Raw genomic sequence first — 144,179 nt, forward strand, 5'->3', positions numbered from 1 at the left:
TTAAACAATTTAAAAATGTAAGCATGTCCTTAAACAGTACCCTGTATTTTAGAAATTTTGCAACAAATTTACTTACAATTTAGTTTCCTTTTAAAAATAAGGAAAGTAGAGCATATTTATCTGTCAATGTATTTCTAAATTTGCCCAGGGAGGGAGGGGACATTGGGCTTTTTATCACACTAGTCCTCAAGGTTTTTTAATGAGGTTTTCTTATTCGTTGGCAAAATAACTTTGGCGACTTTTATTTTATTTGTTTTTTATTGATCGGTTCATGAAGTTCAGTGTCCAAACGTTTCATCAACTAATTGTAATCAACAGAAGGGGTGTTTTTGTGTATCATTATTGGGGATGTACATAAATTTATCTGCTTATTTCTTATCCCTTTAGATCCCTGTGAATTGCCATAAGATTAACTTGGAAAATTTCTAAATGTTTTTAGATCTTAATAAATCCATTTCATGTCACATTAGTTTTATTCTTAAAAGATCAAATTATGGTAGGTTTTATAGTTATTTATTGCATCGAAACTAAATCAAAATTCATAAGAATAAAACCAGTTTTGTGAGCCCCGAAGGCCCGGACTAAACAAACTGTTATCAACTTTAAAATTTTAATATTTATGGGTAATTGTCTGTAATAAGATGCTATACATGATTTTTCAGAGTAACTGCGAACCGATTCTAATCCAGCTGATATTAATAGGTTTAAAATCCATACTGGAAAAAGATATTTTATTTGATGGAGTTTTTTAATACTTTAAAAGTGAAGTCCTTCAATATTTGTTAATGTTCGTTTGACCGTTTTGGTATGCTCAATTTAGCTTTCATGTATGTTGTCATCCGATCCTTATTTTTTATCTTTTCTTATCTACGGATAATTATGTTCTAACTTTTGTTACAAAGCTTTTTGTATCTAAACTTTTAAAAATATAACAAGAATGACAACATTATAAAAAAAGCGAAGATCTAAAATAAGACGGTTGGACAAACGAACAATCAGAACTTAATAGGAAGAATATAGATTTATAAGTCAAAATAAAATTGAAAATAAATATGCTTCAATATTGCTTAAATATAGAATACTGTTTATTGTTTAAGGACATATTTACATTTCAAAAACATGATTAAAGGGATGCTATGCTTTAAATATTGTACTTTATTGTCATATGAATCTAAAAATTTTACGAATCGTATAATTATATCAAATAAAAATTGTTGTCAAAAAGTTTATCATGTTTTAAATAGGCATATGGACTTTCTGGTAACAAAAATAGAGTTGCTTTGGTTTTTTTAATCGTACTAAACTGTTATGACAAAATTAAAATATACAGGAAAATTATAAAATGCCTTAATTAACAATAAGAGCTATCCGTTACGGACGGACGCCTGGACGTACCGCCCTAACTATAGAAAAGCTTTGCCTTTAAAAAATGTTGATGATATTGAAAATATTTAGCAGAGACATTACAGCATACCAGAGCAGGGGTGTAAAGGGATAAGACAATGGCCGATAATTTGATGTACATCCTCAATGATAATACACAAAATTTTCTCTTTTTGTAGATAACTATTGGTGGTTGAAACCATTAGACACTCAACTTTATGAAAAAACAATCAAAAATTCAAAAAGAGTCCCCAAAGTTTTTAAGCCATCGAATAGGAAATCATTATTATAAAACTTTGGGGACTAGTGTAATAAACAGCCTAATATCCCCTTCCTCCCTGATACCAGAGGCTTACAGTAATGTTTTTTTAAAGCTTTATACAAGTTTTTATTTTACAATAACAAGGATAATTGCTTACATAGTAGCTTCGAATTATTGATTTATTCACAGGTAATAGATAAGACAGATAAGTTGATGTACATCCTAAATGATTTTTAAAAATCTAATCCCTAAAGTTTTTTACATTCCTAATTCAAGTCCAAAGCCCCCCTTCTCTGCCCACAGAGTGGCGGAGCCGGGAGCCGCCATATTTTGCCGGAGCTGAAGCCGTAATTTTCGTTAAAAAACGGCTCCGGACTAGATAAACAAAGAGATTTTTTATAAATTATAATTTGGTAGCTCTTTTTTGTCATGTGCAAATGCCCCTTTTAAGTTTTTTAATTCCATTTTTATCAAACATTTTACTTTTAAAACCTGCAAAAGTCAAAATTAGACGTGGGGAAAAAGTATGTCAAGTTTATCTTGATTTTAGGTCGGAGCCTCCATCATCACAGACGGCTCCGCGGAGCCGGAAACGAAGCCGCACCAAAATGAAACGGCTCCGCAACGCTGCCTGCCCATTAAGTAAACTACATGTTTATAGAGAAAATCTAAGTAAGAGGACAACCCCATCCCCCCCCCCCCCCCAATACACATCTACCCTTAAAACAGATCTAAATTGGGGGGGGGGGTCGTGAACAGAATCATATATATAAAACATATTCTGGTACTTTTACTTTTTTTTTTCTATCATTGACAGACCCCCCCCCCCCCCCCTCCTTTATTTTTAAAAACTTAATTTACAAAGTGTCTCAAAAATCAGCCATGTAATAAAATGAGGGATTATCCATCACTTTTTTATGGGTTTTCTTTCCCACTTCTCTTCTCATCCTTCATTTTTATGACGTCACATGGATGATGTTTTGAGACAATTTGAAAAGCTTCTACAGAATGCTTCACTCATATAACCTTTATTTAATCACGGTCCTAAAATAAGGATAAGAAAAATATTTTTCTTCAAAAAGTTAATTTTGTGCCTTCTTTTACACAAAAGTTTACACGCATTGTGTAATTATTGTATAAGCGCTGTATTATTCCCTTTTCTGCATTTATAACAATGCAAATTGCAATGGATACAATTGAGTGATAATCTATTATTTACCAGGGAGGGAGGGGACATTGGGCTGTTTATTACCAGGAATCTAAAGGAATAATACAATAGCCGATAAATTGATGTACATCTACAATGATAATACACAGAATTAACCCTCGAAATGTTGTAACGTTTGGACACTCAACTTAATGAGCCAACCAATCAAAATAAAATAATAGTCCCCAAAGTTGTTAAGCCAACGACAATGAAAATGTTATTATAAAACTTGGGGAATAAACACTAGTCCCCAAAGTTTTATGATAACGTTTTCTTATTTGTTAGATTAGCTACTATTGAATTTTGATTGATCAAACGTTTCAACCACAAATTGTAACATAAAGAAAGGGTACATTTGTGTATCATCATTGGGGATGAACATCAATTTAACGGCCATTGTCTTATCACTTTATAATATATCCCTGATTATAAACAGTATGGGGGAAAGCAAAGTATTTGAAATTAAAATATTTTGCTGTGCCTAGTTGAAAAATAATAATAGATCGATATAATCATAACAGTATATAAACATAGACGTCCAAGGGTGTTGGTAAAGGAGTATTTTGTTTACCCCCCCCCCCCCCAAACCCCTTCAAACTTTGATAAAGAAGGTGTATCAACTTTTTTTTTATAGCTAGCCGGTTCTTTTAGTAAGTAGTAGATGTAAAATTTTTCATAGAATTCAGATATGCAATCGTTTTTTTTGTAGACCTCTTATCTTTTAAGTAATTTAAGTTTTTAAAAAAAATAATTAAGTCGGTTTTAAGGTACTAAAACGCAACAAAATAAAAGAAGAAAATGGCCAGTAAGAACAAAAATAGTAATGGCCAATTGTATTTTTTGTTCAGGCAACACTATCGTCTTCCCTTTTTTACCCCCTCTTTACCCCCTCTTTACCCCATTCCCATTTTTATACTCAATTCAAGAATTAAGACGTTGCCTGTACAATATAATATGATATTTTCATATAATTCCTTTTATTGTAGTTTATGTACTATATTGTAAACTTTTTTTTCAATTTTGCTTACAATGAATTTGTAATATTTTTCTGATTCTAAAGGTATATATGAACCCATATTTTTTTATCTGTGAAATAATAAAATTAAGTTCAAAGTTTTTATTCTCGTGGGTTTAAAAAAATCGATTTTTTCAATAATTACCTGACAGAATTGAAAAAGTAAGGTGTCAAATTAAAGATCTTACTATTTTTGTTCATAATGGCCATTTTCTTTCTTTTTTTTGTTGCATTTTAGTACCTTAAAATCGACTTAATTTTTTTTTTTTAAACTTAAATTACTTAAAAAATAAGAGGTCTACAAAAAAACCGATTGCATATCTGAATTCTATGAAAAATTTTACATCTACTACTTACTAAAAGAACCGGCTAGCTATAAAAAAAAAGTTGATACACCTTCTTTCCTAAAAATTTGAAATTTATATTATTTTTCCTCCCTAAAACCTTTTAAACTCCTCATTTTACCGCCTCGTGACGTCATAAATATGAGGGAGGTGAGAGGAGAAGAGGGAGTGAAAACACCTAAAAAAAGAAATGGATAATCCCTCATTTTTATAACGTCACATGACTGATTTTTGAGACACTTTGTAAAGTTAAAACACGGTTGACAAATTCCATAAAATCAAAGCACTTCGGATAAATAAGAATCTGTATTTCAAAATCTCAGACTTTTGATTGTAGAGATTCTTTGCTAATTATCTTCATGTCTTATGAATCACCCTTTTAAAGATCACGTAAAAATTAACAGGTTGAAAATATACGATATACGAACATTTGTTAAAAATCGTAGAGTTGTTAAGCTTTCAAAATCAAACAAAAGTTTTGGGAATCATTATGGAAAGTTTGGAATCGATATGACAATTATAACAATACCTAGATTAGTTCAGAGGCCGAACATAATTGAAAAAAAAAATAATCAAGAAAGTTTGCCATTAATTGTTTTTTTCAGTATGGCTTAGAAACCGATTAATATCCGTTGATTAGAACCGGTTCATATATAGTATCGTATCAAAGCCAATTTTCCACTAATATTAAAATAAAAATCATATAATTAATTGATACCAGTTTGTTAGCCCGAACCAAGTTATAGTGTCTGACTGATTATGACGTAAGAAAAAAAAATAGCCAATGAGAGGCCATTATTGACCAATGGTAAAATTTATTGTGGCCTCTCATTGGCTAATTATTTTTTTTACGTCATAATCAGTCAGACACTTTTACTGGGTTCTGTTAGCCCAAGCCTTCAGCCCTTTAGGGCTTACAAACATGGTTTTAATCTTTTTCATTTTAATAACCACAGAAAGCTGTCTATAATACGATGCGATAAACATCTAATTTATTTTCTCGTATTCATTCGAATCCGGTGGATAGGAACCGGTTCTCATCCATACGAAAAAACTATGTCTAGCATCGTATTATATCCAGTTTTCTACGAATATAGAAATGTACAATCATAAGATTAAAACCAGTTTTTTTAGCCGGTGCCTTCGGTACCACGGGGCTAAAAAAGCTAGTTTTAATCTTATAATTGTACATTCTATATCCGCGGAAAGCCGTTTATAATACGATACGAGAAATAACTATTTTCGTATTACGTTAGGGTTTCAATTACTAAAATGCAAATTTTTTTCTACGGCTCGAATTTAGAAGTTATGCAAGTTTTCTTTTGTAAGGTCATGTCTTAATTAATGTATTAACTCTTTATATGCAAAATTTGGCGTTATCCTCCCAGAAATATTTTTTTCAATTTCGCGACTAGATTTCATAGTTTCATATTGAAAAAAAAATATTGAAAGAGGATAATACCCCAAATATATATTATATTTCTTTTATTAAAAACTCATTTTTGACCCCATTCACATATTAATCCCCCCCCCCCCTTACAATTAAGCTTGGACGTACTTAATTACACCTGTCCAGAATAAATACAAATTTTCTCCTTAATTCTAAAATCTTTTTTTTCATACGTTTAAGGGATCTTTGGAAACATACATCCAAATAGAAATGTTCCCCTAAAAAGGACGGGATACACGACAAGATGTTGGTGTATCTCTAAATCAATCTTGCTTAACGATATGCAACATTACATGGTCAAACACCCTTTAGACAAATCTTTGATTGCACGATCTTTTTCTTAACTTTCCTTTCCTAACTGTTCATGGTAATGTCACGAACATGAAAAAGCAGCAGTAGGAATCATTTGTAACGTCTTAAGTTATTAGGCAATGTTGAACCCAGCTTCGAACCTATCACCTTTTTGACAACGAGCGGATGCGCTACGTGTTGTGGGTTATCCAATAACGATATGAAAGTAGAGTAATGTGAAGGAAACAAAGTTGCGGGTTTCGTCATATTTTCAGCGTATCTTTTCTCCTATTTCTAGCTCCTGCGAGGCCTCTAACCCTGCGGGGCAATTACCTAACCTAACCTAAAGTAACCCTTCAAAAGCTACTGTGAAAAATAAAATACAACAAAACCCGCAACTTCGTTTCCTTCACATGACACCATTCAAAAGTCAAACTGCTGAAATTTATTTTCTAACAAATAAAACAAACATCTATTAGCTAAAATCAACATTCTAAATATCTGAAAATATTAGGCAATTTGTACTAAAAAGGGTTAAAACAAGGATGACAACCTCCATAAGTAGCGAAGCGCAAAAAATCATTGTAGGACAAACGGACAAAGTGAGTTACAGAACAGATGTTTAGACTAAGAAAATATGTAATTCATCATATAAAAGATCAAGAAACCTGTATAAAAAAGTGTCTGTCTTTTTAAGAATGGCCGACGGACCAAGTAAGTTGTATCCTATTAATGGGTATCTTTCTGACGGACGGATGGTTGAACAGGCAAAGTGGAATATAGAGTAGCTTCGCTGCTAAGAAACAAGTCAAATAACACTGTCACTTTTCTTTAAGCTTTCAATTTGCCATTCAAAAGTTTTTTTGTCTTGCTAAAATGTTTGAATTTGCATAGATAAGCTCGCATTTTTTTGCACATTAAACTTGTAATTAGATTCCGCTAAATTTTTAAAATATTATTTGCATTCAAACAACAATAATAAATTGCTAATAAAGGAAAGCTTTTGAATAATTCTTTTTATTTGCACATTTAAATGAAAATCAAAAACTTTTGAAATCAGACAGCAGATCAAACGAACATTAACACTTGTAGAGTGTCCAAACTTTAGCAGAATAATCGTATTTTATAAAGTAGTAAGATATTTTTGTTTGTAGCTCAAGGTCTCAATAACTACTGGACTGATCAGGTTTTCTATATATAGTAAAGTTCTGTTATGGTGTTAGTCTATTTTATTTCAGATTTAAGTTTCGGGATGGTTTTAAGCTATTTTTCTAGCAGCTCCCTTTCTTCTCCTTTGAATGAAGAGCCCCTAGATGATGGGGGGCGCATCCGCTAGTTAGTATTTAGTTATTTATGGAAAAATTTCTTTTTCGATTATCTTCCATAAGTAAATTTACATTTAGAGTCACTTTAGTATAATACTTGTTTTACTGTTTTTGACAAGAAAAACTTCGCTCCTACAACACGAAATTATTACTTCTGTAAAAAATGATAAAAAATCTGTGTAAATTCCATAAAGAACAAGGATGACAACATATATAAAAGCGAAGCACTGAAACGGTAGGACAAACGGACATTAACACTGAATAATCATAATATAAATGTATAAGAGTCAAAGCAAAATTTGTTGAAAAACTGCTTGTTTCAGGATAATGTTTATGGACATACTTACATTTTTTGGACTTGATTATAGAGTTGCTTCGCTTATTACATTATACTTTGTTGTCCCAGGAATCAATATACCAAAAATCAGATCAATTGGATGATTAGATCACATAAAAATTTGTTGTTAAAAAAGTAAAAAAATCAACAGTTTAAATGGACATTTTGGTGATGATTATAGAGTTGCTACGCTTTCTAAATCTTACCTAACTATTAAAGGAATCACCATGCAAAATTCGAAATCGATAGGACAATTCTAACATGCCTAAATTAACAAAAAAAGGCTATCCGTTACGGACGGACGGACCGACCCTAATTATAGAAAAGCTTCGCTTTTAAAAACTAAATTGCCCCCATCTATCCTTATCTAAATATTTTTGTAGAATTAAAGAGACAGAGTCATGTAATTCAGGAGGGGAGGGGACATTGGGCTGTTTATTACACTAGTCCCCAAAGTCTTATAATATATAACGTTTTCTTATTCTCTGGCCCAACAACATCGGGGATTTCAATTGATTTTGATTGGTTGATTCATTAAGTTAGTGTCCAAACGTTTGAACCACTAATTATAATTTACAGAAGGAGTAATTTTGTGTATCGTCTTTGGGGACGTACATAAATTTATCGTCCATTGTCTCGTCCCTGAATGTAATTAATGTGTTTCAAGCCATGAACATGATATTACAATGCGAGGCACATAAACATTTTAAACAATAATTTCCTGTATATTTATTATAGGGCAGCATGCAACCCTCTTTTAAAGGCTAGGTTAGTACAGGGATATAAAGGGATAAGACATTGGCTGATAAATTGATTAACATCCCCAATAATGATACACAAAATTACCCCTTCTGTAGCGTAAAATTATTGGTTGAAACGTGTGAACACGGAATATAATGAACCAACGAATGAAATTTTTTACTAAAGTCTCCTAAATTGTTAAGCCAATCAATAGGAAAACGTTAAAAACTTTGGGGACTAGTGTAAAACAACAGCCCATTGTCCACTCTCTCTCTCTCTCTCTCTTCTCTCTCTCTCTCTCTCTCTCTCTCTCTCTCTCTCTCTCTCTCTCTCTCTCTCTCTCTCTCTCTCTCTGGGGATAGTAAGAGGCATTTTAACAAGTGAAGCGAAGCACTAATAATAGGATAATGCTATCATATAAAAAATACCCCTCTTAATAAATTCACTCAAATTTGTTTTAAAGAGTTTTATAAAAAAAAATTATTCAGTATTATTGTTTATAAAGCTGAAAAATTGTGCAATAAACAAGAATGACAACATCCATAAGTAGCGAAGCTCAAAAATTATGGATTGAACTATCTGAAAATTTCAGCCGTCTATCTAAACTAGGAATTGAAAAAAAATTGAACACTCAAAATACTAGGAATCGATCTAGCACCCCAACCTATAAGCAAATCTCAATGAAACTTTATGGAAGTGTGCAGAATTTTAATTTATTTACTATAATCCCAGTAAATTTTAGACTTCTATCTTGAATAGGAATCGAGAAAATCATGAATACTTAAAAATCGAGAAATCAATCTAGCACCCAAATTAATGGACATATTTTAATGAAACTTGGTGAAAATATGAAGAAATGGAAACTTATTTAATACCTGAAGATTTCAGATTGAAAAGAAGCCGAGAAAATCACGTTTCCCACAATAGGTTTCAGACAGACATACGGACATTTCAAATTATAGAGTAGCTTAGATACTAAAAAGGTGGATCATGAAAAATAAAAAGGATATTATTTCTTCTTATTCTCAACAAAACTATAATTCTTTCAGTGCAGTGCAGTGGCGTGCTGAGGATTTTACCAGGGGGTGAGCAAAGGGCAAGCACACAAGAAAATTTTGACACATCCCTTAAACCAAAATCGAGTAAGGATGTGAGCTTTTTGGGGCATATTGCAGACAACAAATTGAGTGTATTTTTATTTTTAGTGGGAGGGGGTGGGTGGATACACCCTCTAGGTATTCACCCACTCACTAAAAAGTCGAACACCCCCCCTAAATTTTAGAGGGGTTTTGTTTTTTACCTTGACACCCCCTTTGTCTGTGTTAGGGGGTGCACCTAGGGGCCGTATTCACCCCCTTCGGCACGCCTCTGTTACAGGGACATCAAGATTTTAGCTTTAGATTCAGCTTTCTTTTTCCCTAATTTCCCCCTATATAGATAATAATAATTTTAAGATTATTAGCTTTGTTTTTCTATGCATAAAAGTAATATTTACAAAATTTAATATTAGGATATTTTTGGGGGCAAAATCTTTAAGCACATATGAACAAGGATGACAACATCCTTAAATATAAGTATTCAAAATCATACGGACAAATGAACACACCTGTAGAGAGTGGCAGAACTTGATAAGCAGAATATTAATTAATAAGTCTAAATGAATTTGTATAAATAGATACAGCGTGAAGTGCCTCCAAAAAAATGACACCATTCAATACAATTGACCAATGAGAGGCCAGTATACACTGTATTTGGACACTTTACGCTGTCTTATATAAATATATTGAAAAAAGGGTTATTTTAAAACATATTCCTTATGTTTTAAAATAATCTTAAATTATTTTAATGCAAAATCTTAATGTTTCTCTCAAATATCTTATCCAATCTTAATTCAGAATTATGTAAATGGCTGATGATTTTCTTAATGATTTTTTTCTTTCATGTTCTTTTAAATATTCCTTGTTCTAAAAGAATATTTTTACAGTTATAGTTTTATCTAAAACAAAAAACAAATAAAATCTTTAAAAATCAAAACTAAAGCTTACTTGTAAAATTGTCCCTTGAATATCCAGGGATCTAAAGGGATAAAACAATGGCCGATATATTGATGTACGTACATCCACAAAGCCTAAAATTAACTCTACTGTAGATTAGCATTTAAAACGTTTATCATACCTTAATGCACCAACAAATCAAAATAACATAAATGTCCCCAAAGTTGTTAGGCCAACGAATAAGAAAACGGCAATATAAAACATTGGGGACTAGTGTAATAAACAGCCCCATGTCCCCTCCCTCCCTGTTTCTAGCAAATGTCCCTTTGTGTCAGAGTTGCGGTCATCTCAGCGCTGCTGTCTCGGACAGAGATAAACTTTAAGAAAACTTAGAGATCTTAAGGGATAATACAGTGTGTTTTTTTATGAGAACTTTTTTGAAAGCAATTTTACCCCACTTATAGTTATCAGAATTTAATTATTAATGGCTTATTTTCTTCGTTTTTAATACAATTAATAAAACAACAAAAAAATATTTCAGTTTTTATTTAAAAAGTACAGTAAAATCTAAAATTCAAAACTTAGGTGTCAAAATCTAAAAATAGTTTTAGCGCATTTTTCTTATGCTCAAATATTCAACCTTTTGCAAGAATGGCTGCTAAACACTTCAAAGTTGAGATATAGAACATAAAAATGTATACAGATACTATTAGGGACATGTACTAGAACATATCAAAGTTTGAAGGTCATATCTCAACCAGGGAGGGAGTACTGGTTCCCCAAAGTCGACTACAGAAAATCAAATTTTTTTCTTGCAAAGGGTAGAAGATTTAGGCATAAGAAAAATGCGCTAAAACCAATTTTAGATGATGATACCTAAGTTTTGAATTTTAGATTTTTATGTACTTTTTAAATAAAAACTGAAATATTTTCTTGGTGTTCTATTAATTGCATTAAAAAACGAAGAAAAAAGGCCATTAATCATTAAATTCTGATAACTATAAGTGGGGTAAAATTGCTTACAAAAAAGTTCTCATAAAAAAAACACACTGTACAATGGACGATAAATTGATTCACATCCCAAGTTGAAAGGTTTAATTAGATAAGTTGGTTGGATGTTGTTCTCTTTATTTGACGCAATTTTGGAAGTTTTTTTTCTCCGAATTACCTTTCCTTTCCTTGATCATTTTGATATGATACACAACACATGCTTCTGTACACTCCTTTCTTATTTTCTATCTATCTATCTACATAAATGTATATCTTTTCTATCTATCTCTGTGCTTTTGTACTATCAAACTGACTATTTCTCTTGCCACTCTTAATCTATAAATACAAAGTAGCTTAATGTCTGTCTCTCTGTCTGTCCGTCTATCTGTCTGTCTGTTCGTCTGTCCGTCTGAAGCTTAAGATCTCAGTAACCACTGAACCGAACAGATTCTACTCTTCATGGTATATGCCTATTGGTCCTATGGTGATTTTAAGCTATTTTCTTGGGGGGTGGGTTACCCCCAACCCCCAAAAAAAAATAAAAATTACCCCCCCCCCAAAAAAAAAATTGTTTTATTGGGAAACTACTTCAAAATAAATGGCAGCACCAGAAATACTTAATTTTTTTTTAAATTACCTTTTAGGTCAAAGCCCCTAGAGGCTAGGGGCGAAGCCGCTAATATTATTTATGGCAGCTGTGCCACTAGCATTTAGTGAATCTGTATATAGAGATTTAAGCCATAAGAAGACATACAAATAGCCTAAAATATTCGAAGAATTAAGTTTGAAAATAAATACCCCCCCCCCCCAAAAAAAAAGGAAATAAATGAAGCTTTCCGAAATAGATGCCTCAATCTATGAGGTGATCTAGGCGCAATTCTTTAATGCTAGTAACTTCTTTGCTAAAGGCGATTTCTCTTGGGAAGGTGGTGGTACCCTCCCCAAAAATAGTTATAAACCTTTCCATGACATATGAGTACCTACATTGTAAAGAAGAACCATATCGGTCTATCTGTAAGCAAGGTCATTTGGTTTAAAGAGACATCATTTTACTTTTACTTTTATACAAAGGATTCATCAACAATCATAATCTTTAAATATTTCCATGAAATGACCTGTAGTAAACAGTAAAGTGTGCCTGTGTTGACCTCAAGAGTATTAGCGGCGATACTACGCATCGTTTGCGGTCAACTTAGCCGTCCAACTTCGCGCTTTATGTGTTTTGGGCATGAAACATTTTTTCAAAATATGCGAAAACAACCAGAGATTAAAAGGGCTAGGACAATCGACAATAAATTGATTACATCCCCCATGGGATACCCAAAATTAACCGTTTTGTAGATTACATTTAGTGGTTGAAACGATTGGACACTCAACTTAATGATCTGCCAAATAAAAAATTCAATAAAAATATCCAAAGTTTTTAAGCCAACGAATAAGAAAACGTTATTATAACTTTGGGGACTAGTGTAATAAACAGCTCATTGTACTTTTTCCTCCCTTGAAAAAAAGAGTATAACAGAGAATTACAATAAAACAAGGATGACAACAACCATAATAGTAAAGTTAAAAGATCAAGCGGACAAACAAACATTGAATATCAGAACAGCAGAGAAGGCGTAAAACAATAGCCGATAAATTGATGACATCCCCAATAATGACACACAAAATTACCACTTTTGTAGATTAGAATTAATGGTTCAACTATTTAGACATAGACACAATGCAATGAACAAACCAATCAAAATTCAAGTCCCCGAAGTTGTTAAGCAAACGAATTAGGAAACGTCATTTCAAAACTTTGGGGACATCCCAATATCTGTTTCCTCCATGGAAAGAGAGACAATAAGATTATAGAGAGGTCGGGTTGGTAGCTGTGTGTGTCAACTTAGTGGGGAGGGGGGGGAGGAGTAACATTACTAGGAGAAGGAAGCACGGATGGGAGGTGGGGGATGAGGTGCAAGAGAGAGAGACAATACGAATTTAGAAGTAAAAGAGAAAGGTCAGGTTGGTAGCTGTTTGTGTCAACTCGTTGGGGAGGAGTACTATTTTAGTAGTTAGAAAGGGGGCACGAAAAGGAGGAGGGGTGGGGGTGAACAACATTCTGCTAAAAAAGAGATACTTGGGATATTAAATTTAATCTTTGTTTTAATGGGAGCTATTCTGGGGGTCATTTAGAGCGAGTCAACGGAGAAAAAAACGGGGCGGGTAATATTGGGGTGGTCGCCGAGCGCGTCAACTGAGTCACGAGTGTAACAGGGTAGTCGAACAGAGCCATTCCTTCGACTCAGGTACTGTAGAAAATAGATTAATTAATAGGAAAATATTTATAAAATAGATTGACATATTAAATCTAATGTGTGAATAGGTAGATAAGTAAATTGTCATACAATTGGCCTAATATTCTGAAATTGTAAATTTTTTTTGACACATGTTATTAAAATTAAATGATTTAGAAGTGTCTTAGCTCATAAACAATCATAATTAATTTATTGTCAGATTAGATTGGTTGCTTTAAAGCCATAATGGAGGGGGGGGTTAGTTGGACTCAAAATTTTAAAGGTCCCCAAAAGCTTTATAAAAACGATATATCATTCGTTTCCTTATAAAACTTTGAGGACATTTATTAAATCTTGATTGGATAGAACAAACTAACAGTGTCTAAAATTTTCCACCAATGATTTTAAACAGAAGAAGCTGTATTTTTGTTTTTATTTGTGTATTTATCGTCATTTGTCATATTATTTCTGATATTATATAGTTATTAAATGTTTTGCTAAATTCAAACTGACAATCAATTGGTTAAATATATTTCTTAGAAAACAGAGTTTATTTTTTGTTATTTCATTAGGAAAATACGAATTGAATTACATGGTCTAATTGCTTTCTTAACTAACTATTATCTAATTTTAAGTTTACACGTTTAGAAAATTTAGTCAACCTATATATAAAAGTAGTAAGAAGTATGCGAAATGTTCTCTATATAACTTTAAATATTCATTAAACAAATTAAATTAAGTAGTAAGGTGTTTGTGTGTGTCCAGTAAAATCTCAGAAACCGTTAGGCATCTAGAACTTTGATTTTCAAAGACGTTTTGAATCAGTTTTGGGCAGGTTTTTAGCTATTTACCAGTGGGTAGGGGTTACTCCCAGATATGGAGGTAAGAACAAAAATTATAAAACACAAATTAACGCAAAAACTCCTAGGAACTTACAGTTGAGGTTTTGGTTAAATGGTTAAGCAAATCCTTTTCATTTTACAGAAATCCAGTTATAATTAACCCTGCAGAGCACTATGTAACCTTGCTAAGCCTAACCAAAATTAAAATTTAGAGAGATATTTTCAAAATAAAACAAGGATGACAACATCCATAAAAGCGAAGCACTGAAACGGTAGGACAAACGGACATTAACATTTGTATATTATCTGAACTAAATAATCAGAATTTAAAAGTATAAGAGTCAAAGCAAAATTGTGAGTAAATTTGTTGAAAAGCTGCTTGAAGCAGGATAATGTTTATGGACATACTTACATTTTTGGACTTGATTATAGAGTTGCTTCGCTTATAATATTGTTCTTTGTTGTCCCAGGAATCAATATACCAAAAATCAGATCAAACGGATAATTAGAACACTTAAAAATTTGTTGTTAAAAAAGTAGAAAAATCAACATGTTTAAAATGGACGTATGGACATTCTGGTAATGATTATAGAGTTGAAAATCGATAGGACAATTTTAACATGCCTAAATTAACAAATAAAAGCTATCTATCTCGGACGGACGTACGGACGGACGGACCGACCCTAATTATAGAAAAGCTTCACTTTTAAAAATATAAAAATATATAACCGATAATTTTTTTTTTAAGCTTTGATTTTTAATAAACAATGATATTTTAGCATTCTGGTTTTTAAGATTTTAAGCTTTTTAATCAAATATCAAAAATATGATAATCGATATATTATTACTTGGATGTTTTTCTTGTTCTCTGATTAAGGGATGCTCGCAGCTGGCTAAAATAACGATACCCCAATCCCCTCCCCTCCAAGTGGATGAAAGGACCAAAAGATGAGGTCCATAATAGCAGCCTGTATTGACGCTAAAGTTTTCCTTGTCAGTATATCCACGTATATCCTATATCCATTATTATGTTTTTAAAGTTGATAAAAAATAATATTTTTTCTTTAGTACCAAAATTTTACAATTTGAACAGATTAAAAAGTTAAAACTGGATTTTTCAAGTTTCAAAGATTAGTGTCAGTCTAAAACACTTGAAAAATAGATTTTTTTTCCCCAGGAAAGAACGGGACTGTGTAATATACTGGTACCCAAAGTATAAGACTAGGTTATTTTAATCTGTGGCTTAAAAACTTTGGGTATTTTCAATGATTTATTCTAAACCTGTAGTGTCAAAACTTTTCAACCAATAATAATAATATAAGGGATAACTTTGTTTGTGGTTTATGTAAATTTATTGTTCATTGTCGTATCCTTAAATCCCTGAACTTTTTTTGAAACTTTTGTACTTGTAAGGCATACCTCACATTCTTACTTTCCTAAATGTTGGATTCTCAAAAATGTTTGACAGACGTTTTTAGGCTAAAAATAACTTTTGATGAAAATCATTGATTTTTTCGCATCTGTTTGATGTCTTGAATGCTTTCAGGGATCTTAAGGGATAAGACAATGGACGTTAAATTGATGAAAACAAATTACCCTATTTGTAGATTAAAATTGGTAATGGTTGGACAAGTTTGGACACTTCAATTTTATAATAACCAATCAAGATTTAATTGAGGTCCCCAAAGTTTTTTAGACCAACGAATGAGGAAATGTGAGAATAAAAAACTTTTAAACAAAGCATTTAAAGGCAAAATTAACATTAAAAGTTCCAATTTTAAAATTTCTGCCAAAATGAGAAAAATATCAAGGTTTAAAATCAGAAACGTGCAAAGAAGGGGGTGTATCTAACCCCTATGAACTCCCCCTGGCAAGGGTCAACACCGTCTAATACAGCCAACCCCCTTAGGGTGGTGATCAAAACTCGCGCACAACCTGCCAATACTCTCTGTTCCCCACTGTTTAAAATGACAAATTCTTTTTAACACCACATGATTAAACTGTATAAAAATCTCAAAAATATTGTGTTTTTCCTAGTTGTCATAGAACTGTTTTTGCAATGATGCAATATACCCATATTTAGGCCTCTTGAACATTACTTCATACTTTTAAATTCAACAGTTTTAAATCATTAACAATAGTAAAATTAGCTTATAAATATTTGAAAGTTAAGCTTTTCTATACTTAGAATAGGTTCGTATGTAACGGATAGTCCTTATCGTTATTTTAACAATGTTCCAAAAGTACTTTTGATTTCAAATTTTACAGAATGATTCCGTTAACGAGTATGTACGAATTGGAAAGCGTAGCAACTTCATAATAATAATTAGAGATTAAGTACGTTTGTTTGAAATAATAATCACATTTTTGACAAATTTAAATATGATATTTTAAGCAACCATCGCTCTAATCAAATCCTTATAATGTACATTTTTCCTTAAACACCAACAAATTCATATAACATTTTGTTTAGACTTACGAACTATAACAAATTCAGCGGCAAATAGTCCCAAAAGTTCCCTATATCTTGCTAAATCCTTCACGAACACTTTGGGCAGGTCCCCAAGGTTTGAGACCTCTAATAATTGAATATTAGATCCATTGCCCCCCCCCCCCTCTTTACTCCCTGTACACACCCAACTCCAAAAATAGATCCGATAATGATAATAAGCGACAATGTTTCCGGTCATTTAGAACAATTTAGATTCCCCACAACTTTCAAGTGAAAAATTTTTCAGGGATTCAAGGAAATTTGATTTAAATAATATTCTAATGTATGTCTCTAGAATTTTTTAGGGGGGGGGGGGGTGGGCGGGAGGGGGGTCAACACTTATATTTAGTTTAAAAGAAAAATCTTAAATTTTTGGGAGGTATTTTTTCTAGCGATTTCTACCCTCCCACAAAATAGTTTTGACCCTTGGACCTATGAAAAGATACATTGTAACGGAGAATCATATAGGTCCAGTGGTTAGCGATATCCTTTGGTACAAACACACACAGTTACGCAGACGGACATCATGGTACTTTTCTATGAATATGATTCTAGAAATATATCCTTGGATCCATGAAAATTTAGAATTTTTGGTGCACATATTTGTGTGCACGTCTTTGATAGATAATTCTTTTCACTCTGTGTCATTCGCATTCTGCTTAGGGATAAATGGATAAGACAATGGATCTAAAAAATTGTTCTTTTTGTTGTCTTGGACCTTGGGTATTTAACCTGACGCAACTTAGCTCATTTTGGCTGTGTTTTAAAACTTGTGGGACAAGCGCAGAATGCCGCTGAATTGTTTCAAGAACAGAACAAACTCAATGAAAATAATAAGCTCAATTTAATTAATTGCCCATTGTCTCCTCCGTACATCCCTGTATTATACTGCTTAGTAATTAACAAGAACAATTATGTTAAATGTATTTGTTGCAACAAAAAGTAAATTTTTATGGAAAGAACTATAATTTAAATGATTTGATTATAAAGATAATTTACTTATATAAGTATCATTATTCTAAAAATAATTAAATGGGATAACTATATAATATAAACAAATTGCCAAAATGTTTGAAAATAAACAGAGTTATATGGACTTACAAACTTTCTGGTAATGAGTTGCAACGGTTTCGAAATCATACATACCAGTTATAGGAAACATCACGTTAGACAACATTACTTCTTTCAAAATATAAACTTATTGGTTAATAAGTTTCGGACACTGTTACTTTGAACAACCAAGAAAAAATCTCTTCAAACAATATATTCAAAAATCTGTTGGAAAGCTAAGCTCTATAGAATAAGATTTATAAAGAAATTTGAGAATTACTCATTTGCAAAGTTCTGGAAAATTATCTCGCTTAACAAGTATGAGCTCTCTCATAATCAGCACAGTCATGTAAAGTGTTAAAAATTATACTAATTTAGATATTGTGTTCTAAATATTCTGTATTCACAAGGTAGTAAAAGCAGAAAAATAGCCTAAAACCATAACAAAACTCAAATCTAAAAACGAAATTGTATAAAACAATACTATGACCTACAAAAAGCTTTCATAGAATGAAGAACTTAATCAGTTGAGTAGTTATCAAAATCTTAAGCTACATTAGTACATAGTCATATTAAAAAAATTATATTCTTTTATAAAAAATTTTTAAAAAGTTTAATTTTAAATTACTGACAAAGCAAATTTTTAGTGGCTACATCTCTAATGATTAGCAATATATGTATTCTATTTAAGAATATAAGAAAGCAGTCATTGAATTTGAAATAATAAGTTAATTTATTGTAAGCTTAATTATTTAAGAAATTTATTTTGAGGGGAGTATTTTTGCTAGGGGTGATTTCTCTTGGGATGGTAGAGGTATCCTCCCCAAAAATAGACATAACCTTTTATGAACTTGTAATAAGCTTCACTGTAAAGGAGAACCCTATCGGTCCAGTGATTGGCGAGATATGTAGCTACACAACCTTCTGGATACTTTTTTATAAAATAATAATAATATGAAACTAATTAGTCAAAGAGGATGGGAAATAAATCACACCCACTTGAACCCTTGTATTTGGGGGTTGCTTTAACACCCTCAAGGAAAGTCTCTTTATAATTGCAATTGTCCCATCCCTTCCCATTAAACTAAATAAACTTGTTCTGCCATTGATAAGCTTTTAACTGCTGAGAAAACTAATTTTTATAATGGTTGGATTGGACAGACTAACAATCTACAGTTTTGACCAATTAACGATAAATTTGTCTTTCACACTTGATGATTGATTTATAATCTATTGTAATATCCCTTTCTCCCTGGCGTAAGCAATGAATTTATCTTTTGTGGAAAGACAATTAAAATGTTGTAAAGAAAAGTTTATTGGACATGAGCGGTGATTTGCAAATAATTTGGAAATTTCATTCTTGTCAAAACAATTTTGTCCAGCTATAAACTATTTCTAGGAAAATTTAAATTCACATTTTTCAAATAAATATGAGATTTGACAAATATGTAATACACTACTTAAAAAAACTTTTAACAGTTATACATCTATCTGAACCATAACATTAAAAAATTAGTAACTACTGCTGCTTCTTAACGAAATATATTTTAAAGAAAAAAATCTTCATTATCAATCGCATCTGTATTAGAAAACAACAACATAAATAAATGAAAAAAAGCATTAAAAATTAATTCACAGCTACTGTATAGATCTTTACTCTATCAAAACCAAACCAAAGAGACCATATTAAAAAATATTATAACCATTGAGAATCTTCAGAACAGCTCACTTTGTGCGTCTGTCTGTCTGATCTACTGAGTTAACATTCTTTTGGGGAAACTTTTACTTTTAATTAGGGTTGGGCCGGATTCTTTTTAGGCCGGATAACGGATATCCGGTTGATTTATAATGCCAGATATCAGGTTCCGGCCGGATATCTGCCCACGTTCGATATCCGGCAAATTACCGGATATCCGGCAGGATAACCGGATATCCGGCGTCAAATATCAGCCGGATATCATGTAACCGGATAGTTTTTATATCCGGTATCCGCCCAGATATTGAAAATGATCGGATATCCGGCCGGATAACCGGCCAGACCGGATACCCGGCCCAACCCTACTATTAACATCCAAGAACAATAAGAATAATTATAATATGAAGTATATGTGCGACGTTAGTAGTTAATAGGTGGTTGTCTGCTGGGTGTTACATAACCTACTACCCTGGGTTTATGGACATAAAATGAGAGATCATCCTTGTTTGTTATATCTAGGGTAGCAGCAGAGGTAGGTCTGAATTGCCATCACAATGGACGCCATCAAGAAGAAGATGCAGGCCATGAAGGTCGAGAAGGACAACGCCATGGACAGGTGTGATGCCTGCGAGGAGTCAGCAAGGCTGGCTAAGGTATACAAAGATAGATAGATAGACAGACAGACAGACAGGCAGACATGAAGGTCGAGAAGGACAATGTCGTGGACAGGTGTGATGCCTGCGAGAAGTCAGCCAGGCTGGCTAAGGTATACAAAGATAGATAGATACACAGACAGACAGACAGACAGACATCATGGTCGAGAAGACAATGTCATGTTCAGTTTTGATGCCTGCGAGAAGTCAGCCAGGCTGGCTAAGGTATAACTATACACAGATAAATAGATGGATAGACATACAGAGAGACAGCCAGAATGACAAGACAGGCTGAAAGATAGACTAACAAATAGACAGGAAGATAGTAAGACAAATAGATAATTTTTATTTAGATAGAATATTAGAAGTTAACTAACAAACAAAGTATGAATTTTATATATCTTTTGGACTTTACAGTTGTCAATCTATAATACAAAGTAGAACGATGTCTATCTGTCTGTATGTTTGTAGCGAAGGATCTCGCTAACCGCTGAACCGATCGGGTTCTCCTTTACAGGGTAGTTTCTCATAGGTCCCGGGAAGGTTTATAACTATTTTCTTGGGGATGGGACACCCTCAACCCCCCAAAAAAAAAATTTCTTTTTAAAACTAAAATTAAAATAGTGGTATCGACTACCCCCCCCCCCCCCCAAATTTTTTTTATATTTTTTTCTTTTAAATCTAAGATACGAAAAATCGGTTTGATCAAACCTCTTGAGGCAAAGCCCCTAGATGCTAGGGGCGAAGCCGCTAGTTTAAGATAAATATATATAAATATAAGAGGTTAACTCAAAAACAAAATATTATTTTTGTCATCTAGAGGCTAAAAAAACTGTATATTTTATATCCGCGGAAAGGGCAAAATAATACGATGAAATAGAAAAAACAAGAAATATTAAAAAAGCTTCGCTTATTTCTTTATTTCTTAGATTCCAAAATCTAAACAAGAAACAAATTAAATTTCAGTGCTGTCAATTAATTTTCAACAAAAAGATTAAAATTTGTGTGTGCTATGTAATTCTTTTTAACACCTAGTAAATAGAACAATATATATTGTAGGCAGAAGTGTCCATTATTATAATAAAGGTGCTGAAATAAATGCCCAACAGATAAGGATAAAGATTATCCTTATATAAAAGTAACAGGATGTTTGTGTGTCAGTCTGTACCTATGTATCTTGCTTGTGTCTGTCTGTACCTATGTATCTTGCTAACAAAGTAACTTCTAACAAGTCCTGCCGAGGTTATTTAAGGGGAGGGTACCAACAACCTTATAAGATAAAAAAATGTCACTTCCTCTCCCCCCCCTTTTTCTTTTTAAGCTAAAATTGAAAAGGAGGGGTAGTCGACACCCTCCACCCCCTCAAGTGCCCGAAAATGCATTAGAACAGGTAAGTTAGGTTAGCTTGGATAGACTAAGCAAGCCCTGCAGTTGATAGGTATTTGGATGGCTTAAATTTAAATGAATCTCAAATAAGGGGGGAAAGGGGGTGTCAATTGGTTAAATTGCAAATTCTTATTAAAAAAAAAATTTACCTTCTAATATTTTCCTTGTTTTTTTTGTAAATTTAAGAGGCCATTTGTTAAAAATATGTCACCTCGTTAGCTTGTTATGTTTTCAATTAGTTACATATATTTACTTATTCATATTGTCTTTGTTTTAGCTAAACTACTCTTTAAATGAGAGTAAAACACTAGAGGGGGAAAGGGTTAAATAACTATATCTCCTCATCGCACTGTCCTTAAGCCGACTTTCAATTGGGTCATTAAAAATCAACCAATGGTGTGGTGTTTATTAACACAGTCAAGTAGCAGAAAACAATTTTCTAGCAGACGAATAAGTGAGGGAGGTAGTTATCTGTATATAATACATCTATTTATATATCTGTTCTCTATATTTCAAATTGTCTGTCCGTTAGTTCGTTAAGTTATGAGGAAAATATTGTTTAATTGACCTGGTCCGTCGGTCTGTCAGTCATGCTACAAAATATATAAATGTTTAAACTATACAAAAAATTAAATGTGAAAGGTTTTGTGGTTTTTATAAAGATATATTCTGTATTTATGACCACTGTTAATATGCTCTACAACTCATTTTTTTCCATTTATCCTTTTTAAGACGCTTCTTTAATGTCCAGGGAAGGTTTATAGCTATTTTTGGGGAGGGTAACTCCAAAGAGATATCATCCCTGAAAAAAATACTCCTCACTTAATAAGCCTCTAAAGGCGTTAGAACAGATCTATAGTATAGATGTATACACAGATAAATACCTCCCTCCCTTTTCGTCTGATCTTTTTCGTCTGCTAGCAAATTGCTTAGTGCTTTTTGTTTGTGTTATTATTACCGACACTATTTGTTGATTTTTCATGACCCAATTGAGAGTCGGCACAAGGTCATTGTGATGGGGAGATACAGTTATTTAACCCCTTCCCCCCCTCTATAGGGTCTAATTGTAATGCTGTTAGTATAAAAGAAGTTTGAGATATCTTATATGCCTAGGTGAGAGCTGAGAAGGCCGAGGAAGAGGTTGCTGACCTGGTGAAGAAGTCCCAGCAGCTGGAGACCGAGCTGGACATCACCCATGAGCGTCTCTCCATCGTGACCATGCAGCTCGAGGAGAAGGAGAAGGCCCTCATGGCCGCTGAGGCTGAGGTAAATAGGCTTGTTAATCCCTTTAAATTGCCTTGTTGAGCACGGAACCCCCAACCTTAATTTTTGTTTGTTTATCACTACTACTGCAGGCTATTCCAATTTCCTAACCTTTCGGGGCTACAAAGTTCCCAATATGACCTAACCTAACATGACCTAAAGTAATTTACAAACAAATAAAAACTAACTGAACCCTTTATTTCAGTTTGTTTAAAAATAACGGATAAAGTTGGGAAAGGGGTGGGTATCAGAGCTCAACAGTATACTTTATGTGAAAGCGCCAAGAAGCTTTAAGACCAAACAAGTATGCCATTATCTATAGGAAGCGAAGCACAAAAAAGCCATGGATTGCAATACGGACTAGAAGATTTAAAGAGCATTGTTAAAATCACGAATCTCGAAACCTTTTTCATATATTTTAAATTTTTCAATATATACATTCTGTAGCATGACTATGAGACCGACGGACAAAGTAAAATACATATTGGATGGTCATTTGTATCGAGAATCTTGACAAAAATATCAGCCATCTATCTAGAATAACAGCTGAGAGAATCACATTTCCCCTATAGCGTTACGGACTAACTGACGGACGGACAGACAAAGTGAATATAGAGTAGCTTCGCTACTAAAACAGAATTGTTTAGGTCAATGCTTTAAACAGACGTGTCCAGGGGCTTGAAGAGGATCTGGAAAAGACAGAAGAGAGGTAAAATTATCCTGAAAGTAAAGTTGTGTGTGTGTTTGCAGCTTAAGATCTCGCTAACCACTGAACCGATATGGCTATCTTTTACAGTGAAGCTTCACATAGGTGCAGGAAAGGTTTATAACTATATTGAAAAAGGGTACCTCTATCTTCAAAGAGAAATCGCCTCCAAAGAAAAATGACTTTCCCCTCAATCCTTTTTCCAGCCTTCTACAAATGTAGGGTCAGGTAAAGATTAAATGAGATAGAGGGAAAATTTCCACAGGAATCTATATTAAATAATTTTTTATGGCTTTCTTTTTGCCCAATCTATGTCTGTAAAGTGATATTAACCCGAAATTTTTAATTTTAAATTTTTTTTAAATTTTAAAAATTTTGTTGAATTTAAAATGGTTTTATGTTGAATTTGAAAAAATTTTGTTCAATTTTAAATTTTTTTGTTTAATTAGATTGGTGTTGGCCAACCAGAAGCTTGACAAGGCCGCCACCGCCGCTGACGACAGCGAGAGAATGAAGAAGGTCCTGGAAAACAGGTAATTCTAACCAGGGCTCGCATCAGCTGAGTGTAATCCTCAGTAAAACGTCATTTTATAACTTTTAAAATTCAGCTGGATGTTATCTATCTATCTATCTATCTGTCTATCTACTTATCTACCTATCTATCTATCTATTTAAGATCCATTGAGGATGAGAAGAGGATGGCCAAGCTGGAGGAAGAGCTGAAGGATGCGAGAAACCAGGCAGAGGATGCTGACAAAAAATACGATGAGGTACAATTTCAATTATTTCATTCCTTCCTCGTGACTACTTTAATATTTTTAAAAATGCTTTTTAGTCATGTTTAGGTATCTTAGGACCATCAAAACAAAACAATTTCTAGATTTATAGAATATATTTCAGGAGTTTGTATGTCTTTTTATTTTAAAAAGGCATAAGTTTCATAAAACATAACACCTTCTGAATGTATGACAAAAATCTACTTTTAGGTAGCCAAAAGGCTGCAACAGGTTGAGGCAGAGCTTGAGAGAGCTGAGGAGAGAGCAGAGACTGGAGAGACTAAGGTATATGGATAGAAAGTAGATACCAAGATAGAAAGATAGATAGATAGCTATATAGATTGATAGTAGATACCAAGATAGATATATAGAAAGATAGCTATATATATAGATAGTAGATAGATGTAGTAGATATATAAACAATAGATATACAAACAATAGATATGTAGATAGCTAATTTTATAGTTGAAAGATAAATAAGAGATAGATTATTAAACAGATAGTAAGATATTAGGCAGGTGGGAATTAAGGGTAAAGAAACTTGTATTATCATTTATTGGTCAGTTTATTCATCCAATAGGAGGGGAGGGGATATGGTAAAGGGGATGGAGGGGGGGATTGTTATTTTAGCCAGCTACAAGTTTCACTTTATTAGAGTACATGAAAAGCTGGTGTAAGATCCAAGTAATAATAAGTCCATTGTAATTTCAGATCATGGAGCTTGAGGAAGAATTGAGAGTTGTTGGTAATAACCTCAAGTCTCTGGAGGTAACCAATCAATCAATTAAATTTTACAATAATTCTAATTTTTAATAAAGTCGTCAGATGTGACTACTGAAAATTAATTTTTTATTTTGAACATTATTCTCTGTTAAAAAAACGGTGTTTTCCACAAAGTGCATGTCAAGCATTGATCCACCCATTCTTATTTTTAAAAGAAATTTAATATTAAAAAGGGGGTGGGGGAGTTTTTTCTTATGTCTCTTACAACGGTGCCTATCTGAGTTGCCCTAACCATGCAGGGCTTCCAAGTACCGAATATATATCCTAGCTTAAAGTAATTAACAAACAAACGAACAAATAAACAACCACCTTATTTCAAATTTATTAAAAAAAAAAATGGTGGGGGGTTTCAGTGCTCAACAAGGTACTTTTATGTAAATTGCTAACTTAAAGTTAAATTACTTACTACTTTGTGTAATTTAGGTCTCCGAGGAGAAAGCCAACCAGAGGGAGAGTAATTACAAGGAACAGATCAAGAGCTTGACCGCCAAGTTGAAGCAGGCCGAGGCCCGCGCTGAGTTCGCCGAGAAGTCTGTACAGAAGCTCCAGAAGGAGGTCACATTTTAGTTTCATTTGAATTAAGTCGTGGGTAATATTTAAGCAAAAATGTTTCCTTTCATATTTAGTACTTGAGGAAGGTAGACGAGAGTTGGGGGGGGGGGGGGGGGGTATATCAAGACAATCCTCCATTTTATAACTTAGTTCTCATATCTTCTTGGATTGTCTTTTGCTATATTATTTACTTTCTTGGGGCGGATCCACAAGTAAAGATATAAGAATTCTTAAATTTGTTTGTTGTTTAGGTTGACCGTCTGGAGGACGAGCTGGTCTCTGAACAGGAGAAGCTGAAGGCCATCAACGAGGAGCTCGAACAGACATTCGCTGAAATGTCCGGATACTAATCCTACCATCATTCTTTCTTTTCATTTTTCTACCATAATTTTGGATTATTATGCTATACAGATTATTGATTGTTTAACAAAACTTATTTTGAGGTAAATTAAGCTTGACCTATAAACTATTTTTGTAGCATTAAAATCTAAACGTCATGAAATTTATCATAATTTTTCGAATTGCAAAGAAAATTGCGGACTTATTGGCCGTTTGATTCCAAACAGTTTTTAAAATGTGATACACGTTCAAATTTATTTTCTGTTACAAATCCTCTAAAAAATCCGTCAAAAAAAAAAATAACGGATTAAAAGGACGGTCTCTAATACTTCGAGTATGCATTCTTTAATTTATAGAATGTTTATTTTTTGGTATATTATTATAATTATATTATCGTAGCTATGCATTTTGTACCACAAAACCACTAGAATACATTCTGTGATTTTTTTTATAGTTACACTATTTATCTATCTATCTTTTTTATATGTTCATTTAGTATTCATTATATTATATATTTTTGTGCCTGTTTGTTATTAAAATTTAATTATTGTTGTTAATAAAGTTATTCAATCCTCGGAAATACAATTTTCTTGGTTTATTTTGCATTGTGTTCAAAATTAATCCAGTATAGCTTCGAAACCGTGTGATGTCTGCTGGATTTAAACTGGTTCTCCGTTGTACTGAAAAATCATGTATAGCATTATATTACAGACAATTTTCCGATTTACATAGCAGTTGATTGTTATTATTATTATTTATTATTATCCCATAATATTCCTTACATGACTTAAAAATAAAACGCGGCATCCTTGCTTTAGATTCAGGGTAAATACTTCTATCTAAATTCTTCCCATCATTAAGGAAACATTTTTAAGTATCTAAATTAAAAAAAACCGATAAACTTTTAATATTTGACCCATACAAAGTATAATTTTGATTTTTAAATGTATTAGATATTTTTCAATAAGGAATTTGATAGAATAAGCTAGTAATAGTTCAGGGCTTTATATTAAGGTAAAATTTGTCCACCGATTGATGACGTCACACGTGACATGTTTTGGTTTTCGTAGCAGAAGGGAAAATCAAACATAACTTTCTCCGTGTTTGTAAATTTATTACTATTTCAACAAAAAACAAAAATAAAACTGTTATTGTTGCATAATAGAGTAAACTATCTTGGGAATTATGTAAAGCTTCCCTTTGGTGAAGAACTCATGCTTATTTATGAATTAAACAATGTTTTGTAAGATCGATTTGAAGTAGGCCTTTTTGTACGTACCTAGGTGTCCTAATAACTAGAAATCTATAATACAAAGTAGAACGATGTCTGTCCGTCTGTCTGTCTGAAGCTTAAGATCTCAGTAACCACTGAACCGATTGGGCTCTACTCTTCAGGGAATATACCTACTGGTCCTGTGATGGTTTTAAGCTATTTTCTTGGGGGGTGGGACACCCCCAACCCTCCCGAAAAATAAAAAATACCCCCCCAAAAAAAAAAATTTTTTTTTACTTTTTCTTTTTAAATCTAAAATACGAAAAATTAGGTTGATCAAACCTCTTGGGGCAAAGCCCCTAGAGGCTAGGGGCGAAGCCGCTAGTATAACATAAAGTAGAACGATATGTCTGAAGCTTAATTAACGGTAACTGCTAAAGCGAATGGGCTTTGCTTTTCAGGGAAACTTAATAAATGTCTGAAGTGTTTTTCCTCACCTCAACCACCTTCCGACCCTATGGCAGAGCTACAATGTAGTAATATATTCGCGCGTGTAAGTTTGTCCCAAAATTTCTCGTAAACGGCTGGTCTGCGTAGTTGATGGTTAACGCCGAAGTGGTAAAGTTAAAATTCATACTTACATTTCAGAAAGGATGGGGTTCAATTACCAGTTACCCCAAAGTCCGCATTTAGTGACAATAAAGAAGAAACTTACTGTACCAGTACCTGTACAATTAGAGGTAGGTACTAATTTTAGTTTAAAGTATATAACAAACATATATTTTAATAACTTAACTTTTTTAAAGGGATAGTTTCACGAAAGGCATTTAAACTTAATTTAGTGAACCGCATATTTTTTCCTGGTTAATTGGTTAAACTACATTTATATGGCATATATTCAAAAAGATTTCAATTTTCTACAATGCAGTTTTTAAAATATCTAGACTTGAAAATCGTCTGTTTATATTGCATATATCACGAAAAGACGATTTTCAAGTCTTTATATTTTCAAAACTACGTGGTAGAAAATTAAAATTCTTTTAAATATATGCCATATAAATATAGTTAAACCCATTAACTAGCAGAAAGTATGCGGTTCACTAAATTAAGTTCAAATGCATTTCGTGAAACTACCCCTTTAAAAATAAAACATTCGATCATAAAATTTAGAAAACAATATTTATACTATCTAAATCAGAAAATAGGAAGAACGTCGACATTTTATTGGTTATATAGAAGGTGTACAGTTATTGGTACGAACAGGCAGTTTTATTTTCCTTTAGTTCACATGATTATTCAGCTATACCTAGTCAAATTTCTTAGGATAACACTGCTTAGGTAAATATTGTGTAAAAATTTTGTCGCTCGTATTATTGTAATTAATGCAGTATACAGCTATGAATAAACAAAGGTTTTGTCTGCTTGGAATCATTTTTTATGTTTGATTGATTTTGGTGCCATATTGATCATTTAGATATTTTACATCTGTTGTTATGTGAATTGAGGTATAAGTGCTATTTCGAACTAAACTTTAAATAATAAAATTTTTACTTTATTTAGAACAATCCAAACGAAGGAGCTTATCAATATTTGAGCAAACACAGGAATATCATTTGATGATAATCAGAAGTTATTTTAACAAAGTCATAAAAGATTAAATCGCTATTCACTATTTCCTTTAATTTCTTCATTAATTTGCAAATAGAATCTGAAAACTTCCCTTTTTAGCACAATGACATTCACAGTGCTTAATACTTAACTTTTATATTCAGAAATTACATACCTAGTTAGTTTTAGCGTTGTTTATATTTTATTGTTTAAACAAACTAACATAATTTAATTTCTAATAAATATTGAATATTCATCACTTAATTATAAAACTAGAAAACATTATTTGCAGTCATTGGACGGAATTCTGCTTTCATGGAATACACATAAAATAAGGTAGATATATTTTTGATGCTTTCTCTCAAAGTGCCTATCGACCACTGATATAAGACAAGTAAATCAACATTAGATGTCAATCCCGCATTTCTAACTAGTGCTAACTCATTTCCTAATCCTAGCCCCAATTTTGGCAGGTGTCCCACTTTTATTCTTCATAATGAATAGAATCAAAATAATGTAAGGCGTTATGGGAAGAATTGAAATTATCATATTTTTGTTTTAAAAAAGACTTTACCCTCAATCACCTAACTCTTTAAAGCAAAAATTGATAAAAAATGAAAATTTAAACAGTTTTATCTGTATTTCAGGTTGAAAAGCAAAGGAATATCTCCCTATTTTCAAGCAAGAGTTTCTATAAAGGTAAAAATGTTTAATAATGACCTAAGTAAATAGTTGTATATATACTGCTTACACCATCAGTCGAAGGTTTATCTTTTCGTCTGTGTTTTCTATGTCTTGTGGTGGTGGAGCCCAAAAAAATCGTAAGAGATTGAACAATCTACGATAAACTTAAATACACCCCCTCCCCATTGAGGATAAACAAAAATACTCCTTCCGTTGATTAAAATTATTGGTTAAAAATAAATTTGAACGCTATAGTTGGGACCAACCAATTAAATTTAATTATGCCATTTTGTAATGTCCTTAACAACAGCAAATGATTAATTGCATTTTAGGGTGAATTTACAGTACTCAGAATTAAGACTGGGGATAAATTAACTGCCACTGTTATTGATCTCAGGTAAGTTAAATACAGGTTTTTTATCCCACACCTTTTTGGCGCTCTTAATAGATATAGAATACGTGGATATATTGACATGGGAAAATTTGTCGCCAATTTAGGTTGCTAATATGCTCATTTATTGTTCAGTTCTTTCATCCAGTAGGGGGGGAGTTGATTCGGGTATTGTTATTTGATTAGAGTACGTGAAATCTGGAGCAACATCCAATTAAATATACCTAAATTTGGAAAGTATTCAGAAGCTTTACCTTTGTTGGGCGGGGTAGTTACAGAGATTTTAGTCTTATATTTATCTAGGCCATCAGCAATTGTAGCCCGAGCACTGGAAAACTTTTTAGTTTTTATCGAGGTTCAAAATTTAGAAGTTTTATGTAAGTATTTTTTTTTTACAAAATTAGAGAGAATATTTGACACATCTTTTATCGTATTTTAAATGATAATGTATGTATTAATGTATTAGAAAATAATACTGCAGTATGCATTCTGCTAAGATATTATGAAAATTTGATAAATGACTATTAAAACATATAGCACTTTCAAATGTACCAAATGAAACATTTCTAAAATGCATAGGTATAAAAACTGTAATTTTTTTGCGGGCATAGAGACGTGTCGTAGGTTTACTTGATATTAAAGATTTTTAATTCTGATATTCATAGGTCATAAAAACAGGGAGGGGGGGCAGTATTTGCATAAATTTTGGATTTAAAATAGAACATTGTGGAACTTTGAGGAAAACCGTTATTTCCTGTTGTCACTTTTTGACCATTATCACCGGTAGTCGGCTCTTTTTCGGTGGCAGCAACGTTTTCTGTACAGTGTACAGCTCCTCTACCGCCGACCTCCATTTGATTTCATTCCAATTTTAGGTCGTATTGGGGACGAGGTTTCATTTACTTATGAATCCTACGAATGGGAGGATATGAATCCAGTTATTTATGGCAATAATCCCAATCCAGGCAGGACAAAAGTTACAAGTAAATATTCCAAGTAAATTTTTACTGTATTTGATATTGTCTTTTAGGTTATATATTCAGGGGTAGTTTGAACCAACCAATCAAGAATTATTTTCATTAGGTACCAAAAATTGTCAAGTTAACGAAAAAAAGCACGTAGTTAAAAACTTTGGGTACTACCTAACTCTTTGTGGAAAATTGATTTTATAGTTAATCCAAATATAAGCTTTTTGTATAACATTTTTATACCTAGTCTTTTTTTTCTAAATTTGACATCTTTAAAGATATGTTTGTTAATTTACTTATTCTTTTCATTGTAACCCATAGTTCATTCATCAGCGGGTATTATTAGAAGACCTGTTCTGCAAGAAAATAATTCTCAAAGTAAGATTTTTAAAAATAAATGTCAACAAAATAATATATGGTATAAGATAGTACAGAATAATATAATAGTTTATATCGCTTCGCATTATAGACAGTTTTCCGCGGATAGTAGAATCAATTTCAGTTTTTAGGCTCGGGCAAATAAATCAAAGACTAATTTTATGAGTTGTATTTTGTTTTTCGTGGAATGATATTTTGAAGCACTTAATGTATGCTTTACCTAAAAAAGTCACACTTTTAAAACTGAACAGTAGTTACATTTTAAAAAGTAACATCTATAAAATTATGTTATTAAACTTTCTATTAATACCTACCTATGAATATTAATATTTAGAATTACCACAGCAACCTACAATTTCTCAACAAAAACGAAAAATAGTGGCTCAACGGTTGACACAGATTGAAAACGAGAGGTATATTTTTTTGCGGTGTTATCCCTCAAAATGTCTTTTTGAAAAAATATTTGAATTTTATGTACGTTAGGTTAACTTATATTTGGAGCTAGGTGCTTTCTAGAAATACTGTGAAAATACGACGAACCTCGCTACTTCGATTTCTGACCATGATTTGATAATTCTAGTTTAATAGTCGAAAAGTATAACAAGTCGAAAAGTTTAACAAATTGAAACTTGTACCTATGTAATTCAAATATGCTGAAACTGGTGAAAATGAGGTTTTAATATTTTTTTTGTATATTATAATTTATACGGATTTTTTTTAGCAAGAAAAGGAAAGTGGATGATAGTCAACCCCTCATTCCTCCACCCCAACCCCCCATTCTGACACCCCAGCCCCCCAATCTGTCATCCCAACCCCCTAACTTATCATCCCAACCCCCCAAACAGTCATCCCAAACTGCCAATCAGTCATCCCAACCCCCCAAACAGTCATCCCAAACTGCCAATCAGTCATCCCTACTACCCAACCTGTCATCCCTACTACCCAACCTGTCATCCCTACTACCCAACCTGTCATCCCAAACTGCCACCCAGTCATCCCAGCCCCCCAATCTGGCACAACAACCCCAAAGAAGCCAAGTAGAAATCACGCCAATCTTGGGACTAAAAATACCAGCACAACAAAAGTCTTCAGAATTATCTAAATCTTCTAAAAAATACACCAATGAGCATAAAAACAGAAAAAAATCTGCAACAAATGCTGCCGCAACCAGGGACAAGGATACTAAATAAAATAAAAAACGACAAAGGAGGGGGGGGGGGAATCTATTTGGATATCTCGTAAAACAGAGTGTTTAGTACTTTTAGAAACATCATAGATAGCTAAGAATTTATCAAGAAAACCCTATGATATTTACATACAAATCCACATTTTAAAAAAGAACATACTTTGGCAACGATTATATAGTTACTTTCTAAACTAAGTATACTTCACTGTTTCAGTAATCATAATGGAAAATTTGAAATCGATAGGACAACTCTAACATGCCTACATCAACAATTTTAACTATTTAATCTGTTATGGAAAGGAAAGCGTTTTTAAATCAATAATTTCATAAAAAAATTTGATATCTTTGTAGCGAGGCTAGTGTTGGGAAAGATGGCAATACTGAAAAGGATGCAACTGATCAAGAATCTTCCAATGCACCTTCTACAAGTGTTGCTGAAGTCGACAATACTGAAGAAATAGATGAATCTAGACCACAGTCAGTGCAAGATAATATGGATGCAGTAGATACTAATAATGAACCAAGGAAATATGCTTTTAATTATTTTATGTTGCTAACAATTCTAAAAACTTTTAAAAGAAATATCATCGGAAGAGCTTAAAAAGCAGAATATAAATTTAAGAGATTGCAAAAACTTCTATATAAATGTGTTGCGAAATTGCTTAAATCATACCCGTTACAAAATTATGTTTTTATCTATAAGAAGCATATTGTGCCTTCAGAGGCAGCCTGAATGAGAACATGACATATATTGAATGTGACTCCATATCTATAAAGGAAGAAGCTGATATTAAGGTACCTAGCAGGAATATTGAGGTATGAGACAATGGCCGATAAATTGATGTACATCCTTAATAACTATAAACAAATTACAAATAGTGATTAAAACGTTTTGAAACTCAACTAAATGAACCAACCAAGCAAAGTTCTATTAAAGTCACCAAAGTTGCTAAACCAACTAATAAGAAAACTTTATCATAAGATTTAGAAGACTAGTGTAATAAAAAGCCCAAACTCTCCTCCCTCCCTGCAACCTAATGAACCAACTGATCTAAAAATTAATAAAAGTCTCTAAAGTTGTTGAGCCAACGAATAAACCTATTTCTTTTTATATAAGGGGGGGTTTTTAATGCAACTATCTCGTAATCAGTGAGCAAATGACACTTAGAATTCGAATTTCGATCTGAACTTTTGCATGAGTAATCCTTGGTAGGTCTGTTTTCCCTAAATCGAACAAAAAGTTGGAAAAGTAACGGCTAGCGGCTCAGCCGTTCAGCCGTTTTTAGCCTATTTTCAGGGTAAATCCATCATCAATTACGTAGGAATCAACTTTTTAAAACATTTTTTTGGTTTAATTCATGTTAAATGATAGCAATAACCATTTTTAAAACTTCTAGCACCAACAGCTACCGTGTAGAACCGTTTGATAGCGTTTTGGAGTAGAAAAGAGTATTATGTTGAGAGAGGTTTCGTGACTAATTTGCAATATAGATATCAAAAAAATGACAAAACAGCTGAGCCGCCAGCCGTTAGCCGTTACTTTTCCAACTTTTTGTTCAATTTAGGGAAAATAGACCTACCAAGGATTACTCATGCAAAATTTCAGATGGAAATTCGAATTCTAAGTGCCATTTGCTCACTGATTACGAGATGGTTGCATTAAACCCCCCCCCCCCCCCCATTTGAAGACAAATTTTTACTCCATTTCAAGAACAGCTTACTAAAAGTTTTTTCTTTATCTTTAACAGGTGGAACCAGAAACTTTATCACTGCCAGATGAAAATATCCAACCAACTGTTTTAGGTTCATTTCATTATTTTTAGGTACTTGATATTAAATAATTTTTGAGTGGATGATATTTTTTAAAGTTAAAGCGCTAGATTGCAATACAATTTATGATTTTTGAACATTTTAAATACCCTGTTACTTCGTCCCTAGTCCATCTGGACTTAATATATTTTTACTATTTCTCTTTTTATAAATTGTACTTTCTTAATTAAAATTACTCAGGGATCTTTTCAGACAATAAATGATTAATTGAAGTACATCAACAATGATGATAAACAAATTGGCCCTTCTGTAGATATAAATTATTGTTTGAAAAGTTTAGACACTAATATGTTGGAACCAACCAATAAATTCTTATTTAACTTTTCGAGACAACGAATAAGTTAACATGGTCATATAACTTTGGGTGCCAGTGTAATTTTTTGTCCAATATTCCCTGCCTCCTAGAAATAAAAAAAATGAAAATGATTTAGAAGACAGGGATACTTTGTCCTCAGTAGTTGAATCACAAGCTACCACAGGGATACGGACAAATATTATTAAAATATAGCAGAGATGACAACATTTAAAGGTAGCGAAGCACAAAAATCACGAATTCTTTGTAAAAATAATGTTTTTCTTTTTGTTGCATTACCGACTGACTGATGGACCAAGTAAATGTTTACTGGATGCTCTTTGGTAAAGAATAGTTATTTCTCGCATCGTATTACAAACGGCTTTCCGCGGATATAGAATGTACAATTATAAGATTAAAACCAGTTTTTTAGCCGAAGGCACGGGCTAAAAAACTGTTTTTAATCTTATGATTGTACATTTTTATATTCGTAGAAAGCTGGATATAATACGATGCTAGACATAGTTTTTTTCGTATGGATGAGAACCTATCCTATCCACCGGATTCGAATGAATACGAGAAAAGAAAATCAGAAGTTTATCTTAAATAGGTAGCAGCTGAGAAAAACAAAATTCCCCCCCCCCCTAGCATTACAGACAAAGTGAATAATAGAGTAGCTTCGCTAATAAAAATCCTTAAAATTTAAGTAACAACATGTATGACTGTCTGTTTGTAACGAATGATCTCGCTAACTGCTGAACTGATATGGTTCTCATTTAAAGGGTAGGTCCTGAGAAGGTTTTATAACTATTTTGGGGGAGGGTACCACCACCCTCCCAATAGAAATCACCACAAGAAAAAAATTAGGGGCGTAGCTGCTAGTAAGAATAATAGAACCAAGCACAGTTATGGAATCTCGACCATAAAGATTTTTTTATTCAATCTTGACAAGAGAGGTATTTTTGGAAAGAGAAATATATATAGTAAACGCCTATGTAAATTAGAAAATCCGCAGAAATCATATTTGCAAGTTATTTTCAAAAATCTGCAATGTTAATTTGCAAAATTAATTTCATGCCTTAAATGACAGATTTAGAAAAAAAATCTAATTATGAAAGTTGTTTATCTATAAGTTTAGAACATAATTAAGGCAAAAAACATTTCTATAGTGTTATTTTTTCATATTATATATGAAAAAAGCAGTTTCTCACATTTTTGTAAACACAATAATTGGCATAAAATATATCATCCTAGATGTAAAAATCAGATTTAGAATCCTTTTTAGAGCCAATATTGTGCAAAAAGTAACCAAGACATTTTTGCAAAGTATGAAAATCTAAAGAAAATAGTTTTTTTGCTTTTGATATTCATATCAGATAAATGTATATAAAATTAGTGATCAAAAACTATAAAACATGTTATAAGTTTTTTCAACACTGTCATTGATTAAATTGCACTTTTAGGTTTAAGAATTACTGAAGTAGTGCATAAAAACTCTTTTTATGAAGTAATTAAACAAAATAAATGCCATAAAAACAACTACAAAATGGTCTACTGCATTATAAAAAACGCCTAATTGATGATTTGAATTTATTTTGTTTAATATCTCAATAAAAGAGTTTTTATGTGCTAATTTGGTAATACTTAAACCTAAAAGTGCATTTTAATCAATGATAGGGTTGAAAAAAGTTTGAACTTGTTTTATAGTTTTTGATCACTAATTTTATATACATTTATCTGATATGTATATTAAAAGCAAAAAGAACTATTTTCTTTAGATTTTCATACTTTGCAAAAATGCCTTGGTTACTTTTTGCACCATAATTGCTCTAAAAAGGATTCTAAAGGGTGTTTAAAAAAAAAACCAATCGCTTCACTCTTTTCATTATAAATCCTACAGTTTTGGTCAAAAACTAACAAAAAATGACCGAAATCATGTCCAAGCAATGACAATGAGAAAACACTAATGAATTTTGATTTTACTCACCTCTCCTGAGCACTACAGTTCGAGTCCTAGCCCTTGTGGAAAATTTTTCTCTACATCAAGAGTGCATATTTTATTACAAATTAAGACAGTTTTGTCTGTTTTAAAAAAGAATAAACTGTCTTAAAGTACTTGAAATCTTTTAGATAGACCCCATAATGCTTTGAGTTTTTGATGGGGCATATAAATACCTTTCTATAGACGTCTTAACCAGGTTTCTGACTCAATCCTTGCTAATTGGGCATCAAAAAGACAGACCCATCAAACATTGAGATATGACTGCACTGTCTTTTTAAAAAAAGAACAAACAGTCTTAAGTACTTAAAATCTTGTAGTTAGAACCCATAATGTTTAGAATTTTTCATGGGGCATGTCAAGAGCTTTCTATAGACACCTTTATCAGGTTTCTAACACAATCCTAGCCATTTTGACATCAAAAAGATCTGTCAAACATCAAGAACTAGAGAGACCTGTCATGTCTAAATGTTTAATAGGTCTGTCTTTTTAATGCTAAATTGGCTAGGATTGAGTTAGAAACCTGGTTAAAGTGTCTATAGAAAGCTCTTGACATGCCCCATCAAAAATTCTAAACATTATGGGTTCTAACTACAAGATTTTAAGTACTTAAGACTGTTTGTTGATTTTTGATCTCCATGTAAGGAAAAATTCTTCACAAGGGCTAGGACTCGAGCTGTAGTGCTCAGAAGAGGTTAGTAGAAATCAAAATTTAATAGTGCTTTCTCATTGTCATTACTTGGACATTATTTGGGTCATTTTATGTTAGTTTTTGACTAAAACTGTAGGGTTTATATTGAAAAGAGTGAAGCGATTGGTTTTTTTTTAAACACCCTTTATATCTGATTTTCACATTTAGGATGATAGATATTGTGCGATTTATTTTATTGACTTTAAAAAAAAACATCTTTTTTGTTTCTATACCTTTTTAATCATAAAATGTGAGAAACAGCTTTTTTCATATATAATGCGAAAAAAGTAACACTGAGGAAAATTTAATGTCTTAAGTATGTTCTAAACTTATAGATAAATAACTTTCATTAAAAGATTTTTTTCTAAATCTGTCATTTAAAGCATGAAATTAATTTTGCAAGTTATTATTGCAAATTTTTGCAAATAACTTGCAAATATGATTTCTGCGGATTTTCTAATTTACATTTCTTTCCAAAAATACCTCTCTTGTCAAGATTGGATAAAAAAATATTTATGGTTGAGATTCCATAACTGTGCAAGCTAATAATGAAAAAAAGAGCCGACTAATTCACAAAAGAGTTTTGCACTATTGTAATATTTGTCCTTGAACAGAAATTGCTACGGCTGTTGCTAAAGCAACATTTAGAAGAATACTTCCAAAGGCAGGAATTTCAAACTTATAAAAATGCATGAATCTTAAGTGATAAGACCATGGACGATAAATTGATATATACATCCCTAAATTACCCAACATTCAGATTAAACTTTTCGGTTAAAATATTTGAAGATTACTAGTACTGATTAAACTAGGGATGGCAATCCGTCAAATTTTTGGACCGGATTCTAATTCGGATTCTTACAAGAATCCGTCTAATTTTCCGCGGATTCTGGATTCGGATTCCGGATTCTAACAATATTTTAAAAGGCTTTATTAAATTATAAAATTAAGTGCTACATATGTCCTAAAAATTAATGTTATTGGTGTTCTCTATAATTCACTTCCGAGAATCGAACCAGATTTTAAAAGATTTTATACATAATGATGATAATCTTTGCCTTCAAAAAGCGGGAGTTGAAAAAAAACCTAAGACGCTAATTTTAGCCTACCAATTAAGAATCCGAATCCGCTATTAAAAAACGGATTCCGGATACGGATTCGGATTCCAAAATTGACCAAAAAATTGGGCGGATTCCGGGTCCCGGATTCGGATATGGATTGCGAACCCTAGATTAAACATTGAAAATTTTAAAAATGCCAAAAGTATCCCCATATAATATTTAGAAGAATGATGCTTCTATAAAACTCTACGAGTTTAAAGGACCTCGTCGATCATCCATGCTTAAAACTTTCTGTTGGTTCACATACTTTTGATATTGGTGAAGGTATCATCATCACAATCCACAATTAATGAGCCAATCCAGGCAGCAGAAGCATCCTCAACTGAATCAACAACAAGTTTGTTAACAGTTTTGTCACCATCAACAATTAATACAGGTATGGCGACAAAAATAATTTTAATGGAAAATTACAATAATATTCGACTGTCTATCGGCCTTGCTTCAAAAGACACAAACCTCATTTTTAAAGGTTTCGTGATTTTTTTTGACATATTACATACCTATTACTCTAAGTTTTCTTTTTTATGACAACTGAACATCTGCTCTATAACGAACTTTGTCCGTTTGTCCATTCCATTATTTTTGTGCATCGCTATTTATGGATGTTTTCATCCAGGTTCAAATCCAACTGTTGCCGTTTAGAATCTACTTTTCCAGTATGGCTTCAAAAACGATTAATATCCGTTGGATTAGAATCGGTTCTAAGTAATACTGAGAAATCAGTTTTCTACGTTTATAAAAATGTACAATCATAATGTTAAAACCAGTTTTACTAGACCGTGCCTTCGGCATCTCGGGGCTAACAAAACTGGTGTTAATCTTATTACTATACATTTTTATACCTGCGGAGAGCTGTTAATAATACGATGGGATAAATAACTATTCCTGCTAATTTGGTAAACTGATTGTCTAAATATTATAGTTAGAACCATTTCTACACCTACACAAAGAATATTTCAACAAAACGAAATATCATCACCAAGAAAATCTGCAGGTAGAATTTAAATAATTTTGAGTAGCGAAGCTATTCCAAGTCTCCGTGTGTCCGTCTGAACGTTTAGAAAAAGGGGGGGGGGGTGTAAACGGATAGAAAGTGATTGAAAGAGCAAATATTCATAAACCACGAAACCTTTCACAAATATCCTTTATGATTATTTACTTTTTTGAAGCATTGCTGATAGACCAACGGACTAAATGAATTGTATATGGGATGCTCTTGCTCATCATTTGCATAGGAGCAGTTTATTTTGATTAGCAGCTGAGAAAATTACATAACCCACATAGTTTTACGAAAAAACTGACTGACGGACAGACTGACAGTAAATTATAGAGTAGATTTTTTAGTAACAATCAGAGACATTGTTCTAATAATGATGTCAACTATTAATCAGTGCTCGGCAGCTGTACGTCAGCCGCCTGTAAGCTTCAGGAAAATCAACCTTCAATTAAAAATCAGCTGAAAATCTAAACCTGACCCAAATATGGCAATCCCTCTTTTTAAAAAATTGCATATTAAAACTGATCTAAATTTGAGGCTTAGTCGCGGCTGACGCGCCGCTGCCGAGCCGTGACTATTACTTTTCAGAGAAGGTTCCCCCGGGTTGGACCCGCAGATTTCACACGACTATGTCTGGTCGCAAATATTACACATTCATATCTCCCATTGGCAGATCTTTCAAATCTCTTAAGGAACATAGTTGTCAGCTGTTATCTTTATTACAAACTAGGTTTGGGGGCACTTGAAGAATGAGCTAGAGGGGAGGGGAGTTTATCCACTTATATTCAATTTTCGTTTTTAAAATTTAAAGAAAATTTTTGCTGCATGGGGGTCATTTTTATATGGCGATATTATACATCTTGGGAAGGTGGTGGTTACCTTCCCCAAAAGAGTTATAAACCTTCCCAGGACCTATGAGAAGCTGCAATGTAAAGGAGAACAATATCATTCACCGGTTAGTAAGATCCTTTGGTGCAAACAGACAGACATGCATCTTGTTAATTTTATGGTTTATTTGCATCTGAACTCAAACTTTTTACAATCTGATCTACATACATACACATTATAGTCAAAACACATGTTTTTTCTTTATTCCTGTCCTATTCAGGTGAGCTTCCCCCTGGCTGGACACGCAAGTTACATGTTCCTCAGGCTCAAGGTTCCAAGAGATATTACACCTTTCATCCACCAGAACCAATTGCAAAAACTTTTTATAAACTTTGGGTAATAAGTTGGCATCTTCAATATTATTGAAATTTATTATTCTTAGATTAAAGTAACAGGATGTTTGTATGTCTCATTGTACCGAAGGATCACGCTAAACACTGAATTGACATGCTTCTCCTATACAGTGTAGCTTCTCATAGCTCCTTGGAAGGTTTAAAACCATTTTGGGGAGGGTAACACCAACCTTCCAAGAGAAACATTGTATTTTCTTCAAGTATAAACGATGGGGGGGGGGGGGGAGGTTGTACTTAAGTGCTTAAGAAGAACTATGAGGGTAACACCGACAAATTTATAACAAAGAGACAACTTATGTTATGATGCAGTCAGCTTGGAAGTACCATCAAGCCATGATGAATGAAAGCATCGCTGCTGATGCACAAAGTGGTGAGTTAATTCATTTTACGCGAAGTAATGACGTTAAAAATGTATCCTACTGCTACTATGTCAAGTGCGCGACATTTATAGTTAGGGTAGAGAGGGAATGCCTTGGCCCAAAACTGGCGCAACTCATTACCATGCACAGTTAGGACTTCTCAGACAAAGGTCATGGAATCAAAGAGTTGGTTGTTTGATAGGTGTTACTTAACTTAATACCCCGACAGAAAAGGAGACATTTGGCTCCACTTAGTTATCATGGGTTATTGGACCTGCACATGGGAGTGTCATGGTCCATGGACATCATCCCCACCCATATGAGGTAATTGATGAGGTAAATCTAGATGAAGGTGAAGCAGTTACTGGTGAAAATACTGATGATATAGTAGAAACAAACAAAGATAACCCTGAAGAAACCGAAACAACTGCCACCAGTGCAATGCCTGTTGATGATGATTCCAATCAAGAAGTTGTTATTAAATGTGAAACTAGGAAAGTTGAAAAATTAATTTATGCTGCTTCTTCGTTTTCTGAAGGGTAAGGGAGTGGACATTGGACATTGAATTATGCTGGTACCCAAAGTTTTATGTACACAATGGCTCAGACTTTTGGTACTTTTAATAGATTTTTTTAGGTTTGTTTAAAATTAGTAGTGTCCAAACTTTTCAACAAATAATAATCTGCAAAACAAGATATTTGGTTTATCATCATTTGGGATGTATATTTGCCCATCAACTTATTCCTTAAGATCCATGATTTTCTTCTATGGTTAAATATCTACTGGGATCTAAAGGGATAAGACAATGGGCGATAGATTTATGTACATTCTCAATGATTATACACAAAATTACCCCTTCTTTAGGTTACAATTAGTGGTTGAAACATTTAGACACTTAACTTAATCAACCGACCAACAAAATTCCCTAAAGTTATTGAGGCATCATAAATCTTTGGGACTAGTGTAATAAACAGCCCAATGTCCCCTCCCTCCCTGAGTAATATTTTCAACATATTTGTCAGTGATGTGACTATTGAAGATTATGAGGACAGAGATTATGAGAACAGGAGCAAAGAAGTGAATACAGTGTCAACCTCCTCTCCAGTCCTCAAGAAGGAAATAAATTCAAACATTATTTATCTATAATACAAAGTAGAACAATGTCTGTCCATCTATCTGTCCATCTGTCTGTCTGTCTGAAGCTTAAGATCTCAGTAACCACCGAACCGATTGGGTTCTACTCTTCTGGGAATATACCTTTTTTGATGATTTTAAGCTATTTTCTTGGGAATTGGGACACCCCTAACACTCACCCCGACCAAAAAAGCATTATTTTTGGTAATAAATGGGAAGTTGTTGAGCGTCCATACGTTTCAACCAATAATTGTAATCTACAGAAGGGGTTATTTTGTGTATCACCATTTGAGATGTACATCAATTTATCGGTCATTGTCTTATCCCTTTAGATCCCTGCATGTTGTTATAACTTACTTAAATGACCCAAATTCGTGTAATATAGCGAGAAAAAGCAAAAAAAAAATTTGGCGGGACATGCCGGTTTTTGGCGGCAGCGGCGGTTTTGCCGACGTTTCATCACAGTTCTATATTGTACCATATTAGAGTAACTGCCGTACTTTTAAAGTCTTAAAACACAACCTTTACGGAATTCTGCGAAAGCTACCTCCCCCTTTATATTAAGCATTAGGTATTGAATTTACAAAAAAGTTTAGACTAAGGAAAGATGTTCGAGTCCAAAAAATCCTCCAAGTCAATATTTTGAGAATAAGATAAAACTTATTCTAATGGAAGCAAACATTCTATATAAGACAGGTTTTCAATATAATACAGTCAAAATAAGTAAAATCATTATAACAAAGTAACAGGATGTCTGTTTGTTTGTTTGTTCCGATAAATCTCGTTAACCGCTGTACCGATCGGGTTCTTTTTAACACAGTAGATTCTCATAGGTCCCGGGAATGTTCATAGCCACCACTCTAGAGAAATCGCGAAATCGCCCCCCCCCCCCTAATTTACTTTTTTACATAAAAATCGTATTTAAAAAAAGGGTTTTGGAATTCAACTCTCCCATCCTAAAGTGCTCCTGGAGGCCTCTAGGGGCGTAATCGTTAGTAATATAGAACACATTAAACCAAAACTGTAACATTCTCTCTTTAAAAAAGGATTTTAGTCCTGTTATTACTTACCAGCTGAGCTATTTTATTAAAACAAATTGTGCATTACCAAACTATTTTCTTTAAATTCTTAACAGAGTCTTCCCAGTACCCAATATAACCTAACCTAACCTAAAGTAATAAACAAACGATCCTTTTTCCTTTTCCCCCTTAATTTCCAATTTTTTTAAAAATAAGTTGGGGGAGTGGAAGTTCTTTGCTTATAAAGTCACTTTAAGGGAAAACACTTAGACATCCTGTTACTTTGATAAAAGAATTATGACGGTATTTTATAGTCTTTTGAAAACATAGGAAAGGAAGGTCCAAGAAAGCGAACTACATCAGAAAGTAGACCAAAGGTAAGTGGAGATTTAATGCATATATATATTATTATATTGACAGGGCAAATTTTGTCGTCACTTTAGTTTGCTAACATGGCTTTCATTTATTATTCCGTTCGTTCATCTAGTAGGAGGGGAGGGGATTGGGTAAAGGGGGTGGATGGGGTGTATCGTTAATTTAGCCATCGGTGACTATCACTTTATTCGAGTACATGAAATTCTGGTGCAACATCCAAATAATGATAAATCGATTGGAGATTTATTAATACTAGCGACTACACCCGTTGATTGAAAGAGATAGAAGGGGAGGGGGAAGGGGTACCTTACATTAATAGTTTTAATGAAACTTAATTAAGATTATTACGATCATGGAAAGAAAACTAAGTAGCGGGTTTCGTCATATTTTCACAGTAGCTTTTCTCCTATTTCTAGAAAATAAACTATCAAAAGCATCTGTTAATTTCTCGCACCACAGATTTATTTCTCCATTGTAGAGAAGCTTCACATAGCGCCTGAGAAGGTTTTTGACTATTTTTTTAAAGTCTTGACGTATTGGACTCGTGCCAGGGTTACGTTATACAATATACATAGTCTTACTTTTTGATATTTTATCATTGATGTAAAAGAATAGATAGGTCATGAGCTTTATGTAACTCCCTGTCCCTATTTTGTTTTGAGTCTATGAAATCAGCCAATAGCGTCTGAAATATAATACCCCTATTACATCTATACATTTATCATTTTAGCCAAGCCAAAAGAAAAGAACGGAATCGGAGTCGAGTGTGGAAATATTAGACTTAAACAAAGGTAAAAAAGCTTTTTTTTAAAGATTATGCTAGGATAATTACAAAAAAACTTATTCTTATCTTTAAGGAACAGAATGTCTGTCTGTGTGTACCGAAGGATCTCGCTAGCCGCTGATCAGATAAGGTTCTCCTTTATAGTGTTTAGCTTCTCATAGGTCCTGGAAAGATTTTTCTCGTATTCATTCAAATCCGGTGGATAGGAACCGGTTCTCATCCATACGAAAAAACTATGTCTAGCATCGTATTATATCCAGCTTTCTACGAATATAAAAATGTACAATCATAAGATTAAAACCAGCTTTTTTTAGCCCGTGCCTACGGCACCTAGGGGCTAAAAAACTGGTTTTAATCTTATAATTGTACATTCTATATCCGCGGAAAGCCGTTTATAATACGATGCGAGAAATAACTAATAAAGCTCTAAAGAGAAATCGCACCTAGAAAAAATTTACAAACAAAATTTTTTTTTTACATTCATTAAGATTGAAAGCGGAGTCGACCCTCCTAACCTCAAGTGCTCTTAGAGGCCTCTAGGGGCGAAGCCGCAAGTGAAAAATATAGCAATGTTTTGTTTGTGTTATAGACAGAAGAAGGAAGGAAGCTGAACTTGTTCTCATCGATGATAGTTCAAGTGAGGAGTTTCAAAATAATAAAGGTAATGTATTATTGTATCGCTTTACAGGGAGGGAGGGGACACTGGACTTGAAATTTTTTGGTCCCGAAAATTTAATAAACACGAATCTCATTCGTTGGCTAAAAACTTTAGTCACTTAAAATAATTCTACGTTGTGTTATGCAAGACTTCAATGTCCAAACATTTCCACAAATAATTTTTTATTGTAATGGAAATTTACATAACGCCCCCCTCCAGAGCCCCCACCATAAGCCCACGCCCCCTTCCCCCTCATCCTACTGATGACAACCCGGACCGGAAACGGACTACGAGCAGTCAACACAACAACAAAGTTTATATCAAGTCGACTAACAGTAAATGTTGAAAGTTTATTCTAACAATTATTGTACAGGTGGTGATGGGCCTATTATAGCATCTGTGTATGGTGATGGTGATGGTCCTGTTACAGCATCTGGTGCATCTGTTGATGAGCTTCTGGAGGATTCTGATGCTGAGATTCCAAAGACTCAAGCCAAGAAAAATAGTCTGCCCAAAGTTATTCAGGTTGTTGTAAATAAACAAAATTAAGAAAGGGGCGCTGTAACTCAGTGGTAACACACTGAACTACGGTGGTGAGAATTCGAGTTCAATTCTCCTTGTGTTGACTCGAATTTCTCATTCGCAATAATAATCACGCAACTTCCCCTGGTTGTGTTAGAAGGGGATTATTGAGTAAGTTTGGATACTCAATAGTCACGTACATAATATCAGTACTACCCTTATCCCAAGCTCCTCTGCGGAGAGCGTCATTCATTACGGTGACTTAATTTGGGACACCTGCCATACTCGGCGAGGGTGAGGTAATAATGAGTAGCTCTCATGAGTCAGCGGGTCAAGTCATAATGTGCTTGAACGTGGAGCTTGATAGCCCTAGTGGCCAGACAAAAGTGTCTCAGCCTACTCCATGACTACTTAGGCCCAAACCCTAAGAAACTATGGCTAATCAATCAATCAATCAAGAAAATTTTATTTTTTAGTAGCGAAGTTACTCTAGAATTCACTTTGTCTGTCCGCCAGGCAGTCAGTCTTTCCGTAATGCTATCAAGAAGAGAAATTTTCTCGGCTGCTATTGAACATAGACAGCTGAAATGTATAGTGAAGATTCCTATGACATTTGCGCATCTAATATATACATTGTTTTGTCCGCCTTTCTGTTGATCATGTTTCAAAGAACATAAACCTTACTTTTTTATAGTTAGATTTCATGATTTTATTTGAGTTTTTGCATATTCTCTTTTTGCTGTTGCAAGAAATGAACATCTGTTCTTTAACTCACTTCTTATATTTGTACATTCCATGTTTTTTGTGCTTCGCTACTTATGGATGTTGTCATTTTTATATTTATTAGCTAAGTATATGAAAATTTGGTTTTTAATACAAATATTAGAAAATAGTTTTCATTAATTTTGCGCACGCGCAGTTATTAAATGTTTCTACACCAAAGCAGTAGGGCGTCTACGTGTCTGTCTAACAAAAGATTAGTATGTACGAACGAGAGCAAGTGAATCTAAGCACCTTCAAGCAGTGATTCTAGATGTGCTTTTGTTGAATATACTAGGGTTATGCTTAATATCGTTATATCAATTTTAAAAAATAAGTTCTACCATAGTTTTATATGAAAAAACTTTGAAATGTTAGGTATTTCTTGAATATATATATATCATCAAATGTTTTGTTGAGTTCAAACTGCTGCGACACAAAACTAAACTTTTTCAATGAAAAATGTTAATTTAGAGAAAGGGATGGTAACTTGTAACATTGTAAACAGTTTTATTAGTGTACTTTCGTAATTTACAGCATTTAATTATGTTTTGGCATGTTATTTTATTTCAACCTTTGAACTCGACAAAACATTAGATGATATTTCATCAAAAATGCTTAACATTTCAAAGTTTTCTACATAGAAAACCATGGTGAAACTTAATTCTTTTAGTTGGTATAACTACATCAAACATTACCCTAGTCTATTAGTATTCACACAAAAAATAATTAGAATCACTGCTGGAAGGTGCTTAGGATCACTTGCTCTCGTTCGTGCATAGTCCCCTTTTGCTCATGTCGCCTTTTTTCTTGACCTTCATTGTGGTTTGTATATCTTTACAACAAGGGATAGTTATCTCTTTTTAAAAGCGAAGCTTTTCTATAATTAGGGTCGGTCCGTCCGTACGTCCGTCTGTCCGTTCGTACGTCCGTCCGTCCGAGATAGATAGCTTTTATTCGTTTATTTAGGCATGTTAGAATTATCCTATCGATTTCAAACTTTGCATGATGATTCCTGTAGTAGTTAGGTACGATTTAGAAAGCGTAGCAACTCTATAATAATTACCAGAATGTCCGTATGTCCATTTTAAACAGGTTGATTTTTCTACTTTTTTAACAACAAATTTTTATGTGATCTAATTATCCGTTTGATCTGATTTTTGGTATATTGATTCCAGGGACAACAAAAAACAATATTATAAGAGAAGCAACTCTATAATCAAGTCCTAAAAATGTAAGTATGTCCATAAACATTATCCTGTATCAAGCAGTTTTTCAACAAATTTACTTACTATTTTGCTTCGACTCTTATACTTTTATATTCTGATTATTCAGTTTAGACACTATACAAGTGTTAATGTCCGTTTGTCCTACTGTTTCAGTGCTTCGCTTTTATGGATGTTGTCATCCTTGTTCATTTAAATAATACCTCTGTTTTCATCAAAACTAATATTGTATACCTACTACCTATAACTTTTTTTAGGGAAAAGAATTGAAAAATCTGCTAAAGAAGAAAAAAAAGAAAGATAAAAAGATTATCAAAGTTTGAATCAAACAAAGATTTTTAAGATTACAGTCTTGCCAAATCTATAGTCAACGTACAATGTACATTTATGAAAATTCGTGTATTTATTTTTTAATTTTGTATATTTAGGGACTTGGACAATTATTAGAAGAAAATATTTTTCTTTAGTTGATGCTTGTCATTATTTTCAAATCTAATGCCTAAGTATATTTGTGCCTTTGTAAATGTATTTATTTAATCCATGACCAAATTCAATAGAAGGTTTCTGAAAATTTTTAAGAAAGTTAATTAAAAAATTTTAAGCTTTATAATGTGTTACAACTTAAAAAATCTCGTGAAATATTTACTTCTATTTTAGAAAATTATCTAATGACATTTCCAACTTAATTCACAAAGGAATTATGGAAGAACTTATCATTTCAAAAAGATCGCAGAACAATTATATTTTTAAAAAAGCAGTTGCGTTTTGGAAGAACTAATTTCGTTTTTTAATTACATTGAATGTACCCCCCCCCCCCCCCAAAAAAAAAAAATGATCATCAATAATGGAAGGTGCTTGAGTCTCTTCCTCTCGTTCGTTCGTGCATTGTACTTCATTCAGACACTTTTAGGCATTCACTGAATCGTTATTTGTTAACTATTCTAGTTTGGACATCATCTAATCCGTTAAATATTTGGTGTTCCTAAAAGACCTAAATAAAAAAGACCTAATCCGACAAAAGACCAAAAAATAAAAATGTCACGTCTAAGAAATATTCCTGTACTTGAAGTCTTTTAGGCCTTTTGTCTGATTAGGTCTTTTATTTTTAGGTTTATTGTAGCACTGCCAAATATTTGTATCATTGTAAATATATGTTTTTTTTGTCAGTTTTCAGACACTGTTTTAAAATGTCCAAGATACAGATACTAAACAGCCTTGAGAAACGTCTTTCTGGTCCATTAGGTAAGTTTTAATCAACAAATATTTTCTTAAAAATACACGTGCTGTGTGTCTTTCTTTCTATATGACAATGTGTTACATAAAGCGGTGTGGTTCTGATTCATAATCAACTGAAGCAACGGGTAAAAGGAAGGAAAGTAAGGGGACAGTAGACTGGTAATTTCAATTGGTTGGTTCCAAACTAGTAGATAGTTCTTAACTTTTTAAGTAATATTTCAAAACTTCAGGAAATTTAATAATTTTCGACAAATGTGTTGGTGCTCTGTTGGCCTCCAGGTATACAAGGTTCCAGTAGTTGTAGCTGCTATTACTCATCATAATGATTATAATACAGGTGTAGGATGTGCTGGAGCTCTGTGTGGCCTCCAGGTAGACAAGGTTCCAGTAGTTGTAGCTGCTATTACACATCATAATGATTATAATACAGGTGTAGGATGTGCAGGAGCTCTGTGTGGCCTCCAGGTAGACAAGGTTCCAGTATTTGTAGCTGCTATTACACATCATTATGATTATAATACAGGTGTAGGATGGGCTGGTGCTCTGTGTGGCCTCCAGGTAGACAAGGTTCCAGTAGTTGTAGCTGCTATTACACATCATAATGATTATAATACAGGTGTAGGATGTGCTGGTACTTTGTGTGGCCTTCAGGTAGACAAGGTTCCAGTAGTAGTAGCTGCTATTGCACATCATAATGATTATAATACAGGTGTAGGATATGCTGGAGCTCTGTGTGGCCTCCAGGTAGGCAAGGTTCCAGTAGTTGTAGCTGCTATTACACATAATAATGATTATAATACAGGTGTAGGGTGTGCTGGAGCTCTGTGTGGCCTCCAGGTAGACAAGGTTCCAACGGTTGTGGCTGCTATAACACACCATCATAAGACTGAAGGTAAACTAATATAGAGATAGATCAAAGTACCAGGATGTCTGTGTTTGTAACGAAGAATATGGTTCTTTTTCACAATGAAACTTCCTATAAGTATAGAGGTTTTTAGCTATTTTTGGATAAGAGAGATCATTCCCAGAAGAAATCCCCCCCCCCCCCCTTCACAAAAAAATAGATTAAAAGTTTTTCTTATTTCTTCATTTTAGAACTAAAATTTAAAGGGAAAAGTCGAAAATTTGGATCATTTGTCTTGTTAAATTTGGGGTAAATTTGCTTTAAGATGAAACTAAGGGAAGTGGGTATGTGTAAGAGAGCTAAAGAGTAATTGTTTGGAAGAATTATTTCACTTAGAATTGCTTTTCCTTAAGTTGTGTTTGTAAGATAACCCAACTCTGCTTCTATTTTCAAAGATACTCACAAAAAGTTTGAATTTAGGTAAAGCCCAAGAGATAAAGCTGTTAAATGAGGTTTTACCATGTGGTATGGAACCAATAGGTATGTACAATCATTTTATTAGCTGCTGCGAAGCTACTCTATAATTAATTTTGTCTGTCATCTTGGATATTAATTCGTAGGGGTTTGGGTAAGTGTAATTTCCTTGACTGCTATTTCAGATAAACTGCTGATATTTTGGGTTAATGTACCACCTAATAAGAGATATCCAGCAGATAACTTACTTTGTCCGTTGCTCTGTTAGTCATTCTACAAAAAAACACCGAATATTTAATTTTAAAACTAAGTTTTTACTTAAATTTTATAGATATACTATACCTACCTATAGATGTATATCTGTTTTTATGAAGGTTTAGTGGTTTTGTATAATTATTAATAATATATTTTTTTCTTTTTCATGACCACTTAACATCTGCGTTGTAACTCACTTTGTCCGTTTTTTTCTTGTAGCTTTGCTTATTTCCTACGTTTTAATTTCTCCAGGTGTTTTTGACTGTTCCGGTGAGGCCAGTGAAGATACCCTACTCTCCTACCTGGCCCAGCTGCCTCCATCCCCAGGAACTGAAGAGGGGGAGGGAGAAGAGAATGGGATGGAGGAGGAGCCACGTGTGGCTATAATGAAAGACGCGGCATCTAGCACCCTTAAAGGATTTGTAGTTGTTGATGTAAGTAATTTAACTTTTTATATCATTATACAACTTACTTTCTTATTTACAAATATTATTTTAACAATAGTATATATTTGAGGATAAAATGTTAATTTGAAATAATGATTATCTAAAACAAAATTTTAGGGAGCCTTGAAGCCAGCAGAAATTGAAATTATAAATGAGGAATTTTTGGAAAAGGAGACAGTTTTGATTAGAGTAAGGTAGGAATTTTGATTAGTTTTCCAGTATGGCTTCGAAACCGATTAATATCTGTTGGATTCGAACCGGTTACGAGCTATACTTAAAATTCATTAAGTGGCTTCGTATTACAGACAGTTTTCCACGAATGTTAAGATAAAAAACATAAAATCAAAACCAGTTTTTTCAGTCTAGGCATTCATTATAATAATCACAGAAAGCTGTCTTATTATACAATGCGATAAATAACAACTTTTTACAAGAAACTTTTACATAACTTGAATTTACTTTATTTTTCAAAATAAGTTCAAATGAAGTAGATTTATTACTCTAGCTAGATGTTCAATCAGACACAATAATTCGTCCAACTTTCAAAATCATTGTTTAAAAACGTAGATTTTTGTTTCTTTATCCTAGGAAATATAACTATTTATAGCTGACTTATTTTATGGATCAATTGAATAAAACTGTCCTTTTGTACCAAAATGTATAAACTTTTCAACCAATAGTTTGGTCGAATTGTTCCAGCACTTATTTGAAAGATTGTTAGGTACTTTAGAGTATTTATTTTTGCTACAAAGGATTTTATTATTTTCAGGGGTAAAATTGATTTGACTTGCGGATTTACAAAAACTGAAATTTCTTTGCAGTTCAAACATTTAATTGAAAAGGTAAAGACTTTTGTTTTTAACACAATTAATTGATTATTGGTGGAAAAGTTTGGACCCTGCTAGTTTAAACCAACCAATCAGAATTACTGGTTCCCGATGTTGGAAGATTTTATACTTTTTTGTCTAATATATAATTCGGAATATTCGTCTGTCCGTTCGTTTGGAAATAGAATGGTGGAAACGTGAAATTATCGACCTCAGTTCAAGATAGACTGCTGAAATTTTTGTGTAGATTCCCTTTATCAATGAGCATCTAGAACATTATTTCCAGTATTTCAAATTTGATTAATATCCGATGGATTAGAACTGGTTCAGTCTCCGCCATACTGAAAACTTATGTATAGCATCGTATTACATACAGTTCTCTCCGAATATAAATATGTACAATCATAAGATTATAACCAGATTTTTAGCCCTTGCTTTCGGCATCTTGGGGCTGTTATAAATAACTATTACCTTATTGGTCTGTCTGTCTGTCTGTCGGTCATGCTACAAAAAAAACAATACATATTTTATATTTTGATTTTTTACTTTTTATGACACTGTTAATTTGGGGTATAGTCCCTTTCGTGGCAACGCTCCTTAGGAGTGATTCTTCGTTTTTTTTCACAGTAGCTTTTCTCCTATTTCTAGCCCCTGCGGGGGGCTTTAACCCTGCGTGGCCAACTGCCCAACCCAATATAACCTAAAATAACCTATCAAAAGCCATTTTAAAAATACGACGGATTGCCCCTAAAAGGGCGTTGCCACGAAAGGGACTATGACCCAAATTTGTCTTTATGTCCACCATAATTTTTTTTATGCGTCACTTATGAATTTTGTCATACTTGTTTTAATCAAAATTCCTGCCATCAGGTGACCTGCCCGTACGGGACCTACACCATGGAGGGGGACCAGGTGGTCATCCTCCACAAGTTTATGGAGAAACAGCCAGGCAAAGGATGGGCAGACAGTAATAAGGAAATCAAGAGCCAGGTATTTAATCATTATCAATTCCAAATGTATTGTTTTATATTTTTACTGTTAGATGTGCTTCTAGTATAGTCTCTGTGAAATTAAACCTTACAGGAATGAATGTAACATTACGTAGCATAACAGGAGAAAAATTGTCGTCAATTTAGGTTGCAATTTCCCCTCGCTTTTATTGGTAGGGCGGTTTATCCAGTAGGAGGGGAGGGGGTAATGGAAGGGGATGTGCCAGATTGTTATTTTAGCCCGTTACATAGTCCATTTTATTATAGAACATGAAAATCTGGTGTAAGATCCATGTAATGATAAATCCATTCTTACAGGATATCAATCTTTTACAGAATACATTCCTTGCCAAAGTAGTTGTATTACATTCCCATAATAAAGATACAATTCACATTAATAACATAATTGTGCAGGTTGATGAAGATTGTGTAATTGTTGGTCCTGTTGGAGAGAATGATCCAGTTGAAGAGCTGTGGCAGCACTGCCAGCCTGTACAACAGGATGATGGCTTCGGGACACAGGTACCATTTGTTATATCATATAGCTTTCACTTTATTTTAAAAAGTATTAGCGAGACTACTCTATAACTTACTTTGTCTGTCCGTCCATCCGTCAGACTAACGCCATGTGGGAAGTGTGATTTTCTCTGCTGCTATTGAAGATAGACAGCGTTAATTCATATGGATTATTCCCATGACCAATGTTTATTCTTTAAAAGTCAAAAGTACTTATTTTTATTGATTTTCTTTGATTTCGCTCTAATTAATTTTTTGGTGAATCCTAAAATGGTGGGTCTGGCTCTCTGACATATCTTAAATTTGGCGAACTTAAAATTTTGCAACGCATTGATAGAAACAAATAATTTCTACTTATGATTTTTACATTCCATATTTAAATTTAATACAAATTATTAAAGAATTTAATTTTGTATGACAAAAGCATAGATTATAACTTTAAAAATTAGCGACGGTATCGCAGATTTCTTCGCAGGAAACTAAGTAAAAATTTTAATCAATTTTAGGATGACTTTACAGTTTATTTTTAGTAGCGAATTTACTCTATGTTTAACCTTTAACGGTTGGTCGAAGGGAGGGGGAGGGGGGAATTGAACGTTCACTCTGTTATCTCGGTTTCTACTAGAGCTAGACGGCTAGAAATTTTTGTGCATGTCCCCTGTTTAATATTGAATTTCCGACAATAAGTGGACCAAAGTAATTTTTACTTTTTTATTGAACAACCTTGTTTTTTTTGGGCCTCTTTTACTTAAAATTTTAAAAGGCTGTAATTTATGTACTCTTAAAGCTAGAAGAAGAATTTTTTTTCAGAAAATGTTACCTTTATGTATATATAATATTAGAAATCCCAAATATAAATTTCGGCGGCTGCAGCTGTACTTGGCAGTTTCCGGACGCTGCAGACAGAAGTCGGTAAGAAAACAGCGCTGGATTTTTATGAAATTTAAATATGTCAAATATACATGTTAGAACAGCTTAGGTTTAAAATTTGAAGTCTCTAAGTCGAAAATTGCGGTCACAAGAGCCTTTCAAAAAAAAGTTCATGAAATCAAAGGGTTTGTTGTTTGATTGATATGTGGGGGGGGGGGGGCAGATCTGACACTTTTGCGTAAACAGGGAGTATAGGCCTTGTCTTAGGAGGGAGAGGATAGGTTATTTGGGAAAAAAGTTTAGTTTTGGGGTGTATTTTCCTTATATTTAATTTTTTTTTATAGGTCTCCAGGTTCAGGTGCTGCAGGCTGGAAGGTCACTTCTGGACAGGTATAAATGAAAAAAAAAATTTTTTTTGAAGAGTTAGAGATAAACTTATTAAACCAACTATGCATCTTTTGGGATGTTATGAGCATATATGAAGAATAAATAAAATCCAGTTTCAGGTCCTGCAGGCCTCCAGGTGGATCCTGGACAGGTAAAAAATAAAAATTTTCACTTTTAAAGTTAGAGCATAACTTCTTTTACAAAAGTTGCTACTTTATAAATAGTATTAACTAATTTGAAGAAAAATTTGAAATTGGGCTCCAGGTTCAGGTACTGCAGGCCTCCAGGTGGATCCTGGACAAGTAAAAACTAAACATTTTCAGTTTTAAAGTTAGAGCATAACTTCTTTACCAAAATTTACTACTTTATGGAAAGTATTATCTAATTTCAAGAAAAATTTGAAATTGGGCTCCAGGTTCAGGTACTGCAGGCCTCCAGGGGGATCCTGCAGAGGTAGAAAATAAAAATTTTTACTTTTAAAGTTAGAGCATAACTTATCTAGCAAAAGTTGCTACTTTATGGATAGTATTAACTCATTTGAAGAAAAATTTGAAATCTGGCTCAAGGTTCAGGTAATGCAGGCCTCCAGGTGGATCCTGGATAGGAAAAACTAAAAATTTTCACTGTTAAAGTTAGAGCATAACTTATTAAAGAAAGTTGCTACTTTATGGATAGTATTAATCAATTTGAAGATAAATTTGAAATCGGGCTCTAGGTTCAGGTACTGCGGAGCCTCCAGGTGAATTCTGGACAGGTAAAAACTGAAAATTTATATTTTGAAGTTAGAACAAAACTTATTTAACAAAGGTTGCTACTTTATGGATAGTATTAACTTGTTTGAAGAAAAATTTGAAATCGAGCTCAAGGTTCAAGTTAAATTAAACCATTTTGTTACATTTTGAATTATATCTGCAAAAAAAAAATAATAACAATTGACTAAAATAAAAAAAAAACATATTGTCAACAGGTCAGTCACTAAAGGAAGCCTGCAGGAAATACACTGCTCTAACTGCGGTAAAAATCCAACAAGCAGACACAATACCCCTAATTTAATGAGTTAATACTATCCATAAAGTAGCAACTTTTATTAAATGAATTATTCCCTTTATTTTAAAAGTGAAATTTTTAGTTTTTACCTGTCCAGGATCCACCTGGAGACCTGCAATACCTGAACCTGGAGCCCGATTTCAAAAGTAGCAATTTTGTTAAATAAGTTATGCCCTAACTTAAAAGTTAAATTTTTTAGTTTTTACCTGTCCAGGATACACCTGGAGGCCTGCAGTACCTCAACCTGGAGCCCGATTTTAAATTTTTCTTCAAATATGTTAATACTAGCCATAAATTAGCAACTTTTGTTAAATAAGTTTTGTTCTAACTTCAAAAGTAAAAATTTTCAATTTTTTACCTGTCGAGAATTTATCTGGAGGCCTGCAGGACCTGAACCTGGAGCCTGATTTCAAGTTTTTCTTTAAATTAGTTCATACCATCAATAAAGTAGAAACTTTTGTTAAATAAGTTCTGTTCTAACTATAAAATTTAAAATTTTCAATTTTTACCTGTCCAGAATTCACCTGGAGACCTGCAGGACCTGAACCTGGAGGCTGATTTTAATTTTTTCTTTATATATGCTCAAAACATCCCAAAAGATGCATATTTGGTTGAATAAGTTGATCTCTAACTCTTCAAACTAATTTTTTTTTCATTTATACCTGTCCAGAAGTGACCTTCCAGCCTGCAGCACCTGAACCTGGAGCCCCTTGCCGCACATTTATCGGTTGGGGGTAGGGCTCAACGCCCTTCCCCCTCTATTATCTCAGTGCATGGCCCTTGTTTGATAATGAATTTCCGACTATAACTGAGCCTAAGTCAATTTTCGCTTTCTTCACCTTTTTATTTAACAACCTTTGTGTTTAAGTCCTTTTCTACATAAAAATTTCAAAAGGCTGTCATTTTTTTATCTTTGAAGCTAGAAAAATAATTTTTCCAGAAAATGTTTATATTTATATAAATTTTATATTAGAAATCTCAAAACATAAATTTCGGCGGCCGCAGCTGTACTTGGCACCTGCCAGCCACCGCAGTCGGCGGTCAGCGGGAAAACGGCGGCGGATCTTCATAAAATTTTAATGCATTATGTAGACGTGTAAGAAAAGCTTAAGTTTAAAATTTGAAGGCTCTATGTTAAAAATTGCGGTCACAGGAGGCTTTTAAAGATTTCTGGAGACCTGGAGGATCTTGGACTTGAACACCTATATTTCATATAACTAAACCAGAATAGCTAACTGTCCCATAATGATAAACTCACATACAGACGGACAGACCCTAATTATAGAAAAGCTTTGCTTTTAAAAAACTAATATTTATTTACTCACTAACAAAATAAAAATGTTGGCAGATAAAAACATTTTTTAAAGCAAATCTACTATGTAACTCACTTTGTTTTTCTACATGTTATTCTGTCACTCTACTTGAAAAGCTCTGAGGAAAATACAAAAAAATATAAAAATAAAAAATAAAAGCAGAAAAAAAATTACATTGACACGCTGACAGACATTTCAAATTATAGATAAACTTCACCAACAATTTCAAGATCCATATTTCAAATAAATTTGTTCCTGTAAACATAATTCACTTTGATACGAACTTATTTGAACACATGCGAACGAATTCAAATTAATAGATACTTGATCTAAAGTTGCTTGTAAGTTTTCAAATAAAGGTTACAAAGGAATTCGATTTATTTACATATGTAAAATACATTATTATACAGATTTTTATTTTGTTTAAATTTTGATTATTGGTGGTGCATAAACCACCACTTTTTTGAACGCCCCCATAAAACGTTCCCATGTATAAATTGAAGAATTATTTCTCTTAAAGAAAGGCTATTAAGTACAAAGTTAAATTATTTCCTAGTAGCGATGCTACTCTATTACTATTAATATTACAGAAATTTTACATGAGTATTAAAGTAAATATCATAAGATTAGCACTAGTTTTTATAGTTAAGGCATTCGGAACCTTGTTTTCACTTATTTTCCATGGAAAGATGTCTATAATATGATGTGGTAAATTACTCAGCAAAATTTATTTAGAATCTACAATATTTGTATAAACAAGAAACAAAATATTTTTCTTTTATTTAATGAAAAAAAATAATTTCTTTTATTTCACGAAAAAAATATTTTCTACTTTACATCCCTTTTGTCCTTGTTAACACCGCACCGTATAAACTTTGTACAGCAGAGAAAGAGTGGGCAATGACAATAGTACCCAAAGTTTTAAAATAACGTTTTCTTATTAGTTGGCTTAACAATTTTGGGGATTGAGTCAATTTAAATTGGTTGCTTCATTAGGTTGATTGTTCACACTTTTTAACCACAAATTTTAATCTACTGAAGGGGTTATTCTAAGTATCATCATTGGATGAATTAATATATATGTATATATTAATTCATCGGCCATTATCTTATTATCATTATCCCTTTAGATCCATTATACCCACTACTGTATACCCCTTCTAATTTAATTTGCTTTTGTGTATTGATAGAACAATATGCTGAAGTGATAGCATGCGGAAATGAACGCCCAACGTTGAATTGGTACTTTCCCCCCAACTAATTTGTCTAACTACGCCTCCCACAATACAAAACTGTATAAAAAGTGGTAAGAAATTAAGACGGAAAAAACTCGAGATATCTGTCATGCACGTAATTCGTGGACCCACCATTTTAGGGGTCACCAATTTTTTATTATAACTTAACATCTACTCAATAACTCACTTTGTCCGTTTTTCCATACATGTTTTTTAATGCTTCGCTACTTGTAAATATTATCATCCTTGTTTGATTAGGAAAAGAAGAAAGTAGTGCGTAAAGATAAACTTGATTTTACTCTTGTGTGGAATCTTACAAATCCTGCTTGCACGCACAGGTAAACTATTTTCCGGTATAACGGTTAATATCCGCAGGATTAGAACCGGTTCTCAGCCATGGTGAAAAATCATGCATAGTATCGTATTAAGACAATTTTCTACGAATATTAAAATTAAAATCATAAGATTAATATCAGTTTTGATACAGGGTTAGGTTTACAAACAGAGGTTATCAATAGGAGAAAAAACTTCTCCTTTTTTCATTTTTTTTAAATAAAGGGGGGGGGCTATCAGTTAAATGCACATACAATACAAGAGAACCTTATTTATTACAGAATAAAATACATGTATACTATACTAAAAGCCATAACATGTAGGTAGAAATGTGTAATTTCTAAAATTGCAACTAATAATATAACAAGTTTTTGAACAGCCTAGACTTGATTTGTATAAGCTATACAATCTGCGCTTCTTAGAAAGATAACCGTCCTTGTTTTAGAACTATTGGTTGTGCTCCTATAATCAACTATGAGAAGAAAGAGGCTAAAACCATCCGTGTTCCAATTTGTATTGATGCTCTGGGTATCGTGGACAAAAGAAGCCCAATCAAAGATCTACCCCATGTTTTAAAGGTAATTTTTTTTGTAAATTATATTTTATTAATTAAAATAACTAACGGCCATAGGGATCACCCTACCTTCCCCCCCCCCCTCCCAAACCTGTAAATAGTAGAAAACCTTATCTAGAACTATAAAAATCTTCACTGTTAAGGAGAACCATATCGGTTCGGCGGTTAGCAAGATCCTATGACACAGACAGACATACACACAAACAGAAATCCTATTATATTATTATAATGGATTATTCAGGGATGTGTTGCCCACCAGCTAGGTGACATGGCTGTATTATTATATATTATTCGAGGGTTGTGTTGCCCGCCAGCTAGGTTACTTGGCTGTATTATTATATATTATTCAGGGTTGTGTTGCCCGCCAGCTAGGTTACATGGCTGTATTATTATATATTATTCATGGGTGTGTTGCCCGCCAGCTAAATGACATGGCTGTATTATTATATATTATTCAGGGTTGTGTTGCCCGCCAGCTAGGTAACATGGCTGTATTATTATATATTATTCAGGGGTGTGTTGCCCGCCAGCTAGGTGACATGGCTGTATTATTATATATTATTCAGGGTTGTGTTGCCCGCCAGCTAGGTGACATGGCTGTATTATTATATATTATTCAGGGTTGTGTTGCCCGCCAGCTAGGTTACATGGCTGTATTATTATATATTATTCAGGGGTGTGTTGCCCTCCAGCCAAATGACATGGCTGTATTATTATATATTATTCAGGGTTGTGTTGCCCGCCAGCTAGGTAACATGGCTGTATTATTATATATTATTCAGGGGTGTGTTGCCCGCCAGCTAGGTGACATGGCTGTATTATTATATATTATTCAGGGTTGTGTTGCCCGCCAGCTAGGTGACATGGCTGTATTATTATATATTATTTAGGGGTGTGTTGCCCGCCAGCTAGGTGACATGGCTGCGTCTGTGCTGTCTGAATTTTCCCTGCGCAATACAGTTTCTACACCACAGGTATGACCTTTATTACAAAATGGTTAAATATATATCGTCTATGTGGGCACTTTCTTTAAAGGGAGGAGAGAAAAAGAAAATAGCACAAAACCATCCCAAAACAGTCTCAATTATTTTCAAAGCTTTTAGAAAAAAAAGCAAAACCATCTAGCAAGTCTAGAGGTTTTAGTTAAAAAATGAATATATTTTTCTAGGTTCACCACTTTCGACCTGATGGAGTGCCTCACTACATCACTATTATTTATCCCAAGAATTCGGAAACAGAGAGCTTTAGGGTAAGTAGTTTTGTTCCATTAACAATTTTTATTCAAGATTAGAAGGTATCACCAACAAACACAAAACCTAAATAAATATAAATATTGTTTACTAAGGCGCTCCTTCCCTCTCTCCCATAAACGCAGAGATCTTAAGGGATAAGACAATGGCCGATGAATTCTTACATATCCCCAACCTAACTAGTCACCAACCTAATGATTACCCTTTCTGTAGATCACTTTTAATGGTTGAAACGTTTGAACACTCAACTTAATGAACCAACCAATCAAAATAACACAAAAGTTTCCATAGTTTTTGAGTCAACGAATAAGAAAACGATTTATAAAACTTTGGGGGCAAGTGAAATAATCATCCAAATGTCCCCTCCCTCCCTGCATAAATGGCTGAAATGAATAAAAGTTTCTTTTTAAAATCCATAAATTCAAAACTTATAAAAATAATTATATATTCAAGAACACTATCTGCTTAATCAATATCTTCTAATTGTATATAACAGATTGTGGGCTGTTACATTTTATTCCCAATCTTCCTATTAGTTCAAAAGGGAACCTCCCCCCTCCCACTTCTTCTTTAAAGGTGGGAGAAATTGAATATGAGGAAATATTCTGAATTTTTTTTAATTGATAGAATTCAACTAGGTTGGAAATTAAATATGCAGCCCTGTAGAATTGCAAGAAGAAATTGGCCATTAAGTCTTATCAATAATATTTTATTTTTTTTAAAGGAATTTAGAAAAAATATGCATGTGAACTTTATGCTTCCTCTGGACAGACCTTTATTCAGGTGAGCTTACATAAATTAAGGAATCTTAAGGGATAAGACAATGGGCGATAAATTGATGCACAAGTGATATGCCAAAACTTATTACTTTGAATAGTGAATGTAAATAATACGTGGATAATATGACAGGGGTGAAAATTGTCGTCAAGTTAGTTTGTTATTTCCCCTGGCATTCATTAGTCAATTCATTAATCCAGTACAAAATACATTTAATTAGAAAACATGATAATCTGGTGTAAGATCCAAGTAATAATAAACCCATTGTTTGGACACAAATGGTTCGAACCAACCATGAAAGATTTTATAAGCCAACTAATAAAAAACATATTTATATAACTTTGGGTACAAAGGTAAATTTACAGTCCAATGTCCCTTCCCTCCCCGTATAAATCTGGTGTTTATTTATAGGAAAAGTAATGAGATATCTTGGAATGCGAAGGGGGAACAGAAATTAGAAAATGTACACGAAGGTAATAAAGCGGTTTACCTCATTTTTCATCTGGACCACAAACTAGGGCTTGGCAGCCGCGACTAAGTCTCAAATAAAAGCCGGACTTGATGCGTCGTAAATTATTGTGAAAAGAGGGATGGCCATATTTAGATCAGGTTCAGACTTCCAGCTGATTTTTAAAATTGTTAAAGATTGATTCTCTGAGATTTCTTAGATTTTTTTTCATATTCTCTTTATACTTTCTTAAGACAACTCAACAAAAGCTATATAAGTCACTTTGTCCGTTTGGTTTGTCCATACAGGGTTTTTGTACTTCGCTACTTATGTATGTTTTCATCCTTGTTTTGAATTACCTAATGCATCTCTTTAGGTATCATAAACCGACACAATATACCTGGAGCCGTGGTTGCTCTTGTCCATGGAAAATATGCCTACCATCACTATATGCAGGTATCTATCTATCTATCTACCCAGGTATAGTAGACAGACACAATATACCTGGAGCTGTGGTTGCTCTGGTCCAGGGTAAATATGCCTACCATCACTATATGCAGGTATCTATCTATCTATCTATCTACCCAGGTATAGTAGACAGACACAATATACCTGGAGCTGTGGTTGCTCTGGTCCAGGGTAAATATGCCTACCATCACTATATGCAGGTATCTATCTATCTATCTATCTCCCCAGGTATAGTAGACAGACACAATATACCTGGAGCTGTGGTTGCTCTGGTCCAGGGTAAATATGCCTACCATCACTATATGCAGGTATCTATCTACCCAGGTATAGCAGACAGACACAATATAAATAAGGGGTAACTATGCCAAGTACCTAGATATAAAACAATAATGATAATTTAATGAACATCCCCAATATGATGATAAAAAAAATTCTTCTTTTAGAATATACCTAATTTTAGGTTGAAAAGTTTGAATACTCCTAAATTTAACCAAACAATGAATATTTGATAAAAGCACCCAAATTTTTTTGAAGCCAGTGAATGAAACTTTGGAAACCATTAACCAATATAATTTACATCCCCTCACTCTCTCTGCATGCAACTTGAACAAATTGATTGACCTACCAACATTACTATATTTTTAGGATAATTTCAACGATGATGGATGGGGATGTGCGTACAGATCATTACAGACACTTATTTCTTGGCTGAGACTACAGGTTTGTAAAGTCACGTGACCCAAGGACGCCCAAGCTTTTTTTTTGGGGGGGGGGGGTAGTGGTTTTAAAGGGCGAGGAATGCCCTTCCCCAAAACGTTTTAGAGGGGAGCAAGACCCTCCCCAAAACTTTAAGGGAGTTTTTGGCATTTCCAACTTTTCTACCTTTAATTAAAGCCTAATTGTAGGTTTTTATAATAGATTAGGTAGTTTGTTTATGATTGGTAAATGGTGTCCCTACATGGTTAGGGCACTGCAGGGTTAGGGAACCTCAGCATATTTTAGGCATATGAGAAACTACCCCCACCCCTCCCAGATTGCGTAACTGGCACTCTAAGTGAGAGCACTTTTTCTCAATAGGGTATGAAGCAAGTAAAATTATGTATTATGTTGTAATTATCTTTAATAGGGTTACACTGAGGCAACAGTACCCAGTCATAAAGAAATCCAGCAAACCTTGATTGATATTGGAGACAAGGAGAGAACTTTCCTCAACAGCAAACAATGGATTGGGAGCATGGAGGTAGGCTTTTTTAAAAGGTAGCAAAGCTACTCTATAAATCACTTTGTCTATCTGTCAGTAATTTTTTCTATTAGCCTGAAATGCTTTAGGAGAATTATCATGTTATCAAATTCCATTGAAGTTGATTCATGATATTTTTTTGTATATAAAAACCTTCTTAAAGATCATCTCAGTATACAACTTATTTGGTCTGTCTTTCCGTCTGTCATGCTACAACAGACATATATTTGTAAGTGAAAAGGTTTCGTGTTGTCCTAGGAATCAATTTATATTGTAAAAATTCTTAAGTCCAAACACTAAGAAACTATATATAATATACCTACACACACACATAATACACACACACACACACACACAATATTAATGTTTGATATTTAAGGTTGGATTTGTATTAGAGACACGGTGCAATATTCAGTCTCGTTATATCTCGGTTTCAACAGGCGCAGACATGGCGACAAAGGTAATTTTATTGAAAACTGGGAGGGAGGGGACAATTGCTGTAGTGTTTATTATACTTGTCCTTAAAGTTTTAAAATCATGTTTTCTTAACCGTTGGTTCAACATATTTGGAGACTATTATTGAATTTTGATTGGTTGGTAAATGAAGTTGAGTGTCCAAACGTTTCAACCACTAATTTTAATCTGCAGAAGGGGTAAATATCCGGTTTATTTAAACCGTTTCTCAGCCATACTGAAAAATCATGGCTAGCATCGTATTATAACTAGTTTTCTACGAAGATTAAAACCTGTTTTTAGACCCTACGTTTTGTGTTTTAGCGAAAACAATTAACGTAGGGTCCGACAGTGATTGAGGGCCCCAAATTGTGCATTTAAATCCGGGGAAAGCAGTTTATAATACGATGCGAGAAATAACAATTATTTCACACTTAACTTTTGCTTACAGGCTGAAGATTTGATTGAACACTTCAACACAGAGGGTACCCCAATCATGATCGGGGGCGGGGTGTACGCCCACACCATCCTGGGGGTGGCTTACGACGAACCAACGGACAAGTGTTCCTGGCTCATTCTAGATCCTCATTATACTGGATCCGAGGATCTCAAGACGATTATTTCAAAGGTATTACCGTGTCACAGTGCGTATGAAGGTGCTTTGACTTTTGTGTCAGAACCTTAATTGGGACATAGTGCATTTCATTACCCTAGGTTAGGTAACTTCATTTTACTTTTCAATAAAATCTAAAATGCAGCCGTTTTTGAGAAAATTAGATTTGAAAATTTCTAGTTCAATTTTCATTCACTAGGAGTTACCGCATAATCATGACAAGAAAAGCAAAGGTTGTTTATTTAAATGTTTGAACAACTTTGCTTTTATAAAGTCTGTCATGAAACCTCTCTAAACATGATTTATCTAAGGCTGAATTTCCGTGACCTTAGCAAAGCAACTGATAAAAAAGACATCAATTAACTCACTTCAGGAGTGGTTTTATGAAGAACTTTATAAAAGCAAACTTGTTCAAAATTTTAAATGAATAATCTTTGCTTTTCTTGTCATGATTATGCGTTAACTCCTAGTGGATGAAAAATGAACTTGAAATTTTCAAATATAATTTTCTCAAAAACGGCTGCATTTTAGATTTTATTGAAAAGTTAAATGAAGTTACCTTACCTAGGGTAATGAAATGCACTTTGTCCCAATTTAGGTTCTGACACAAAAGTCAAAGCATCTTCATACGCACTGTGGTGTAATTTACTTTACAAAATCGATGCATTTTAAATTGCCATGTGAGATCGCACATTGCCAGAATATTTGAAATATCCATTCCAGCATTCGATCAATATTACGAAAATACGATAAATGACTATCCCTTTTAAAAAAAAAACTTGCTCGTCGTCGGGAAGGTTATAGGTTCGAATCTCGGCCTGACACCCCGTCATAACTAAAGACGCTGAAAATGGTTTCTACTGCTGGTATGTCAGGTGAACGACATAAATAGAGAAAGCCTTGGCCAATGAACAGGCTCAACTTATTACCATGCACAGTTAGGTCTTTTCAGACAAATGTCGTGCAATCAAAGGGTTGGTTGTCTGATAGATGTTACTTAACCTAATATCTTTGGGAGTTAGAGTATCGCATTCCAATACAGGCATATGATGCTCTGGATTCTTTAAAAAATTATCGCTTAAAAAACGAAGGAGAATCCCGAAATTACGAGGTAAGGTATTCCTTTAAAAAAGGCATCAGTATCAGAGAGACAATGTGCTAAATATAATAATAGTCCCCAATGTTTTATAATAAATTTTTTCTTATTCGTTGGTTTAACAACTTTGGGGACTTAAGTGAATTTGATTGGTTGTTTATTAATTTGAGTGTTCAAACGTTTAAACCAGTAATTTTACACTAATAATATTAACGGTTTCTTATTTGTTTGCCTAACAACTTTGGAGACTTTGATTGTTTGACTCATTAATTTGAGTGTCTCAACGTTTTAACCACATACTGTAATCTACAAAAGGGGTAATTTCGTGAATCATTATCAGGGATGTACATCAATTTCTCGACTATTGTCTTATCCCTCTAGATCCCTGCATCAGTTTTCATGCAAACTAATCTTGTTTTGTATCCAGGGATGGTGCGGATGGAAGGGCCCCAACTTCTGGAACAAGACAGCCTTCTATAACATGTGCCTGCCCATGAGACCCAAGCAAGTTCTGTAAGATGGCGCATTTATACTTCCTAACTGGTGGATTTTTATTGTTGGACAGTTATTTATCGCATCGTATTATAGACGGTTTTCCACTTTGGGCCCTTGAGGCTAACAAAACTGGTGTAAATTTATGATTTTCATTTTAGTGTTCGTGGAAAATTGTCTGTAATACGATGCTATACTTCAGTATGGCTGAGAACTGGTTTTAATCGGCTTCGAAGCTATACTGCTTGTCTTAAACAAATTATAAGATTTTATTGTTTCAATGGGAAATTGAGTGGTTTCTCTCAAAGTGTTATTTACTTTAGATTAGGTTGGGTTATACTGTATTAGTTACATATTATGTTAGTTAAAAAACTAACCCCCCCCCCTGACCCTCACTAGCAACTTTGAGGGAAATACCTTAGGTAGAAGAAACAATCATCCTTTTATATAAAGTAGTAAGCGTTTTTTGTCTGTCCCGAAGGATCTCGCTAACCGCTGAACCGATATTGTTCTCCTTTACAGTGAAGCTTTTTACAGGTCATGGGAAGGATTTTAACTATTTTTGGGAAAGGTGCCTTCAACCCCCTCCCCCCCCCCAAAAAATATATATTTTTTTACTATTTTGAACTCAAATTTAAAATGTGATGAGGTCGACTTTTCCCCCTCCTACCTTAAGTGCCCTTAGAGGCTTCTAGGGGCGTATCCGCTAGTAGATTTATATTTAAATATATCATATGTATACATTTAAATCTTTATAAAAACCAACTGCATTTTTCTTCTTTTCTTAAGGGTTGGGGTAGGTATATAAAGCATATTCCAAGATTTTTAAGAAACGCACAAACTAGCAGCGGGCTAAAATAACGATAACCCTCATCCCCTCCCCTCCTACTGCATGTTAGTAATCTTACTAAATTGACGCGCGACAGTTATTCCCCTGTCATAATATCCAGGTACATTCTAAAACCTTAAATAAAACATGACTAGAATCTATTAAAAAAAGACCTGTGTTATTGTTATAAAATTGTATTTTTATCTCATCTTTGTATGTATATGCCAAATATTTATTGGTGTGTGTATTTTAATTTTTTATTTGTTTTAAATGCATTTATGAATTATGTATTTTATTTTTATTAATATTGCTTGTTTTACTACAAAAAAAGTTATAATACATATATTTTTTTACTTTAAATATTGCAAAAACAAAGAATTTTATTTAGTTTATTTTTATATGATTATATTGTTTTAAAAAAAAACTTAGATATGTATGTTATCTTTAAGAATTGTACATAGAAATATATTTAAAACTGTATTATTATAAGTGCTCAAATGTAAACAGTAGCGTTCACGTTGAATAATTTAGTTATCGCCTCGTTTTATAGACAACTTTCCGCGGATATTAAAATGAAAAGTTATAAGATTAATTATATTTTTGTTAGCCCCAAGGGGCCGAAGGCCACGAATAACAAACTTTTGTTACTATCATAATTTTTATTGTATTATACATAGAAAGTTGTTTACTCTACGACACGATACATGGTTTTTCAGCATGGTTTAGAACCGGTTCTAATCCAGCGGATATTAATCTGTTTCAAAGCCATACTGGAAAAATTATCAATTTATTTTTGTCAATTTTATGTAAGAATTATGATAAATATAAACTTTTTAAAATCATTTTTATTATTTTCTATTCATGTTCATATTATTTTAATATATTTTCAGATAAAAAAATGGAAAATAAAGACGAAGCAGGAATAATACTTTTTTTTATAATATGCTATAGTTGGAAAAAAAACCCGGGTTTTTCAAAATAACCCAACCCAGTGGGTTTGATTATAAAAAAAACCTGAGGTCTAATGTTTTTTGTAAGATTATTTTGAAATTATAGATAAGGGGGGGGGGGGTTAATGCAACAATCTCGTAATCAGTGAGCAAATGGCACTTAGAATTCGAATTTCCATCTGAAATTTTGCATGAGTAATCCTTGGTAGGTCTATTTTCCCTAAATCGAACAAAAAGTTGAAAAAGTAACGGCTGGCGGCCGGCTTTACCCTTAGCCGCCAGCCGTTACTTTTCCAACTTTTTGTTCAATTTAGGGAAAATAGACCTACCAAGGATTACTCATGCAAAAGTTAAGATCGAAATTCGAATTCTAAGAGCCATTTGCTCACTGACTACGAGATGGTTGCATTAAACCCCCTCCCCCCCCTTATTAAAAAACAGTCAAGCTGTGTAATTGTTATATAACAGTTAATCATCTGGAGGCAGTCACTGACGTCAAAGCTTTTTATTTTGAAGAGGGGGTATAATTATAGGTTTTTGGGGTATTTTATAATAAAGATGATTGGGTAAAGTTTAAAACCTTTTGGTTGAGTCAATAATTACCCCAAGTTTTGGCATCTTTCATGAAAAATATTTCAAAGTATTAATCTTCGACAGAATGGAGCAAATTTTTTCACGAGAACAAAGGCCCAGCAAATTTAGAGGAAAGCAGAGACAAGATTTCTAAATTTTGTGACAAACATAAAGACAAGAAATTGGTTCTAATAACTTCAGGTACATCAAATATTTTTCAATTCTCTCAAATTAATTTGTCTTTCAAACAACTTTTCTTTTATTTTACAAATTTGATTCATGTGATAAAGGCTTGCATAAAATTCTGAATTTATTACAATTTTATACATATTTGAAAAAGAAAAGAATATTATACTCTTGTGATATATGGTTCAAACTAGATAACTTGAATGGTAACTTGCTTTGCAATGTCTTGTGATATATGCAATAAATTAAATAACTTGAATTGTAACTTTGCTACACAATATCTTTTTTTCAAATGATTTAAATGGTAACTGTCTATTTAAGTGATATATAAATCAAATTAAACGATTTTAATGGTAACACTACTCTGAATTTTACTATACTTTTACATGTGATTTATGCATAAAATTAAATAACTAAAAAGGCAACTTTGCTACTCCTTATACCCCGTAGTGAAACATTAATATCTCTTTTCCAATCCCCCTACTGCATATGTTTAAGACAAACCTATTAGTTTATATATTACTAGCGGCTTCGCCCCTAGCCTCTAGGGGCTTTGCCCCAAGAGATGATGAAAAAAAGTTAAGGTGAAATTCGTAAAAAAAATAAGAATATCTAAAATAAGGGTATCCTACAAAAAAAAAAAATGGGGGGATTATTTTTGTTTTTTGGGGGATGGGGGGTGTCCCACCCCTCAAGAAAATAGCCTAAAACCACCACAGGACCAGTAGGTATATTCCCTAAAGAGTAGAATCCCATCTCAAAACAGCTCGGGCGTCATTGCATTAGATTATATCAGGGGTGTATATTCTGCACAAGATTTATTTTTTTTCCCCGGCTACAAAATTTGTTATTTTTTTCCCCCCCTAGTTTTTTCTCACCATGAAGAGAGAAAAATGGAAAAATATTTAAAGGACTCTATATTTTAATTATTTTATCCCTCCTACCACACATTTTTTTTATTTTTTATTCACCAAATGTTTTCAGTTTTCTTAATTTTTACATTTTTTTTCCCTCCAACCACTTGATTTTTATTTCCCCTCCCCCCCTGAGCCGGGGATCCCATGCAGAATATACACCCCTGGATTATTTAGGAGAATTGAATATAGAATTACTTGTATATTAACAATATTTTCACCTATTTTTAGCTGGCTAATATAACGATATCCTCCATCCCCCCCCCCCTTTTATTATTTTACCCCATGTCCTGCCTTGACTATGGAGGAACGCATTTACCAATAGCTGATGACTATATTAGCAACCTAAATGACAACAAAACTTTCTCTTTCCCAATATCCACGCATTATATATCAAATTTTAGGAGGGACAACAGTACCGCTGGAGCTGAACACTGTCCGCTATGTGGACAATTTCTCACTGGGAACACGTGGCGCCACATCCGCTGAATATTTCCTTAGGAATGGCTTTGCTGTCATATTCTTACATAGGTGAGAAAGTACCCTTTTGAGCACTGATATTCACCCCTTATTTTGAAATAAAGGGGGGGGGGGGGGAATGCTATTTTGGGTGCTACTCCCATAATTTTAGAGATAATTGGGAAAAATATTTTTGGTTGAGTCAATGATCGGTTACCCTAAGTTTTGGTATCTTTAAAAAAAGAGGAGAGGTTATAAAAAGTTAGGTATTTCTAACCTAATATTTTTCAAATAATATCACTTGTTAATTTTAACTTTTTCATTTCTACAGTTATTAGATTTATTTTAAACATTCAATTACAATTATTTTAGGGAAAGTTCCTTGAAGCCATTCTCTCGCCACTTATCAGGAGATGCCATGAGGAAATGGTTACAGGTTGGTTAAATCCCGCTTACTACGTCGTGGGTTCGAATCTCGGTCCATAATTGCGTCATAACTATGACGTTAGAAACAGTCCCAACAATTATTACTATGCACAGTTAGGTCTTCTAGACAAATGTCGTGCAATCAAAGGAATAAAAGGAAAAAATATTTTAATAATATTTCTAGGTTAGAATATTTTTAACATAGATTTTTTAATGCAACCATCTCGTAATCAATGTATAAATGGCACTTAGAATTCGAATTTCGATCTGAAATTTTGCATGAATAATTCTTGGTAGGTCTATTTTCCCTAAATCGAACAAAAAGTTGAAAAAGTAACGGCTAACGGCTCGGCCGTTTAGCCGTTTTTTTTTTGCTATTTTAGGGCAAATCTCTCATAAATTACGTAGGAATCAACTTTTTGAAACATATTTTTGCTTTAAATCATGTGAAATAATACAAAAAAAACATTTTTAGATTTCTAGTACCAGTAACTACCAGCTAGAACGTTGAAAACGTTTTGTAGCAGCAAAGAATATTATGTGGAGATAGGTTTCGTGAGGATTTGTTTTAAAAATAAGCCAAAAAATGCCTAAACGGCTGAGCCGCCAGCCGTTACTTTTCCAACTTTTTGTTCGATTTAGGGAAAATAGACCTACCAAGGATTACTCATGCAAAATTTTAGATCAAAATTTGAATTCTAAGTACCATTTATACATTGATTACGAGATGGTTGCATTAAATCCCCCCCCCCTTACATAACTAACAATAGGGCAGGGGAAATTGGGATGTAAAGTTTTGTTTTCTCTTATTCGTTGGATTAAACACTTTGGGTACTTTTATTAAATATTGAATTTTTGTTTTAAATAGAAGAGTTCAACCTTTTCAACCAATTCTATTATATAAAGTAGTGAGCTTTTTTTGTCTGTAGGGAAGGATCTCGCTAACCCCTTAACCGATATAGTTCTCCTTTTCATTGTAGCTTCTTATAGGTCCAGGGAAGTTATTTAATTTTTTGGGGGGAGGGTATCTTTACCCCTCAATTAAAAGTTGACGCTAGTAATTTAAATTGTACTTTAATGTTGTCCATCACCATTAGGTACACCAATTTATCATCCAATGTCTTATCCCGTAAGAACCCTGATGTTACAGGTATCAGAAAGTGGGGAGGTGTCCGTATGTTCTTCACATGCTGCTGAAGTTAGCAAAATTGTTGTTGAATATCAGAAGTATGAGGATTCTTTGTGTGAAATCAGGCAGGTTTTATCCTATTTGATAAAGTCAGAGAGAGAGGGATCGGTGGGCTTTATATCCCTTGTCCCCAAAATTTTTTAATGAAGTTTTTTTATTGGTTTTCTTAATAACTTTGGGGACTTTAGTGAATTTTGATTGGTTGATTAATTAAGTTGTGTGTTCAAACGTTTCAACCACTATTTTTAATCAACAGAAGGGGTAATTTTGTGTATCCTCACTGCCGAGATGTACATCAATTTATCGGCCATTGTCTTATCCCTTTAGATCCCTGAAATAAAGTAGTAATTTTTTTTTGTCTGTAGCGAAGGATTTTGCTAATCGCTGAACCTATATTTCCTTTGCAGTGAAGCTTCTTATAAGTCCAGGAAAGGTTTTATCATCTGGGATAATATCTCCCAAAAAATGCCCCTTCCCCTAAAATATTTTAAAAGAATTTTTCTTTTTAAACTTAAATTGACATTGGAGGTTTGGACTTCACTTTCCCCTCCCCGATCTTAAAGACCCCCAGAGGTTTTTAGGGGCGTAGACGCTTGTTTATATGTTAAAGTATCAGAATGTCTATTTGTGTGCCTGTGTGTCTGCTAAGATCTCCCTAACCGCTGGACCGATTTGACTTGCCTTTATTACAGGTTAAGTCCCGGATAAATTTTTAATTATTTTATTGATTTATATACCTACCCTTTTTCTTTAATTTAAACCGTAATTTATAAAATCAAATAAATTCTAAATAATATGAAACTAAACGGGGGGGGGGGGAGTTTAATGCAACCATCTCGAAATCATTGAGCAAATAGCAAAAAAAACGGCTAAACGGCCAAGCTGTTAGCCGTTCGTTTTCCAGCTTTAGGGAAAATAGACCTACCAAGGATTACATACTCGAACTCATGCCAAGTTTCATAACGAAATTCGGATTCTCTAAGTGCAATTTGCACACTGATTACGAGATGGTTACATTACCCCCCTTCCTTTTTTTCCCCCTGAGACTTAAAGTATAAAGATGATTGTTTTTATTAGTTTTACAACACTGTCTGATTATTTGTGGATGTTGAAAACCGCGGCTAATATTCTAAACAGGTAAAGAACTTAAATAATAAATCTATTGACTCTTTATTAAAGGTGAAGCTTTTCTATAATTAGTGTATGTATATACCTCCGCAAGTATATAACAATGGGGTACGATTTAGAAAGCGTATTAACTCTATAATCATTACAGAAAAATCTTTATTTTTGTTCAAATGTTAGGTACTATCCTTGTTAATTCAATATTAACATTTGTACAATAAATATGTTTTTCTAAATCTCTCTAATTTTGTTTCTTACACTTTAATTAACAAATGATATTTATATTTTTAGTCATCCTAATAGTTTGCTCTACCTTGCTGCAGCCGTTTCAGGTATAATAGTTTTTATATCGCATCGTATTATAAACACCTTTCCGCGGATGTAAAAATTTTCAATCATAATATTAAATTTTATATTCAAAGAAAACTGGATACAACACGATACGACACTTGATTTTTAAGTGTCGCTGAGAACCGGTTCTTATCGACTGGATATTAATCGGTTTTGAAGCTATACTGGAAATAATAAATTTGGATGTATTTTAAGGAGGTGGGGGGGGGGGTGTAAGTTTTTTTTTATATAATTTTAATTTATAATATTAATTAGGCCTTCTCTTTAGTGCCATCTGTCATTATAATATGTATATGCAACAGGATGTCTCTAGAGGCATATAAGGGAATTTAGTAAACTACATATTTTTTCCTGTTCACTACATTCATAGAGAATATATTTGAAAAAGTTTCTACTTCGTAGTTTTAAAAATAAATATTTTCTTATGATTTATGCAACTTATATGGCTGTTTTATTTTCACAAAAAACAGCATTTTGACTTTTTCAGTAGTGTCTAATTGTTTAATATTTAATTTTTAATGCAATATTACATAATTATGTTAGACGATATTTTTTTAACCTGTGCTTGCCATCATTTTTCTAAAATGCACTTCATGCAACTATCCCAGATACACACTCCAGGAGTCTTAGGTCCAAACCCTAAGAAACTATGGCTAATCAAACAAAAATCAAAAATCCCAGATAGTTCAAATTTACCAATACCGCCATACTTTAAGTGTGGTTTCGAGTTGTTAAAGGGGGATGTTGACAACTCGCCACTTACACCCCTCTACCGTGCGCTACGGACTAAAACTATACCTCTTAATATTTAGATTTCTACGTACCTACCGGCCAACTGCCAAAACACAAGATTCAATCCAGGAATGTAAAACAAAACTTGTCTTGATACATTTGTGTTCTTTTGAATTTAACAAAGCATTTGATGACAGGAAGGCAAGGTCAATGGTCTGTTAACTACACTAGTCCTCAAAGTTTTATAATGATGTATTCTTATTCTTTGGCTTAACAACTTTGGGTACTTTTAATGAATTTTGATTGGTTGGTTCATTAAGTTTGGTAATGGCCAAACGTTTAAACCACTACCTACCTATATTAATTGCAATCAACATAAGGGATTATTTTGTGTATTACCATTGGTAATATGTACGTCAGTTTATAGCCCATTGTATTATCACTTTAGATCCCTTATTTGATGCATATCAGAATTTATTCACTGGTCCTCTTGCAGTATTTGAACTTAGTATAAAATTGTTATAATTGCAGGTTATGATAAGAGGGGGGAGTTTTGACACATTTGCGTAAACCTGGTGTATAGGCTTTATCTTTGGACTGAGAGGATAGGTTATTAGGGATAAAATCATTCTTATATGATAAATTTTCCCAAGGTTTAAGATTTTTTTTGGATAGGCCTCCAGGTTCAGGAGATGAAGGCCTCCAGGTTTAGGGGCTGCAGGCCTCCAGGTGGTCTCTGGACATACAAAAATAAAAATTATTTTTATTGAAGAGTTAAAAGTCAACTTATAAAACAAAATATGCATATTCTTAAATGTTATTTACACATTTGAAGACAAAAGATGCAAATTTTTTTATAAGTTGACCTCTAACACTTTTTAAAAATTAAATTTTTATTTTTACCTGTCTAGAGACCACCTGGAGGCCTGTAGCTCTTGAACTTGGAGGCCTATCCAAAAATCTTTAAACTTAAACTTAAAACTCCAAAGCTTATACACACTGTTTCCGCAAATGAAAATAAATTTTTGTAAAATTAGTAGGTAGAATATGGTAGATTTAATTTAAGGATTTAATTTTCATTTTATACTCACACCAATTTAAAAAACATTTCTAAGTCAGAAATAAGGTATATCTAAAAAGCGAAATAAATCTAAAATCATATTTGGGGGCAGATAAAAAGCTCGTCAATTTTTTTAAAGTGTTGCCCCTCAACGAGAGCTGCAAATCACGTCTCGGTTTCTTGATTTTTTTTCCAATTAATTTCGTTGTAGGTATAAGCTGAATTGAAGTGCTTTAGTCAATTTTTGCTGTTCCCAAGACATTTTGTTTTACCAGTGAGGGACCCCCAACTGTGGAGCTCCAAATAGTACCCAAGATGTTGTCACCCCTGGTTTCTTATTGGGCTCCCAACTCCTTTGTTATCTCATTCAAACTGGAGACTGACCCCAATTTGTTGGCTAGTAAGGTTTGTGTATTATTAGCAGGGCTCGGCAGCCGCGCTAAAGCCTCTAATTTAAACACGCCTGTGTGCATAAATACGAATAATCCTTTTATAAAAGTAACAGGATGTCTATCTGTGTGTCTGTACTAAAGGAACTTGCTAAACGCTGAAAACGATATGGTTCTCCTTAACAGTGAAGCTTCTTATAGATCCAGGAAATGTTTATAAATATTTTAAGCAAAGATACCATCACCTTGGCCCCCCAATGAAAATTTCCACTATTACCTCCAACCCCTATTAAATATTTCTGTACTAAAATTAAAAATGGGGAGTGGTCGTTTTCCTCTCTTCCTCAAGTGCCCCTAGAGGCCAAATAAATTGATAATTTAATATTCTAGGCAAAAGGAGCTTTAGAGAAATATAAACATAATGTAGTCATTGGAAATATTCTTCAAACTAGAAAGAAAGAGGTAATCTTATAATGTTTATAATACGATTCGATAAATCACTGGATTAGAACCGGTTCTCAGCCATATTGAAAAATTATGTCTAACATCGTATTATATTCAGTTTTGTTTTAATGTAAAAAGTACAATCATAAGATTAAAACCAGTTTTTTAGCCCGTGACTTCGGCATCTTGTGGCAAAAAATAACTTGTTTTCATCTAATAATTGTACATTTCTATATCCGCGGAAAGCTGTCTATAATACGACGCGATAAATAACTGTTATAGGTTTGGATGGTGGAAAAAGATGCGGTAACCAAAATTGAACTCACCAACGAGGAATTAAAATCCGGAGTTGAAATAGAAGACAGAATTGTCAAACATATTCTAACTTTAATTTAATCTATGTCAGTTATTATTCTGTGATTTTATAAGATAGTTGGAGGGAGGGGACATTGGAAAGTAAATTATTATTGTACCAAAAGTTTTAGAAACATTTATTCTTATTCATTTGATTGAAATCTTTGGTTACTTAAAAAAATATTGATGAGTTAGTTCAAACTAGCACCGTCTAAACTTATCAACTATTTACTATAAAGAGGTTATTTTGTTTATCATCATTTGGGACGTACATCAATTTACAGTCCATTGTCCTTTCCCTAAACATCTGTGAGAATCATCCGTCCATTCTGAAACTTTTATAAAATATTCCAGGATGATAGGGGACATTGGGCTGTTTTTAAAGGGAAATTTTGTGTATCATCACTAGGGATGTACAACAATTTATCGGACATTGTCTTGTCCCTTTTGATCCCTAAAATTGTTTGCATGTTAGAGTATCAGAGATAGGTCATTAGAAGATGCAATAACCTCTCTATAATCCTTATCTTCCCTCAGTTTAAACAGAGCTGGATCTTTAAATCATTTATTGGTGAGCCAGATCGGGATGAGCCGAATTTCAGCCAATCACAGCGCGGCATTTCATAAAATGCTGTGCTCTCATTGGTGGAAAGTTCACCCCGATCTGGCTCACCACTAAAATGATTTAAAGATCCAGCTCAATTGTGCTACTCTTCAACATGGCCTTGTTTAAAGATCAGATCAGGGTGAGCCAACTTTCCACCAATGAGAGCACAGCATTTTATGAAAAGCCGCGCTGTGATTTGCTGAAATTCGGCGCATCCCGATCTGGCTCATCACCAAAATGATTTAAAGATCCAGCTCAGAACTTTGTGCCTTCTTACTTGTGTCAAAATTGTTTTTTTTTCCATTTACCAATCCCCTGGTTAGAATATATATACGTTGTAGTTTTAGATCTCAGTATTTATTAGGGAGGGAGGGGACATTGGACTGGAAATTATTTTGAGCTGGATCTTTAAATCATTTCAATGGTGCGCCATCGGGGTGCGCCGAATTTCAGCCAATCACAGCGCGGCATTTCGTAAAATGCTGTGCTCTCATTGGTTGAAAGTTGGCTCACTCCGATTTGGCGCACCATTGAAATGATTTAAAGATCCAGCTCAGATGGCCAAATTTTACTAACACGTTTTACAATATTTTTAAAAATCTTGATTGTTTAATTAAAGTACAAAACTTTTTTATCATAAAGGGGGAGGTAGGTTGTGCTAAAATTCCGTAAAGGTGTGAGTTTTAAGGCTTAAAGACAGTAATAGAACGTTAAAATTTATGTTAACTTAGAAAAAAAATGTATTTAGTTCTTTTCTATAAGGAATACACATATTTAATGAATATTACCTATCGTTCTTCTACTGTTTTAAAGCCTTAAGACTTACACATTTACGGAATTTTTGCCCAACCTACCTCCCCCTTTTATTTAACAGGGGAAGTGAATTTGTTCATCATCATTTATGAAGTATATAAATTTGTTCATTGTCTTATCCCTTTAGATCCTTTGCTTGCTTTAAATTGTCATATATTTTATTTTTTATTGTGTTCCAATTTTTAAGCTTTGTTTTACAAACTTAGTTCTGAATTTTTATCAACAATATTTTATATTTTTGACTTGCTTTTTGAAAGTTAATAAACATATTATATCAATATTTTTTATTATATGTACAATCTATTATTATTATATTAATAGGTATAAAGTTTATACAAAATAATATTTATTTATATTTACAGATTAAACAACCATAATTATCTATAAAAATGACACAATTAGGTAAATTTTTATTAATGATAAGCTATTCTACAAGTCTTGTACGTCAGTTGGTTTGTCGGTAAAGCTCGTCGCGTAATTTAAAAAATATGGCTTCTATAAGGTAAAGTAAAGCTAATGACAGATGGACATATTAAACAAAAATGAGCCATCCATCTCTCGATATATGATTACTTGAAAAAATACCTTAAAACCTTCCCTGAACATATAAATAGCTTCACTGTTCGTTACAGACGAAAAACTTCACTACTTCCTATAATAAAAATCGTCCTCTTTTTATACCATTACCTAGTCATTAAATCGCTTTACAAATGAACAAAATGATATTTTCAAAGATTTTTATTAAAAAAATATAAATTATTATATTTTTTAGTTTATAGTGCAGATGCCTGGCGGTTACTTCATGGAGTAGTCAGGTTGATACTTTTTCTCGTATTCATTCGAAACCGATTAATATCCTGTGGATTAGAACCGGTTCTCATCCATGAGAAAAAAACTATGTTTAGCATTGTAACTATTATATCCAGTTTTCTACGAATATGAAAATGTTCAATCATAAGATTGAAACCAGTCTTTTTAGCCCATGCCTTCGGCATCTCGAGGCTAAGAAAACTGGTCTTAATCCTATAATTGTACATTTTATATCTGCCGAATGCTATTATGGTGGGGGTGTTCAATTCGATAACCCATTTTTTTTATTTTAGACATAAAAAAAAGTAAAAGGAGAACTATATCAATTCAGCAGTTAGCGAGATTCTTCGGTACAAATAGACAGACAGACTAACGGACATCCTGTTACTTTATTATAAAGAGTATTGCTCTTAATTAAGTAAAAATTTAATTTTAGTGTTTATAAGCCTCCAGGAATGGCACCACGGGCAGCAGTGGCCCTTATAAAGTTTAGATTAGGAATATAAGCATAACAAGTAAATTAAAATTTTATAACTTGAATTTGATTCATAGAAGAATAAAAGAGAGAAAGTAGGTATTATAACTTACAAGTTTATTGTTAAACCTTTTTCAAAACCAATGCCTTTACTATAACTAGGGTCTGTCCGTCCGCCCGTAACGGATAGCTCTTATTGTTAGTTAGGCATTTTAGAATTGTCCTATGGGTTTTAAATTTTGTATGATGATTCTTGTAACAATTAGGTTTGATTTAAGAAGCGTAGCAGCTTTATAATCGTTACCAGAAAGTCCGTATGTCCGTTTAAAACATGCCGTTTCTTATTTTTTTTTACAAAAACTTTTTGAATGGTATATTTCTCATATACATCTGATTTTTAGAATAATGATTTCTAGGACAAAGTGCAATATTATAAATGAAGCATCTCTAGAATCAAATCCTTAAAATGAAAGTATGTCCTCATACATTATCCTGTATTTACTCAATTTTGTAACAAATGTTTGTATGTAAAATTTTGTTAAGACTATAAAGTCTATAAAGTTTGGACACCCTACAATTCTTTTTTCCTTCAGTCTGATTTTAGAGCTTCTCCTTTATGGATGTTTTCATCCTTGTTACTTGTTATGTTGACACCTGAATAACTAGTTGATGAATTGAACAAGATGGAAAGAAAAGTGGACCCAAGATTTCTTACAGGAATAGATTTTACCTTAAATTAAACCTTAATATGGATGGTGCAAATCAAAACGAAATTGAAAGCCCGTATCTCAGTATAGATTTAAAATGTTCCTATTTTGACAACACACAACTCATTAATAAATTTAAGAATTGCAGGAAGATAAAATTCTTAAGCTGGAATCTTGGTTCCTTACCCTCGAAATTTGATGAATTTAAAGAATATATCAATTTTCTTCTACAAAACAACATTTATTTTGACATAATTTGTATTCAAGAAATATTTTCAATTATTGATCAAGATCTATATAAACTTGAAAATTATAATTTTGTATTTTCATCTAATAAAAAGGGGAAGGGAGGGGGAGTTGGAATCTATATTCATAAAAAACATAGATTTACTGTAATTGATGATTTATCATATTTTGAAGAAAATCTTTTTGAATCTTTAACATTGAAAGTTATTACTGAACAGAAAAAAAGCAATATAATTAGTTGTGTCTATCGTCCTAATTCTCCAATACAAGGCATGAGTTCTAATGATCAGATGGAATATTTTATTGATAAAATATCAAATTTACAAGCAGCACTGTCATCTTATAAAGGTGACTCTTACATCATGTCTGACTTGAATTTAGATCTCCTTAAATTTGAATCTCATTTAAAAACAAATGATTTTATAGAGAACACTTTATCTAACGGGTTTTTGCCTTTAATTACTAAACCAACTAGAGTTACACATGCTTCATGTACATTGATTGATAATATTTTATCTAATTCTTGCAATAATACATTGGAATCTGGCGTTATTCTGAACTCAATTTCTGATCATTTCCCTATTTTTCATGTTAGTTCTCAAACACAAAAAACAGAAAAGCCTAAAACATTTATCAGCAGGGATATAACAAGTGAAAAAATTATTCAATTTAATGCAATGTTAAACACAAACAACTGGGGTAATGTTCTTAATGAATTAAACCCACAAATTAGTTTTGAAAACTTTCATGAAGTATTTGATTGTGCTTTTAATTTACATTTTCCCATCAAAGAAGTTAAATTTAATAAAAATATTCATAAAATAGAGGGATTTATGACGGGAGGGCTTATGATTTCTAGACGAAAAAAACTTGAGCTAGGGACAATTTATTCAAAAAATAAAACACCAGAAAATAACATTGTATATACAACATATAGGGACATTTACAATAAGGCAATAAAAGATGCAAAGAAAATTTTTTACAGGGAACAACTTAATCAAAATAAAGAAAATCTAAGAAAAACCTGGCAAACTTTAAGACAAGTGATCTCAAAATCAAATGACAAGACATCGTGTATAGATGAAATAATTGTCAATGATACATCTTACAGTAATAATCATGATATTTCTAACAAATTTAATACTTATTTTACTTCAATTGCTGATGAAATTGCCAGCCAAATTAACCCTTCCCCACTTAATCCGTGCGACTTTATTCCTGATACAGACAGTGTATTTAAGCTAAGAGAAATAAATATTCATGTTCTTTTTAATTTAGTGAAAAAAATGGAAAATAAAAAGAGCTCTGACATGTTTGGATTATCAAATTGTTTATTAAAACAAATTATAAATAGTATTGCCGTACCTCTTGTTCACATTATTAACCAATCTATTAAAACAGGTCAAATTCCTTCACAATTAAAAATTGCTAAAGTTTTGCCAATTTTTAAATATAGTAACAGCTCTAAAATGGATAAATGTAACCCTGGCAATTATCGTCCAATAAGTTTGCTACCTATTTTTTCAAAATTGTTAGAAAAAATTGTATCTGAACAACTCACAAGATATCTTGAATTTAATCAAATTATCTATGAACATCAATATGGATTTCAAGCAAAAAAATCTACACTACATCCTATGATTCACCTTTTGAATTATCTGGGACAAGCAAAAAATGAAAATTTAATTACTATAGGGGTATTCTGTGATCTTGCTAAATGTTTTGATACAATTTCGCAAACAATTTTATTAAAAAAACTTAAAAAAATTGGTATACATGGATTAGAATTAGAATGGTTTAAAAACAATTTAAGTAATAGAAATCAGTTTGTTTATACAAATGGCGAAAAAAGTGATTTATTAGGAATCAGCAAGGGTGTCCCACAGGGAAGTATTTTGGGCCCAATTTTGTTTCTAGTTTATATCAATGATATTAAAAATTGTACTAGCTTAATGACACTACTCTTTGCAGATGACAGTAATTTTTTGATATCAGGAAAAGATTTGAATGAGATAATTGAAATACTCAACATTGAACTTAAAAATATCTGTGATTGGTTTCGTTGCAATGAAATGTCTCTTAATCCAACTAAAACTAAATTTATGATCTTTAATAAAAGGGAGGATTCCATAACTTGGGACCAAATTAAAATCAAATTAGATTTTAATAATGAAAATGAGAATGATACAGATAAAATTAGATATTTGGGTTATATCAACCAACAGAGTGAAATTCCTGCAATTAAATTTTTGGGTGTGTTTATTGATTCTCAACTTAACTTTAAATACCATATTGAATATTTAAGGAAAAAAATATCTAGAAGTTTGTTTTTAATCAATAGAGTTAAGCATATATTATGTGAAAAATCCTTAGTAACACTATTCCACTCTTTTATAAATAGCCATTTATTGTATTGCTTGCCAGCATGGAGCTGTGGCTTAGAATCATCTATTAAGCCTTTAGTAGTTCTACAAAAAAAAGCTATTAGAATTATACACAAATCCGCTTATAACAGCCATACGCCACCTTTGTTTAGGAAAATTAATGTTTTGCCTATTAAGGAGCTATCTATTTATACAAAGCTACTATTTTTTTATGATTTTATTCGCTGGAGGCTACCAAATTCTTTTGATGGTGTATGGATTAGAAATAATCTAAGAAATCAGAGACAACTAAGAAATTCTAGTGAGTTTTATATTCCAATAGCCAAATTTAAAAAAATTGAAAGGTTTCCATTATTTTCATTTCAAAGACTATGGAATAATTTTTGTCATGAAAAAGATCTTTTAAATGAGAATATTCCTAAAAAAACATTTGCATTAAATCTTAAAGATGAACTTTTTAAATCTATATGTAATATTGAAGAATGTAATGAATGCACTTAAAATATATTGATTTGCCTGGATTTATTAAAAACCTTACATTATTAATTACAGAAATGGTTTTAAAATTTAAGAAAAACTAGCCTTAAAATTTGTTGTAACCCTTCTTTCCTTCTCTTTTTCCCCTGTCCATTTAATTTTACCTACATTTATTTTGACATTATTATTTCTTATTTTTCTTATTATTTTAATGCCAACCTAAAAAAGGCAATGCAAACATCTCGGATACGCATATTCCTACTTTTAGGGAAGCCTAATCAGTGCCACACATAACATCTAGTGTTAGTCATGCAATTTAAATTTATAAATATTATGAAAAATTGTAAAGTACACCTGGTACTAAGCAGTAGCTTGGTGTACTATTGTATGTACTGCTTCGTAAGACGGGGCGTAATCTGTCACTGAATAAATGTTTTTTATGTTTTTTTTTTTTTTATGGTGTTATTGGTGGTCGTTTGCATGATGAACCACTGAACCATTATTGTTTTCCTATACAATTATGTAGCTTTCCATAGATCCCCTAATTTTCAGGAACTTTGTATTAGAAGGGAGAGGAAAATGGAAAATAGCATAAAACTTAAAGACTGAAATCTTAAAATTAGCTTAAAACCATCCTGGGACCAATGTTAAACTTCTCGAATATGAAAAACTCAATTGGTTCAGTAACTTTCGAAATTTCAATCTTCAGACAACAAAAATCTTACTACTTTATAATAGAATACTACTAGCGGCTTCGCCCCTAGCCTCTAGGGGCTTTTTTTCCCCAAGAGGTAATTAAAAAAAATGTAGTACATGTAGTGCAGCACCAAATAGTTGGTATCATCTGCATCATAAAAAAAATTTATGGGGAATTTTTATTTTTCGGGGGTATTTGGGTGTCCCACCCCTCAATAAAATAGCCTAAAACCACCACAGGACCAGTAGGTACATTCCCTGAAAAGTAGAATCCGATCGGTTTATTGGGGACCGAGATCTTAGAGGACGGACAGACATCAAGCTACTTTGTATTATGGTTAGTACTATAGGTATAAGAAATATTGATAAAATCTGAAATATTTTTGTAAACAGGAAGAAGTAACTATCTGCAAATTGATCCTAAGAAACAGGCAGGAATTAAAACAGCATTGAAAAATATAAGAGGGGCCATAGAGAAAAAAATAAAAGAGAGGAATCGAAGCAACTAGAAGACGAAAATAGGCAGTGGGCCTAGAGGCCTACTTAGCGTTGTTGCCGCGCTAAAATTTATTGCTATTCCACTACTTTTCAAATGGGAGGATTAAAAATTATTTTAAAAAATATTTTTTTACTTTTTACTATTTCCATATTTAGGGCAAGAATATTAGATTAGATATTTTCGTTTTAATGTTTTAATTAAAAATTACATAGAATTTTATTTTTATTTTAAAAAATTTGTTCATTTAAGATGAATCCTTCTATTTCTAAAAAGAGGAGAATTTTTTTCATAATGAACATTCAGCTGATTCTGACCGCCCACGGCTGTTTGCTAAATATCGCTTTTCTTTTTATTCACATTATTATTTATGATTGACTTACAAAAAGCCCTGGGCGGTTTTTGATTTTCGTCTGCTTCTAAATTTAGGGATGGGGAAGTAGTATTTTACCATGAAAAAGGGGTGAGTATTCATCCTCTTATCCTTTTTCCTTATGAGAGGGGCGTAATGACATCTAAACTTAAACAGTGAGCAAAATGGTCTAAATATTGAGCTAGATTCTTGTAACTTGGTACATAAGCCTAGTCCATTAGGTACTACATCTAAATGAAAAAAATCTAATTTTTTTTTATTTTTAGGTTAGGTAAGAAAACCCTGCGGAAATGGGATTTTTATGCCTTTTTGGTCTATATTGATGTAAAAACTTGCTTTTATTGTTTATATAAGTTTTTTTCCTTGAATAAACTATGTCTATTCATAAGGACACAATTAAAGATGATTCAGTGATCTTTGCCTTCAAAGAGGGGGGGTTGAAAGAAATCAAGACGCTAAATTTTGACTAACAATGAAGGATCCGCTACAAAAAAAAACCGGGTTCCGGATTCGGACTCCATAATTGGCTAAAAATAGTTGTAAGTATCAGGAAACAATTTCTAGATGTTTAAGGGTGTGTATGTCAGAATGGTGCAAACTTTTCTTGGGGCATTACAAGCTTGATCCACTCTCTGAAACACATCAGACTATTAGTATTTGTATTGGATTGCACATTGACATAGACAGCATAATAACATCACAGAAATTAGATCTATTTAACTTTATAGCCAGCATTCTTCTTATTTATCTTCAATTAGTATATCCCTCTTGATGTCGTTATCAATACAAAATCATCATCTTATCCTTAAATAGGGAGATGGTAGATTGGCGCACGGATGGATAGTAGTATTTCTTCAATTCAAAAAGGCAAAAGTTTTCATAAAAGCTAATCTTGTTTAATGCTTATCCTGACATGTGACTGCAGGGAGGACAGTATATCCCACAATCTCAGCTGTTAGAGAACCAACTTAAAGTACCTGCCACGTTAAGGTAACACCTTATTTTAGTGGCGTGCACAGAGTTTTACCAAGGGGGGGGGGTCAAAATTTGACCACCCTATTGAACCAAAATCGAGAGTAGTGTAGGGGGAACAACAATAGGAGTGTATTTTTAGTTTTAGGGAGGTAGATACACCCCCACAGGTATCCAAAGTTACTCAAAACTCCCAAAAAGTTCCACTGTATTTACATCTGAATTTTTACCCCCTTCCCTCCTAATGGATGAACTAACTGACCAATAAGTGATTTCCTTGTTATAGGCAAACTAAATCTATGACAACTTTTTTCTAGTCATAATATCCACGTATATTCCCTATTCATTGTTATTATTTTAAAGAAGATATATCTTAAAAACATGGTTGACTCGTAAGTCGACAAATTTTATCTATAATTTTTTTATTTGAATTATTTATCTAGATCTTACAATCTACTATCTCAAACAACAGAAAATGATCTCCATATACCTAGTAAGTTTATAATTTATTATTTGTGATTTTTTTTTATTAATACCTATTGAAATTCTTATACAAAAGTATCAGGATATGTGTCTTTTTGTTTTTCTGAATGCGTTTCTTACTAAAGAATCTCGCTTACCGCACAACCAATATGGTTCTCCTTTGCATTGTGTAGTTTCTTATAGGTTCTGGAAAGGTTTACAACTATTTTGAGGGAGGATATTACCAACCTTCCAAGAGAAGTCGCCCATAGCAAAAATGACACCCAACAATTTTTTTACGTTTTTTAACTAAATTTTGAAGTAAGGGACGACTTCTACTAATTTTTGATGATTTTCAGAAATTGCTCAAGAAAAAGAAGACCTAACTGAAGATTATTCCCCAACACTCCACAATAATTATAAAGCTGACAACCACCCGGATTTATTTCAAGAAGATTCTCAAAATATTCTTGATTATTCCTCTCACCCTTTAGTATTAGGTAACGGATAGCTCTTTTCGTTAATTTCAGCATGTTAGAATTGTCCTATCGATTTTAAACTTTGCATGATGATTTCTATAAGAGTTAGGTACAAGTTAGAAAGCGAAGTAACTCTATAATCGGTACCAGGCGCAAGATGTCCTTACGTCCATTTTACACATGTTGCTTTTTAACTTTTCTAACAACAAATTTGTATGTGTTAAAATTATCCGATTAGTCTGAATTTTGGAATACTGATTTCTAGCACAATAAAGTACATTGTTTTAAGCGAAGCATCTCTATAATCAAGTCGTAAAAGTATATGTATGTCCTTAAACAATATCCTGTATTTAAGCAGTTTTTCAACAGATTTACTTACAATTTTGTTTCGTTAGACTTTTATACATTCATATTCTGATTATTCAGTTCTGACACTCTTCAAGTTTTAATTTTCGTTTGTCTTACCGTTTCAGAGCTTAGCTTTTATGGATGTTGTCATTCTTGTTTTATTTTAATTTTAATTATATGGGTAATTTCTCTGTAGAGCAGAACCATATGATCGGTCGAGCGGTTTGAGATCTTATGCTACAGACAGATAGACATCATGTTTCTGTGGTATCGGTTTTCCCTTTGCCTTCTCTTTTTTTCTGAACGCCAAAACTTTTAAATAATTTGGGGAGGGTACCACCACCTTCCCAAGAAAAATCGCTAATTGAAAAAATGACACTGATTCATTAAAATTTAAAATTGTATTTTAAGGGGGAAGAGTCGATTTCCCTACCCTAATCTAAAGTGCCCCTATAGGCTAGCATTTCATATAATGATGATTAGTGATGGCAATCCGTTGAATTTTTGGGCCGTATTAGGATTCCAGATTCTTAAAGAATCCGTCAAAAAAAGTGGCGGATTCCTTCGGATTCCGGATTCTTATTTTTGGCGGATTCCGGATTTTAGCAATATTTTAAAAGGATTTTAAAAAAATTTTTAAAATTAATTGCTACATATGTCCTAAAAATCAATGTTCTTGGTTTTCTCTATAATTCACTTCCGAGAATCGAAACAGATTTTATAAGATATTTTCTCGTTTTCATTCGAATCCGGTGGATAGGAACCGGTTCTCATCCATACGAAAAAACTATGTCTAGCATCGTATTACATCCAGTTTTCTACGAATATAGAAATGTACAATCATAAGATTAAAACCAGTTTTTTTAGCCGGTGCCTCCGGCACCCCGGGGCTAAAAAAACTAGTTTTAATCTTATAATTGTACATTCTATATCCGCGGAAAGCCGTTTATAATACGATACGAGAAATAACTATTATATAATAATGAAAATCTTTGCCTTCAAAGAGGAGGAGTTGAAAGAAAAAACTCAAGACGCTAATTTTGGCCTACCAAATAAGAATCCGGAATTCGCTATTAAAAAACGGATTCCGGATCCGGTTGCGGATTCCAAAATTGGCCAAAAATTGGGCGGATTCCGGACACGGATTGCCAACCCTAATGATGATCCTTGTATATTTTAGGTCCTGGGTACGAGGAAACAGATTTTACAATCCAACCATCAAATTTTCTTACCACCAAAGAATCCGGAGTTTTTGTTCTTTGTGAGTATAGTTTCTTCGGGAATAGTCCTCTTCGTAACATCGCCCCATAAGGGGCGATTCGTCGTATTTTTAAAATGGCTTTTTATGGGTTGTTTTAAGTTAGGTTAGGTTATATTGGGTTAGGTGATTGCCCACCAGGGTTAGGTATTTAGCCCCGCCGGGTTAGAGCCCGCCGCAGGGGCTAGAAATAGGAGAAAAGCTACTGTAAAAAAATACTAAGAATAGCCCCATAAGGTGCGATGTTACGAAAGGGACTATACCTGTTACTCCTTTATTTTGGGAGGGAGGACACATTGAGTTGTAAATTACTCTGGTACCTAAATTTTCTAACCACGTTCTCTTATTCATTAGCCCTTGCTACTTTTATAGAATTTTGAATTGTTGGTACCAAACTTGTAGTGTCTATAACTTTTTTTTGAATCAACTGCAGTTCACGGTACAATATTGCTGGTAACGAATATTTCCAAAAATCTATGAATTTTAAAGGCTGCTAGCTGCCAAACGGCTGAACATACAGATCATGCCCGCACACTATTTTAAGTGGCATAAGAAGGCCTACAAATAATCTGGAATAGCCATAAATAAATAATGCATAATTATCTTGCAGTGCAGAAAAGCTTTCCATTTGCATCATTGGATCTTGGCTATTCCAGATTATGCCGCATAAAATGGTGTGCGGGTATGATCTGTATGTACAGCCGTTTGGCAGCTAGAAGCCTTTAAAATTCAAAGATTTTTGGAAATATTCAGGAATATTTTACCGTGAACTGCAGTTGATCCAACTTTTTTTTATCCAATAATTAAAAGAATTTACAAGTTGAATTAATCTACAGTAGGGGAAATCATCATTTGGGATTATGACATAATGAACAGGGATCCAGGGATAGGTGATTCTGCTTTCTACATTTCTGTCTGTCCTATACAAATATAGCTGGTGCATTATTTGCCAAATATGAAAATACAGGGTGTCCAAAAAATAGGAAAATATTGATTTGATCAGAAAACACTATGGCCAAACATACTAAGACAAATATTAGAGCAATTTGAAAAAAATAGCCAACTTGGACCAAGTTTTAGCTCTACAGACGCAAAAATCACATTTACAGGGTGTCCCAAAGTGAAATTTGACAACCTTATAGTCCCTGGTGGTCCGAACCGTTATATACCACATATGCCCACAGATAAAACACAGGATTTAAGCCAAAAAAATGATATTTTTTCGGACAGGTATTTTGGGTATTACGCTAGATATCCAAAATACATTTTTTGTTGGACACCCTGTAAAATTAGAGTTTTGGCCAAAATAGAATTATGTGCGCTTTTTACATGAATAAACGATCATTTTTGTGTATAAAATGTATAGGTTGGATGTAAGATTGAAGAAAAAATTAATTTTTAATTTTTTTTTTAAAAATGGGTGTTTTTTAATTTTTGTTACCTACCTTCATAGATAGCTAGATATCTAGACATCCAGGGACTCTGGAACTTTTTTTTTTGGCTATCCAGCATCCTTGAATCACTCAACGGACCAAAATATAGAGTATTAACAAAATCGGAGAGGTAGTGCAGAAAAGTGGTACACTTGACAAATAATGCACCAGCTTCAAAAGTAAATTCCATGAAAAGCAGAGTGAAAGTATGTAGGTACATTGGTTTGAGAGATCATAATTGACAACCCCATAGACGTCTAGTGCTGGGGGTAAAGGGGTGTTTACCACCCTCAAACTTAGAAACCCCTTCATTCTACCCCCTCTTTATAAAAAAATACATCAGATTATCCCCCTTCAAACTTTTAAACCCCTTCATTTTACCCTCTTAAAATAAAAAAGCTTGGATTTCCCTGGACAGACCACTCTTATTTTTTTTATATGTCAAAAGAGTTTTTTTCTTAAGGTCTCAATAAAGATGTTGGTATGGCGAAAAAACTTAGAAGATTAATGCCACTGAAAACATACGAGGTATGACCAGACGTTTTTGAGATCTTATGTATCATTCATCCAAACCATTTTGTATTATGATTATGATAAGTTGTTGAGTTAGCTGTTATGCCGCTAGAGGCATTAAGAGGCATATCTGGAATTAAATTAAATTTTTTATTTTGGTGTAAAGTAATTTTTTTTCATTTTTCAAAGGTATTTTCTCTTAGAGGGTGGAACTACCCCCCCTCGGCCTCCCCCCCTGAACTTAAAGTTTGATAAGGAGAACAATGTCAGTTCGGTACAGACAGACACCACAGACATCATGTTACTTTTAAGTAAGGATTGATAATAATTTGTAGATTGATTGTGAGTTTGGGAAGCACACAAGAACAAATTTCTCCGATGGCAAAGTTATAGCCAAGGCAACCTGGAAACATCTTATTAGCAGGTCTATACTATACGTGATTTTCATCTGTTGTTGGGGGTCAACACTTAGTAGAATTGACCACATTTACATCTGCCCCCCAAGTATTATTTTAGATTTATTTCGTTTGTTGGTTAAACCTTATTTCTGGCAGGTAACCTTCAATATAGGGGGTATTTCAGCGGTTTCTCTCAAAGCGCAGTGTCAAACCCTTAACATCCCCCTCCCTATATGTAACAATTTGAAAAAAAGTACGGGGGTAGTTTTTCTTTGTTTTTGTTTTACTTTGTAGGTAAGGTCATATTGGGAACAGGGTAGCCCTGCATGCAGGGTGAAGGCCTCCCAAAGGAGATAGTCAAAATAAAACATCAAAGGAGGTGAAGGGGTTTTTGTGTTCTTGCCAGGTAGTTTAAGGGAGAGAACTAATATTTCAGATGATTTTAAGAAACCTCAAATTTTAATAGTTGCGAAGACAAAACTTTTTACGCCTTTTGAAAACAAGCATATAGAATTTACCTTTTCCATAAATGCCCTTTCGTTATTTGTATGGCTCAAGGACTTTTAAAACCATAAGGTTTTATGTGTTATTAAAAAATCCCAGTGTGTCATTGTAAAAATAAATTGATTGGTAGATGTAAGAAGAAATTTATTCGCAGTCAAGTCAACCTAGTATTTTATATTAAAAGAATAAGGTTTCATGAAAACTAATTTCCTTTTTGGTGACATTTCAAAATTGCGATCTAAATGTGTAAAGAAAATATTTCAATCGATGCTAAATATATTGCCTTTTTGTCGGTGCTTAATAGAATTTAATTTTAGGCGTTGGAGTTTAGACCAAATCTGCAGCAATATAGAGGTAGCTTTTTTTTTTAAAGCAAAGCTTTTCTATTATTAGAGTCGGTCCGTCAGTACGTCAGTCTGGGACAGTTAGCTTTTTTCGTTGATTTAAATAGGTTAGTATTGTCATACATATTTTAAACTTTGCATGATGATTCCTATAACGATTAGATACGATTTAGAGGTGTGGTGGCAACTCTATAATCATACCTCCATGCTGATTTTTTTTTACTTTTGTATGTTATTATTATCCTATTTATCTGATTCCTATTACCACAAGGTACAATGTTATAAGCGAAGCATCTCTATAATCAAGTCCTAAAAATGTAAGTATGTCCTTTAAACAGTATCTTGTATTTAAGATATTTTGCAACATATCTTCTTAAAATTTTGTCTAGGCTTATGCATTAATATTCTCCTTATTCAGATCTGACACTCTACAAGTGTTAACGTTCGTTTGTCCTACCGTTTCAGTGATTCGCTTTTTTGGATGTTGTCTTTCTTGTTAACTTAAACTCTCCGGGCCCAAGGTTGTAGAGTAAATTGGAGCGCATTCGCTCATTTTCGGGTAGGTAATGGGTTCGAACCTCGGCGTAATCACAAGGTTATTACTTAATACTTAATTTAAATATTAAAATTTAAACAAATGTTGCTATGTCACAACAGAAGTGTGCCTTGAATGTTAAAAATTCTTGCTCTATATATGCGTACTGTTTCATAAGATTGAAAACAAAAAATATTTTATGTTCTTGGGAAATTAAATTCAGGGCTCGGCAGCCGCGCTTCGGCCGCCTGTAAACCTCAAGGAAATTAAAATTTAACATTTTTAAAAATTAACTGGAAGTCTAAATAACTGAAACAAATACGGCAATACCTCTATTCAAAACCTTTTAAAGAGTCCAAGCGCGCTGCTGCCGAGCCCTTAAATTTAACATATTTTAATATATTTTATGTTTTAAGGCTTCGCACCAGCGGCAGGCTTGGATAACAGCCAGAGTTGATCCACAATCACAAGAAGGATTCGAACTTGCGTGTAAAGGTTGGTGCTAATACTTTTTAAAAATCCGTATTTTATCAACTTTTGATAGAAATTTTAATAATAATATATTAAGCATCTCTATAACTTAACCCTAAAAAAATAGGTAGTTTGTCAATAAAAAAGATTCCTGTATTGCAATTTTGCAAAAAATTCATAAACAATTTTTTTAGACTTGTAAATTGATATTCTGCTGATTAAATTTTGACACTATACATGCATTTTTGTTTGTTTGTCATAAAATTTTATCTTAGGCACTCGCTTTTATGGATTTTGACAGTCTTGTTTTATTTTATTTTTATAATTTCTAGGACCTATTCGACCTCACATGATGTCCGATACTATAATTTACTCCATCAGGTAAATAAACTTATTTTCATTTAATTTGTATTCGTAAAAATAGAAAGAAGGGTTAATGTCAGTAAGCTTTTTTTCAGGGGGTAAAATGATGAGTTTTAAAGGCTTTGATCAGGGCAATCTAATGTATTTTTAAAATATTTGAAGGGAGTAAAATGAGGGTTTTAATGTCTGAGGGAAGTAAACACCCCTTTAACCCCCCCCCCCTCTGGGACGTCTATTTAGAATTAAATAGAATTAGAAGTTTTTTTAATTAGGGCGATAAGTTTCAAGAACCCTGGAAGTTTTAGGGATAAGACAATGGACGTTAAATTGATATACATCTCCAATAATGATAAAAAATATCCCTTCTGTAGATTAAATTATATATTAAAAGGTTTTAATTTTAGATCCTATTAATGAAAATTTATTAAGGTACTCAAAACTTTTAAGCCAACGAATAATTAACATGGTTATAAAACTTTGGGTACTGGTGTAATTTTCAATCCATTGTCCCCATCGAACCTAATTTTTAGATGTACGAGTTGGAATTTACCAAATTTTAGCCTGAAAATTCAATGTGTTGGAGAAAACCATGAGTTTCTACTGGAGACCATCGCGGAAATTGGAATCAGGAATTTAAGCAAATTTAATAAAAAATAATATATGAACTTCACCATCTTCATTTTCAAAAAAAATTAAAAAGAACAGTAATATATCGCATCGTATTTTAGAGAGTTTCTGCGGATATTAAGATTCAAAATGAGATTAAAACGTTAGCTAATAAAACTTGTATTGATTTTATGATTTTTATTTTAATGTTCGTGCAAAATTGTCTGTAATACGATGATTTACATGATTTTTCTTACGTCTGAGAACCAGTTTTAATCCAACGGATATTCAATCAGACAGACAAACGGACCTAGGCTAAATCAAAAAGTTTATAATTAATTTCTTAGCATTAAATATAATTTTATTAACGTTTAAATCGTTGAAAATGCGAGTTCTAAATATTTTTTTTTTAAATAATCAATTCTCATTATTTATAGAAATCCTTATCCCAAATATTTAAAAGTCGTCGTTGTACTTAACAAGTTACGCGGCATTTTCCAGGATCAAAACAGGGTTGCCGACTTTTATAAAATTAAACTTTGTTGAAATTATTACTGTAACAAAAATATTATTTTTTTTCATTTTATGATATTCGTTATGTGGCTTATCATTGTTAAAACTAATAAAATAATTAATTTTTTTATATAAATTTCGGCAACCCTGTGCACATGTTGGGTTTTACATTTAGCACACGAGAAATTTGTCTGCTACAGTTCGTTGCAGTATTACTGCACGTGGAGTATTCTTGAAATTTCCTAAATATTTTTTATATTTATTAATTTATATAGTTCTCATCAATGATATTTTAATTTATTTACAATAATTAATATCGTTCATTAGGTTTTTATTTTCCAAGTACAAGTGGATTTAAATTGATTAGGGCACTAATAAATAGTATTAAGATGTTTGTCTGTGTATAGCGTCAAACAAAACATTGTTTATTGTAGATTATTGGATATTATAACACATAAAGTTGTAATTGTTTTAACTTTGCTTAAAATTTTACTACTAGATTGAAAACTCATGCCTACGCTACAAAATTGCGATGTTCTCAAGTTGGCTGCTTCGCCGCCGAAGATACTTTAGTTCTAGAAGATCTCACCCTGGAAAATGTGCTTCACAATATTTCTAATAACAGAAAAATATTAAATGCCAATGATTCATTGTTTCATAGTAATTTTAGGACTGTAAATTTAAAAGATAATGTCCATAAGATGATATCCTCTTCTTAAATTATATGATCAAAATTTAACTTGTAATTTGATTGTCAATTGTCTATTTTTACAGGAAAGGTATTTTTAAAAAGTATAATTATGTATTATCATGAAAACCGGTTTTGTAACAGGTTAGAATGAGTTGTTTTCACAAGAGATCTTTGCTTTTGTTTGGTTACAATATGTTTATTTTCATACTTCTCAAATATTTTCTAGCAGAAACTCCAATATAAATGGCTATATCGGCAAATAACCATTTAATGATTTAAGTTTCCGTGATCATAGAATTAAATTTAAACTTACATTTTCCTAATAAACCAAACTTAATCTTAAAAGCATTGATCTCTTAAAATTTAATTTCACTTATTGATGGCAAATCGAATATTTTCAGAGGTGTAACCTAAAGTGGTAGTCGGACATTTTCAAGTGTGCCCTCATCCACCATCTCTGCTTTGTATTTACTTATTTCCAGGTGTCTAAACTTCGCTCTTGCGCTCAAGTATACTCCTTGTTATTGCCAGTAACAATTTTAGATTGATTATATATAATGCGTTCTATTCTATTATTTACCCTATTTGCCAAGGGGTAGTTCCACACAATGCAGTTAAACTTAAAATGAGTTACCCTATATAGTTCATTCATTAAAATCTGTAACTGCTATTGCATAGCATATACCTAATCTTAGTTGATACCTAGCTTAAATTTTGGCAATATAATCAGGAGTACCTAGTTATGTAAATCCATGAACCTTTTTTTGTGTGTGTTCCTACAAAACTTAAAATGAATAATAGCGGTGTAAAGTTCAATTTTAGTTTTTGTCACAACTAAATTAATTGCAACAATCTCAAAGTACTTCTGCAGATTACTTTCAAATCGTTAAATGCTTTTTGTGGAATTATCAATTTTCTTTGTCCTATATTAGAAAAAATGTTTAATAAAAAATTACTAGCAATAACAAGGAGTGTAATGTCAAATTATTATCTACCTTAAAATTAAATTAGTTCACATCCTAATGTTGCTGTAATTCAACCTTTTTTTTCTTATCAAAAAATTTAAAGTTGGTTAAACCAACGATCAAATAACTAGAACGATTTACTTTACCTTCTTTCTATATATGCTTCGATCATAGATTAAATGAGTTTATGCCTATCCGCCTGATTTCAGTTAACAAAAAGATTAGATTCCAGCAACATTCCAATGTGAACTGAAAATCATGTATAGCATTTTAGACAACTTTCCACGGATATTGAATTAAAGTACTATATAGTTAAACCAGTATTGTAAACTCTGAATGGCCGAAGGATCGGGTTTACATAACTGGTAGGAAATTTCTTCACTTTTATTTTAATGATTGTGGAAAATAGTCTTTAATATGATGTGCTATACATGACTGTTCGGTTACTGGTATGACTGAGAACCGGTACTAATCCAGCGGTTATTAATCTGTTTCGAAGCCATACTGAAAATTAAGTAACTTTTAATCTTCTTTTATTTGTTATTAATTTTAGATTCCTTTAAAAGCTTCATTCTTTTGCATAAAAAATCTAGTATTAGGTAGGTAGCTAATATTAAAACTAAAATTCAGGAAACCTAATCTACAGCCATGCCTCCCAAGTTTGATCCCAATGAGGTTAAGTACGTTTACTTGAGAGCCGTCGGAGGTGAGGTCGGAGCCACAGCTTCTCTTGCCCCCAAGGTAACATATTTTACCACAGGGATGCATATTCTGTTAAGGAGGGGGGGGGGGGGTAATGAGAAAAAAGGAAAGCATGAAAAATTAAGCGTACATTAACAAATTTCTTTCCCCTCCCCCTTTAGTTTGGCTACAGTGCCATTTATTACCAATTATCAATATTTTCCCTATTTTATTCTTGGGTAAAGATGCATGAATTTTGAAAATTGCACTTGAAAGTTCTGCGATTAAAATTTTAATATTTACTTTAGGTCGGTCCCCTTGGTTTGTCTCCCAAGAAGATTGGTGACGACATCGCCAAGGCCACCGGAGACTGGAAGGGTCTCAAGGTCACCGTACAGCTGAAGATCCAGAACAGACAGGCTGCGGTAAGTATTTTATTGTTTACCACAGATTAAGGTTTGTCCGTCTGTATGACAGTCTCGTAGCATTGTACCTGCCTCGAGATATTTAAAAGTATTCTATTTCTCTTCATTTTACGCTCAGAAATTCTATTTGTTGGAATAAAGGGGGGGGGGGGGCACTGAACTGGAAATTATGGCACCCCTAATTTTATATTAACACGTTCAACTAGAGCTTCAAATATGCCCTCTTCATAGTAGAGACGTTAATAATGGTTCACAATTTGTATATCGCAATTGTGTTCGTCTGTTTCATTCCCTGCATATTTTAAACTATTCATTTTGCAATATTTTTTATTCTAGGTGTCCGTCGTCCCTTCAGCCGCTGCCCTGATCATCAAGGCTCTGAAGGAGCCCCCCAGGGACAGGAAGAAGGTGAAGAACATCAAGCACAACGGTAACGTCACCATGGATGACATCATCGCCGCTGCCCGTGTCATGAGGCCCCGTTCCATGGCCAAGTAAGTTCCCCTATCTATAATACAAAGTAGAACGATGTCTGTTAAAATATAATAAGTAAACCTTTCCTGTACTAAGTAAACTAAAGATAGTTAAACTTTGATTGTATAGTCCCTTTCGTTACAACGCCTCCTAACTATTTTCACAGTAAATTTTCTCCTAATTCTAGCCCTTGTGGCGGGGGGGGGGGCTTCAAAACCCTGCGTGGCAATTCAATTGCAACTCCTAACCTAAAATAAATTGTCAAAAGCTACTGAAAATCAGGGTTTCGGATCCGCAAGGATCCGCAAGGATCCGCATATTTTGAGTCCAAGGATCCGGATCCGCAAAAAAATGCGGATCCGGATCCGGATCCTTAGACTCCAAAAAATGCGGAAAAAATGGAAAAATCTACCTAAATTTATATAAAATCTCAGACATTCTCTTGATGAGAGCCAATCTTTAAGGTTTAGGTTCAGACTTGAAAATTAAAAGTATTTTTGACTTCGAATTGAAGAATTAATTTTTTTTGAAAAATTTGGTGATTTTATTTTTATTGTCAAAGATCCGGATCCGGATCCAGTAGGATCCGGATCCGGATCCGGATCCGGATCCGCACTGACCAAATTTTGAGGATCCGGATCCGCATAAAATCAATGCGGATCCGAAACCCTGCTGAAAATACGAATGAAAACGTGATTACACCCATCTCTTATTGTATGTTCTTATCCGCGGACAAATACAAGGAATTCAGTGTAAATTTTGTTTTTAGGGACTTTTCCGGTACCATGAAGGAAATCCTTGGAACCGCCCAGTCTGTCGGCTGCACTGTTGATGGCATGGTAAGATTTCTTCTTTTCGGAAACTTAATTGACTAGCGGACACGTCCCTAAAGGCCTCCACGGGCACGTAAAGTTAGAAACAGGGATGCGGAGCCGTTTCATTTTGGTGTAACTTCTCTCTAGGGTGGGTAGTGGTAACCTTCCCCAAAATAGCTATAAACCTTACAAGGATCTATGAGAAGCTACACTGAAAGGAGCAATGATTCAGTGGTTAGCGAGATCCTTTAGTGCAAAGAGAGACCTCTTGTCTAGTTGTCGATTTAGGTCGCAAATTACACCCGCATTTATTGGTCAGGCCGTTTATTCAGGAGAAAGGAGTGGGAAGAGGAAGGGGGAGATCGTTATTTTAGCCTACTACAGAGTACACTTTATAACGTATAGAACATGAAAATCTGGTGTAATTTAAGTATTTTTAACCTTTTTTTTCAAATTTCCAATACACTATTTAATTTCACGTATTTTTTTAGCACCCCCATGACGCCATTGAAGCAATCAACGATGGATCCATCGAGTGCCCAGCCGAATAAACCTGTAGATAGACTGACAGCTGTGTCAACAAACAAGTTTTTTCCTGTTGAAATCTTATTATTGCAAAGTGAATTTATAATGCGAGTACATTACCATCTGAAATTATATTCTTGGTCTGTGTCAACTAAATGCATTTATAAATAAACTTATGAAAAAAATGTTTAGATATTTTTTTTGTTAAAGCTTAGCTTTTCTGTAATTAGGGTCTGTCCGTCAATATCTGAAAGATTCTTTCATTCGTATAACTATGTTAGAATTGTCCATAATATTTTAAACTTTGCATTAAGATTCTTGGAGCAGTGTGATACGAAAAAAAGCGTCGCAACTCCATAATTTTTACCAGGAAGTATGTGCGTTCATTTAAAACGTGCAAATTTTTAACTTTAGAGTAATATTTTTTGTATGAGAAAATTATTTTAGGTATTAATTTTTGTGAATGATTCTTAGTACAATAACGCTTAAGAAAGTAAGCGAAGCATTTCTAATTAAATCAAAAAATTTAAGTATGCTTTTTTTTTACAGTATCCTTCATTTTTTGTTAAATCTAAGCTATTACGTAATCAGGGTAGGGAACTCCGTGACTGATTGTTGCCGTTAATTAAGTAATGTTAGAATTGTCCAATAGTTTTCAAACCTGGCATTGAAGTAATTCGGTAAAATTTAGTATCTCTTTAAAAGTCCGTGTGTCCATTTAAAACTAGTTTTGAATTTATTCCAGAAATTTAAATAGAATATGTGGATATGACGGGGTAAAAAAATATCTATCAAGCTTGCTTTTTAGAATGGTCCGTTCGTTTATCCTGTGTAAGGAGATGGCCGGATAAATAGCGTTTTTTTTAGCTAGCTGCTACAATGATAATTTTATTACCTAGTAGATTATATGAGAATCTGGTGTAATATTGAAGTAAAATATTCTGCACAAAATCACGAAACCTTTACCTAAATCTAACATAAACAAGGATGACAACATCCATAAAAGCGAAGCTCTGAAATGGAAGGACAAACGGACATTACCACTTGTATAATGTCAGAACTGAATAATCAGAATGCGAATGTATAAGAGTCAAAGTAAAATTGTAAGTAAATTTGTTGAAAAACTGCTTGATACAGGATAATGATTATGGACATACTTACATTTTTAGGACTTAATTATAGAGTTGCTTCGCTTATAATATTGTACTTTGTTGTCCTAGGAATCAGTATACCAAAAATCAGACCAATCGGATAATTAGGTCACATACAAATTTGTTGTTAAAAATGTAAAAAAAATCAACATGTTTAAAATGGACGTACGGACATTTTGGTAATGATTATAGAGTTGCTACGCTTTCTTACTCGTACCTAACTATTACAGGAATCACCATGCAAAATTTGAAATCGATAGGACAATTCTAACATGCCTAAATTAACGAAAAAAGCTATTTAAAAAAATAAAAAAATCAACATGTTTAAAATGGACGTACGGACATTTTGGAAATGATTATAGAGTTGCTACGCTTTCTAAATCGTACCTAACTACTAAAGGAATCACCATGCAAAATTTGAAATCGATAGGACAATTCTAACATGTCTAAATTAACGAAAAAAGCTATCCGTTACGGACGGACGGACCGACCCTAATTATAGAAAAGCTTCGCTTTTAAAAACATGAATCTTGAGGAAGGGATAAGACAATGGCCTATTATTCATTTTAGAAACTATCGGAGTTTGGGAGGGAGGGAATATTGGGCTGTTCATTACACTAGTCCCCAAAGTGTTATTATTCGTTGGTATAACAACTTTGGGGATTGAATTATGATTGGTTGGTTAATTAAGTTGAGTGTTTAAAGATTTAACACCATTTGTAATCTACAGAGGTGATAATCATGTATCATTATCATTTTACATAAATTTTTCGGCACTTGTCTCTTTAGATCCCTTAAATTTGGTTATATTTACCTATTGAATTTTAGGACTTAACTGTAAAAAATGTCAAAAATATTTTGTAAAGAACCACGTACATCTTAGTTTTGAAAAATAAATTTTCTCTTAAAAGCATAGAATAGTTAATATTATAGGTTTTTTTGTACTTATTATTTGTGTAGATTTGATATTTCAAACCAGATTAAATAGAGGATTTGTAGTTTTTGAGATATTTGACCTATTAAGAAGCCCCTTAATAAAAAAATATAAAAACCAAGAAAGTCACTAAAAATAATCACTTTCTTATTCATTTATCATTACTAAGCAAACTCCAGGTTCGAATCCTGGCTGATTGACCGCGACGTGTAAGAGGAATACGCTAAATCTTGAATTTATAAATCTAAGCCCCTCTGGGCTAAAAAAGCATGCAAAAACTGTTAAATATTGCTTGAAATTTATGCATTAGCGACTAATTTTAAGGGTCCTTTGAATGCATAGTCGGGTTTTTAGCTATTTTTTATAGGTCTAATTAAGCTTATAAAGGATTTTTAAAAAAGTTTGTTATTTATATCTGAAAGGAATTAAGTAATTTCTTACAAAATTAGACGCTGCAGAAATGAAGTAAGGCTGTAATGTTCTAAAAAAAATGTTCTTCATATTTCTATTTTTTCGTCTGGTACAGTTAGCTCTTTTACTTAACTTAAACAGGCTAGAATTGTCCTATCGATCTCAAACTTTTCATGCTGATTTCTACAACAGTTAGGTACGACTTAGAAAGCACAGCAACTCTATAATCGTTATCAGAAAGTCCGTACATCTATTTATAACAAGCTGATTTTTACTTTTTTGACAACAAATAATGGTTTTGAATGTTAAAAATATCCTATTCATCTGATTTTTTGAATACTGATTCCTATTTCAATAAGGTGTAATGTTATAAGCGAAGCATCTCTATAATCAAGTCCTAAAAACGTCAGTATGTCCTCAAACAGTAACATGTATTTAATCAGTTTTAATTACAATTTTGTATAGACATGCATTAATATTCAGTTCTGACACTTCACAAGTGTTAATGTTCGTTTGTCCTTCCATTTCAGAGCTTCGCTTCTTTCATGGATGTTGTCATCCTTGTTTAATTACCTCTTGGGGCAAATCCCCTAGAGGCTAGGGGCGAAGCCGCTAGTATACATATAAACAGTAAACAAGAATCATAATATCATTATAAATATAGATATTAGTTAATAAAAATTTATGTTAATCATGCCCACATTTATAATGGATTTATTAAACATAAAAATAAAGTGAAACTTGTAGCTTGCTAAAATAAGGATCCCCATCCACCCCCATTTACACCATCCCCTCCCCTCCTACTGAAATGAATTCCATGACCCCAAATTTGACACTTTGAACAATAAAATCGGACTACAATTGACATAGTTACACTTTAACCCTTACAGATCGGGGGGGGGGGGGGGGCTCCAAGAGCCCCCCCCTCTCTAGTTTTTTCAATCTCATTTTTTTTTGTAGGTAAGATGGAGTGCTGTGACTTCATGACTTTTTAAGTTTAGTAATTATACGTCGGCAAGAGTTGATTTTATTAGGATATCTGGTCTGTGTCGGTCGTGGTGTCCGGTCAAAGTCGGTTGGGTAGAACCAAAATTAGAAAAAAATTCTAAATAAATCTTAATTTCTACATTATGACTTTTGTGTATAAAGAGAAACCTAAAATTTTTTTGGTGAATACTTAGATATCAATGACCTTCTGAGAAAAGTTGTGTTATGACCGTTTGACCTCTCCCTGACCGACTTTATGACCGATTTTTGTCCGGCTTTTACTACAGACATATATCATGAATATCGTGGCTTCTATTACAGCTAGAGACCTATAAATTTTTTTGGTAAATCCTTGAGCAACATCAAACAGATAAAAATATTAATTGGCGCCGCCAACCGCCGTTTTACCGCCGAAAATGGCGGTTTCCGTTATTTGCCGTTTTTCGGCGATGATCAGAAAAAGTAATTTTTTTAATTATGAAAAATAAAAGTTCGTCCTAAAATTTGGTCATCCTAGCTGCAAAATTGGCCGCTCTACAGCTGTTTTAAAATTTAGCGGCTGGCCGCTAAAAAGCGGCTAAGGAGCGGCCTGGCCGCTATGACTAGAAAAAGTAATTTTCTCTAAAAATACACATGAACCAACAGAAAAAAATTTTACGTCTATCTGTAACAGGAGCCGAGATAGGGGGGGGGGCTCTTGGAGCCCCCCCCCCCCCCCCGATCTATTAAGGTGGGAATTGGGGCCCGAGCTGTAAGGGTTAAAGGGCCCAAAAAGCTAGTGATAGGGTAGCTGCGCTACTAAAAAATTTTCATATTGCTCTGATAACCAAAACCTCTAATTAGACATTTTAAACACGAAATTCAAGATAGTTGATGGATAGATAAATGGATAGATAGATGAATAGATAGATGATTAGATATATGGATAGATAGATGGATAAGTAAATGGATAATCAGATGGATAGATGGATGGATAGATAGAGGGATACATTGATGGATGGATAAATTGATAGTTAATGGATAAAGAGATGAATAGTTGATGGATAAATAGATGAATAGTTGATGGATAAATAGATGGATCGATATATAGATGGATAAATAGATGGATCGATATATAGATGGATAAATAGATGGATCGATAGATGGATAGATAGATGAATAGATAGATGGATAGACAGATGGATTGATAGATGGATAGATAGATGGATAGATATATGGATAGATAGATGTATAGATTGATGGATAGATAGATAGGGTAAGGGGGGGCTATTTTCGGGAGGGGTTAATCAGTAATTTTCTATCTACCTTCATAAAATGACCTTTATCTCCATGTTCCTTTCAAATGACAGAAAAAAAACATAAAAGCAAATTTGTTTGTTGTTAAATTACCTACAAAAAAGTATAAAATTTTTGTGAGATGAATTTTAAGTGTACTAAATAATTAAATCCCCTTTTTGGTTGATTTGCCCCAATGTGCATTGGGCTAAATTATAAATTATAAACACAATTCTCAGTCATTTGGGACAATTTATCATTCATTGTCTTATTCGTATTTTTTTTTTTATAAAATAGAATTATTTTATTAAAGGGATAAGACAATGAAGTACATTCCCAATGATTATATACAGAATTACCCTTTCTGTAGATTACTAAAAGTAGTTGGAACGTTTGAACAATCAACTTAATAAATCAAAATTCAAAAATGTAAAAGCAAACGAAAAAGGATATGTTATTATAAAACTTTTGGGACTACATAGTGTAATAAAGAGAAATGTCCCTTCCCCCTATGTTTTTTTTAAAAGCGAAGCTTTTCTATAATTAGGGTCGGTCCGTCCGTCCGTCCGTATTCGTTAATTTAAGCATGTTAGAATTGTCCTATCGATTTCAAACTTTGCATGGTGATTTCTGTAGTAGTTAGGTACGATTTAGAAAGCGTAGCAACTCTATAATCATTACCAAAATGTCCGTACGTCCATTTTAAACATGTTGATTTTTCTACTTTTTTAACAACAAATTTTTATATGATCTAATTATCCGTTTGATCTGAAATTTGGTATATTGATTCCTGGGACAACAAAGAACAATATTTTAAGCGAAGCAACTCTATAATCAAGCCCTAAAGATGTAAGTATGTCCATAAACATTATCCTGTATCAAGCAGTTTTTCAACAAATTTACTTACAATTTTGCTTCGAATCTTATACTTTTATATTCTGATTATTCAGTTCAGACACTATACAAGTATTAATGTCCGTTTGTCCTACCGTTTCAGTGCTTTGCTTTTATGGATGTTGTCATCCTTGTTTACCATGCAACTCATAGTCCCCCTTTTTTGATGGCTGATGTTGCAGGGAGGGAGGGGACATTGGGCTGTCTTTTACACTAGTCCCTTTTCTTTATAATAATGTTTTCTTATTCATTTCATCAACAACTTTGGGACTTTTGATTGGTTGGTTCATTTAGTTGAGTGTCCAAACGTTACAACCAATAACTGTAATATACAGAAGATGTAATTTTGTGTATCATTATTTGGGAAGTACATCAATTTATCGGCCATTATCTTATCCCTTTAGATCCCTGGTTGCTGTTGGATATGACATTTTTACCCACTTGTTATGAGACTCGGGAAAAAAAGTTGAAATCCGGAAAGAAAAAGGAGGGGGAAAGATATTCAGTAATTGTATTTCTCGTATTCATTCGAATCCGGTGGATAGGAACCGGTTCTCATCCATACGAAAAAACTATGTCTACCATCGTACTATATCCAGCTTTCTACGAATATAAAAATGTATAATCATAAGATTAAAACCAGTTTTTTTAGCCGGTGCCTTCGGCACATCGGGGCTAAAAAACTAGTTTTAATCTCATAATTGTACATTATATATCCGCGGAAAGCCGTTTATAATACGATGTGAGAAATAACTATTCCAGTATGGCTGATTCGAACCGGTTCTGTGCCATACTGAACAATCATGTATCGTATCGTATCATTAACAATTTTCGGGAATAGTCTCTTTCGTAACATCGTCGTATTTTTAAAATGGCTTTTTACAGGTTATTTTATTTTAGGTTAGGTTATATTGGGTTAGGTGATTGCCCCACAGGGTTAGGTAATTGGCCCCGCAGGGGCTAGAAATAGGAGAAAAGCTACTGTGAAAAATACGAAGAATCGCACCTTAAGGTGCGATGTTACAAAACCCCAATTTTCTACTAATAAGAAAAAAAACATAATATTAATACCAGTTTTTTAGCCCTGTCCTGCAGTCCTCTAAGGGCAAACAAATCTGAAAATAATCTTTTTTTACTATCCGCGGAAACAGTAAGCTAACAAAAGATCTTTTTAAATAACAGAACAGTAAAATGTGATACAGTAAATTGTTGAGTTTTAACTTTTTAAAGAAATATGATCCCAGTTCCTTGTAAATAAGAGATATTAACTAGGAATTTATAAATATGGGGAAGGGGACACAGTGGGAAATTCATGCATTTACAAATTGACACAGATAGCAAAATAATCAGCAGTTTTTTTGGAGGGTGGAGGTACCCTCTTCCAAAATGATTAAAAACCTTCCCTTGGCATATGAAAAGCTTTAATATCAAGGAGAAACATTCAAAAAGGGTAATTTTATGAATCATCATTGAGCTTGTACATCAATTTATCGGCCATTGTCTTAAATAATTTTTTCTTGTAAAATCAAATTTAATTATGGGGGTGGGTTTATAGAAAGTATACAAAATTCTCACTGTTCAGGGTAAAAAAAGAAAATACAAATTGGGCACCAATTTCATTTGTCACATTTGGGGGGGGGGGGATGAGGGGCGTAACAATTTCCCCCGAGGGGGGGGGGGGGTGTCAAGGTAGGATCCTATTTCCCCTGGGGGCACAGCTTGTCAGATTTTTTATACATCTGAGAAATTGTAATGTAAGTTAAGTACCTGGTCCATCTTTCTTATATTATAATTTTTTATTATAGTTTTTCAATTTTGCTTAGAATGGATTCGTAATATTTTTCTCATTCTAAAGTTATATAGAAACACATATTTTTAATGTCTGTGTAAGGATATTTTTACGTTCAAAGTTTTGATTAGACCAGGATTAAAAAAAAAGATTTTTTCAATAATTACCCAACAGAATTTAAAAAGTAAGGTGTCAAATTAAAGATCTTACTATTTTTGTTAATAATGGCAATTTTCTTCTTTTATTTTGTTGCGTTTTAGTACCTTAAAACCGACTTAATTTTTTTAAAAACTTAAATTACTTCAAAAATAAGAGGTCTACATAAAAACCGATTGCATATCTAAATTCTATAGACAATTTTACATCTACTACTTACTAAAAGAACTGGCTAGCTATTCTAAATAAAAAGCAATAAAGTTAAGACACCTTCTTTACTTAAAATTTTGCTTCGACTTTATACATTTATATTCTGCTTATTCAGTTCTGACACTATACAAGTGATAATGTCCGTTTGTCTTACCGTTTCAGTGCTTCGCTTTTATGGATGTTGTCATCCTTGTTTACTTTAATTCTGAATTCTGGAAAAAAGTAAGTATGTCCAATAACATTATTCTGTACAAGCGGTTTTTCAACAAATTTACTTACAATTTTGCTTCGAATCTTATACATTTATATTCTGATTATTCAGTTCTGACACTAAACAAGTGTTAATGTCTGTTTGTCCTATCATTTCAGTGCTTCGCTTTTATGGATGTTGTCATCCTTGTTGGGGATAAAACCAAGTGAAATCGTAAAATGATAAAAACAAAGCTAAAGTTGTAGTAATCTTTATGTGTAGTAACTTTTATTGTAGTTAATATTCAGGGATTGGACAATGGAAGAAAAAGATTAATATTCAGGAAAGGCCAATGGAAGAAAAAAATTGATATTCAATCTAGCCAATGCAATAGCGGGATAACACGGGAACACGGCCTCTAGTTTAAAAATAAACGAATGATCATTGAAGCATTAGTATTACTAAAATTAGGTCTTTAAAGTCTTTTACCACTAGTTTTGGATTATATTTTAACGGAATTTTGTTTAAACTTAAAAATAATGTTGAGAATCATCAAATAAGTTCTATTTTAAATATTTGATAGTCTGACTTGTGTTAGTTTTTATAGTTGGTTAAATATAAAAGGGGGGAGTCTGTGGCAATTAAAGAAAATTTGTCGTCAACTTAGGTTGCTAATATGGACCTTATCCTTATTGGCCAGTTCGTTCATCCAGTATGAGGGGTGTGGTTTGGGTAAAGTGGGTGGATGGGGGTATCTTTATCTAGTTACTCGTAGCGCTGTATTAGAGGACTGCAACATCCAAGTAATAATATATTGATTTCTGTAGCCCATCCTTTACCTCTAGAAATTAAACCAATAATTTCTCTTTTTTTTCCCGGAAATTTTGATGAAATCAATCTAAATCAATATTTGTCTTGACCATTGTGAAAATACAATCTTATTTGTAATAATAGATTATTTTCTTTTAGTATCCTTAGGTATACTAAAGTAACAGGATGTATGGCTGTCTGTCTGTTTGTCTGTACTGGAGGATCTAATCGCTGAACCGTTATGGTTCTCCTTTACAGGCTAGCTACTTATAGGTCTTAGGAAGGTTAATAACTATATTGGGAGAGTGTACCACCACCCTCCCAATATAATTCGAAAATAAAAATATACCTTTATTTTTATTTAAGTGCCCCTAGAGGCCACTTTTGACGTAGCCGCTAGTCTTTATATAACTTAATAATTCTAAGTTTCTTCTAGTAATATACAGAAATATTTGTATAATAATAACAAAAGTTTTTAAAATCGAAGCTGTTCTTTTATTACAGTAGGTTTGTACGTACTACCGCCCGTACGTCCGTAAGGGTGTCCCATCCCCTTAACTTTAAGGGGGATAGGTGATTTTTTTACGCTTTACCAGTTCGTGGACACTTTTGGGACTCTTGAGTAAGTTAGTGGACACCTTAGGAGGTGTAATCAACACCCAACCACAAAAATACATCCCTCGATTTTTCGTTAAGGGGGGTCTAAAATCTTAGATGGGGGTGTCAATATTTTCGGATATGCTTTGCGCACCCAACTGGCCAAAATCCTTTGCACGCCACCGCTTATGTTAATAAGAAAACAGCATAAAATTTTTAATTGTTTTGATTTAAAGTATCATTACTTTATCTTCTTTGAGTACCATTCTTTAATGTCCTGTAATACGCGGGCAATCAAAATGGACAATTGTTGTACATTCACAATAATTAACATAACTAAATCTTCTGTACTTTAAAATTATTTGTGTATTGGAAGTATAATAGTGTGATGCGTTTGTGAACTCGAACCTTTATCCTTTTGTTTTCCTTATCATTAATGTCAGTTTGGAAAGCGCTGAGATTCAAATTGAAAGTTCATAATTGGACGCGGCAATCAAAACAACGCTTGCGCTTGGACCATAAACAAAGCGAGCGTGGCCATCTTTAATCTTTCTTTCAAAATGTGCGGAATATCTGCGTGATAAAAAACCATGTATAGTCAGAATTGTGGTGTTGTCCATACTGAAAAATACCTTTGAGTGCTTCCTGGCTTTACAGGAACAAAAACTTCAGTAAGAATTCTTTCTTTAAGCATTTTTAATGGAATGGAGTGATTTTTTTAAGACGGCAAATTAATCTTTCATTTTTACTTAAATTAGACCAAGTAATTAATTTATTTTTGTATCAGAATATTTTAATCGTAGTCTATAATGATTTTGTTTATGAATTTCAAACTCGTATTTAATTTTAATTAATTTTAAGCAAAAAATAACCCTAGCCTTCTTATATATTTTAAAATATAATTTCGAAGTCACGCAACCTCTCATAATGAATATTTACTTTATTAAAAAAGACGATTGTTCCAAATAAGAAAAAGATTTATTCTCTTTTACAAGATTTATTTTATCATGTATTTAACATTTTAATATTTGATTATTAATTTTGTTATTTTCTATTTCAGCATGACCGTTTTCATACAATAAATTGTATTAGTAACTATGCTGGTTTTGTCTCTTGTGGGAAGTAGCAGGTTTCGTACGTCTGTACCTAAAGATCTGGTAAACGGCCAGCCAAATGCCGTTGTACCGAAACAATGAAAACGGTAAGAAGTCCAGTCAGCCAGTCAAAGCCAGTGACAGTTACCGTATGTGTTGAATGTGAATAAAATTCTACACGTGACTATAGTTGTAATCAGTGTTAACAAAAGTGAAAATGCCACCTAAAAAGAATAGGTATGCACTATTGTCGGACAGATTGCCTAGGGCAGTTGAAGTGATAACTGAAGAGTTAGACAGAGTGATGCAGGTAGTTTCGGATACCGCAGACATCAATGTTAATCTCACCAAGGAATGCATCCTTGTTCATGATGCGAACCTAAATCTTGAACGTACCATGAACGGTCTTCAACAGCTGGACGTGTTAATCCAGGATGATGATAACCTAAAAGATTTTTATAGTGACATTATCACGGCACAAAAAAACTATAGCGAGTTAAAACTTACATTAAGTGCCATAGATGAGCTAAGAGCGATAAACAATGAGGTCTTAGTTCTTGGTGATGATCTTGCAGCTCACAAAAACAGTTTGCAACAACGTTGTATGCAGATAGTGAAAGTTATTAAAGGTGATTACATACCTCTACCAACTAAAATTATCAGTGATATGACTAAACTGATGGAGACGCTGGCAAAGGCTAAGCAAGAGCCTGTTATGCCAGTCTCGGGTGCCTCGGTAGATCCTATGCTGCCGTCATTTGGCGCTCAATCGTTTGCTGCCAGTCCGATGTTTTCGTCTCATGGGTACATGCCACGCCTAGACGAAAAACTCCTTCCCAGCTTTGATGGGCAAGAATCTTCTTATGCGCAATTTAAGGAGAATTTCCAGAAGCTTACTACTGGATATGAGCCCAGCTACCTGCAGATGGTGTTAAGTTGTGAACGAGTAATGAAGGATAAACCGTTGAGGCTGCAGTTGCAACAGATTGCCACGCATGCAGCGCAATGGACATATTTGGACCAACTGTTAAAATCCAGAACCAGACAGATGTTGTGTATATTCAACAACTGGGACAAGAAAGGTAAATTGTCCGAGAGCGGCCAGATTGTCAGCGCTCTCGCCGAGTTCTCAGGTGCCATCAACCAGCTCGAGCAGATGACCAAGGCTGATGGTAAGGACGCAGTTTCTACAAGCCAATGGCTCACAGTTTTATTGTTGGAGATGTTATCTAAAAAACTGCCAAAAGAGTTTCAGGATAAGCTCGACCTTGCACTCGGGAGCATGGACGTTCCCGATGTGCCTAAGCTGCTGGATATACTAGAACAGCAGCGTGGCGCATTATTGATGCGCAGCAGCCACGGCTTGGACACGCCGTCCAAGAAGAAAGGTAATCCTGCCGCAGCTGCGGCCGCCGTAGGTAAACCTGGTACACCTAGCAAGTTCAAGAAGAAGCAGTCCTGTCCGTCAGACGGCTGCAGTGGAGATCATTTTTTGTTTAAATGTTCGAAGTTTACAACCATGTCTGTTCCAGAACGGAAAGATTTTGTGATGAAAATCGGCGGGTGCCTCTTATGTCTTAATAAGGGGCACCGCGCCTCAGAGTGTCCACGTGCTGAGAAGCTTGGAGGCTGCAGGATCAACAATTGTGGACAGAAACACAACTCCCTCCTTCATGAGTCCGTCGCCCAGGTTTCAGCTGTGTATGAAGCGCCATTTTTGGGTGAGAATAATTACATGTTGATGCTCCAGAAGCTGGACGTCTACAAGAGGAAGGTGCCTGTGTCCGGGATGTGGGACACAGGTGCCAACCTCACCATGGTTACACAGTCTATTGCCAAGAAGTTGCAGTTGCCCTCTACTGGACGTGTAGCTACTATTTCAATGGCTGATGGCAAAGTTCAGTCATGCCCAACAGTTAAACTCTGCCTGGTTGACCGTAACAAGAACAAGCATGTTATGGAAGCAGCTGTTGTGCACACAATTGGACATACAGATGGGCTGCGCAGCATGGACCCAGTCGCCGCAGCTGCTCTGTTTTCATTGGTCAATGGACCACTGGATATTCTCTTAGGGCATGTCACGCCCACGACGTTTCCAGCGGCGGATAAACTCATCGGCGAGTCAAGATTATACCGCAGCATTTTTGGCACAGGTTTCCTTGTTGTTTCTGCCGATGGAAAGCCTGTTAGCAAGCCAGTTGTTTGTAAAGTTACTAAGTTGGAAGTTGCAGCCATGGACTTCCTATCGTCGGAGGCGTTAGGCGTGCAGCCGCCGCGGCTGTGCAGTGGATGCACGGGCTGCAGGCACTGCCTGGCACTTGCGTCAGGCAAGTCAGCCGTTGATCAGCGAAAACAGGATCTGATAAAAGAAGGTTTAACATTGGATCTTGTGAAGAAAGAGTGGACGGCAGCTTATCCATACCGGCTGCCAACACATACGCTGCCGAACAATTCGCGGCAGGCGTATAATATTGCGCTTTGTGATCGCCGGCGCATGATAAAAAACGGCGAATATGAAGTATTCGTGAAGGTGTTCAAGGAGGCGGTGTCCCGTGGGGTGTACGTTAAAGCCACGCCACACGACTTAGCATTTGAAGGTCCAGTTTATTTTAATTCATTAGTGACGGCCTTCAAGGATAGCATTTCTACCCCCTTGAGAATCTGCGCAAACTCTAGCTTGACCTGCAATGGAACAAGTTTAAATCATATTATGATGGACGGCCCACCACCTACCTACACTTTGTTTCACAATCTTATTCGGTTCAGAAGTTACAAGTGTGCCTGTGTGTGTGATGTCTGTAAATTTTACAATTCTTTGGCGGCCACATATGAAGATTCGCAGCTGAAGAGAGTGTGGTTTGCAGAGGATGAACATGCCAACCCCAAAGTTTACTTGACCAAAAAAGTTAACTTTGGGGAGAAATTGGCAGGCGATTTCGCCGTCACAGCCCTGAGACTTACAGCACAGATTTTTGGAGGGCGCAGCTGCCAAGATGTTCATGACGTTTATGGATCTGAATACGTAAAAGGAGCAGAGGTAGTTGCAAAGCAGGACCTGTGGAGAAGTGAGCAACAACCTACCGGTTCCAAGTTTGTACTGCATCAGGATGCTCCAGCTATCAAGCTGGAGCAGTGTACCTACATTGATGACCATACTGGCGGCCATAATAGCAAGCCAGAAGCTGTCAAAATGGTCGAAGAGTTGAAGGAAATGATTGAACCTGGCAACTTCAGCTTTAAATCAGTTATTTATTCTGGAGATGATGTTGATCCTGTTAAGGTACTGGGCATTCAATGGGCCCCCAGAGAAGATGTTCTTACTTTACCTGCTCGGGTGAATCATGGCGCCAAGATAAAGGGCCGAAAATTGCTGGAGGACCTTGATCTGTTAGATTTATGGAGAGCCATGCCAGAATGTGTAACGAAGAGAGAGATTTGGCGGGTCGTACAGCAATTGTATGATCCTCTTGGCCTTATGTGCCCACTACTCCTGAAGTCCAAGCTTATACTTCGGGAGGTTTGCATTAGTGGCGTATTATGGGATGAGCATGTTCCTGCCAAGCTGAGAGATGACTTTGTTGATAGTTTGGCCGACAGGGCTAAGCTTGGAGAAGTGCCATTTCAACGTTCTTTAGTTCCTGATGAGCCACTGGGGCTCCCAACCATCATTGGTTTTTCTGATGCTTCAAGTTCAGCCTACGCAGCCATCATCTACCTACGTTGGCCAACGGCCAGAGGCTTCGAAGTGATTTTATGCAGTGGCAAGAGTCGTGTGGCTCCTGTTAAGATTGAGTCTATTCCAAGACTTGAGTTGTTGTCATGTTTATTAATGGCAAGATTGGCGGACGCAATTGTCCGAGCCCTGCCCTTTGCAGTAGCAGGCAAGATGTTTTTTAGCAACAGCACTTGCGCTATATCGCAAATTGTGTCTGAATCAGTGATGTTAAACATATTTAACAGTCATCGTGTGAGTGAGATTCAACAGCTGACCAGCCCAGAGGATTGGCGCTGGCTTCCTACAGATCAGAACATTGCAGATCTTGCCACCAGAGGTGCCTGTACCATTCAAGATGTTTCACCAGGATCCAGGTATCAGGATGGGCCTGAATGGCTGCGCCTGGAGCAGGACCAGTGGCCTGTAAAGACGGCGGGTGAAGTAAATCACCCCATCCCAGAGGCTGAGATGAATCAGCGCATGGTCCGATTGAAGTGTATGGCCGTCCAGGTAGTAGATACTGATTTCTGGAGAACTTTAGCACGACGTACCTACAGGCAGGCACGTAAAACTATGCAGGCGGTGATCAGAGCTGCCAACTGTTTTAAGTTGTTGCTTGTTAAGAAACGAGTTCCGGCCAGGCAAGAGCCGATGAATGATTCGGTTCCAGCCGGACAAGAGCCGACGGGAGTTTCGGTTCCGGCTGGACAAGAGCCGATCAGTGTTGCGGTTCCAGCTGGACAAGAGCCGATGGGAGTTTCGGTTCCAGCTGGACAAGAGCCGCTAGTTGATTCCAAGTTTTATGGCAATCACACTTTTTCAATTACCTACCTAGATGTGGTGTGTGATTTATTCCTGGCATCATACAACCAGGATAAGGAGATGGTTATGGAGGCTGAAGGTAAATATGATAGTCTTCAACCTTATTACCACGAGACTGAGGTGTATTGGCCTATCGTTGGTAATAATGGCTATTATCCTGTTCGTAAATTCAGAGTCCTCAAGATGCGGTCCCGTGGGGACGAGGCCTTGGAGGCAGCAGCCGAGGGAAAGAAGAAGCTGTTCAAGGATTCCCCTGGCCTTATTTTGATTGATCGTCACAATAACTTGGCCAGACTGTTCCTACAGCAGGCCCACGATGAACTTGGCCATGCCGGTCATAGAAAAACTTTAGTACAGAGTCGCAGGTATGCTTGGATATCACATGGCCGCCAAGAAGCTATGAAGGTTGTCAAGTCATGTTCCAGTTGTTGTCTAGAGTATGCATGTCGTTCAGCCCCAACTATGGCAGACGTCCTGCCAGACAGGTTAGAATCTTCAGTTCCATTCTTCCATGTTCATCTTGACCTTGCAGGCCCGATGGAAGTTACAAGACCTGGCGTCCGCACCAGGAAGAATCCAGCCAAGTACAAGGTTTGGTTGTTAATTGCTTGTTGTCGTTTTACACAAGCAGTGTTTATTGATGTTCTGCTGGATTACAGTACTGAGGCTGTCATTATTGGCCTCAGAAAGCTTCAAGCATTCTACAATATGCCCAGAGTTGTGACTACAGATCGCGGCACCAATTTTCTTGGCTCGAAAAGAATACTTGATGAAGTTATGAAGAAGTCTGATGTGAGTTTTGAGTGGCACCTTGTACCGACTGGCGCTCATTCGTATGCAGGAAGTGTTGAGCGCCAGGTCGCCATTGTCAAGCGTGTCCTCAATAAGAAGTTGTGTGGAGCTGTTGTCAATCACAACGAGTTGTTGCTGCTGACTGCTGAAACTGCTAGAGTTTTAAACTCTAAACCCTTGAGCTATGCTACACAAGGGAATGATGTTAACACATGGAGAATCATTTCTCCTGCTGATTTGTTGGGTGGCAGAGCTAACGACGGGATTTGCTCGTTCGAGACCAGTTCCAGAGATCGAATTACACGCCGTTTAAGCCATCTGGAGGAGCTGACTAGACAGTTCCATGAAGTCTACAAGCAGCAGCTGCTGCCTGAGCTATTGCGCACGGTAAAGTGGAGGCGCAATCAAGTTCCGCTGAGCATTGGAGATGTCGTTCTTGTTGACGGGTGCACCAACTTGGTTAAGAAGTATCGCCTCGGCAGAGTTCAAGACGTACGTGGCGGTGGCCGTACAGTTGTAGCCCGTTTCAAATTGTCCGATGATGTTGAAGCCATGGATAACGAGATTTCTGCAAGACAATTGTTGAAAGTAAACCTACCCCAAGATGATTCCCAAGACGATTAAGTATTTTTTATTAGTATCGTTCTTTTCGCGTATTTTTTTTAACTTTCAACAATTGCATATTTTTAATTTATAATTGACGCAAATTTCCTTACAATTTCATTTAAAATTATAAATGAGCTCAAAATTTTATTTCCAACGCATAAAACTAAAGTTTTCTATTCGAATACATAAGTTTTCTTTACGGATTTATTTGATCGGGACCTGGGATTTTTTCGCGTAAAAAATCTTAGGTACGTATTTTTTTTTAAATTTGGATGCGAAGCATTATTGTCGTTTCTTGTTTAACAGACATGAAATATGATATATACAGATAAGAATAGAAATGAAACACATTTGATCATTTTAAAAAATATCTTTTTATATTACAAGCATTACAAATAATTTAATATTAACTATATATTAAGATTATTATATTTTAATTTCGTTCTGAAGATTACCAAAAAACAAAAAAGCAGTAATTTTATGAACACAGCAGATTTACTTTGATTTGTTTGATTTTATTTTGATGAGTATAGCCTAATGAAACTGCTATACAAAGCCTTCCAGCTCTGTTTCCTTGGCTGAAGACCTTGCATAACAGCAAAACTAAAGCTTAAGAAATATCTGATAATTTCAAAAAGATTCTTTGTAGTTTCTTTGATTCCTTCTTTCTTTGAAGATTTTAACTTTGGAACATTTTTCATTCTATTTTTTTCAGAAATGTTTGTGAATTGAGCCCCGCGCCAGGAATCCTGTTCACGGTTACACAAAAAAGAAACAAAACATAACCATAAACAGGACTCGTCGCACGTGGCATTATTATAATTGTAGTGCGTCGGTTTGATCTGCAAGCTTTCGAGGCTCAGGTTGAACTGAGGCCCCAATTGCTCTTAATTTTAAAAGACTGTATAAATAAGTACACGGAAAAGCTTATTATCTATTCAGCCAAAGAGAAATTGCCAAATAAACACTTTTTGAGACTTTTCTTTTACTTTGAGCTTAATTTAAAATTCGCATATGCAAAAATGCAATTTTACTTTCATTTTGATGTTTTATTGATGAATTAATACAGTTCTTTTATTTGTTCTTAGATATAAGGATATTTTATTTTGATGATATGTTTAGATTAAGGATAATTTTGCTTTATTTGATTATTCTGTTTATCTAGATTTAAGGATTATTTTCTTATCTATCTTTTACATAAAGATTTGATCGAAGAAAGATTTTACATATGCATTTTCACTTTTCTTTAACAAAAAAGATTTGTTTGAAAAGAATTTTTTTGTAGTAATTATTCTTCTTTTATTAAAAAGATTTGAATGAATTATTTGATGATTAATGCAGATTATGTTTAGCATTAAGTTATTCTAATATTAAGAATATTATTATTATCATTATTAATGATTAGGTACCTAATTAAGGTTTGGGTACTTATTTTAAATTATTATTATGTATTGCATTACATGGTCTAACAAATTCAAATAACCATTTATTTATTTCGAAAAATTGTGAGGCCATGAGATTAAGTGTTATGAGTGAGTAGTGAATGTGTAAGCTTTCAATGAAGAATGTTTTATTTCCTATTCCTTTATTCCTACATTTTTGTGGAATTGTGTCATTTTGTGTTAGTACGAGTATTCGTGAATATTATTACTAGCAAATTTGAGGCCAAAAGGCCAAAATTTAAAACTCTTGTAATTTATGTGGTTTTGAATTGTGACTTTTGTGGACATTGTCTGCACACAAAGTTGAAAATTTGAGTGGTGTAATGTTCGATTCCCCACTTTCAGGCGGGTGTGTATTGGAAGTATAATAGTGTGATGCGTTTGTGAACTCGAACCTTTATCCTTTTGTTTTCCTTATCATTAATGTCAGTTTGGAAAGCGCTGAGATTCAAATTGAAAGTTCATAATTGGACGCGGCAATCAAAACAACGCTTGCACTTGGACCATAAACAAAGCGAGCGTGGTCATCTTTAATCTTTCTTTCAATATGTGCGGAATATCTGCGTGATAAAAAACCATGTATAGTCAGAATTGTGGTGTTGTCCGTACTGAAAAATACCTTTGAGTGCTTCCCGGCTTTACAGGAACAAAAACTTCAGTAAGAATTCTTTCTTTAAGCATTTTTAATGGAATGGAGTGATTTTTTTAAGACGGCAAATTAATCTTTCATTTTTACTTAAATTAGACCAAGTAATTAATTTATTTTTGTATCAGAATATTTTAATCGTAGTCTATAATGATTTTGTTTATGAATTTCAAACTTGTATTTAATTTTGATTAATTTTAAGCAAAAAATAACCCTAGCCTTCTTATATATTTTAAAATATAATTTCGAAGTCACGCAACCTCTCATAATGAATATTTACTTTATTAAAAAAGACGATTGTTCCAAATAAGAAAAAGATTTATTCTCTTTTACAAGATTTATTTTATCATGTATTTAACATTTTAATATTTGATTATTAATTTTGTTATTTTCTATTTCAGCATGACCGTCTTCATACAATAAATTGTATTAGTAACTATGCTGGTTTTGTCTCTTGTGGGAAGTAGCAGGTTTCGTACGTCTGTACGTAAAGATCTGGTAAACGGCCAGCCAAATGCCGTTGTACCGAAACAATTTGTTAGTTTTGACCAACCAATCAGATGCTCAGTGTCAACAATAAATTCTTTGGAAGTCACGAAACCTTTGACATATGTTTATATGTGTACCATAACTGACCTACCGACGAACCAAGTAATTCAAGGATATTTTAGTCGTCTATCTTCAATAGGAGCCAATAAATTAACATTTCCCCAACAGCGTTACGGACGACTTGACGGACTGATAAAGTAAATTATAGAGTAGCTTCGCTTCCAAAACAAGAATGACAACATCCATAAAAGTGAAGCTCTGAAATGGAAGGACAAACTAACATTAACACGTGTAAAGTGTCAGAACTGAATAAGTAAAATATTGATGCATAAGTCTTAACATAGTTGTAAGTAAATTTGTTGCATAACTGCTTAATTACATGATTCTATTTAAGGACATACTCACAATTTTAGAACTTGATTATAGAGTTGTTTCGCTGATAGCATTGTACCTTGTTATAATAGAAATCAGTATTCCAAAAATCAGATGAATCGAATAACTCTAACGATTTTAGAGTCGTACATAATTGTTATAAGAATCATCAATCAAAGTTTGAAATCTATAGGACAATTCTAACCTGTTTAAATTAACGAAAATAGCTAACCGTTACGGACGTATAGACGGACCGACCCTAATTATAGAAAAGCTTCGCTACCAAAAAATGGAGAAAAAGGGATAATAAAGATTGCGTGCTGGAGTGTGAGAAAGAGTGACATACTTGTGGGTAGTAGGAGATAGATAGATAGATAAGATGAGTACAAGGACAATAGGGTCCATAACCAACGCATTTTTAAAAAGTTGACAAAAATAAAATGTTTTAAAATAGTCTATTCTTTATTCAAAAGAAGCAAGTTGTATGTGTGCATTTGTCCCCAAAGATCTCATCTCATTTAAAATAGAAATTGTCGCTGGGAGGGTTTTAGGCTATGCTTTTGAGACCCACAAAACCCAACTCAAAAATTATCATAACAAAAATATATTTCATGGGAGACATTTTTAAAAGCGAAGCTTTTCTATAATTAGGATAGGACCGTACGTAACAAATAGCTTTTTCTGTTAATTTAGGCATGTTAAAATTGTCCTGTCGATTTCAAACTTTTCTTGACGATTCCTGTAGTAGTTAGTTACGATTTAGAAAGCGTAGCAACTCTATAATGATTACCAGAATGTCCATTCTAAACATATTGATTTTTAATTTTTTAACAGCAATTTTTTGATGTGATATAATCATTCGATTGATTTGATTTTAAGTGTACTGATTCCTATTACACTAAGGTACAATGTTATAAGCGAAGCATCTCTATAATAAAGTCCTAAAAATGTCAGTATGTCCTTAAACAGTATTCTGTATTAAAGAAGTTTTGAAACAAATTTACGTATAATTTTGTCAAAACTAATATAAATTTATATTTTGTCAATGTTCGTCTGTCATATCGTTTCAGAGCTTCGCTTTTATTGATGTTGTCATCCTTGTTCTACTAAAAAGTGATCGTGGGAATAAACCCAGGGAAGGAGGGGACATTGGACTGTAAAATATATTTAGCCCTAAAGTTTTTGAAAACGTTCTCTTATTCGATGTAAACCTTTGGAACTTTCATCAAATCTTGAGTAGGTTGCACAAACATAACAGTTGACTAACTTTTCTAATAAACTTTCTCGTATTCATTCGAATCCGGTGGACAGGAACCGGTTCTCATCCATACGAAAAAACTATGTCTAGCATCGTATTATATCCAGTTTTCTACGAATATAGAAATATACAATTATAAGATTAAAACCAGTTTTTTTAGCCGGTGCTTTCGGCACCTCAGGGTTAAAAAACTAGTTTTAATCTTATAATTGTACATTCTATATCCGCGGAAAGCCGTTTATAATACGACGCGAGAAATAACTATTATCATATTTTTCATTGTCTTATCCCTTAAGATCCCTGGGTATAAAAAGCATGTTTGAAAATGGGTAATTGAGTATGATAGAACCCCAAAAAAAGGTTTATAAAAAGTGACATTATAATTTGTAGTGTAGGTACTCTACATTTTGCTCTTGTAACAGCTGCTAACTTCATATACATCCCCACTGATGATCAACAAAATTACCCCTCTGTAACTTACAATTTTGGTAAAAATGTTTTGACACAACTAGTTAGTTTCCAACCAATCAATCAAAATTTGAGCCAATGAATAAAGATAACTTTGTAATAAAACTTTGGGTACCAGTGTAATTTACAGTAACCAGTTTATTCCTATTTTGGAATTGATATTTTACATTGCTTTATAACATGTTAAAAGTACGTACGTAACATATAGCTTTTTTCGTTATTCGTTTTTGTTGTTATAAAATCTGATTTTTGGAACATTGATTCCTAAGACAACAAGGTGAACTTTTTAAAGCGAAATATCTGTACAATCAGGTCCTAAAAATGTTAGTATATTCTGAAACAGAATCCTGTAATTAAGCATTTTTGTAGCAAGTTTATATTACATAATTTTGTTAGATTGATATTCAACTTTGACACTCTACAGGAGTTCATGTTCGTTTGTTCTACTGTTTGATTATAGAACTTCTCTTTTGTCATCCTTGTTTTATGATATTCTGAAGTCGATTCTAAACATTTCATTAAAAAAAATTTCCAAACAATTAAAAAATCGCGAAACCTTAATATTTTATATTCATAAGGATAAAATATAAAAAATTTTAAAAGAAATAAATCAAAGAGAAATTTTCAGTTTTTAAGAATTATATTTTAGATTTATTCCAGTGTTTCTTATTATTACATTTATCTTTAATTTAATAAAAATAATATTACTTTATTCTTGACTAGCGGCTACGCCCCTAGAGGCCTCTAGTGGCACTTTAAATGTTTGTTTAAAAAAAATATGATACTTTTTTTTCTATGATTTTTCTATGTTGCGTTCAAGTCTCTACGATACTTATCATTCAATGTTGCGTTGAAGTCTCTGCGTAAAAAAAATAGATTTTTTGTGAATTCTCTTGGGAGGGTGGTGGTACCCTTCCCCCAAATAGTTATTAACCTTCCCGGGACATAAGAGGAGCTACCCTGTTAAGAAGAACCCGATCGTTTCAGCGGTTAGCGAGATCTTTTGGTACATACAGACAGACAAACACACATTCAAACACACATAACCTTTTACTTTATTATAAGGATAAACTCCAAAATAAATGTAAAACAAGGATGACAACATCCATAAAAGCGAAGCTCTGAAACGATATGACAGACGAACATTAACCTTTGTTGAGTGTCAGAACTGAATATACAAAATATGAAAATATAAGGTGTGACAAAATTATACGTAAATTTGTTGCAAAACTTCTTAAATACAGAATTCTGTTTAAGGACATACTGACATTTTAATACTTGATTATAGAGATGCTTCGCTCATAATATTGTACCTTATTGTAATAGGAATCAGTAATCAAAAAATCAGATCAATCGGATGATTTTATCACATAAAAAATTATGATTAAAAAAGTAAAAAAATCAACATGTTTAAAATGGACGTACGGATATCTGGTAACGATTATAGAGTTGCTACGCTTTCTAAATCGTACCTAACTACTACAGGAATCACCATGCAAAGTTTGAAATCGATAGGACAATTCTAACATGCCTAAATTAACGAATAAAAGCTAACTATCTCGGATGGACGGACGGACGGACCGACCTTAATTATAGAAAAGCTTCGCTTTTAAAAAAGATTAAAATACTAATAAAAATAGTACAACGAATATTGACAATTCTAAAGAAACATCGGTGCTTTCCCCAAAGTGCATGCTAGAGCACAGAACCCCCCCTTCCTTGCTATGAAATAGATTGAAAATAATAAGGTAAGGTGGATAAGGTAACCCATTAATTTTTTTTGTATATGTATATTTAATTAATAAACCGATTTAGTTCTCTTTTTTTAGGGAAGCTTCAAATAGGCTTCAGATTGTTGAAGGCTAATTTATTTATTATTATATTAAGTTGGAGGGTTTTAGGCTATTTTTCTCCAGTATGTACCTTTTCGAATACAAAGACCCCGAATAATGTTATAGGCGCAGCTGCTAATTTTGTATATATTCTATTATATAAAGTAGTAATGTTTTTTTTGTGTCTGAAGCTTAAGATTTCAATAACTACTAAACTGATTGAGTTCTCCTTATAAGGAAAGCTTCATATAGGTCACGAGCTGGTTTCTATGTTATTTTAATGTTATATTTATTGGGATGGTTTTAAGCTATTTTTTGTCCCTTATCTAACCCATTAAATACAGAGCCCCCTATATGCTTGGGGTACATCCGCTAGTAAAGGGTAAAACTCTAAATTGTATTTGAAATATTAACCAATTTATGTTTAGTATATAATAATATCAAAAGTGTTTCTGCGATAAAGAAAATATTCCAAAAAGCAAATGGTATTTTTTTCAAAAGCGAAGCTTTTTTATAATTAGGCTCGGTCCGTACGTCCGTCCGTCCGTACGTCCGTCACAAACAGATAGCTTTTTTAGTTAATTTAGGCTTGTTAGAATTGTCCTATCGATTTCAAACTTTGTATGGGGATTCCTTTAGTAGTTAGGTACGATTTAGAAAGCGTAGCAACTCTATAATTATTACAAGAATGTCCCTACGTCCATTTTAAACATGTTGATTTTTTTACTTTTTTAACAACAAATTTTTTTGTGATCTAATCATCCGACTGATCTGATTTTTGGTATGTTTATTCCTGGGACAACAAAGTATAATGTTTCAAGCGAAGCAACTCTATAATCAAGTCCTAAAAATGTAAGTATGTCCATAATCATTATCCTGTATCAAGCAGTTTTTCAACAAATTTACACTTACAATTTTGCTTCAACTCTTATACATTTATATTCTGATTATTCAGTTCTGGCAGCACTATATAAGTGTTAATGTCCGTTTGTCCTACAGTTTCAGTGCTTCGCTTTTATGGATGTTGTCATCCTTGTTTTATTTTGGCTTAACGTTATGAATGACATGTCCCTAATGGTAAGGGGCGCAGCTACATATAAATAACAAGGACAATTATATAAATACAATATAGTGCAGAGTTAGATGTTACCAAAAGTATTGATAAAAAATCAATGGTAAACTTTTATTTTCAAAAATTATTGTAAAATGAAAAAAATACAATAGCCGCTAAACTTTGTTAGCTTCGTTGCGATGGATATACGGACGGATGGACATTCCCTAATTATAAAGTAGCTGCGTTATTTATAAAATTTTCTAGGAATTCGCATGAAGTTTCACTGAAAAGATGAATGCAATGAATTTAGCAGTTTCAAAGATCTTAAGGGACAAAAAGACATAGTACATAGTACTGATTTAAAATATGTTTTGTATGTTTTTTATTAATAGTTAACTCGACCCTAGACTCTAGGGAAAGGTGGGTGAGGTTGGTTAGGGGGGGGGGATGCCCGACAAATAGCTTAAAACCAGCTCAAGATATTTTTACCGCCTCCCTAAAAAGTACAACCCATTTAGACCAGTAATTTTTAGACCCCAAAAAAACTACTGTTTATATCTAAAATATGCTTTTTTGTAAGGATACCTAATTTGATATATAAACCCCGATGGTTGGAAAAAAAACAACAAAAAGTAAAAAAAGTTAATCATGAAACACTTTTTGTTTCCCTACCCCCCTCTTATTTTTGGGGTGTTTTTGCTAACCCACAAAATAATGACATAATTTTTTAGCAAAACACCTTTTACGTATGTTTATAAGTAGCGTAGATTCTATATGATTATTGCATGTTCTAACGTTTGTCTGTCCGTCTTTCAGAGAGAGTTTCTTACACAGAGAGAGAAAAATAAACTATTTATAATAAAAAAAATTACATAAAGTAATTATTTAAAATTTAAATAGTGAAAATGGATTAAATTTATTAATTTTAATTCAAATAAAAAACATTACAAAATTTTGTTAAATTTGCTATTTTTATTGATATGGTATTATTGTATGGGGACTAATATTTAGACTAACAACCCCCTCCCCTCCCCCCAAACCTCAGGAAGGGAGTGGACATTGGGATGTATTTAAAACTGATTCCCAAAGCTTTATAATAACTTTTTTATTTCAACTTTTTGGCTTTTATTAGATTTTTAAAGATTGACTCATTAAGTTAAGTGTCTAAACGTTTGAACCACTAATTGTAATCTACATAAGAGGTAATGTTAAGATTTACATCAATTTATCGGCCATTGTCATATCCCTTTAGATCCCTGTCAACCCTTTGTGAACCCTAGGGGTAGGAGTCTATAATAAGTCTACACAACATATACGTCGACTAAAAAAACAACGGATACCGCTGCGGCTTCGTAGCGAGTCCGTTGTGTTTGTCCGCGGCCAGGGGGCGGCTGCAACGAGCCGGCGTCTGCAGTCTGGCCGGGTATGACATGCAATCTCAACACAAGTTATAAGGGTGACACAATAATTTATATTGGTATGAGAAAATAGTTATGTATTAATAAGTTTGTAAAATACGTATTATTTTTTTTTGAAAGACACGCTAATAATATGTTTTAAAAGGCAGTTTGATTATACTATTGCAAACGTAAAACGTTAAAATAGCCTAACTGCCTAATCTTTTTAAAATATACAAATGGTGGCTTCTAGAAACACTTTTAAAAAGTTTATCAAAAGTATTTTTTCGGCCGCTAAATGGTTTTTTTTTTTTTTTTTTTGCGATTTCTCTTGTGAGGTTGGTTGTATCCTCCGTTAAAATAGCTATGAACCTTCCCAGGACCTATCAGAAGCTACACTGTAAAGGAGAACCATATCAGTTCGGCGGTTAGCGAGATCCTTCGGTAAAAACAAACATAAAAACACAGAGACATCCTGTTACTTTTTTATTAAGATTGATGAAATTGTGGCAGCCTTACATTTAGTTATGTGACTTGATACTTATGTCTATAACTACTATAACATCATATATTGTCCATACATTCAAACAGATTTCGTTGTTAGCACAATATTGTAAAAAAATTTAAAAAATCAATTTGTAATATTTATTTCTTATGTATTTATAAGTGTACGTGACAATTTTTCATGTAAAATAAAATATAAAATCCTAAAAATAATAAAATGTTTTCTCGTATTCATTCGAATCCGGTGGATAGGAACCGGTTCTCATCCATACGAAAAAACTATGTCTAGCATCGTATTATATCCAGTTTTCTACGAATATAGAAATGTACAATAATAAGATTAAAACCAGTTTTTTTAGCCGGTGCCTCCGGCACCTCGGGGCTAAAAAAACTAGTTTTAATCTTATAATTGTACATTCTATATCCGCGGAAAGCCGTTTATAATACGATACGAGAAATAACTATTCTCGTATTCATTCGAATCCGGTGGATAGGAACCGGTTTTCATCCATACGAAAAAACTATGTCTAGCCTCGTATTATATCCAGCGTTCTACGAATATAAAAATGTACAATCATAAGATTAAAACCAGTTTTTTTTAGCCGGTGCCTTCGGTATCAATAAAGCTATAATCAGCCTTTTAATTTTTCATTTTACTATCCAAGGAAAGCTGTCTATAGTATGGTGCAAGAATAATTCTTATCATAGTGTATTATAGTCAGCTTTCCGCGAAGAGTAAAATAAAAAATTAAATGTTTTGTTTAACGTCTTCCTGACTAACAACCCAGCAACCAAAGCCTTTGCACGACTATTGTCCTAATTGTTTAAACTAATCAAATTTGCATTTTATTGACCCCCTCTTAAAATTAATGCCTTACAAATTAGAACAAGGGACTAATACATCGTTTTTTAATACCATTCTTTAAATGGATATAGAATATACGTGGATATTATGACAGGAAAAAATTGTCATAAGTTTGGTTTGCTAACATGGATATCATTTATTGGTCAGTTCATTCATCCAGTAAAAGAAGAGGGGGCGGGGTAAATGGGGTGGATGGGAGGTATTGATATTTTATCCAGATATGAGTTTCACTTTTTTAGAGTACATAATAATCTGGTGTAAGCTTCCAGTAATAATAAATCCATTGTTAATAAATAATCAACCTACTGACCCCTTTAAATTTTAGCGGATTTTTTTTATCTTGCATGTTTGAAAAAACACCTAATTTTACTATGTGGACATTTATAACCACATAAAATTTACCCTAAGTAGTTATATTTTGATACTACTATAGGTCATATAGTTAAAAAAAAACAAAAACCTAAACATTTATACTAAAAGACTTTGAAATGCAATATGATAATTATTGAAAAATTGATAGTTAAAATGTTATAAAAATGGAGTGAAAGATTTGTATTTTGAATTGAGCGTTTGAGTTGTGCTGGTCCCGCTGGTTCTAGGAAGGATCCTGGTTCCAGGAAATTTAGCCAGTATTAGTATTAGCGGACATACACATAGAAAAGGGACGCTCCACGACATAGGTTTGTGTATTTGGTGGCACAATTATACTATCCTATTATATGTATGAAAGGAGATTTTTTTATCTGAAGCTTAAGATCTTAATAACTACTGAGCTGATTGGGTTCTCTATTTTGTCTTTAGGCTATTTCATTTTACGATTAAGTCTGATTGTTTTAAGCTATATTTCTAGCAGCCTCTTCCTATCCATTTGAATACAGAGCCCCTAGATGCTAGTGGCGCATCGCTAGTATGGTATATTCAAACAACAATAATAGTTTATAAAAATTTTTAACATGATAAAATATAAAAATATTTTATAACACTACTTTCGATAATATTATACATCCTTAATAAAATAAAAGTAACAGGATGTGTATCTGTCTGTAATTACCTAAATATCTAGCTAACAGCTTTACAGTGAAGCTTTTTCTGAGAGGTCCAGGGAAGGATTTTTCTTAATTTAAACGAGGGCACCTCCACCCTCCAAAGAGAATTGACCTAGAAACCACCCCCCCCCTCCCCCCCAAAAAGATAATAAAATTGTAAGTTGGGGGGTCGAATCGATAATAGTTATTTCTCGCATCGCATTATAAACAGCTTTCCGCAGATATAGAATGTACAATTGTAAGATTAAAACCAGTTTTTTTAACCCGTGCCTTCGGCTAAAAAAACTGGTTTTAATCCTATGATTGTACATTTTTATATTCGTAGAAAGCTGGATATAATACGATGCTAGACATAGTTTTTTCGTATGGATAAGAACCGGTTCCTATCCAACGGATTCGAATGAATACGAAAAATAAAGAAAAATTTGTAGTTCAAATTATTTGTAAAAAGTTTGGAGACTACTTGTTTGAAACCAACCAAACACAAACCAATGAAACTACCCAACGTTTTTGAGCCTACAAATAAGATAATGTAGTTATAAACTTTGGGTACCCTCCCTCATCCCCCTAAAAACTAAACATATACGCGAAAGTATCAGAGCGTCCTTTTATCTGTCTGCAGGCTAAAGTGAGATACAAGTACATACACTTCCAAGAAATCAAAGCTCTTTTCCTATTAATCGTTTTTGCTCAAATATCAACTTTTACAATATGGATATACAATGTATGTGGATATTATGACAAGGGAAAATTGTCGCCAATTTAGGTTGCTAATATGGAACTCATTTATTGGCCAGTTCGTTTATCCAGTCGAAGGGGAAGGGATGGGGTATAGGGGCTGGATCGGGGGTATCGTTATTTTAGCCCGCTGCGAGTTACACTTTATTAGAGAACAAAAAATTCTGGTGTAACATCCAATATCAATATATCCATTACATTTGGGAGATATTTACGGCAAGCAGAGGATAAGGGGGGGGGCGGGTTAAAAGGGGAAATGGAGAGAAAACACAGGAGAAACCAGAAGGGAGGGAGGGGACATTGGACTGTGAATTATACTGGTACCCAAAGTTTTATTAACATGTTCTCTCAGTCTTTGGCTTCAAAAATTTGGGACTTCTATTAAATCTTGATTGGTCGCTACATACTGGCAGTATCTAAACTTTTCCACCAATAATTTGAGCCTACAATAGGGGTGATTTTGTTTATCATAAATGTAGGTGTTCATAAATTTGTCATTTTTTGTCTTATAAGATCTCTGAGAGAAAGAAAAGCTACTCTGCTATTCCAAATGTAAGTCTGTCTGAAGCTACTTAAACATTATCCTAGCTGCTATGAAACATAGATGTCTTTAAATTTGTTGTGAAGATTCCCTTGACTAATAAACATCTACTCTATAACTGACTCTGTAAGTCTGTCTGTCCAATACCATAATATGAGTAGCAATGATCATCTACTCTGCAACTCAAATTATCCACCCGTATATCCTTTACTTTGTTGTATCTAGAAAAGAATCATAACAAGGATGACAACATCCATATGTAGCGAAGCACAAAAATATAGGAAACAAACAGGAAAAAAGTAACATTTAGAGTAGATGCTAATAAACCAGATGAATTGCCTGAAATAATTTCAGAAGCATGTTAAATTCTGAAAAAAAGGATAACTGCCGTTTTACTTACAATTAGGCAACCCTTAAAATAACTAGAACTTTAGTTCCTTGTAAACATCCCAAACATTAAAAAAATAATAAGATTATACAAACCCGGCTGAAATATTTAAATAAAAATTTTAATAAATTTCTGTCCTTTTATTTATAAGTCCCTTAAAACGAAAGAAAATTTAATTTCTTTGTCTGTGAGGGTTGCCCTAACTATGGATAATGTCATCCTTGTTTTTTCATATCAAATAATAGACCTACCCGTAGTTGGGTGCATATTTGTCTAGTAAAATCATTGTAGAGAACTACATTGTATCTATCTATCTATCTATCTATCTATCTATCTATCTATCTATCTATCTATCTATCTATCTATCTATCTATCTATCTATCTATCTATCTAACTATCTATCTATCTATCTATCTATCTATCTATCTATCTATCTATCTATCTATCTATCTATCTATCTATCTATCTATCTATCTATCTATCTATCTATCTAAACTTTGCATGACTCACAAAACGTGAATGACATCATTATAAAAGAAAACTGAAAAAAAACCTTCGAGCAACAAAAGTAGAGTGTAAATTTATATGTTGAACCTTTAACCCACAAGTAGTTCAAAATTATAACAAGGATGACAACATCCATTAAAGCGAAGCACTAAAACGGTAGAACAAACGGACATTAACACTTATACAGTGTCAGAACTGAATAATCAGAATATAAATGTATAAGAGTCAAAGCAAAATTGTAAGTAAATTTGTTGAAAAACTGCCTTATATAGGATAATGTTTATGGACATACTTACATTTTTAGGACTTGGTTATAGAGTTGCTTCGCCTATAACATTATACTTTTGTTCTCCCAGGAATCAATATACCAAAAAATCATTTCTATCGGATGATTAGATCACATAATTTTTTTTTGTTAAAAAAGTAGAAAAAACAACATGTTTAAAATGGACGTACGGACATTCTGGTAATGATTATAGAGTTACTGCGCTTTCTAAATCGTACCTAACTACTACAGAAATCACCATGCAAAGTTTGAAATCGATAGGACAATTCTAACATGCCAAAATTAACGAATAAAAGCTATCCGTTACGGACGTACGGACGGACGTACGGACGTACGGACGGACCGACCCTAATTATATAAAAGCTTCGCTTTTAAAAAGCAAAGATGTGACATCCATAAGTACAGACACACTTGTTGATCACACTTTATCAAAATTTATACAAGCTACAAATGCATAAACTGATGCCATAAAACCATTCATATTAAAGATATTTTAATTATTATAAAATTTAAAAAAGGCTTTTTCCAGTTAAGTCAGCATTTTAAGTACTGCGTCAAATATCAGAAAAATTATAAAAATTCTTATAACGTGCATATATATGAATGCTTTTTTTCATAAGAAAATCATAATTCACTTTTAATTCTTTTTAATACATAATTTTTTTTATATATTTTTCCAGAGCTGGATCTTTAAATCATTTTAGTGGTGAGCCAGATCGGGGTGAGCCGAATTAATAGCCAATTACAGCGCGCCATTTCATAAAATGCTGTTCTCTCATTGGTGAGATTGGCTCACCCCGATCTTGCTCACCACTAAAATGATTTAAAGATCCAGCTCAGTATTACTCCGAAACCAATTGGTATCCGCCTGGATTTGATCCGGTTCAGAGCCATTCTGAAAAATCATGTATCGTATTATAAACAATTTTCTATGAATAAAGAATAAACATAGGTACAAATAAACCTGGAATTAATTCTATAATTTTCGATTTTTCGATTCTACCGAGAAAAAAAATATTTAAGGCTCCAAGGACGGGCGTGCTACTAGCCCTACAGAACCCATTCTTTACCTAACCTAACCTACACAAGTTTGTTTGCAGTCTATAGGGAAACCGTAGATTTATCTATAATTCATATATCCCTGAAAGAATGGTAAAAGGTAGAATGTAGACATATGCAGGGAACATTGGATTCTAAATTACACTGGTACCCAAAGTTTTATCTTATTCCCTAGCTCAAAAAACTTTGGTACTTTTACTTAATTTTGATTGGTTTGTTCCAAACTATGTAGTTGCAATATAAGAGGGGGTAATTTTAATATATAAGTTTATCATTCATTGTCTTATCCCTTTATGTCCCTGAGATCTATATGAAATAGTGTTAGAAATGAAAGGGTTGGCTCATTAATAATTCAGCCAGAACCCATTTGCTTTTTAGCAACATACGGGTCTAATTTAGGGTCGACTTTATTCTCAGTATGGTTCAGGGTTGTTGATACGGGTAGATGGATAGATTAACAAGGATAGTTATTCCCAAAAGCAGTGGCGTGCAGAGGATTTTGCAAGGGTGGTGCTTGAACAAAAAAGGAAAATTTAGACACCCCTCTCTACGATTTTTTTTCTGTAATACATCCACCCCCCGGGCCGGCCCCCCCCCCCCCTTGATAAAAAATTCCAGGGGGTGTTATTCATATTACAAGAGTGGTATATTTTTAGTGCCATGGGGATTGATATTTAGTAAGTTGTGAATCTAATGTATTTTTATGAAAAAGGTAAAATATTATAATAAAACATTAGAGGGGGAAGGGGTTAAATAACTGTATTTTCAATTGCTGAGGACCCTGTGCCGACTTTCTATTGGGTCTTTGAAAATCAACAAATAGCGTAGGGAATATAAACACAGCAAGTAGCTACAATTTGCTAGCAGACGAAAAAGGTCCTTAATCCAGGTAGTTTTGGTTATACATCTATACTATAAATATATTTTTTAATCTTTGAGGGAGGGTAACACTAATCCCCCCCCCTCCACCTCTTTGACTTATTTTCACTTCTTGCCAATTATTGAATGCGCAAATTGTCTACCTGGATAAAACTTCTTGTAAGATACGTAGAATTAATGAACCCCCCTCGCAAATTCATATTTTCATGAGTGTATATGCTGCTTTATAAGTAAGGTATCCACAGGGAGGGAGGGGACAGTGGAATGTTAATTTAAACTGGTACCCAAAGTTTTATAACCACGTTGGCTGAGCAAATGGGGGTATTTTATTGAATTTCAATTGGTTTGTCCAAACTTTCAACCATTAATTGTAATTTAATGGCGAGTATAGCATAATCATTGGGGATTGTCCGTTTTAATTATCGGCCAGTGTCTTATTCCTGTAGATCCTTGAATATTTCGGGAGAAAGGGGACAGTGGACTGTAATTTATACTGGTACCCAACATTTTATGACCACGCTATCTTATTGGTTAGCTCAAAACATTGTAATTTTAATTTTGATTTAATGGTTCTCGACGAATCTAGTAAAAAAATTACCCAATGAGAGGCCAGTATAGTCTGTAATTGACCAATGGTAAAATTTATAGTGGCCTCTCATTGGTTAATTTTTTTTACGTAATAATCTGAGTCAGCCTTTTTTTACAAACTTTTTAACCAATAATTTAAATCTACAGAAGAAGTAATTCTGCTTTTCATGATTTAGGATTTAAGTTATTGTCCCTTAAGATCCCAAAAATATCCCAGGATAATAGCAATCACCTTTTTTCCTTCAAATATCTACCTACTAGCGGCTACGCCCCTAGAGGCCTCTAGGGGCACTATAGGAGGGGAGAGTTGAATTTGATAACCCATTTATTTATTTTAGATTTTAAAAGAAAAAGTAAAAAAAATATTTTTTTTTTTTGGGGGGGGGGTGGTACTCTCCCCCAAAATAGTTATAAACCTATGAGAAGCTACCCTGTTAAGGAGAACCCGATCAATTCTGCGAGATCCTTCGGTACAGACAGAAAGACAGACAAACATCCTTTTACTTTATTATATGGATTTCTAAAGCGAAAAATTCATGTAAGAATTGGAGGGAAATAGTATTTTTCGTCCATTGTACTATCTCTTAATTCTTGAAGATAAACCTCAATTTTTTGGCTGGTTTTGAAATTTTAAAGCAAAATTTAAATCCAATTAAAAAGATGTTGTTACATGAAACCTCTAAAACTCCTTGATTGAAGAAGTCAATATCTTTTTTTTACATAGTTGTCTCAATGTCTACTTTAGAACTTTGCAAATTATAAACTTTTAATTTCTAAATTATTTTCATCAGGGCTCGACTCGACAGCTGCGCGTCAGCCGCCTATAAGCCTCGGGGAAATAAACCTTTTACGCTTGATCCAAATATGGCCATTCCTTTTTTGTCAGGGCATCCTAACGGGTCTAAATTTGAGACTTAGTCGCGGCTGACACGCCGCTGCCGAGCATTGAATTTCTGAAAACTAAATCTTTTTTGTTTATTCAATGTTGGACTGTTTAAAGTCCCATTGTTCCAACTGTCCGACCAATAATTTAAATTCATTTATTTTCTCCATTGTCCTATCTTGAAATCCCTTAGAAAAAAAGTAAATAGAGAGACTTTTCTAATTAGCTATCAAAATATCTGATATTGTAAACTTGTCAAAAAAGTTTCTTTGGTTCCGCCAGGGATTTCAAGGGATAAGACCAGCGTTGTGGGGCCGTTTGATTTTGGTGCGGTTCCGGTTCCGGCTCCAGCTCCGGATTTGGCTCCGGCTCCGTCCTACATTTAAGAAAAACTCGACATTTTTCTTCACGTCTATTTTTTACTTTAAACGTTTTAAAGTTTTAAAGGTTTTAAAAGTTAAATTTTTGATAAAAATAGACTTGAAAAATTTAAAAGGGGCATTTGCACATGACAAAACAGAGTAACCAAATTATAATTTATTAAAAATCTGTTTATTTATCTAGTCCGGAGCCGGAGACGTTTTTTGACGAAAATTACGGCTCCGGCTCCAGCAAATTATGGCGGCTCCACGGCTCCCGGCTCCGGTTCCGCAACACTAGATAAGACAATGGGAGATAAACTGCTGTACATTCCCAATTATATAAAAAATAATTACCCTTTCTGTTGATAGTCAGTGGTGAAAAAGTTTGAACACTGCTAGTTAGAGCCAAGCAATCAAGATTTAATAAAAGTACCCAAAGTTTTTAGGCTATTAAATGAGAGCAATATTATTAAAACTTTGGGCACCAGTTTGATTTACAGTCCAATGTCCCCTCCATCCCTGGATTGCAAATTTAAACACACACACATACACACGCACACATATAAAAAGTAAAATGTTTTTCTCGTATTCATTCGAATCCGGTGGATAGGAACCGGTTCTCATCCATACGAAAAATCTATGTCTAGCGTCGTATTATATCCAGCTTTCTACGAATATAAAAATGTACAATGTACAAAGATTAAAACCAGTTTTTTTAGCCCCGAGGTGCCGAAGGTACGGGCTAAAAAAACAGGTTTTAATCTTATAATTGTACATTCTATATCCGCAGAAAGCTGTTTATAATACGATGCGGGAAATAACTATTAAAACAAAAATTGTAATAATCATAATACAACATAAAAATATATATTTTTCAAACAAATTTTACATTGAGCGTCGGTTCGTTTGTTCGTAACATTTTGCTCTGATTGTTGATTTATAAATGTTAGAAGTGTCCTATCAATTTTAATCTTTGTATGATGATTCCTGTGACAGTTGGATACATTTTAGAGAGCGTAGCAACTATAAAGTTATTATATACAACTAAAATTCACAATCGTCTGACGTACGTCCGTAACGGATAGCTTTTTCCGTTAATTTAGGCATGTTAGAATTGTCCTATCGATTTAAAATTTTGCATGGTGATTCCTTTAGTAGTAATGTACGATTTAGAAAGCGTAGCAACTCTTTAATCATTACCAAAATGTCCGTACGTCCATTTTAAACATGTTGATTTTTTGATTGATCTAATTTTTGGTATATTGATTCCTGGGACAACAAAGTATAATGTTATTAGCGAAGCAACTCTATAATCAAGTCCTGAAAATGTAAGTATGTCCATAAACATTATCCTGTATCAAGCAGTTTTTCAACAATTTTACTTACATTTTTGCTTTGACTCTTATACATTTATATTATGATTATTCAGCTCTGACACTATACAATTGTTAATGTCCTTTTGTCCTACCGTTTCAGTGCTTCGCTTTTATGGATGTTGTCATCCTTGTTTTTAATGTGATTTCTTAGGTGATTATGCACCATTTTAGGTGCATTTTCTCTCATTTTATAATATTTTTATTCTCAGAATGATGATTTCTTTCCTAACATACTTATACGTACAGACGAACACAAACAAACAACGTGTTCGTGGTTCGTCTGCTGCAATTCAGCCAGCAGTTTAAAACAATTTACCAGCAGCCCTTATAGATATTTCATTGTTTTAATAATAATTTACAATTCAGATTTTTATTGGTTTTCCCTCAAAATGCCCTGTTGGGCACAGAAACCCCCCCCCTCCCGCCCTTATTTTGAAATAAATTGGAAAAGGGGGGTTATGTTAAATTGAATACAGAGGTGGATTCTTAAAAAAAATTTGCCCCACTAATCGCTTAGTGGGGCAAATTTTTTAAAGGAAAAGCACATATTAACCCTTAACGGTCGGGGGGGGGGGGGCGTTGAACGCTCCCCCATCCGGTTTTTACTATCTCATTTTCTGTGTGTGAAAGATAAAGAGCCCAAACTGCTTGACTTTTTAAGTGTGGGATTGAGACATAATTGAGAGTTGAAATTTTTTTGAATATCTCCATCCTTGCGGGCACAGGATGCCAGCAAACCTGGCAGGGTCATCCAGGTAAAGAGCAAAAATATTTTTTTGACTTAAATAAAGCATTTTATCTTACCAAAATACTAAAATATCCTCTAGTAGTACATCCCCATATTAAATACAGGTGTTCAAGTCAATTTTAGGTTCCAGGTATGATCCTGCAGGTCCTGATCCTGCAGGTCTCCAGAAATCTTTAAAAGGCTCCTGTGGCCGCAATTTTTTACTTAGAGACTTCAAATTTCAAACTTAAGCTTATCTTACATGTCTACATAATGCATTTTCATAAAGCTGCGGTCGCTGAAATTATATTTTGATATTTCAAATATAAAATTTACATAAAGATAAACATTTTCTGCAAAAAAAATTTTATTCTAGCTTCAAAAATAAAAAAAATTACAGCTGTTTGAAATTTATAAGTAAAAAAGGACCTAAAAACAAAGGTTGTTAAATAAAAGGGTGAAGGAAGCGAAAATTGACCTTGACTTACTTAAAGTCGGAAATTCATCATAAAACAGGGACTTGCACAAAATTTTTTATCCCTCTAGCTCTAATAGGAACTGAGATAATAGGGGGGGGGGCGTTGAACGCCCCCCCCCACCCCCAGACTGATTAAGGTGCGGCAAGGGGCCCGACTGTAAGGGGTTAAATTTGTTCAAAATACAAAAAAGGGCTGGTTAGTGCCCGACGGGCATTTTGAGGAAAAGCACATATTAATACAACAAACTGATCATTATAATATAAAAAGTGTTTTTTTTGGCGGGTTAAATTCACAAAGAGTGGGCTGTTTATTTCACTAGTCTTCAAAGTTTTATATCAACGTTTTTTTATTCGTTGGCTTAACAACTTTGGGAACCTTAGTTGAATTTGATTAGTTGGTTCATTAAGTCCAAACGTTTTAGCTACTTATTGTAATCTACAAAAAGGGTAATTTTGTGTATCATCATTGGGGATGTACATCAATTTATTGGCCATTGTCTTATCCCTTTAGATCCCTATTAAGTCGGGTATAGATCCCTGTTTAAAAAAATGTTGGATAACAAGAAAAGTTTAAACAAGTGGTTGGTTTCTTACACATTTTTGTCAACAGGGAAATAGGTACGGTAGAATTCATTTTCTCGTATTCATTTGAATCCCTTGGATGAGAACCGGTTCTTATCCAACTATGTCTAGCATCGTATTATATCCAGCTTTTTACAAATATAAAAAAATACAATCATAAGATTAAAACCAGTTTTTGTAGCCCGTGCCTTATGCCTTAGGCATCTCGGGGCTAAAAATTAGCAAAGGAGGGAGATACTTTCATTCTATTATTAAGATTTCTGCCTGTCTGTTGTTTTATAAGTAAAATGTAGATTGGCTGGGACGTTTTATGGGTGGGGGGTAGTTACAAACCCCTCACCCCAAAAAAATTAATATATATGGGGCATTTACCACTCCTTGCAAATTTTACCCCAGAGGTAAAAAATTGCACAGGGCAATGGGGTTACACACTCCCCCCAAACTTTACTTCATATGGAGATTTTGTCCTAAAAAAACAGATTTGACGTCTTTTTAGAGTAGCCCAAAAACTTTTATAATATATCAAAAAAATATCCCGTCAAATAAAAACCAAATAATCCCTTTCATCCCATAGATTTCCCCCTACCCAAAATTCGCCATATTTTCCCCCTTACTTACTTTAATCCTTCGCCCTTATGCGGATTTTAAGAAGGTTTTATCCTATTTTGTTACAGTAGAAGATGTATTCAAGCGCTAGCCAACCAAGTCATTAAACTATAACAAAAAAGACTCCCGAATTTGCCCCTTATAACACCATATAAATAAATTTGTAATTCTCAGGAATCTAAAGGGATAAGACAATTTTCTAAAAATTGATGTACATCCCCAATAATGTTACACAAAATTACCCCTACTGTAGATTACAATTAGTGGTTGACACGTTTTGGACACTAAACATAATGAACCAACCAAACAAAATTTAATGAAAGTCCTGAAAGTTGTAAGGCCAACGAAGAAGAATAGTTATTCATCGCACCGTATTATAGACAGCTTTCCGTGGATATTAAAGTTTTAGTTTTTATCATTTTATTTTAATATTCTTGGAAAATTGTCTTGAATACGATGCTTTACATGATTTTTCAGTATGGCTGAGAACTGGTTCTTATTTATTGGATATTAATCGGTTTCGAAGCAATAATCTGGAAAATGTCTTTATGAAACTTTGGGGACTAGTGAAATAATTATCCCAATATCCCCTCCCTCCCTCCCTGGTAATTCCCCAGCCCCCCCAAAACTTTAAAATTTTTAACATAATTTTCATCACTTGCAAAATTTAAATTTTCAATGTTTTGATAGCGAAGCTTTTATATAGGGAATAGTTTGGTAAGTTATAACATTCTTCTGGAATATAAATTATACTAGCGGCTACGCCCCTAGAAGCCTCTAGGGGCACTTAAGGTTGGAGGGGGAAAAGTCGACATCATCCCATTTTAAATTTGAGTTTCAAAAGAATAAATAAATTTTTTTTTGGGGGGGGAGGGGTGAAAACACCCTCCCCAAAAATAGTTTAAAACCTTCCCAGGACCTATAATAAGCTTCACTATAAAGGAGAACAATATCGGTTCAGCGGTTAGCGAGATCCTTCGGGACAGACAAAAAACGTTTACTACTTTATATAATAGGATAACAAGAAGATTTGTAGACAAAAAAGTTTGGGTTAGGTTTTTTGGTAAAAAAACATATTACTAGCTCCTTCGGGATGTTCTATTCCTAATCTTGATTTCTTGTTTTTTAAAACCTCGTTTATAGTTTTTCTTTAAAAAGTGTTTATGTTTATTTATTTTTAATATTTCATTTAAAATATGATTCCTAATGTTTAAGACTAAATTTCAAAATTTTAAAAAATATAATGAAAAACTAACAAAAAAAGATTATTAGATTGTTAGAGTTTTTACTTGGTGTGAAATTAATTAAATCAACAAATCATTTTTAAATACACTTAAAACTTGGGGTTAGTCTGTAAAATAGCCTAAAACCACTCCAAGATTCCACGAAAAGTGCGACCTGCACGGACCTTCCATTTACAAGATTTTATATTGTAGATGACATAATTTAAATCTTATTTAAATTTTACAATATTATTTTGTATTATTTAGCTCTTGAAAACTGAAACTTAAAACCTTTTGTTTCTCCCAAAGAAGGGAGGGAATATTGGACTGTTTATTGAACTAGTCCCCAATGTTTTATTTATCATAAAGTTTTCTTATTCGTTGACTTAACAACTTTGAGGACTTTTATTGAACTTTGACTAGATGGATCATAAAGCTGAGTGTCCAATCGTTTCAACCACTAAATGTAATCTTTAGAAGGGGTAACATTGTGTATTATCATTGGGGAATGTACATCAATTTATTGTCTTGTCTTGGAAGAAAATATCTTTGTTTTTTTAACAAAAATAATCTATTCTTGATAAAGCCATTTTTATTCTTCAAAGAAAATTTGGGAAACCTTCAAATTTAAATATAAGGACACATGTAATTGTTACACGAATAAAACTCAGCGAAAACAAGGATGACAACATTCATTAGTAGCGATGCTCTAAAATCATTAGGGACATTGGGCTGACTATTACAGTTGTCAGTAAAGTTTTATAATATCGTTAATCTATTCGTTGGCTCAATAACGTTGAGGGCTTTTCTCGAATTTTGATTGGTTGGTTCATTATGTTGAGTGTCCAAACGTTTCAACCACTAATTGTAATCTACAGAAGGGGTAATATTGTTGATCATCATTTGGGGTGTACATCAATTTATCGGTCATTGGCTTATCCCTTTAGTTCCCTGAGGGTAGATGCTCATTGGTCAGCTACCTAAAAGATCAGCCTATAAACTTATAGCTATCAGAATTTAATGATTAATGGCTTATTTTCTTTGTTTTTTAAAACCATTAATAGAACACTAAATAAAATATTTAAGATTTTATTTAAAAAGTACAATAAAATCAAAAATTCAATACTTAGGTGTCAACATCTAAAAGAGTACATGTCTCCAATGATTTCGTATCAATTTTTAACTCTATATCTCAACTATCAGGCGTTTTGCAGCCATTCTTTCAAAGGGTAGAAGATTTGAGCATAAGAAAAATGCGCTAAAACCATTATGTCATTTTTAGATGTTGACACCTAAGTTTTGAATTTTGATTTTATTGTACTTTTTAAATAAAAATCTTAAATATTTTTTTTGATGATCTATTAATGGTCTTAATAAACGAAGAAAATAAGCCATTGATCATTAAATTCTGATAACTATAAGTGGGGTAAAATTGCTTTAAAAAAAAGTTCTCATAAAAAAACACACTTTCTATTTTAATTACATTAAAATATATTTATAAACAGACCGACGGACTATGTGATCTTCAGGGTACATGCCTAATCATCAAAGGAATCTTTACAACAATGTTTCCTAGCGTATTACAGACAGACCGTCGGACTAAGTAAGGTAAAGAGCAAATGTTTGGTATTTTAAAAGATTCTTCTTAATAAACTACAGCATTCTATCTTTAATAGCGGCCAAGAAATAAAATATTTTTGTGTACACTGCACTTATTTATCTAGTTGTATAAAAGCCACGCTTAAACTATCATTAAAGGTTTTTTTCTTGATAACTAGTCTCAATGGTAGAAAAGCCATAGAGTTTTAATATTAAAATGAATTTGTCCTTTATTTCTTTTTGATGTTTTCTTTCAAATGTCTACTGGGCCACCTCCCCCCCTTCTTCTCCCCCTAGTTTTTAGATAAAAGGAAGGGTTTTTATTTCGTATGCCTAAACCTCGCAGGGACCCTAACTCTGTTCTGTCTTTGCCTGCTGTGCCCTAACCCTGCAGGGCTACTAATTACACAAACTAACTTACCCTAACCTGACCTTAAAGTTATAAAGTAAGAAATAAAAACTTTCTCCCCCCCCCCCCCACGGAACCCTTATTTTTAATTTATTTCATTATTTAGGGGTATAAAGGGGGAAGGGGGGATTTTGAAGGAATTTGGTTTCTTTCTTCAAAAGTAACAAAAAAAACTTTTTAAAAGCGAAGCTTTTCTATAATTAGGGTCGGTCCGTCCGTCCGTCACAGAGAGTTAGCTCTTTTCGTTAATTTAAACAGGTTAGAATTGTCCTATCGATTCCAAACTTTGCATGATTATTCCTATAGTAGTTAGGTCAAAATTAGAAAGCGTAGCAACTCTATTAACAATACCAGAATGTCCGTACGTCCATTTTAAACATGTCGATATTTAACTTTTTTGACAACAAATTTTTGTATGTTAAAATTATCCGATTCTTCTGATTTTTTCAAAACTGATTCCTATTACAACAAGGTACAATGTTATAAGCGAAGCATCTCTATAAACAAGTCCCAAAAATGTAAGTATGTCCTTAAACAGTATCATCTATTAATGCAGTTTTGCAACAAATTTTCTTAAAATATTGTTTGTACTGATGCATTAATATTCTGCTAATTCAGTTCTGACAATCTACAAGTGTTAATGTTCGTTTGTCCTTCCATTTCAGAGCTTCGCTTTTGTGGATGTTGTCATCCTTGTTTTTGTTACAATAAAGATTCTTATGATAATAGAATTAGGGTAAAAAATATAATTTTTTATAAAAGAAATCGTTACTTAAACCTGAACTTGGCCGGCTTTTTAGCTTGTTTGAATAAATTGGTTTACGTCTTATAATGCTGACAAACAAAATTAAACTTTTTATAGATTACACTGGACACTGCTAGTTTGTATAAACCAATCATTAAAAAGTACCCAAAGTTTGTAAGTAAACGAATGAAAGAACATGTTAAAAATCTGTGGGTACTTAATAGTTATCTATAATACAAAGTAGAATGATGTCTGTCCGTCCCTTAAGATCTCGGTAACCACCTAACCGATTGGATTCTTCTCTTTAGGGAATGTACCTACTGGTCCTCTGGTGGTTTTAGGCTATTTTCTTGGGGGTTGGACACCCCCAACCCCCCAAAAAACAAAAAATCCCCCCCCATTTTTTTTTTGGCTGAAGATTTCCTTGGTCCTTTTACGAATTTTATCACCTCTTGGGTCAAAGCCCCTAGAGGCTAGGATCGAAACCGCTAGTGGAATTATAATTCATTAAAATGTTTAAACAATTCACATAAAAGAAATGTATTAATAAAATTATATTAAATCAGCATTTTATCCAGGGAGGGAGGGAGGATACTTTAGGCTGTTTATTTCACTAGTCCCCAAAAGTTCTATAATAACGTTTTCTTATTCGTTGGATTAACAACTTTGGGGACTTTTATTTAATTTTGATTGGTTGGTTCATTAAAGTGAGTGTCCAAACGTTACGACCACTTATTGTAATCTACAGAAGGGGAATTTTGTGTTTCATCTTTTGGGATAAACATTAATTTATCGGCCATTGTCTTATCCCTTTCGATCACGGGTTTAAACCCCCAGTTTCACATCTTGTAAAAGCATTGAACTCTGTAAATAAAACAAGGATGACAACGTTCAAACAGGCAAAGGAGAAGAAAAAGAAATTTTCTGTATACCCTATTACAAAGACTTCCAATGAGTGGGGGGAGGGGGTAGGTGTTTAACTCCCTCAAACTTTGAAACCCCTCATTTTACTTTTTACCCCATCCTCAAATGTAAAAAATAAAAGACTACCCTCCCTAAAACCTTTAAAACCCCCCATATTACCTAACTCAAAATGAAGCTTGGACGTCATTGCCTTATTATTACCTCTGGAGACGGTTAATAAGGACATACAGCTTTATATTAGTACCCAAGGCATTAAATAATATCTGAGTTTTCAGACAACAAACCTTTTGATTGCTAGACCTTTGTTTAGGAAGCCCTAGTGGCGTAAAAGGCGTATAAAATAAAAGTAACATGATGTCTTTCTGTCTCTCTTTCTGTGTGTAGCTTGAGATCTCGCTAACTTCTAAACTGATAAGGTTCTTCTTATAAGTCAGAAATCACCTTAGAGACCTCTCGAGGGCGTAGCCGCTAGTTAAATTAAAAGAATTTTTATAATTAAATGTATTAAAGTAAATAATGTAATTGTAAGAGAATAAAAGAAATGTAGAAAATGTTTGCAGTATAAAAATTACAAGATTTTAGATTTACGCTAATTCTATATGAAACACATCTATTTTGAATAAAATCTTTTTATTTTACCCCCCCCCCCTTCCCACTTTTCCTCCATAATTCATTTAAGCTTTTTTCTCCTTATTTTCATCTTTTTTCTCCCCACAGAAAAATCCTAAAAAACTGTTTCTTGTTATGTATAATCCCTTTGATATAAGACCTCGTAGTTTTAGACTGGTTTAGTTTATTAAACGTGAAGCTTTCCTATTATTATATGTTCGTCTGTACGTCAATATGTACGTAACGGGTAGCTCTTTTTGTTAGAATTAATATATCAATATTAATCTTTGGTATAGCAGTTTCCAACTTAGGTACTATTTTGAAAGGGCAGCAACTCTATAATTATTACAAGAAAGTTCATACGTCTATTTCAAACCTGTTGATTTTGACTTATTACCATATTCGTCTGATTTTGGAATAATGATTTCTAAGACATCAGAGTATATTATTATAAGCAAAGCATCCCTATAAAAGTCCTAAAAATGTAAGTATGTCATTAAAGTATCTTCTTTTCTATGTAACATTTATTTTTACAATTTTCTTTTGACTTATAAATTGATATTCTAAAACTTTACAATTAGAAATTTTGATTTTTGAACTTCAATTTTATTGATATTGTCATAAAATTATCACTTCTGTAAATTAAAGTTAGTGGTGGAAAAGTTTGGACATCATTATTTGTATTAGATTTAATTGAAATTCCCAAAATTTTAAATACAACGAATAAGAGAATGTGTACAAAAAGTTTGTGTACCAATATAACCAAGTGAACCCCCAATTCCCTGATTTAAGCTGAGATGTTTGTTGTTTAAATGATTTATTCATCTTATTGGAAAAAATCATACATAATAAAATAATAAAAAAATACGAACATTGGAACAATTTTCCTTTAAAGGAATTTATCATAAATGTAAATAAAAACATGAACATTTCAAAGAATAATAAAAACCAAAAGCTAACTATGCATAATAGTAATTAAACATTTGTTATGGATAATGAGTAAATTGTCAAATCAAATGACATTGGACCCACGGGGCTGGGGTCAGAGGTGAGATGGGGCACAAACATATAGCAGTCATCAGTGTTTTTTTTTTATAAAATGTTGGATAATTTTACCATTCCTTGTTAGGGTGGGGTTCTCCTTCAATTTAAGTGATCATCTAGAGAATTCAGAGCATCATCTACGAACACAGTAATAGTGTCTGACTGATTATGACGTAACAAAAAAAATTAGCCAATGAGAGGTCGTTATTGACCAACGGTAAAATTTATAGTGGCCTCTCATTGGCTTATTTTTTTTGTTACGTCATAATCAGTCAGACACTATTACTGTGTTCATCATCTACATGTAAGGATATTAGGTTAAGTAACATCCATCAGACAACCAACCCTTTGATTGCACAACCTTTGTGTGAGAAATCCTAACTGTGCATGGTAGTAAGTTGCGCATTTCCCCTACTCTTACTATTTATGTCGCGCACCTGACATACCAGCAGTAGCAACCGTTTATAATGTCTTTAGTTATGACGCGGTGTGGGCCCGAGATTCGAACCTATAACCTCCTATCAAATACTGGATAATAATATAAATGGTATACATTCTATTCTATTAAAACTCTATTGTAACATTTGTAAGATTTAAACTGCTGATAAGACAGAGAGACAAAACCTTATGTCTTAAAAATAAATGTAATACCCTAGATGGGGTTACAAAGTTGTAGTTGGGTAAATTCCCCTTGACCCCCAACATTTGACGTCAATAGCTAGCAGACCAAATTTTTACTTTACGATTTGACAGACATGATTCATATGAGCGATCAAATGTTTTGGTTGATATGATTTTTTAAATCTATGTACAACTGACTTATTATTTAGAACGAAATAAAAAGATAAGTGCCCTTAAGTATAAAATCTGTACACGTATTACCAAAAATATGGCCGGAATGTTCATACACTGTGTTCTTGTTATTGGACCAATTTACTGATGAGGGATCTAGATATACTATATTTATTGTCTTTAAAAAGAAAGAAAACCCATTCATCTATGAAAATATAATTTAGTCTTTGAAGGGAAACTCTATACATTTATAGTTTTATTCATATTGATAAATATATCCTATAATATAAATTAGCAAGCTTTTTTTGTCTGTCACGAAGGATCTCGCTAACCGCTGAACAGATATGATTGCTTCTTATAGGACCAGGGAAGGTTTATAACTATTTTGAATGAGGGTATCTCCACCCTCCTAGAAAAAATGACCTCCCAAAAAATGTTTTTTATTAAATTTTAAATTAAAATTGTAGGGCGGGGGGTTCCCCCTCCTACTTTAAGTGCCCTTAGAGGCTTCTAGCGGCGTAGACACTAGCACCTATATAAAACAAGGATGATGTAACATCCATTAAAGCTAAGCTCCACAATTTGAAGGAAGGACAAACGAACATTGGTACTTGTAGAGTGTCAGAACTTAATAAGCAGAATATTGATTTATAAGTGTAACAAAATGATAAATTAGATTGTTGCAAAATTACTTATTATACTTTTTCATAATATACTTTGATTTTTAGAACTTGATTGTAAAGATGCTACACTAATAAAATTGTACCTTATTGGCATACTTGTACCCAAAGTTTTATCTTTATCATACTAGTACCCAAAGTTTTATAAACATGTTTTCTCATTCGCTTGATTATAAACTTTAGACACTTTTATGATATCTTAATTGGTTGGCTCATACTTGCGGTGTCCAAACTTTTTAACCAATGATTTTAATTAATATACTTTTCAGGTAAGTTTAAAACAGTTCACTTGCTGGTTTTAAGCTATTTACGATATTTGTAATTCCTCCATTTCTGGTGATTAATTTTATTCCCTTTTAGGGGGTTTATAAAATTCAATAAATTTAAAATTACGCAGCTACTTTGTAACTATGTGCCGCTAGCATCTAAGGGATGTGTCAATAAAATAGCATAAAACCATCCTTGCATCTATGTGAACCTTCCCTAATATATAGAAATCAATCAGTTGCGTAGTTAACGAGATTTTAACAAACAACCAAAAAATTTTGCTTAGCCTTTGATTTTTTGTTATCCAAGGGTTATCTGTTAAAATCTAGCATATAAAGGATAGAACTGTAAAATAGTCAAAAAAAACATTCTGGGGTCTATATCTATAATACAAAGTAGAATGATGTC

At 33.5% G+C, this 144,179-nt stretch overlaps 7 protein-coding genes across 13 annotated transcripts; all 7 read left to right on the plus strand.

Moving 5' to 3' along the window:
* The first annotated feature begins 13,477 nt into the window (after positions 1-13,477).
* On the plus strand, positions 13,478-26,735 carry LOC145329186 (tropomyosin-like). Of its 3 annotated transcripts, XM_080173224.1 has the most exons (10): positions 13,478-13,630; positions 20,217-20,350; positions 22,850-23,002; positions 23,647-23,708; positions 24,155-24,238; positions 24,382-24,475; positions 24,692-24,766; positions 25,193-25,249; positions 25,688-25,819; positions 26,068-26,735. In XM_080173224.1, exons 2-10 carry the CDS (start codon positions 20,252-20,254, stop codon positions 26,164-26,166), a joined length of 855 nt encoding a protein of 284 aa, XP_080029350.1. In that variant the 5' UTR covers positions 13,478-13,630; positions 20,217-20,251; the 3' UTR covers positions 26,167-26,735. The 3 variants fall into 3 exon arrangements, with proteins under 3 accessions (XP_080029350.1, XP_080029351.1, XP_080029353.1); XM_080173225.1 differs by lacking the exons at positions 13,478-13,630; positions 20,217-20,350 and adding an exon at positions 20,395-20,463; XM_080173227.1 differs by lacking the exons at positions 13,478-13,630; positions 20,217-20,350 and adding an exon at positions 20,540-20,575.
* Positions 26,736-28,006: 1,271 nt separating this feature from the next.
* LOC145329179 (uncharacterized) lies at positions 28,007-48,757 on the plus strand. Of its 3 annotated transcripts, none has more exons than XM_080173212.1 (27): positions 28,007-28,108; positions 28,929-28,970; positions 29,251-29,312; positions 29,624-29,675; positions 29,993-30,057; positions 30,355-30,428; positions 30,927-31,016; positions 31,341-31,397; positions 31,732-31,810; positions 32,119-32,566; positions 32,933-33,109; positions 33,313-33,378; positions 34,332-34,386; positions 34,845-34,888; positions 38,006-38,059; positions 38,781-38,892; positions 39,439-39,510; positions 40,622-40,737; positions 41,064-41,124; positions 41,460-41,605; positions 42,134-42,227; positions 42,842-42,943; positions 43,597-43,643; positions 44,372-44,432; positions 45,015-45,086; positions 45,457-45,608; positions 47,848-48,757. In XM_080173212.1, exons 1-27 carry the CDS (start codon positions 28,022-28,024, stop codon positions 47,911-47,913), a joined length of 2,553 nt encoding a protein of 850 aa, XP_080029338.1. In that variant the 5' UTR covers positions 28,007-28,021; the 3' UTR covers positions 47,914-48,757. The 3 variants fall into 3 exon arrangements, with proteins under 3 accessions (XP_080029338.1, XP_080029340.1, XP_080029339.1); XM_080173214.1 differs by lacking the exon at positions 40,622-40,737 and adding an exon at positions 40,102-40,203 and having other exon boundaries at positions 32,119-32,565; positions 32,932-33,109; positions 41,062-41,124; XM_080173213.1 differs by having other exon boundaries at positions 32,119-32,565; positions 32,932-33,109; positions 34,848-34,888.
* On the plus strand, positions 48,480-67,444 carry LOC145329181 (ufm1-specific protease 2-like). Of its 3 annotated transcripts, none has more exons than XR_013882787.1 (21): positions 48,480-48,832; positions 49,629-49,718; positions 50,151-50,210; positions 50,652-50,833; positions 50,963-51,039; positions 51,615-51,687; positions 52,543-52,662; positions 53,076-53,183; positions 58,288-58,367; positions 58,808-58,940; positions 59,827-59,910; positions 60,105-60,185; positions 60,911-60,969; positions 61,375-61,436; positions 61,788-61,867; positions 62,525-62,599; positions 63,006-63,119; positions 63,499-63,579; positions 64,024-64,200; positions 65,709-65,860; positions 65,976-67,444. XR_013882787.1 is itself a non-coding variant. In XM_080173216.1 (21 exons), the coding sequence occupies exons 1-21, from the start codon at positions 48,742-48,744 to the stop codon at positions 65,796-65,798; spliced, it is 1,917 nt and encodes a 638-aa protein (XP_080029342.1). In that variant the 5' UTR covers positions 48,480-48,741; the 3' UTR covers positions 65,799-67,444. The 3 variants fall into 3 exon arrangements, 2 of the variants coding, with proteins under 2 accessions (XP_080029342.1, XP_080029341.1); XM_080173216.1 differs by adding an exon at positions 49,164-49,198 and having other exon boundaries at positions 49,664-49,718; positions 65,709-67,444; XM_080173215.1 differs by having other exon boundaries at positions 65,709-67,444.
* A 51-nt stretch (positions 67,445-67,495) lies between these two features.
* On the plus strand, positions 67,496-76,334 carry Ppcs (phosphopantothenoylcysteine synthetase). The gene is made up of 11 exons (XM_080175027.1): positions 67,496-67,519; positions 68,207-68,326; positions 69,630-69,756; positions 70,057-70,120; positions 71,261-71,364; positions 72,377-72,436; positions 72,716-72,756; positions 73,588-73,640; positions 74,805-74,972; positions 75,347-75,418; positions 75,683-76,334. The coding sequence occupies exons 1-11, from the start codon at positions 67,501-67,503 to the stop codon at positions 75,794-75,796; spliced, it is 942 nt and encodes a 313-aa protein (XP_080031153.1). The 5' UTR covers positions 67,496-67,500; the 3' UTR covers positions 75,797-76,334.
* A 1,194-nt stretch (positions 76,335-77,528) lies between these two features.
* LOC145329182 (pseudouridylate synthase TRUB2, mitochondrial) lies at positions 77,529-93,815 on the plus strand. Its single transcript, XM_080173218.1, has 16 exons — positions 77,529-77,576; positions 77,947-77,989; positions 78,421-78,479; positions 79,123-79,172; positions 83,359-83,400; positions 84,764-84,828; positions 85,254-85,303; positions 85,632-85,772; positions 87,280-87,360; positions 89,254-89,318; positions 89,639-89,727; positions 90,523-90,559; positions 91,501-91,579; positions 91,888-91,936; positions 92,449-92,545; positions 93,535-93,815. The coding sequence occupies exons 1-16, from the start codon at positions 77,564-77,566 to the stop codon at positions 93,754-93,756; spliced, it is 1,182 nt and encodes a 393-aa protein (XP_080029344.1). The 5' UTR covers positions 77,529-77,563; the 3' UTR covers positions 93,757-93,815.
* On the plus strand, positions 93,535-97,703 carry RpL12 (ribosomal protein L12). The gene is made up of 6 exons (XM_080173219.1): positions 93,535-94,210; positions 95,324-95,434; positions 95,683-95,799; positions 96,136-96,293; positions 97,043-97,112; positions 97,580-97,703. Exons 2-6 carry the CDS (start codon positions 95,342-95,344, stop codon positions 97,637-97,639), a joined length of 498 nt encoding a protein of 165 aa, XP_080029345.1. The 5' UTR covers positions 93,535-94,210; positions 95,324-95,341; the 3' UTR covers positions 97,640-97,703.
* A 10,625-nt stretch (positions 97,704-108,328) lies between these two features.
* On the plus strand, positions 108,329-114,064 carry LOC145330389 (uncharacterized). The gene is made up of 2 exons (XM_080175028.1): positions 108,329-112,467; positions 112,822-114,064. The coding sequence occupies exons 1-2, from the start codon at positions 108,329-108,331 to the stop codon at positions 114,062-114,064; spliced, it is 5,382 nt and encodes a 1,793-aa protein (XP_080031154.1).
* The last annotated feature ends 30,115 nt before the right edge of the window (positions 114,065-144,179 follow it).

Source organism: Acartia tonsa, chromosome 10 (genome assembly GCF_053477335.1).
Source record: "Acartia tonsa isolate MP-2025a chromosome 10, ASM5347733v1, whole genome shotgun sequence".
Classification (NCBI taxonomy): Eukaryota; Metazoa; Arthropoda; class Copepoda; order Calanoida; family Acartiidae; genus Acartia; species Acartia tonsa.

What these genes read in the sequence shown, in the direction of transcription:
- LOC145329179 (XM_080173212.1), top strand. Translation starts at nt 28,022, where the DNA reads ATGGGGTTCAATTACCAGTTACCCCAAAGTCCGCATTTAGTGACAATA. An exon ending in ACCATCAACAATTAATACAG is followed by an intron (nt 38,893 to 39,438) that starts GTATGGCGACAA and finishes TAAATATTATAG; the next exon opens with TTAGAACCATTTCTACACCT. An exon ending in TTGTTATTAAATGTGAAACT is followed by an intron (nt 41,606 to 42,133) that starts AGGAAAGTTGAA and finishes AACATATTTGTC; the next exon opens with AGTGATGTGACTATTGAAGA.
- Ppcs (XM_080175027.1), top strand. An exon ending in GATTCTTTGTGTGAAATCAG is followed by an intron (nt 71,365 to 72,376) that starts GCAGGTTTTATC and finishes TGTTTTTATTAG; the next exon opens with TTTTACAACACTGTCTGATT. An exon ending in CCAATTTGTTGGCTAGTAAG is followed by an intron (nt 74,973 to 75,346) that starts GTTTGTGTATTA and finishes TTAATATTCTAG; the next exon opens with GCAAAAGGAGCTTTAGAGAA.
- RpL12 (XM_080173219.1), top strand. Translation starts at nt 95,342, where the DNA reads ATGCCTCCCAAGTTTGATCCCAATGAGGTTAAGTACGTTTACTTGAGA. An exon ending in AGGCCCCGTTCCATGGCCAA is followed by an intron (nt 96,294 to 97,042) that starts GTAAGTTCCCCT and finishes TTTTGTTTTTAG; the next exon opens with GGACTTTTCCGGTACCATGA. An exon ending in GCTGCACTGTTGATGGCATG is followed by an intron (nt 97,113 to 97,579) that starts GTAAGATTTCTT and finishes GTATTTTTTTAG; the next exon opens with CACCCCCATGACGCCATTGA.
- LOC145329182 (XM_080173218.1), top strand. An exon ending in AAATGATCTCCATATACCTA is followed by an intron (nt 85,304 to 85,631) that starts GTAAGTTTATAA and finishes GATGATTTTCAG; the next exon opens with AAATTGCTCAAGAAAAAGAA. An exon ending in ATCCGGAGTTTTTGTTCTTT is followed by an intron (nt 87,361 to 89,253) that starts GTGAGTATAGTT and finishes TTTTTTCTTAAG; the next exon opens with GTCTCAATAAAGATGTTGGT.
- LOC145329181 (XM_080173216.1), top strand. Translation starts at nt 48,742, where the DNA reads ATGTTTTTTTTGTCAGTTTTCAGACACTGTTTTAAAATGTCCAAGATA. An exon ending in ATGTGGTATGGAACCAATAG is followed by an intron (nt 50,211 to 50,651) that starts GTATGTACAATC and finishes TAATTTCTCCAG; the next exon opens with GTGTTTTTGACTGTTCCGGT. An exon ending in AATCCTGCTTGCACGCACAG is followed by an intron (nt 58,368 to 58,807) that starts GTAAACTATTTT and finishes TCCTTGTTTTAG; the next exon opens with AACTATTGGTTGTGCTCCTA.
- LOC145330389 (XM_080175028.1), top strand. Translation starts at nt 108,329, where the DNA reads ATGCCACCTAAAAAGAATAGGTATGCACTATTGTCGGACAGATTGCCT. An exon ending in AAGAAACGAGTTCCGGCCAG is followed by an intron (nt 112,468 to 112,821) that starts GCAAGAGCCGAT and finishes TCGTAAATTCAG; the next exon opens with AGTCCTCAAGATGCGGTCCC.
- LOC145329186 (XM_080173224.1), top strand. Translation starts at nt 20,252, where the DNA reads ATGGACGCCATCAAGAAGAAGATGCAGGCCATGAAGGTCGAGAAGGAC. An exon ending in AGTCAGCAAGGCTGGCTAAG is followed by an intron (nt 20,351 to 22,849) that starts GTATACAAAGAT and finishes TTATATGCCTAG; the next exon opens with GTGAGAGCTGAGAAGGCCGA. An exon ending in CTGACAAAAAATACGATGAG is followed by an intron (nt 24,476 to 24,691) that starts GTACAATTTCAA and finishes ATCTACTTTTAG; the next exon opens with GTAGCCAAAAGGCTGCAACA.